This window comes from Engystomops pustulosus, chromosome 2 (genome assembly GCF_040894005.1).
Source record: "Engystomops pustulosus chromosome 2, aEngPut4.maternal, whole genome shotgun sequence".
NCBI classification, from domain to species: Eukaryota; Metazoa; Chordata; class Amphibia; order Anura; family Leptodactylidae; genus Engystomops; species Engystomops pustulosus.
In genome coordinates, this window is record NC_092412.1 from 177,452,122 (window position 1) to 177,596,300 (window position 144,179).

Sequence of the window (144,179 nt, forward strand, 5' to 3'; positions counted from 1 at the left end):
GGGTAGGTGGCCCTCCAGAAAAATTAAATACATAGAGTACTATAGCTAGAGCCAGTTGGCCCTGGCAAAAAATAGCCAGTTTCCTCTGCTTTAGTATACAAAGAGGAGGAGAAGGAGGACAATGAGGAGGAGGAGTGCATACATTATTCAGGTTGAGCTTCTTTCACCTGGTGGAGAAGGAAAATCCGGAGAAATCCAGGCTTTATTCATCTTGATAAGCATCAGCCTGTCAGCGCTGTCAGTCGACAGGCGTGTATGCTTATCGGTGATGATGCCACCAGCTACACTGAAAACCCGCTCGGACAACACGCTTAGCGGCAGGGCAGGCAAGAACCTCCAAGGCGTACAGCGCCAGTTCGTGCCACATGTCCAGCTTTGAAACCAAGTAGTTGTAGGGAGCTGTGTGATCATTTAGGACGATGGTATGGTCAGCTACGTACTCCCTCACCATCTTTCTGTAAAGATCAGCCCTACTCTGCCGAGACTGGGGACAGGTGACAGTGTCTTGCTGGGGTGACATAAAACTGGCAAAGGCCTTGTAAAGCGTACCCCTGCCAGTGCTGGAAAAGCTCGCCTACTCTCCCTCGCTACTTGTCCCGCAGAAGTACGCCCTCTGCCGCTAGCGCTGTCAGAAGGGAAATACTGTTTCAGCTTGTGCACCAGGGCCTGCTGGTATTCACGCATTCTCACACTCCTTTCCTCTCCAGGGATGAGAGTGGAAAGATTTTGCTTGTACCGTGGGTCCAGGAGAGTGAATACCCAGTAATCGGTGCTGGAATAAATTCTTTGAATGCGAGGGTCACGGGATAGGCAGCCTAGCATGAAATCTGCCATATGCGCAATGCGCAAGAATTCACTCCCCTCACTGGCCTGACTGCCCATTTTCTCCTCCTCCAACTCCTCTTCTTCTGCCCATACACGCTGAACAGTGAAGGACTGAACAATGGTCCCCTCTTCTGTCTCGCCAACATTCTCCTCCTCTTCCTCCTCATCCTCCTCCACCTCCTCCGATATGCGCTGAGAAACAGACCTAAGGGTGCTTTGGCTATCAACAAGGGAATCTTCTTCCCCCGTCTCTTGTGACGAGCGCAAAGCTTCCGACTTCATGCTGACCAGAGAGTTTTTCAACAGGCCAAGCAGCGGGATGGTGAGGCTGATGATGGTGGCATCGCCACTGACCATCTGTGTTAACTCCTCAAAGTTACTCAGCACCTGACAGATATCAGACATCCACGTCCACTCCTCATTGTAGACTTGAGGAAGCTGACTGACCTGACTACCAGTTCTGGTGGAAGTTGACATCTGGCAGTCTACAATCGCTCTGCGCTGCTGGTAAACTCTGGATAACATGGTTAATGTTGAATTCCACCTCGTGGGCACGTTGGAGGCGGCGCTGCGCTGCCCTGAGAGTGGCAGCATCTGTGCGGGACTTCCTGAAATGCGCACAGATGCGGCGCACCTTCGTGAGCAAATCAGACAGATTGGGGTATGTTTTGAGGAACTGCTGAACTATCAGATTTAACACATGGGCCAGGCATGGCACATGTGTCAGTCTGCCGAGTTGCAGAGCCGCCACCAGGTTACGGCCGTTGTCACACACAACCATGCCTGGCTTCAGGTTCAGCGGTGCCAGCCAGATGGGTCTGCGCCGTGATGCCCTGTAATAGCTCTTGGCCGGTGTGCCTTTTATCGCCTAGGCTCAGCAGCTTGAGCACCGCCTGCTGTCGCTTAGTGACGGCACTGCTGCTGTGCCTAGAGCTACCGACTGATGGCGCCATGCCCACGGATGGTAATTCGGAGGAGGAGGCAGTGGAGGAGGGGTGGGAGGAGGAGGAGGCATAGTAGGCCTTTGAGACCTGGACCGAGGTAGGCCCCGCAATCCTCGGCGTCGGCAGTATATGAGCAGCCCCAGGGTCAGACTCGGTCCCAGCCTCCACCAAGTTAACCCAATGTGCCGTCAGCGATATATAGTGGCCCTGCCCGGCAGCACTCGTCCACGTGTCCGTGGTCAGGTGGATCTTGTCAGAAACGGCGTTGGTCAGGGCACGGATGATGTTCTCTGACACATGCTTGTGCAGGGCTGGGACGGCATATCGGGAAAAGTAGTGGCGGCTGGGGACCGAACACCGAGGGGCGGCCGCCGCCATGAGGTTGCGAAAGGCCGCGGTCTCTACCAGCCTATAGGACAGCATCTCCAGGCTAAGCAACTTGGAGATGTGGATGTTGAGGTCAGAGGAGAATGGGCAGACTGGTTCGAGCTGATAGAAAGGCAACAGTGACGTTACAATTAAGGTAGGCAGAAGAGCATCTCTGAACGCACAGTACGTCGAACTTTTAGGCAGATGGGCTACAGCAGCAGAAGACCACACCGGGTGCCACTCCTTTCAGCTAAGAACAGGAAACTGAGGCTACAATTTGCACAAGCTCATCGAAATTGGACAGTAGAAGATTGGAAAAACGTTGCCTGGTCTGATGAGTCTCAATTTCTGCTGTGACATTCAGATGGTAGGGTCAGAATTTGGCAACATGAAAGCATGGATCCATCCTGCCTTGTATCAAGTTTGTTGCCTTCCAGTACATGAGCTGGTTATTCAACTGCATGGGGAGAATTAATTTCATTTTGTGATTGGGTTAATGTAGAACGCTTTTGAAACTAAATGTCATTGGGTTTTGTGTGTCATTTAATGCAGAGGGGGGTCAGTTATGCTTCCATTATGAAAGTGTTGGATGGTATTTCTTTTTTCTTTAAACTGGCAGGAAAGTGTGCCCCTACAGAGTATTTTCCTGTAGGTCATTGTAAGTCTACGGTAGCAAGAGATTTGAGAGGTCCAAAATCAATTTATTTGTTGTCTAAGCTTGTTGAAGTTGTAACCAGGGTTTGTTGGGATAGTTTTGAGGCTTGGCTTTTTAGTAAGTTTGTTTTAGCTTTAGTTAGTGAGTTGGTTTGTAAACGTAGAAAGTTTGTTCTGGGATTTTAATAAATCATTTATTTGTGGAGCAAAATTCAGTTTCTATTTTGTTAAGACAATGCAAGACTGATCAATTGGGTAGAGGAAAATGAGTTAATTTGTCAGGGTTAGGTGATAATTTTTCTGTGTGCAGTTTTTAATTTGCAGCAATGGATTTCTTTTAGGCCAAAGGTGTTGGGTCCACTGTTGATTCATAAGGACTTATTTCATGTTATGGTTTTATGGCTTAATTCCCTTGAGTTTAGGTATAAGATTTCATCTCATTCCTTCCAGAGCGGCGCTGCCACAGAGATGATGCATCTTGGCCTGAGTGATTCAGTAATTTAAAGAATCGGTAGATGGGCATCCAGTAAATTGAAAGTGTATATAAGGCCTAATTTATTACTTTCCGACTAAAATTTTGTTTTCTTTAGGTTCTTGCTTAGTGGTTTGGATCTTGGGCCACTCATTTGTTTTCTGGGCACAGAAATGAGCGGGAAACTTTGTTATTCTGAGATTTCAAATTTGGACTCTGCTTTTTGAATTTTTTTTTGGTTTGGTTATAGGGGTATTAGATGGGAGAAAGTTGTTGTGGGAAGTTAAAAAATTACTTAAAATGTAGCCTGCACCTAATTTTTCTGATTCTGCATGTAGGTGGGAATAATGTGAGCAAGGTCAGAACATTAGAATTACTTTGGGAAATAAGGAAAGATTTAGTAAATTTAAAATGCATTATTCTGGATACAATGTTAATATTTTCTGAAACTATCCCATGCATACTCTGGGTGAGGGAATGGGATTTAATGGAAAAAAACAGGCATGTGTACTTGGAAGCTTCACTGAGGGCCTCTACGGGGCTGATGCGGTCCAACTTTCAGATGATGGGATTGATATTTTCAATTTTGGTTTGCAGAATGCTATTGAACATTGGATGTGGTACTTTAGGGAGACCTTGCCTTTTATGGCGTGGCCTTGAGGGGGGTAGCCTATATCACAAACCTATGTCGGGCAACACATTGTTACATGCCACAAGTCGTCACCCTACTCACACAGTTAAAAATCTCTGGATCAGGGAATTTCTCAGGGCCAAACAATCCTGCACTTTAGAAAAAGATTATATGCAGGAAAGTGAGGTCACTGAGAAAAGGCTTTTCCATAGAGGTTACACACGCAGCCTCTGTAAAAGAGCAAAAAATATAGTTGATAAAAAAAAACTAGGAGTTCTTATTTAGAATCCAAAAAAACTAAGTCCATGCATACCCAGTCCCAAATCACTTTCAGTACACAATACTGTGAACAATTTCATTCCATAGCCAATTTTATTAAGTTACACCTTCCCATTTTAGAACATGAACCCACTCTAAGAAAAATTTTAAAAAATGGTGTATCTACTCGAGCCAATACCCTTGGCAATTTATAGGCCCCAAATATGTTTTCTGACAAACCACACACCAAACACTGGCTGCAAGTTAAGGGCAGCTACTGTTATAGTGGTAATCGCTGCAATCTCTGCATGTAGAAAACTACCTCTTTCTCTTCTGTCAGTACAGGATTAACTTACAATACTCACTTGTACATCAATTGTGAATATACACATGTAATCTATGTTATCCAATGCTCCAAATGTTCTTTACAATATGTAAAGAACATATTGTTACAAACTCATGGACCGCATAAGCGAACATATAATGGGTGCTTTCCCTCATACCATGCAGGCTTCATAAATGGTATGCGAGTTATAGCCATTGAACAAGTCTCTGGACCCAAGCCATTGAACAAGTCTCTTGGAGACTGGAAGAAAGCACTTTTCTCTAGGAAAGTATTTTGGATTCTAAATCTGGTTACACACTTTCCTAAGGGTTTGAACTTCAAGTGGAATTTGATGTATTTCTATTAGATTTATATTGATGTATTTCTTATGATGTATGATCTTATAGATGACAATCTCTTCCAGATATCTTCAGCTCCGTGCAGCATATCCACCCGTCGTCCCTAAAAATACCACAGTCACTTACAGTATGAAGTCTAGTGGATAACAACACTGCGCTCCTAAATAATATATACCCCTCACAACACAACCCCACATATAACACATCCCTTCATTATATATATATATTAGTCTACTGGAATTATAGCATGCACAGCACCAATCAATATACAACACCACAAATTTATTAATACAGACCCCCCCCCCCAACATTTGGTTTACATGATGCAAAGTAATCTGTATCCTATAACTAATAAATATATAGCACCCCCTAATGAATATACAGGCGGTCCCCTACTTAAGGACACCCGACTTACAGACAACCCATAGTTACAGACGGACCCCTCTGCCCACTGTGACCTCTGGTGAAGCTCTCTGGATGCTTTACTATAGTCCCAGACTGCAATTATCAGCTGTAAGGTGTCTGTAATGAAGCTTTATTGATAATTCTTGGTCCAATTACACCAAAAATTTTGAAACGCCAATTGTCACTGGGGCAAAAGAAAAAAAATTGTCTAGAACTTCCATTATAAAATATACAGTTTCGACTTACATACAAATTCAACTTAAGAACATACCTCCAGACCCTATCTTGTATGTAACCCAGGGACTGCCTGTATTTATATAATAAATTTATTTTTATATATCCCTGCTCTCATATATTTAAAGGCCTCGTTATTCACCCCCAATTATATTATATACAGCTCCCATATACTCCCATATACACATATATACACATATATACAGTCCCCTCCCAGCTTAGCAATATACTGTATCCCATATACAGCCCCTGCAGCTAAGTAATATACTGTACCCGATATACAGCCTCCCCTGCTAAGTATTATACTATATCCCATATACAGCCCCCCAGCTTAGTAATATACTGTATCCCATATACATCCCCCCAGCTTAGTAATATACTGTATCCCATATACAGCCCCCCAGCTTAGTAATATACTGTATCCCATATACAGCCCCCCCAGCTTAGTGATATAGTGATATATAATATATACTGAATCCTTCCCCAGTATAAAATAATTATGACCCCATATAATATATATAGCATCACCCCCCCCAGTATAAAATAATCATAGCCCCAAATAATATACATAGCATCCCCCCCAGTATAAAATAATTATAGCCCCAAATAATATATATAGCATCACCCCCCCAGTATAAAATAATTATAGCCCCAAATAATATATATAGCATCACCCCCCCAGTATAAAATAATTATAGCCCCAAATAATATATATAGAGTCCCCCCCCAGTATAAAATAATTATAGCCCCAAATCCCCAAATAAAATATACAGAACCCCCCTAGTATAAAATAATTATGGCACCATATAATATATACAGCACCCCCCCCTTGTATAAAATAATTATAGCCCCAAATAATATCTATAGCATCCCCCCCCCAGTATTAAAACAATCATAGCCCCAAATAATATATATATAGCATTCCCCCCAGTATAAAATAATTACAGTATAGCCCTAATATATATATATATAGCATCCCCCCCCCCAGTATAAAATAATTATGGCCCCATATGATATATATATAGCATCCCCCACCAGTATAAAATAATTATGGCCCCATATGATATATATATATAGCATCCCCCCCCAGTATAAAATAATTATGGCCCCATATGATATATATATATAGCATCCCCCCCAGTATAAAATAATTATGGCCCCATATGATATATATAGCATCCCCCCACCCAGTATAAAATAATTATGGCCCCATATGATATATATAGCATCCCCCCCAGTATAAAATAATTATGGCCCCATATGATATATATAGCGTCCCCCCCCCCTAGTATAAAATAATTATGGCCCCAAATAATATATATAGCATCCCCCCCAGTATAAAATAATTATGGCCCCATATGATATATATAGCACCCCCCCCCCAGTATAAAATAATTATGGCCCCATATGATATATATAGCATCCCCCCCAGTATAAAATAATTATGGCCCCATATGATATATATAGCGTCCGCCCCAGTATAAAATAATTATGGCCCCATATGATATATATAGCGTCCGCCCCAGTATAAAATAATTATGGCCCCATATGATATATATAGCGTCCCCCCCCCCTAGTATAAAATAATTATGGCCCCAAATAATATCTATAGCGTCCCCCCCCTAGTATAAAAAAATTATGGCCCCATATGATATCTATAGCGTCCCCCCCCAGTATTAAACGTTTTCTAGCCCCATATAGTACCCCCTCCAAGTATAACATAAAAACCTCCCCACATTTAAATAAAATACATGAAAAATAATAAAATCATACTCACCTGCAGGCAGCTGCTCCCTCGGCGCGGGGGTCCCGTCTTCACGCGGCTCTCCTGTGAGCCGCGGCTCCGCACAGTGACACAGGCGCCGTGACGTCAGGACGCCTGTGTCACTGCTTAGAACGGAGCCTTTCCGGCAGCTGCGTCGCTCCGCATATAAATCGCGCCTGTGTCTTAAAGAGACATTGCTCAATTATGTTGGGGTATCCTCATAATTTACCATTCCTTTAGCCGTTAACTTGTGTTGACTATTGGAAATATTTACAATTTGAGAAGTCAATAACTTTAGGAAAATGACTAAAAAATTTGATGTAATTTGTTACTTTCTCCTCCAAACACCTATATTGCAACCTCTTCCACTTTGCTAACAATAGGTGCCTATAACATACAGGATAATAACATTATATGTCTGTTTTGTCTTTGTTAGTATCGGTTTTGGATTTCCCTTTTACATTCAATGCCCAAAACCATGACAAAATCCCTTTAAAAGAAAACTGTATACTGTGCTTATTACCTTCCCTTGTATTTTTTAATTTAATGAATGAAAGTAGTTGTTTCCTCCTTTATGCATTGGAATTTCAAAAACTGTGTCTTATTTAGTAATAATAAACCTTTATTTGTATGTCGCCATCATATTCCACAACGCTTTACAGATTATTAAGTACATATACAAACAAAATAACTATAATAGCTATAAATTATATAACAGAGTAATAAAATAGACATCAGTTGAAACAAGAGCAATGTGCTTTGCATTGCATAGGGATGTCTATGAGAACTGAACTAATTATTTTTAGCACCATTAGAGATATTGGCCTTGTAAGAGACCCAGTGACCTTTCATGTGTCCTTCTATTGAATTTATTGATGCTGATGCTCTGTACAATGTAATAATCTGCTAACAGTAAGATTTACCAGTACTAATGAGTATGGATTGACAACTGTGTGTGGGAGGCGCAGAGCTGCACATACAATGCTGATATACAAATTACTGCTTGGCATGTACACTGTCTCTGTCTAAAAAATATAGAATGTTCACTGTTTCAGTACTTCTGATGAATTTTAAAACTGGCCATTCCTAAATCAAGCCATGATTAAGACTATGTCGAAATGTGTAGGCTTTATCTGCTGATTTTACATGTGCCTTCCAAGTTCTTTTCTCAGCCTGGCTGGATGTTTTATAAACTTAAAAGAAGTTATTTTAATGGAGTCAGTCTGCAGCAGGATCTTTTTCTGTTTTGTGTTGGAGCATATGTTGCAGAGACTTTAGGAATCACTTAAAAAGTTATTGAATATATGTGGGGTGATGGTAGACGCACCAATATGGTATAGTAGGAACCTCCCAGATCTTTGGGATCTGCCAGATCCTTCTTTTTGGATTGATTGCAGGGCGCAGCACGTCTTTCAAGTCTGGGAGAATGGTAAAATGAAATTATTCTCTGAGATGGAGAAGGTGTTTCAGGTTAATATTAAGGATTATTTGAGATATCTTCAGATATCTATGGCACCGTGATACCATAGAAGTGTATGGGGGACGTATATACTGCGTATATATAAAAGTCGGCCATAAATACATCCCCCATACGTTCACGTGAATGTAGCCTTAAGCTGAGAAGTTCTTCAGTAGAACCCCACCACAGCACCAACATTCTTTACTTATTATCTTCTTCTTTTCTCTCACACTTCATTCCACTGCCCCATTTACATTTCCACTCTATGCAAGACCAGTGACTTCCTATATAAGATTACAAATGCCTTATAATAAATAATAATAGAATGATATGAAATAAAACTATTTAAACCAATGGTGAGGGGACAGTAATTATTTTGTTAATGAGATTGGGGAAGAGAGGAGCTTCTACCACTTTTTATTAGATGCAGCTTCCGCTGAAGTTTATTTAATTCTTCCTGCAAATGATCTCTTTCAGTTTTTACTGTATGTAATTCTTTCTGCAGCTTATCCTTCTCATGTTTGATCACATGAAATGGTATCAATGTAGTTCTAGGAGACTCATCTCTCTTATATTGTCCCCTTTTTCCCTGTCTGTTATAAATCATAGTAGTCTTTTGAGTTTGGGGTCTTCTAGCATAAGGGTTATTAATATTTTGTCCTTCAACTCTGAATACTTTGGCTGCGTCAACTGCAAAGCTTTCCTCTCTGCTTTTCATCTGCCAGAAATTATCTGCTTTCAATAAAATACCATTGAAGAACATTTACCACCAGGATGAAAGACTGTATGCAGATGAGACCCCCATGTTCAAATCCTGGATTACCTGTCAGTACATGCTCCATCACAGTGGCTATTCTATTAGATAACACATACAGAAATTCCTGTTTCATCTGCTTAACCTTTCCAGACAAGTGTTATATATTGGAAGCCAGTCCATACAATGCCTTAAACATTTCCTTTAGAATGTATTTTGTTTTCCTGTGTTGTCCACAGTTTTGCACAATTCTAATCCACAATTCATTCCCAACAACTTTTGCAAAACTATGTCCACATCTTCTTCATTCAAATTAAAAGTATCCCTCTCTTTATAACTCTCTGTAAATTACAGAACCATTTCATGAAATGATTGATGTCATGACTCGGGACCTGCCCAATTTCTCTCACTATCACATCCATCTTTTGAGGCTTCATTTGTTTTGTAACAAGCTGCAATTCCCCAGTGTTATTAGTGTAGTACAGTCACTGTAGTAGTAGTAGGAGTTGCTGGGATGTTCTGGATTTTGTTTCAATCTTCCCATGGATAAATGGGATCAAGATTATTTACAATTTGTTGTGTTCTTTTGTCCTCCACTTGAACGCATTTTGCTGCAAATTTATCGAATACAACGTTAGTTGCCTGCTTACATTCCAGTTGCTCCTTTTCTACATTCTGTATCTTTACAGACAATTCCTCACTCACATTTGTTAAGTGCTTACAGAGTTTAGCTTTCTCAAGCAAAGCCTCCCCAGTTGTAATCACATGCATTCTCAATTCTGCCATTTTATTGGTCATCTCTAAATGAACATATTTACACTCTTCTTCCATCCGAGATCATCATTTTTTAGCTTAACAACCTCCATGAATCTAATACAACAAGACAATAAACCTTGTATTATAAAACCCTTCTCAATAAATATCTCATATTATTCCATGACTGTCTCAAATGGTCCACCATGACCTTTTATATAATTTAGCAACCAATTATTTTCATTATCTCCTCTTACAGTACATTCCTCACTAGACATGTTTACAGCCATGCTTACAAACAAAAGTGTGAAACACAATAGTAAGAAGCATAAATATACTCAGTAACCAGAGTCTTCATAGCTTTGTCATGAGGGGTTGTCACCTTGAGGGTAGGTTCAGACTCCTTTGGGTCGCAGTTCTCCTGGGTCACAATCCTTAAGAGCTTCTTCTGGTCACTTGTCACGGCACCAATATCAACTTTCATTCCTCCCCCTTCTTTTCCTTCTAACCAGACCTTATACAGTATAACTTCAGTTCACACAACTACAGATGGCTAAATGAGTATGCATATGAAACCAACCCTGGAGGTAGCCATAACTTGCCACCTATATAGGGTCACTTCCTTTGCATAATAAAAAAGTAGAAATAACTTCCACCTCATCCCCTCCAGGGGATGTTGTATTTTCCTGTTCCTATTTACATCACACCTCACTTGTAGGGTATCATAAATAACTACCCCTTATTAACCAAAGCAACTGATGTTACACAAATTGTAATAGAACAACCTTCTATAGTAAATCAATGTATATAGAAATTGAAATAATAAATATGCCTACAATGGCCCCTCTTCACTCTTGGGCCTCCGCAGCCCCATGCAGCGGCCAAAGAGTGCCAGTATTCACACAGTTCTGAACATGGAGTGCTCTTTGTTAAGACAACACGTGCTTATACAGATCAAGGCCATATATCTGCATCTAGTCTCAGATATTAGTACTTCCATCTGTCTCCCAGGAGCAAATCCTCCACTGGCAATGCTCAACATATTCAGTTCTACATAGATAGCTTACCCTGGCCACTATGGGGACCCTTCAGAGGACGCATCTAGAAACTTGTTACCCTCCACAGCTACTTACTCTGATGGCCCACCAGCACTAATCTCCTGGACGCCTGGCATCTATACAAAAGCAGTTTCCAATTAATCTATACTTATCTTTACTTATCTATATCCATTTCATTATCTGATTGGCCAATACGGTTCCAGTATGCTCAGGGCAAGACTCTGGCAACAAGGAACGGGTCTCTCTTAGCTATCAGAATACCGAAAAGCAAGCACATCTGAGCCTTTCAGCCATACATAAAAATACAAATGTATTGGATCTTCACTAAAAAGTGTTAATGTTAAAAACCAACTTTGAGTGAAACACAGGAAGTGGGTGCTGGGCAGCAGATAAAGTTCTCTCAACATAAAAAACCCAATTGAATAGCACCTTCCTCAACACGTTTCAGTCCTCTGACCTTTGTCTAGAGGAGGTGCTAGGTCAGAGTCTCTGATCTAATAGATAGCATTGCAAAGAAAAACAAAAAGATGAAATACCATAAAATACTTAAAAACCTGATTAACTGGAAGTATAGATGGGCAAATTTGTTGAAATTCGGTTCGACCCGTGTCGCCAAATTTTTCATAAAAATTTGATTCAACCTGAATCGAATCATGACGAATCACCTTAAAAAACAGGTATTTCCTGGCTACAGAGAGCCTGTAGGGGGTTGTAGAATGTTGTGCCATGCTCAAATATGCATAGGGAGCATGGTTTGGTCTTCAAACAATGCTGTGTTTTAGTATGACACGCACATGGCAGCCGCCGCTCTTAGAATCACTTAACTCTTTAATTCCATGGGCACTTACAGGGGTCAACTTCACTAAATAAGTAAAGCAGGAAAGTAACGTATGTGCCAGCTCGAAAGGCCAAGATCCCACTATAACATCAAAGAGTGCACTCTTTTTGCACTGACATCAGATGATTCCATAGATTAAACACGGATACATGTAGAACCCCCCCCCCCCCCCAAAAGAGAGGAGAGGGTGTCGGCAGTAATTTTGTATTGACGTCACTGATCATTTTGCCTTGGGATATTTGCAGGTCCTCTGTGTTCTGTATCCACTCCTGCTTTTGGCTACCAATCACAAGGGGAAAACCAAACATAGTGGCAACGTCAGAGTGGTGGAGGGTGAAAACAGCATTATGGAAATCATAGGGTGTTCCAGGAAGACAACGGTCTGTTGGCAGCAGCATGAGTAGGCCGCATGAGTGGCACAATGACAAATTATGGAGTTGGCGGGAACATGGTAGGCCGCAAAATGGCACAATGACAGTATGGAGCTGGGGGCGACATGGTAGGCCAGAGTGGCAGAATGTGGAGGTGACAGCAGCAGCATGAGGTCAGAGAGTGCCAAGATGACAAATACTTTATGTGGCAGCAACATGGCAGGCCACAGTGTGGCACAATGCTGAAGTCTGAAAAGAATTTGAAGTTTGAAATGAATTTAAAGTTGAAATTTTCAATTTAAATTTGAATTTGTAGATTACAGATGCCACATGCATCCTTCATTACAATTTTCCTGAAAATATCACGTCTTTGCCAAAAAAGAACTGCAAGGTGGCACCAGTAGCAGCAGCAGCATAAGGTAAGAGAGTGGCACGACGATAAATTCTTTAGCTGGCAGCAACATGCCATATTGTGGCATAATGACGATGTGTGGAGGTGGCAGCAGCAGCATGAGGTCAGAGAGTGGCATGATGACAAATGATTTAGGTGGCCTAATGATAGAGTGTGGAGGTGGCATCAGCAGCAGGAGCCCACAGAGTGGCACAATGATAGAGTGTGGAGGTGGTGGCAACATGGTAGGCCACAGAGTGGCACAATTACATATTGGGAAGGTGGCGGACATATCGAGCCCCTGGTAAAGATGGTGGGAGGCAGATGGATCAACTGGCAGCAGATGTGTGGCATCAGGCGGGTGGCAGCATCAGAATAGTGGCGGAGGCAGGTAGTTAGAATCCAGACTCATTTCTCAAAGTTTGAGGGGAGGCGTCATGGCTGATCTAATCTGATGCATAAGGCATTGGTGTGTTGAAATCCTGGCCGATCCAACCCTGATTCATCTTGACAAAGCTCAGTCCCTCCACATTACGGGTGGGGTTCACCTTGGGGTAACGATTTCCCCCGCCGCACTGAACACCCACTCTGATGCCACACTATTGGCCGGGCAGGATAGCTTCTCTACTGAAAACTCCGCAAGTTGTGGCCATGCATCAAGTTTGGCTGCCCAGTAGTCCAGCGGATCCTCTACCTGGGGTGGTAAAGTGCTGTCCAAGTGCAGGGTCTGCTCCATGTCCTGCTGGTGGTGGCTACCCTCTTCACTAGGCGCGTGAAGGAAGCTGCTCATTAAGGACTCCAGACTTCTGCTGCTGATGGAGCTGCTCCTGCTCCCCCATCTCCCCACAGCAGCCACGGCAGTAGTACGTGACCGATGACTGCCAGGAATCCCCCGGTCAGACAATGGCGCACATAGGCAGCAGGCAACTGTGTGCACAGTATTTCTCTGTAGTACGTCGGTTGTTTCTCCCTCTTGCCAGCTGGAAAAAAGTCACCCATTTTTGACCTGTAGCGAGGGTCCAAGGGGGTGGAGAGCCAAAAGTCATCCCTATGCCAGATGTTGACTATTTGGCTGTCACTAGTTAGGCAAAGCAGCATGCTGAGGGCCATCTGTGTAAGTGACTCTGAGGGACTCCCTGCCTCCATCTCCACTTTATACTGCCATGGTGCTTCTGGGTCATCTGCCTCGTCTTCTACCTCCTCCGCATGCCCCTGCTCCTCCTTTCTTGTCCCATGAGTGGAAAAACCACTGATTTCCCTAGACTCTGCTTGTGCTCCAATGTCCTCCTCCTCCTCCAGTTCAGCCCCCACCGGACTCATATGGCCATGAGATGTAGTTGCCATTTCTCCAGTGCCCTGACCAGACAGATTTTGCAGTATGAGTTCCAGGACATGAAGCAGTGGAATGTTGTTATTCGTCCTGTAGACTGACACATAACATAGCCTCTTCAAAGGGCCTGAAGCAAACGGCAGGTGTCATGCATGAGCTGCCAGTGGTTGACATCAAAGTTACACAGGGGAGTACTCCGGTCCGCTTGCATCAACAAAAAATCATTAATGGCTTTTTTCTGTTCATACAGGTGGTCTAACATATGGAGGCTGGAACTCCAACGGGTGGAAACATTGCATATAAGTCTATGTTGGGGGGGGCTGTTCTGCCGCTGCAACTCAAGGTGGGTGAGCTTGCTTTTGTAAGAATGGCTGAAATGCATGCACAGTTTCCTGGCCAATTTTAGAATGTATTGCAGATGGGTTGAAGACTTGAGAAACCTATTGAAAACCAGATTGAACACGTGCGCCCTGCAGGGTGCATGGGTCATCCCTCCTCAGTGCAGTGCGGACACCCTGTTCCTCCCATTGTGTGTCAAAATGGTTCCGATTTTCAGTTGTTGTGGAGCAGTTCCTCCCCCGTGTGACTTTGTTCACCCAAGAAAACCAGGTGTAGAACTGCGTAACACTGATGTGCCCTGCCCATGTGGTATGATGGAGCAGCACTTAAACTTGTGGAGGCTGAGGTGGTGGTGGTGAAGGAGGAGAAGGAGGCGGACACTGGCACATGAGCAGCAGTTTGAAAAAGTGGAGGAGAAAGCGGCGTCTCTTGTTCAAGTTGTTGGTGTGGCTGGGCGGGGAGCACATTCACCCAGTGGACTGTAAAGGACATGAACTGGCCCTGACCATAGTTTCAGCTCCACACAACCGTGCTGCCGTGCACCTCAGAAGAAACCGATACACTCAAAGACTGGCCCACCTTCTGTTCTACATATTTATGAAGGGCTGGCACTGCCTTTTTGGAAAAAAAATTTCGGCTTGGAACTCTCCACCTTGGTTCGGCACAAGCCATTAGTTCTCTGAAGGGTGCAGAGTCCACGACTTGGAAAGGAGCTTCTGCACCTTAGGATGGCTGGACGCATACAGTTGTCTCTTTGTACTCACCTCGTGCAACGACTGCTGCCACCATGCGTAGCGAGGAGCAGGAGCATCTGGACCGGGAAATGATGTCAAAGACAAACGGCTCCCTTTGGCCGAGGTGCTGGAGACTTGACTGGCTGAAATAGCATGTGTGCCACTAGGTGCTGCTGTTGCTGCAGCGGCAGAATGGACCTCCACATCTGTACCACGTTTCTCCCAGGTCATTGGATGGTGACGTTGTATATGTTGATGCAGGACCATGGTGCCAATGTTAGCTCCCTGGCCACGTTTCACTTTCTGTCCACAGATTCTACATATGCACACGCTCGGCTCCTTTGGTGTCTTAACCAAAAACTGTCATACCACCGAGGTGGTGATTTTACTGCCAACACTCTATACTGAGTGACTACTAATGCCGCTGCCTCGCTGAGCCCCTGTGCAACTGCTTACTTGGACCTGCGAAGCAGGGTTTGTACCCCACGGCCGTTCGGCTCCCGTACCCGCACTGCTGCCACCCTGCTGACTCACGGCCACAGTAGCAACTTGCTGCATGACGCGCAAGCTGACACCCTCTTCTCCTGACAATGATGATGAGTCCCTGGCTTCACCCAGATCCCTAGTACGATCGGCTACATCATCATTGATTTGTGTTTCCCTGTCACTGCTATTCGCCTCAACGGTCTCAGTATGCACAGCCCGACTACTTGCAAGTGCAACATAACCTACCGTGCCACTCTCCACATCTCTACTTTCCCACCTATTGCACAAAGCAGCGGATGTCTTCCCCACCTCTTAACTGCCAAGCAGCTTTTGACTGTCCTCAAGGAGTACGTCCTCGCTGTATAGTGGTGCAGAGCCGAGACCACCTAGTAAATCTCTGGCTGAGGGAAATGAGCAGGACAGAGGCTGATTGAGGACAGATGAGCGCCGTTGACCTGCTTCTGGGCCATGCCAACTAAGTGTTGTATCTGAAGAACCCACGGACTCTTGGCTAGGGTTGTCAGATGTCATCTGGGAGGAAGTGGATGTCCGAGTCAACCAATCGACAACCTTTGGGTTGTTTATCAACACACTGCCGCTAGATGACAATGGCAGTTCTGGCCTCACAGAGTCACCCCTGCTGCGACGTCCCCTTACTGCGCTGTGACCTGTGCCTGCTCCACCTGCCATTACTCTGTGTGACATATTGGTTAATCAACTATGTTGATTTGACAATGATCAGAAACATTTGAAATTTGGGGTATACAGAAGCACAAGAACTGACACCCTGGGATACGAGCAGAAATCACAACAAAAATTATGTGGATTTTACACCGATTTCTTCCTATTCACATCAGCAACAAAATAGAACTGCTCTTTGGGGTACACAGATCCCCAAAATGGACACCCTGGGATTGAAGCAGAAATCATAAACATACTCAGTATGTGGATTTTACACAGATTTCTTCCTATTCACTTCAGCAACAAAATAGAACTGCTCTTTGGGTTATACAGATCCCCAAAATGGACATCCTTGGAGCAAAAATCACTACAGCACAGTACAGTACAAGCAGCTGGACGCTACAGGCAGAACGTGCAGTGTGAAATGCCACGATTGGAAATGGCTGCCTGATTTTATAGGGCTGTGTGACATCACATAAGCCTGGCACTCTCTGATTGGCTTACAGGTCACTTTCTACTTTCCGGTGCTTGTAAATGTGTGTCTTGCGACACAATTCGAAATGTTAAATCCCGCGCGTAGCCGGGATGCACCAAAATCCGATTGCGTACGGCAAAATCCCCTGTTAAATGCGGCGCAAAAAAATAGGATATCTTCTATCCACCGAAAATGCGCTCTGTGGGCCCTTAGTAAATGAGCCCCATTGTGCTCGTGCCCATATTGGTAATAAAGGAGGGGGGAAAATACTTTGTTCCCACAAATCAACGTAAACTTCGGAATCGTGACGAATCAAGATTTTCCTGAAATTCTAACCGAATTCCGATTCGTTACAATTAATTTGCCCGTCTCTAACTGGAAGACCAGAAGTAATGGCGTTTCCCCCAATGCATGTGGATGTTGGGCGTGGAGACAGGACCCACAGGGTGTTATTGGGACCATCATGAGATCCTGAGGGCACTAATGAGAAGCTGCCAACCCACTCTGGTGCAAAGCAGCAAAAGGAGGATGCACACTCTGGAAAAGAAACCAGAAGCCATCTTAGAAGAGGGCAACCCTGGGTCAAGAAACAATGCAGGAAAGTAATAGGTAAAAATAAATAAATAATGAATAAATACATATACAACACTAAAATGCCTTGTGTGGACAATGTCTATAAATATACCGATCATACTTATGCATGCAAAGGAAAAATCAATGAATCGGGTCACTGCCATAAAAGCATCTCATACTGTTTTTACTGAATGTTTGGACTCCTATATCTCTATACCCTATACCCACTCATAGAAACATCCCAAGACAAGTTGATGCACATCCCCTGACTGGCATTTGTGCTAACCTTGGTGGTGCAAACCTTTCTGGAAAACTACATAGACATGCTGTAGCTTGCCGCCTATCTGCAATACAGTGGAACTTTGTCCTTTCCCCCCATTGCCTAATATGTGATGTGCCAACGAGGTGGAATTTTACTTTACATCTCCTGAAAAGGCTGTGTGAGCAGCAGTAGGCCCGATGCAGACAAACAGCCCTTCACCACCAATGAGTGGGCCTCAATAAAGGACATATGTCTTGTGCTGCACTGATTCCAATACTCTACTAATATGATCAGAGCTACCACCCCATCCATTGTCTTCTAGAAAAAACAAACACTCAGGCCATGATCGAAGCAGAGGAGCAAGTGTTATCCGGACACACATGGCTTGCAGGGTGGGAGAATTTTTGCTCTTAGCATTGTGGTACCCATCAAAGCCAGGAGACAGTTCCCACCCAGGATAGCCATTCCTTGTCTCTGGGAAGCCTGGGAACCTATGCCCCAAGTGCATGTGCAACCAACGCCGTGTTGTCTGCATTGTCAACAGTGGGCACCCTTCTGGATTAAAATGATGGATTACAAGCACAGCTGGTGGAAGCATTACTGATCACTCTGTTCAGTTCTCCACAACATCAGCTATTGCTCATAGTACTAGACTGAGAGTACCAGACTGAGAGTCACCTGTAAACAGTCATTTTATGGTAAATGTGACTCACATGGTGGATGAGTATCTGATGACACATCTGGTGATGGGTTTCCTTCCAATTAAATTTGGAGGGCTATTGTCCTGTTTAGAGATGAGCAGACCAAAAATGTGTCTGGATACCCAGTGTCTTTTATGGCGGTTAGAGTAAGTGCTTTTCATTGTGTCTTTTATGGAAGTGAGAGAAAGGGCACTCTTTATCCCATGGCGTCTTTTATGACAGAACCACTAGTGGTGGAGATCCCATCTGACATTGATTTCTCAGTGGCGGTTACAGATAACTATGCTCCCCTCCTGGAGATTACAGACATCACATGCATCATTCATTACACTATCCCTAAAAATGTTAGTGTGTCAAGTCTTCGCCTGTTTTCTCTGATGGATTAATTCAGCGTAGATTTTAAAAGATCTCAATGGGGTATGAGCATTATTAAAGAGCCAAATCTGTTTTACTAATGATGGAGAAACATGGAAGCTGCGCCGCTGATGTACAGAAAAGCTCTAGCCCTGAACTTATCCCTCTACCTCCTAGGGCGTTGCAGGCTTGAGATAACAGGAAACATGATGCAGACATTTATGCTTGTCCTCATTGGCAGCAAATTAACCCTTCATGGGACCTTCATAGTTGAGCACCTACCACACCAGAGAGGAATCAGTATGTAACACTTATCCCTTTCTGTATTAGGGATGCAGCTCGATTGTTTGACTGTGTAGTAATCCAAAATTATCCAGTTGATAGACGTACTGCAGAACTTAGTAAACATTATCGGTCACCAATGTATAAAATTCCGGCACAGAAAATGGCATGCAAACATTTGATTTAGGTATTAATGCACACTATTCAACAGAACTTTTATGATGTATGTGATTGCGCAATATTAATGGCAACAGCACTTTTCGGATCCACATATCAGTGCACAATATTAACAGACAACAGCACTTTTATGATGTACATATGATTGCACAATATTAACAGACAACAATGCTTTAACCCCTTCCCGACTGGTTGCGTCAGGTGCGGGTACATGGGGAGAGATCACGGGCTGAGCCCTCTCTATAGCCGGTAAGTTTTTGCTGCATATTGCAACAAAGACTTACTGGTAACACTGCTAGCACCGATCGCAAATGTTATCCCGTCAATGTCTGCTGGCAAGGCTGCCGACGGCGCCAACTTTCATGACTATCATTGCTCCCCGTGACGTCATCCGGGAGCAGCGATCAGTCTCTATGACTCGAGACTGTCTCGTTTAAACCCTTTCATTACAATGTAAGATTAGCACATTGTAATGAATGAGGTGGAAAATCACCATATACTGCCATACTGTAGTACATGGTAGGATCGATCAGACAACCTAGGGTTAAAGTACCCCTGGGGGTCAGAAAAATGGTGAAAGTAAAAATTAAGAAAAGTAAAAAAAATGATAATAAAAAATTCAAATCACCCTCCTTTCCCTAAAACTGATATAAATATAAATACAGTAAAAATCATGAACACATTAGGTATAACCACATCCAAAAATGGCCGATCAAAATATTATAACGGGTTTTCACTGCGTTTAACCCCATAACGGAAAAAGGCACCCGAAGTCGAAAATGGCACTTTTTTGCCATTTTGAAAAATACAAAAAATTCAATAAGTGATCAAAAGGTCATACAGTTCTAAAAAAGGGAAGCATTAAAAGTGATCAAAATGAAACCACCCACAGCTCTGTACACCAAAGTATGAAAAAGTTATTAACACCAGAAGATGGCAAAATGCCCCCCCCCCCCAAATTTTTTTACAGGAGGTTTTAATTTTTGTAACTGTATGAAAACATTATAAAACTGCATTTGGAATTTTTTTCCTGCTTCCCAGTACACGGCATGGAATATTATATACCATCACTATGAAGTGCAATTTGTTACACAGAAAACAAGCTGTCACAGAGCCCTTTACGTGTAAAAATAAAAAAGTTATAGATTTTTGTGGAGTGCAAAATGGAAATTAAAAAACAAAAATGGTCGTATATCAGTGCACAATTCATTAACAGGAGTAACTTTACAACCAAGGTATGATTGATTTTTCTTTAAAACTATATAGACAGTACTTTCAAGATGATGCAGTAAATGCTAATATCCTGTCTGTGTAGCTGTAGAATCCTCTATACGCAGTAGAAATATCCCTTCACCATAGCAGCCTAATACAGATCTACGTAGTGCTCTAATAAAGACAATTATTTCATATTTCCACCTGTCCCTAATAAGAGCAGCCTCTCCTATACACTGACGTGCCCTGAGAAGGGCAATTGCTGTTTTTTTTTAGAAGTCACTGCCTAGCTGACTGACCCTATGATGAGCATTGGGCTCTCACTAGATCTATCTGCTATGTGTAATGCCATATGAACATGTGACCTTGCTCTTTTACTGCAGAATCACATGTCTAGTCCAGCCAATCACAGGCATGCGTACAGAGGACTGCACGGATCCCAAATAATGATGCATGTTCAGACTCCATGTCTGAGGATGCCCAACCCATAAAATTCAATACAGATTCAATTTTAAAAGTTCAGGTCTTCTCATTGCTGCTCACCAGTTGAACTTCACTGACTCATTGTGCTCATCAAGCTCGTCCTGCAAATAATGATAACCCACGGGATGTTATATGCCTTGAAAAATGCCATTATGACTTTAATGAACCCCCCCTCATCGGAGTTCAAGCACGGGGTGAACCTACGCCAGGGAACCTTGCAAATTAGCCCTAAAGCTCCACCCACTTACACAAAATGGTGTTCTTACGCGAATTTCTACTCCCCTAGCAGACACCACACCCAGTCAACCCACTTTTTTGTCAGGGAAACCAAATGCATTCGAATCCCAGACACTACACAACACACATGCACAGCCCAGGGGGCACACAACCACACTATCTGCCCCCTATGTGCCTATTGAACACTGCTGCATAGAGCCACTCTGCACCCTGATACAGTCACACATTTATTCCATACACCTTAACGCTGCCACCCCACACAAGGTAACACAGCTTAGGGGTAATTCACCTCTCCAGAGTTCTGGGAACGTATAGAGCACAAGGAAAAACTTATTAAATGAAAACTTATTGTGCAAAATAAAGAAAAAACAGAACTCTTACAAATTTGATTGGCATAAAGACCCCAGGACAGCTCCAAAAACTTAATTGCAGCCCCTGAGCTGATAAGAACTGAATGGTGGCACACTAACCACCTAATCCACCCCTTTGGTCATGTGAGAGAGGCGCGGCTACAACTGAATTAAGCTGGAAAGTTTCTCTCTTTGTGTGGCTATAGTATACCATTCTCCCTGCTCACCCTAGCAGTTCCTCTACCTTTTGGCTTCTTCGCTACCTCACTTTCTATCCTGTGATATTCCTCACTCAACACTCATCATGGAAGACTTTAACATTCGTATCAACACCCCCATCTCCACTTCTGCTTCTCAGCTCTTATAACTAACTACCACTTTAAGACTAATAATTCTCTGATTCTTAACTCACCAGGAGGGAAACATCCTTGATGTTTGGTCTGTACCTAAATATTTTCAGTCTCTGACTTAACTCATACTGTCTTTCCACTTTAAGACCATAACCTTCACTCATTTACTGCAAATAGATTTTCTCCTGTACAGAATATGCCTATTTATCACATACCGGAACCCACGTGCCATTAGTACTCACCGTCTCACAGAATCTGTGCAGTCATCACTGTTCCCCATCTCCTCTCTCTCCTGTACTAACCTGTACCATTATCATGTTATTCAGAAGTGCCCTGAATTAGGCAGCACCACCCTCAGCCCACAGAGGTCAACAACCTTGGCACACGCCCAAACCTGTTTTTTTCAGCAGTGCTCCAGGAGTGCCAAACGTCTGTAGAGAAAATCAAGCACATCCTCAGACTTTCTACACTACAATTTTTTGCTAAGAACCTACAATTCTGCCCTTCACCTTGCGTAACAGGTCTATTTCACTAATCTATTATCCAATAATTCGAAAAGGCTCTTCCATACTCTTTACTCCTTACTAACAAAGGTGCAGCCACCTATCACAGACCTAGGGTCTGAAGATCTGGCCATCTACTTTAAAAATAAAATCAACTGTATTCCTCAGGAAATAATTCCACTAAATCCATTAATCCCCAACCCCCCCCCCCCCCCAGTACCCCGGTATCTCCTCACTTGTAGTTCCTCTCCCTAGCAATAACTTCTCTCCTCATTAAAATCTTCAACCTCTCACTCTTCTGGCATCATTCCCTCTTCTTTCAAGCATGCTGTTGTTACCCCATTACTAAAGAAACCTTCCCTGGACCCGCCCAATACTGTTAAAGTGAGCCTGTCACCATATTTTCACAAATACAAGTCTTATTAATTAACTGACTCCCTTCTTTTAGCCAAAATGCTTTCCATTACATCATCATTAATCAACTTTATGTTATATCCCCTGGCATCAGAGAAGGTTGGTCCTACTTGGCCGGCCTCTCCCATCTACTCCTACCCATGGCCCATGCTTCTCAGCTTGTCATGTGACCAGAGTGACATCATCTAAGGTCCTTTAGCCTCCTAACATTAGTAAACTGTACCCCGTGTATGTATCTGATCATGAAATCACAGCATGCCTACATGGACTTCTACTCCTAGCCATGCATCCATGAAATTCAACTATTCCCCATTCCCATGCAGGCATGCTGTGATTTCATGTGATAAGATACATACAGGCGGTCCCCTACTTAAGGACACCCGACTTACAGACAACCCATAGTTACAGACAGACCCCTCTGACCTCTGGTGAAGCTTTCTGCATGCTTTACTATAGTTCCAGATTGCAATAATCAGCTGTAAGGTGTCTGTAATGAAGCTTTATTGATAATCCTTGGTCCCATTGGAGCAAAAAATGTTTAAACTCCAATTGTCACTGGGCCAAAATTTTTTTTGTCTGGATCTACAATTATAAAATATACAGTTCCGACTTATATACAAATTCAACTTGATAACAAACCTCCGGACTCTATCTTGTACGTAACCCGGGGACTGCCTGTACATGGGGTAGATGTTGCCAATGTAACAGAACCTTAGATGATGTCATCCTGGTCACATGACTTTAAGTGACCAATGATGCAACAGAGGCCTCTCTCTCAATGTTACACACAGCGGAATATCATAGCACTTTCAATCAGGAACAGGGAGACAGGGCAATGCAAGTAAACTTTTATATGCATGACTCAACTGGTGTGACAGACTCACATCAGGTGAGTTGCATATAAGTTTACAAATTGATTTTTGTAACATTACAGCCATGGAATGAAACCATTTAGGGATAAAGGCAATCCTTTTTAATCATAGTTTTAATTAAGTCTTTATTTTGGGTTGGTTATTTTGACAGGTTCTCTTTAACTATCTACCAGTCTCTACTCTCCCTTTTATCTCCACACTTCTGGAATGCCTGGACTATAGAGATGGGCAAATCGATTCTAACGAAGTGAAATTCTTTTCGATTTTCAGGAAAACTTTGGTTCGGCACGAATCTGAAGTTTACGGTGATTTGTGTGAACTCTGGGAAGAAGAAAGGAACACCCTTCGATCACATGCGAAGACATGTAAGCCAATAAGCGACCGGCTGACTTATGTGATGTCACAGCTCTATAAAAACAGAGAGCCATTTGCAATCCCATCATTTCACACTGCATGTGCTGTATGTGGCTGCTTGTACTCAGTAGCTGATGGAGTGATTTTTGCTCAAAGTCGAGGGTGTCCGTTTTGGGGGATCTGTATAACCCAAATTTCAATTCTTTCTTGGTGCTAAAGTTGATATCAAGAAATCCATGTCAAATCAACATAGTTGCTGGAGTGATTTTTTCTGAAAGTCCAGGGTGTCAGCTTTTGGGGTTCTGTATTCCCCAAATTTTAACTCTTTTTTTGTTAATAAAGTAGATATCAAGAAATCTATGTCAAATCAACATAGTTGCTGGAGAGATTTTTTCTCAAAGTCCAGGGTGTCAGTTTTTGAGGTTCTGTATTCCCCAAATTTCAATTCATTTTTGTTGCTAAAGTTGATATCAAGAAATCCATGTCAAATCAACATAGTTGATTAACCAATATGTCAGACAGAGAGGTGGCAGGTGGAGCAGGCACAGGTCGCAGCACAGTAAGGGGCCGTTGCAGCAAGGGTGACTCTGTGAGGCCAGAATGGACGGTGTCATCTAGCGGCAGTGTGTTGATGAAAGTGAAAGTGGATGACCTTCCTCCCAAATGACATCTGACAACCCCAGCCAAGAGTCCATGGATTCGTCAGGTAGTTGGCATGGCCCAGGAGCAGGTCAGCGGCCCTCACCTTTCCTCAACCAGCCTCTGTCCTGTTCATTTCCCTCAGCCAGAGATCTACTAGGTGGTCTGAGCTCAGCACCACAAACTACTGCCACGGCTTCTGTGGGCAGATGGGGGGTAGGAGCAGTAGCAGCTCCATCAGCAGCAGCTTAAGTCTGGAGTCCTCTATGAACAGCTTCCTTCACATGCCTAGTGAGGAGGATAGCCGCCACCTGCAGGACTTGGAGCAGGTAGCACTCTACCACCCCAGGTAGAGGATCCCATGGACTACTGGGCAGCCAAACTTGATGCGGGGCCGCAACTTGCAGAGTTTGCAGTAGAGAAGCTGTCCTGCCCGGCCAGTAGGGTGTTCAGTGCAGCAGGGGCCATCGTTACCCCAAGGAAAACCCGCTTGTCCACCCGTAATGTGGTCTGACCTTTGTCAAGTTGAATCAGGAGTGGATCGGCTAGGATTTCGACACACCAATACCTTATGCATCAGATCAGATCAGCCTTGACGCATACCCCAAATGTTGAGAAATGAGTCTGGATTCTAACTACTACCTGCCTTAGCCACTATTCTGATGCTGCCACCCGCCTGAAGTAACACATCTGCTGCCAGTTTCTCCATCTGCCTCCCACCATCTTTACCAGGGACTGGAATTGTCACCCACCTTCACACTTTGTCATTGTGCCACTCTCTGACCTCCATGCTGTTTTCACCCTCCAGCACTCTATAACATTGCCACTATGTTTGGTTTTCCCCTTCATTTCATCTGTCAGAAGGAATGAAAAACTTCATTCTACATGTATCCGCGTTTAACAGAACAGGTTCTGTCGTAATCTATGGAATCATCTGATGTCAGTGTAAAAAGAGTGCACCCTTTGATGTTATAGTGGGATCTTGGCCCTCTGCTCAGTCCTTTCAAGCTGGCACAGCCGTTACCTTGTCAGACTGTGTTCCCGCTTCACTTATTTTGTGAAGTTGGCCTCTGTAAGTGCCCATGGAATTGAAGAGTGAAGCGATTCTAAGAGTAGCATCTGTCATGTGCGTGCCTATATCAGTTTTTTCAAACGTGATTCGCCATGATTCGAGTCGAAACTAATTTTGTGGGAAAATTCGGCAAACTCGGCAAATCGAATTTTTGAAAAATTCACCCATCTCTACTGGTCTATTCTCGACCAACCTGCTATCACTCTGCTAACTCCCTTCTTGAACCCCCTTTAATCTTTTAAATCCAAAGGTGACTATTCTCTCCTCATTCTTCTGGATCTCTCCGCAACGTTTGATACCGTGGACCACTAGCTCCTCCATAGGATGCTTCGCTCCATTGTCCTTAAAAGAGTTTTCCCAAGAAGGCAAATTAGGCCCTATCCAAGGGTCATGCACGGCCATCTGCTCCATTAGTCTGAGGAGTGGCGAGGGGTCGCGGTCAACCCACGATCTGCAGGGGTCTCAGCACTTAGACCCCCACTGATCAGCAACTTAGGCCCTATCCTGTGGACAGGGCCAGACACTGATCTTTCTGTGCTCTTTCCTCTCACTGTTGGTTTGCTCAAGGTTCAGTCCCAGGTCTTCTCTTTTCCCTGCATTGGACAAACTACCACCAAATTTGGTTTCCAGTATCACCACTATGCTGATGATACCCAACTATATACAGTACTTCTGCACGTAACATCACCCCTGCCTTACTTTAGTGACTTACCAGTGATTGTCTCTGCTGTCTCTAGCATCATGTCCTCTCACTTCTTGAAACTTAATCTTTCTACGACTCAACTTCTGGTCTTTCCACCATCTACAAACCGAGTCTATCCTGACCTCTACTTCTCTAATTGTCATTCTGATTCATTTTGTTACTCCCTACTAATTGGTCTCCCACTCACTAACCTATCTCCTTTCCAATCTGTTCTTAATGCAGCAGCAAGGCTTGTCTTTCAGTCAAAATGCTACTTGGAAGCCTCCAGTCTGTGCCAATCACTGCACTAGTTGCCTGTCTCATTCCAAATACAGTTTACAACTCTCATCCACAAAATGATGCAAGATGTTGCACCTCCCTACCTCATTTCAGTCTGCCTCCCAACCCATGCTCTTCTATCTGCCAGTGATTAATCTCCACTTCTCACTCACGTCTCCAGGACTTCTCTCGAGCTGCACCAATTCTCTGGCATGCCCTTCCATGGCCTTCTAGACTAATACCCAACCTCCAAGCCTATTACACTCACTCCCTGCATGAAATATCAACTCTCCCTTTACTGACCCACCCTGTGTTCTCTTCCCATCTGTTATATAAGATGGTAACAGATGGCTGGTTATTATTTTATTTTGTTCCCTTATACATTATGGCTGGACCATTATACAAGCTTTTATACCTCTTGTGTTATCCCTTTCATCCTCATAGAATGTAAGCTCTTGCAAGCAGTGCCTTCACTCCTATTGTTTCATATGACTGTTTGTACTCTATAATGTATTATTTTATTTGTACATGTCCCCTATGTGTTGTAAAGCACTATGGAATATGATGGCGCTATATAAATAATCATTTTATTAGGACATATCTGATACGACATCCCTTGGACGTTCCTTCTGTGGCAGCTGCCCTCAATGTTCGGACTCCAGATCTCCCTACATGGCCATCCTTACAGACGCCTCTGGACCCTGCAGTGGGTGGTAGTGCAGAATATCCTTAAAGGAGAAGAAGATCGAGGTCCCACCTGACTAAACTGGAGTGGACTTCCTTGTGCTGGACACTGACATAACTACCTAAGAATCCTTTGAGCAATGATTTTACACTATGATTTTTTTTTAAGTCTTTCTCTGCTGGGGTTGTCCACCAGATTGCCTGTTTAAGTGTTTAATAGTCCGAGCAGTATAATACATTTTGCATTGCTCCCTGAAAATTGTTGCTTTAATTCATTTGCTGTTGTATTTTTGATTATTAATTGCCTATAGTTTTACATGGCAGTCCATGGGTTAGGCCTCCTTTGCACTTATTGGGGACTGCCTTCTAATTGGGGACTTGCACTCAGCTGGTCTGTGTGCATATTACATATTTTTCAGCATAGACCTACTTTGGGCCGTAATTTTGCCCCCCTTTTCTTCATCCTTTTGACCTACAATATCACCTATCTCCCAGGTTCCTTTCCCCCTGTTGTGGTGCATTCCTACTCAACTCTAGCTTCTTTTCTCATTCATGGGGATCTGTGTCTCTGCTCCCCCTGGTTATGCTTAAGTTGGGGTCTTTGAATGCAAGAGTCCTAAAGGGGTTATCCGGGATTAATAAATAACTTAGGGCAGTGCTGGGGGGGACTTTTAAAAAATAATAAACATGTACTCATCTCCTCCAGCACTGCTGATGTCTCAGGCTGTGGTCCATCTGATCCATGCCCGTGTGTTTACAGGGGCACAGAAGCCACACACAGGGAGCTTCCAGACGGCCGATATTGCTGACCACTCCTATCTTTCCCTATATCTCAGCATTGTAGGGCGCTCTACCCTCACCAACTCACCAAACACAGCTATCTTCACTCTTTGTCTTCCACATCAAGACTCGTCCATTCGCTACGAACCCTGTGAGTTTGCCTTTCTGCCCTTGGACTCCAGACGGCCACTCTGAATGAAACATAAGCCCAGGCCACACCGATTTTTACGAATGACTACCATTATACAATATGTTTTTATTTACATTCTGAGGTCATGCTGACGTATGACAGATCTCCTACTCGTGCCAAAAACTGCACTTTAGAAACCGCATGTTTTAATGTATACCATGCTTGTAGATGAAGAAGAGCTCCGGGCTCGAAACGCGTCTTACCAAGCTATATAATAAAAAAAACTTTTTTTAAGAATACTATCCTCACATCTGAGTCATTGGCGCTGTGATTACCCTGGAACCCTCCATCCAGTTACATTGTAGGGCGCTGGGATAGGTGTTGGATGGGAGCTTCTGGCCGGAAGAGGTAAGTACAAATTTTTTATTTTTAAAAAGCCGGCCCTGATCTATTAATCCACAATGCATACATTCACTTTAAAGGAGTTGTTCATTTTAAAGGGGTTTGCCCGTGAAATAAAATGTTCAAATTTCAATCCCCTAGTGATGTTTTCAGAATAAAGATAATTTTTAACCCGTTACTTTACAATTTTACTGCTGTTTCAGCTCCTATTACTCTCTAGGCTGGTTGGTGTAAAGAGTATGGGTGGGGACTCTCTAAGCAGAAACATTGGGGCACATTTACTAAGGGTGCGCGGACCACATTTCCGCCAGGTTTCCCGACTATTTCCATTTTACGATGCATTTAACAGGGATTTTTGGCCCGCGCGATTGGATTTTGGCGCAGCTGCGCCGACTTTCATGCGACACAAACCAGGATTTGGACTAAGTGCGGGATTTAAAATTCAAATTGTGTCGCAAGACATGCACTCACATAAATGGGTAAGAAGGTGAACTCCGGTGGACTTGAGTGGAGGAAGCGACACATGCAGGATCTCGGGAGCACAATCTTGTTGAATCGCGGTAGATGATCCCTAGGCGCAAAAAGGGGTCCTTGGCCACACATGTGCAGCTCAGGACCACCTTTTGTATTTAGGGGTCGTCCGTAACTCAGATCGCTTGTACTGTGCTTCTGTGCACGCAAAGAATATTGGTATTGAAGGTTGCAGGTAACTAAAGACACGTTCAAACGATACCATCAGCTTGTTGTTCTTAATACGCACAGAAGTGCTGCGCAAGTATTGCCCAACCACATTCTTATTATTCCAGCGTACGTAACAGAGGGTAAAGGTAACTAGGGACACAATTGCACAATACTAGTGGCTTGTTTTTCTTCAAGCGCAGGGAAGCACTATACAAGCCACTGGTATTGCACAACCACGTCCTTAGTGATATCAGCCCTACTGCCTACTATCCAGAGTTGGTTATATACTAAAGGGGGCTAGCTGGCTATATATATATATTGTTGGACACTGTGGAGGATCATGGAGGCGAAATGGACAGGAAACAGCAGGGGCAGTATGCATGGATGCCTCTGAGACTGCCTAATCTTGGGTTGGAGCTGGCGGTCCGCGCCAGGCGAGGTTTCGCCTGTCCAAGCCCCTGTCTCTCGGCTCCTCCCCACTCAAAATGGGCCTGGGGGCCAGAAGCGTTTACTTTGAAAAAAGTATAATCTCTCAAAGCAGGCGGGGGCTACAAACAGCACTTCTAAGAACCTTTTGTATAAGATCAAGTGTAGTACTGTTCTTATAAGTAATTGGCTTGGTTATGGTGGGTGAGGGGAATGTAAACAAATGCGCAAGACACGTGAAATAATATCGATAAATGATAAAAGTTTGCCAGTATATTTTGTGGATAACACAGCAGGGTGCCGACAAGTTTGATGTGGAAGCCATGAAAACAACCCAAAATTCTGCCTGACAAAGCTCGTTTGCTAAGAGGACGATGTATGGAGGCAGCTATATGGAAGACTTTGGGAGGCAGCTATGGAGATGATGTGTGGAGGTAGCAATGGAGACAACGTGTGGAGGCAGCTATAAAGATGACGTGTGGAGGCTGCTATGGAGACAATTAAATTTGGATAGTGCCTGTATGTGGCAGTCCAAAAAAGTTTTCAAACCAGAGGAGCAGGTAGGTGGTCCTCCAGAAAAATTAAATACATAGAGTACCTGTATGTGGCACTCCCAAAAATTGTTTAAAACAGAGGACCGGGTAGGTGGCCCTCCAGAAAAATTAAATACATAGAGTACTATGGCTAGAGCCAGTTGGGCCTGGCGAAGAATAGCCATTTGTCTCTGCTTTAGTGTACAAAGAGGAGGAGATGGAAGAAAATGAGGAGGAGGAGTGCATACATTATTTAGGTTAAGCTTCTTTCACCTGGTGCTTGTACCGTGGGTCCAGGAGAGTGAATACCCAGTAATCGGTGCTGGAATAAATTCTTTGAACGCGAGGGTCACGGGATAGGCAGCCTAGCATGAAATCTGCCATATGCGCCAGAGTCCCAACTCGCAAGAATTCACTCCCCTCACTGGCCTGACTGTCCATTTCCTCCTCCTCCAACTCCTCTTCTTCTGCCCATACACGCTGAACAGTGAAGGACTGAGCAATGCTCCCCTCTTCTGTCTCGCCAACATTCTCCTCCTCTTCCTCCTCATCCTCCTCCACCTCCTCCGATATGCGCTGAGAAACAGACCTGAGGGTGCTTTGGCTGGCTATCAACAAGGGAATCTTCTTCCCCCGTCCCTTGTGACGAGCGCAAAGCTTCCGGACTTCATGCTGACCAGAGAGTTTTTCAACAGGCCAAGCAGTGGGATGGTGAGGCTGATGATGGCGGCATCGCCACTGACCATCTGTGTTGACCCCTCAAAGTTACTCAGCACCTGACAGATATCAGACATCCACGTCCACTCCTCATTGTAGACTTGAGGAAGCTGACTGACCTGACTACCAGTTCTGGTGGAAGTTGACATCTGGCAGTCTACAATCGCTCTGCGCTGCTGGTAAACTCTGGATAACATGGTTAATGTTATCGCACAACAGTCGGTGAGTGGGCAGTTGGAGGCGGCGCTGCGCTGCCCTGAGAGTGGCAGCATCTGTGCTGGACTTCCTGAAATGCGTCAGATGCGGCGCACCTTCGTGAGCAAATCAGACAGATTGGCTTCAACCATGCCTGGCTTCAGGTTCAGCGGTGCCAGCCACAGATCAGTCTGCGCCGTGATGCCCTGTAATAGCTCTTGGGCAGTGTGCCTTTTATCGCCTAGGCTCAGCAGATTGAGCACTGCCTGCTGTCGCTTAGCGCCGGCACTGCTGCTGTGCCTAGAGCTACCGACTGATGGCGCCATGCCCACAGATGGTAATTCGGAGGAGGAGGAGAGGTGGGAGGAGGAGGAGGCAAAGTAGGCCTGAGAGACCTGGACCAAGGTAGGCCCCGCAATCCTCGGCGTCAGCAGTATATGACCAGCCCCAGGGTCAGACTCGGTCCCAGCCTCCACCAAGTTAACCCAATGTGCCGTCAGCGATATATAGTGGCCCTTCCCGGCAGCACTTGTTCACGTGTCCGTGGTCAGGTGCACCTTGTCAGAAACGGCGTTGGTCAGGGCACGGACGATGTTGTCTGACACGTGCTGGTGCAGGGCTGGGACGGCACATCGGGAAAAGTAGTGGCGGCTGGGGAGCGAATACCGAGGGGCGGCCGCCGCCATGAGGTTGCGAAAGGCCTTGGTCTCTACTAGCCTATAGGGCAACATCTCCAGGCTAAGTAATTTGGAGATGTGGACATTGAGAGCTTGGGCGTTTGGGTGGGTTGCACTGTACTTCCTCTTGCGCTCCAGCGTCTGGTGTATGGAGAGCTGAACGCTGCGCATGGAGACATTGGTGGATGCTGTGGAGGATCGTGGAGGCGAAGGTGTGGTTTTCGCGCGGGAGGTGTTTGGGCCGGGGTCCTGGGCAGGGGGCTGACTAGCAGAGGCAGCAGATGACACAGGGGAAGGAGCAGTGGTGTGCCCGGCCGGAGGTGAACGGCCTTGGTTCCATTGAGTGGGGTGTTTAGCATTCATATGCCTGCGAATACTGGTGGTGGTTAAGCTGGTAGTGGTGGAACCCCTGCTGATCCTGGTGTGGCACAGGCTGCACACCACAGTCCGTCGGTCATCCGGTGTTTCTTTAAAGAACCTCCAGACTTCCGAAAATCTAGCCCTCGCCACAGGAGCTTCACTATGTGAAACATTTGGCGCTGATGCACCAGCTCTGGCCCTGCCTCTCCATCTGGCCCAACCAATGCCTATCAACCCAGCTTGGGTCTGTCACCTCATCATCCTCCGATCCCTCAGTCTGATCCCCCCTCGGACTTCCTGCCCTGACAACAACTTCACCACTGTCTGACAACTGTGTCTCCTCAACGTCTGACACCTCCTTACACACTTCTTCCACTACGTCAACAATGTCATCATCAAGGGGAAAAAGGAAGAAAAAAATATCCACTCTATCCGCACTGGTATAAAGTTAAAAATTGTTCAATTCGATTTAACTTTAACTTTTTGATGAATTGAATAAATCGAATTGAACAATTTTTAACTTCATACCAGTGCGGATAGAGTGGATATTTTTTTCTTCCTTTTTCCCCTTGCTACTTACCTTGGACCTAGACCAAGCGCACTCCATCTCTTATCCAGCACGGAGCTACCTTCAACGTGCATCGCTGTGGGTGAGCATAAGCATTTTTCTCTTCTATTTTTTCTGCGACCGGTGGGAAAACCTGGGCATCGGAAAAGAGCTCAGCAGCAACCGGACAAGTGGTTTGTGACTCTGGGAAGGGTCCAGAAAACAGTTCCTCAGAGTATGTGACATGAACCCAGGGAGTGTAGCTCTGCAGCGTTCCCCTGCTCCTTCATCAGCAGGTGGTGTCTCACCCCGCCCAGGACCACGGCCTCTGACACCTGCAGTAGTTGGACACCCACGCCCTCGTCCTCTACCCCTACCCCTCGGGTTCAACATTTACAAAATTAAAGTGTAAACTGTAAAATTTTTTTGTGTTTTTTTTTTTTTTTAACAAAACGATCAGAAGAAATCACACAGCAACCACAGAAGATGATGATGATTGCTATGGCTAGTTTGTAACCTACACTGACAGCACACAACTGGATTTTGTGCTTTGCCTGTGATGACTTTTAGTTTTGAAAAAAAAATAAAAGTAAAAAAAAAAAAAAATCGGCAGACTCTGCCTAATTCAATCAAATCCCTAATAAATTGTCTCACTTAGGTGTTTGAGTTGGATATGTGTGTCACTAAGAGCTAAATAGAACGTTCCCAAGTCTCCCTGCAAATTCCTCACAATATGGTACTAGCTGCTCTACTAGTGCCAGCAAGGCCAGCCACAAGCAAATTAAAAAAATAGATAAAATATAACGTTATTCTAGCCCTAAGAAGGGCTGTTGGGTTCTTGTAGACTCACTCCTGCCTAACACTAAGCTAATATAACACCCTAACGCTATCCCTGTAGCAGCAGCAGCTCTCTCCCTAACGGCATCCAGACAGAGAATGATGCGAGCAGCGCGGGCAGGGGCTAGTCTATTCCAGGGTCACCTGCTATCGACGTGTAAGGGTACCACGTCATGCTGGGTGGAGTGCAGAGGCTCCTGGCTTGTGATTGGCTCTGTTTCTGGCCGCCAAAAATCACAACCGCGGGAGATGCCATTTTCTGGAGCTGGCGAAGTATTCATCCGAGCAATGAGCAGTAACGAGTACGCTAATGTTCGAACGAGCATCAAGCTCGGACGAGTGTGTTCGCTCATCTCTAAACAGGAAGTCTTTAGTTCGTAGTAAGGCTGGACTTTGATGGGAAATATGGAACCTCTCTATTTTCTATTCTCTACCTTCCCTTTTTTCTCTCTCTCTCTTTCTCTTTACCCCCTCCTTTTTACCTTTGATTGTTGAGCCGTTGGTAACATATACATTTGACCTATAAAGTCTTGTATTTTTCTTTATTTATTTTTTGTTTTATATGTATATTTGTCATAAACAAAAATAAAATAAAAAAAAATAAATGAATAAATTAATAAAGAATAAAAAAGATAAATATATGCCACCAACACCATGACAAAAAATAGAGTCCAAATGTCAGAATGGGAACTTTTTAGACATTGTATTAACCCTAAAACAATTTTTAAGAAATTAAAATCTTTTGTTTTCCGATTTTCACCATAAAAATTATACCTTACATAAGTCCGTAAGTATGAAAGGCATTGGTGTCTGAAAATAGCAAAACATTGAAATGTTTTTTACAAAACATTTAAATATTTTAAATTTTACTAAAACATAATAAAATCCAAATGATCACACCGATCCAAAGAATAAAAGGGAGGTGTCATTTGGAGCTCATAGTATCATAGTATATAAGGCTGGAAGGAGACGCAAGTCCATCAAGTCCAACTTTCAAGAATTAAATAAATGTTTTATCCCCATAACCCGTGATATTTTTTCTCTCCAGAAAGTCATCCAGGCCTCTCTTGAACATGTACATAGAGTCGGCCATAACAACCTCCTGCGGCAGAGAGTTCCATAGTCTCACTGCTCTTACAGTAAAGAACCTTTGTCTATGGTGATGGTAGAATCCCCTCTCCTCTAGGCGCAGAGGATGCCCCCTTGTCCTGGTCACAGGCCTAGGTATAAAAAGATCTTTGGAGAGATCCTTGTACTGTCCGTTCAGGTATTTGTACATTGTAATGAGGTCTCCCCTCAGTCGTCTTTTTTCTAAACTGAATAATCCCAAATTTTGTAATCTGTCATTGTATTCTAGTCCCCCCATTCCCCTAATAATCCTGGTTGCTCTCCTCTGCACCCGTTCCAGCTCTACTATATCCTTTTTATATACTGGTGCCCAAAACTGTACACAATATTCCATGTGTGGTCTGACCAGGGATTTGTATAAGGGCAGAACTATGTCTTTATCACGAGAATCTATTCCTCTCTTGATACATCCCATTATTTTATTTGCTTTAGCAGCAGCCGCCTGGCTCTGGTCACTAAAATTAAGTTTACCATCCACCAATACGCCCAAGTCCTTTTCAGCTTCAGTTTTACTAAGTAATTGACCGTTTAGAACATAATTATACTTTTTGTTTCCATGGCCCAAGTGCATAACTTTACATTTATCTACATTAAACCTCACCAACCATTTCTCTGCCCATCCCTCAAGCTTCCACAAATCCCTCTGTAATGCTAAACTATCGACCTCAGTATTTATTACTTTACACAGCTTAGTATCATCTGCAAATATTGAAACTTGACTGTGTAAACCCACTACAAGGTCATTAATAAAAATATTAAAAAGAAGTGGCCCCAATACTGACCCCTGTGGCACTCCACTGGTAATATCAACCCAATCTGAGAATGTGCCATTAATGACCACCCTCTGTTTTCTATCACTAAGCCAATTACTTACCCAGATACACAGATTTTCTCCTATTCCCAGCAGTCTCATTTTATATACCAACCTTTTATGTGGCACGGTGTCAAATGCCTTTGAAAAGTCCAGATATACAACATCCACAGCATCCCCCAGATCCAGTCTTGAACTTACCTCCTCGTAGAAACCAATCAGATTAGTCTGACAGGACCGATCTCTCATAAACCCATGCTGACGCTGGGTTATAAGGTTGTGCACAGTGAGATACTCCAGGATAGCATCTCTAATAAACCCCTCAAATATTTTCCCCACCACAGCAGTTAGACTTACGGGTCTGTAGTTTCCAGGATCGCTATTTGATCCTTTTTTGTATATTGGTACCACATTTGCTATGCGCCATTCCTGTGGAACATAACCAGTCCTCAGTGAATCTTCAAATATTAAAAATAACGGTCTGTCTATCACCGTACATAATTCATGCAGAACCCGGGGGTGTATGCCATCTGGCCCAGGTGATTTATCTATCTTAGTGGTTGCGAGGCGGCGCCGTACCTCTTCCTGGGTTAAACTGTTGACATTATAAAAAGAATTTACATTATTCCTCATCGTGTCTTCCACCAGGGGATTTTCCTGGGTAAAGACAGTTGAGAAGGCGACATTCAGTAGATTGGCCCTTTCCTCATCTCCTTCCACCATGACCCCCATGTTATTTCTAAGGGGACCCACACTCTCTGTTTTTAGTTTCTTATCATTTATATACTTGAAAAATAATTTGGGATTATTTTTGCTCTCCCTGGCAATATTTCTTTCAGTCTCTATTTTTGCGGCCTTTATCTGTTTTTTACAGGATTTATTTTTCTCTCTATAATTCTGTAATGCCTCATCGCTACCTTCACGTTTTAGCACCTTAAACGCTTTATCTTTCTCGCTTATTGCTTTCCTTACAAGACTAGTTAGCCACATAGGCTTTTGTTCCTTTTATGCTTTTTCCCATAAGGTATGTGTTTCTCACAGGACTTTTTCAGAATATATGAGAAAAAGTCCCATTTTTGGGGGGGGCTTTTGTCTTTGAGAGCATTATCCCAGTCTATGCCTTTAAGGTCTTCCCTTAGTTGATGAAAATTTGCCCTCCTGAAGTTTAGAGTGTTGGTTGCCCCTTCACTAACGTGCTTAGTAAAGCGTAATACAAAATCAATGATATTATGATCACTATTCCCCAGGTTCCCCCCAACCTGTAGTTTTGATACCCTATCAGGTCTGTTGGTAAGGATAAGGTCCTTACATAGTGAAAGATGTAAAAACAGTGCCCACAGGGAAATGCAGCAATTACAATTTTTTTTGTCAATATTAAGTACAAATACTGAGAAGAACAATTTGTTGTGCAGAAAACAAGCTGTGTATGTGAAAAAAAATTATGTTTTTTTGAGGGTGGAAAACAAAAAACAGAAGCAAAAATGGGATAAGGCTGAGTCCCATAAGGGTTAATTATTAACCCCTTAAGGACGCAGCCATTTTACAACTTAAGGCTCAGTCCCATTTTTTGGATTCTGACCTGCGTCGCTTTATATGGTTATAACTTTTGAACACTGTTACTTATCAAAACGATTCTGAGATTGTTTTTTACCCACATGTTGTACTTCATTTTAGTGGTAAATTTTGGCTGATAAGTTTTGCGTTTATTTACAAAAAAAAGAAAATATGATGAATTTTCAGAAAAATTTGCCATTTTTGAAATTTGAAATCATTGCGTTTTCAGGCAGATAGATGTACCACCTAAATAAATTGCTGAATAACATTTCCCATTTGTCTACTTTACATTTTCACCATTTTTGAAAAGTCTGGATAATTTATTTTGACGTCACACGGCTTACAAATCGAATAGCGCTTTTCCGGATTTTCAGAATTGACTATTTTGGGGATAAATACAGTTTTGAATGAAAATTTACATATTTAGCATCAAAACCCCCCCTATATAATCAACCCAATTTCAAATCTGCACCCCTCAAGCTATCAGAAACAGATTTTACGAAGATTGTTAACCCCTAGAGATCTTCATAGTAATTACATCAAAATGGAGGCGAAATTTAGAATAGTCAAATTGTGCCGGTTATACGTTCATTTAGCCCTAAAATTTACACATTTCCAAAAGATAAAAATACATAACCCACCATACAATTTGTTCTACAATTTCTCCCGAGTACAGAGACCCCCCACATGTGGCCGTGACTTGTTTTATGGGCACACAGTGAGGCGCAGAAGGGAAGGAGCACCCTACAGCTGCCAGGATTTTACTTTCCTCATTGGCCTCTTTTGAAGGCTGTAAAATTTTCGCTTTTGCGCTATTAGGGCCATGTGATGCCATTTTTTTTGCGGGATGAGATGCTTTTTCCAATGTTACCATTTTAGGGTTGGTATCACCTATTGTTGAAAATTTAGGAACTTCTTTTTGAGAGCAGGAGTAGAAAAGCATCAATTCTCTACTGGTTTTTTTACTTTTTTTTTTTTGTGGTGTTCACCGTATAGACTAATAATCATATTATCTTCATTCTATGGGTCGATACGATAACGGGGATACCAGACACGAATATATTTTCTTGCGTTTTACTAAATTTGTAAAATAAAACCCTATTGTGGGGAAAAATCTATCATTTTTGTATTGCCATCTTCCAAGTGGCATAACTTTGTTACGTTTTTGGCTACGGAGCTGGTTGATGGCTTGTTTTTTGCGGGACACGTTGTACTTTGCACCAGTATCATTCTAGAGTGCATATGTTTTTTTGATCACTTTTTATAGCATTTTTTGTGGGATTGAATAGGTAAAAATCATAATTTTTGGAGGGTTTATAACAGTTTTCTTTTACGGCGTTCATCGTGTGGGTTCAATAATTATTTATTTTTATTCTACGGGTTGTTACGGACGCGGTGATACTATATATGTGGGGTTTGTGTTATGATTTAGACTTTTTTTTCAGTTATATGTCTCTTTATATGTTTTGGGGCTTTTGGGCATTTTTGGTGATTTATTACTTTATTTTTTTATTGAATAATTTTTTTTTTTACTTTTTCACTTTTTCCACCATGGGAAATGAACAAGCAATAATCTGATTGCTTCTTCATAATAATACCCTGCAATACTTATGTATTGCAGGGCATTATCAGTGTCAGCCTATGCACTTGCATAGGGTGGCACTCTGCCAGTAAGATGACGTCATAGACGCCATCTTACCGGCAGTTCCTGCAGGTAACACTGGGGTCCAGATCGGACCCCAGTGATACCGTAGCAATGATCGGTGCCCCCCGAAAATGATTCGGGGGGAGCGATCGTGGGGGAAAGACCCCCCAGATGCATGTTAGATGCCGCGGTCGCGATAACCGCGGCATTTAACGGGTTAATCACCCGCGATCAGAGACAACTCCGATCGCGGGTGTTACACTGGGGTGCCGGCTATCAGTCACAGCCGGCACCCCGTGTTTCCCGATGTCGGTTCGGCTCAAATCTTGAGCTGAACCGGCATCGGCTCAGCGTCCAATATATCGGACGCTGAGCGTTAAGTCACTGAGCTCAGCGTCCGATATATCGGACGCTGAGCGTTAAGAGGTTAAAAAAAAAAATTGTCACCTTCCACAGTGCTATTTACACTACTATTAGTATAACCAACCGGCAGGATGGAAAGGTGCTAGCTGTGGGGTGAACTGATCTATACAATAGGGCTCATTTACTAAGGGTACTAAGCTGCACTTTCGTCGGGTTTCCCGAATATTTCCGATTTGCGCCGAATTGCCCCGGGATTTAGGCACACGTGTTCGGCGCCGGCTGTCACGCGACAGAAACGGTTTCGGAAAAAACGTGGAAATTAAAAAAAAGAATTGTGCCGCAAGATCACGCACTTACATGCACCAGGAAGAAGAAGGTGAACTCCAGCACACCTCGGTGCAGCAGCGACACCTGCTGGATATCGGGCGCACAACCTTAGTGAATCCCGGCAGACCCGAATTAGCGTCGGACAACGCGTCGCTGGATCGCGACTGGACTGGGTAAGTAAATGTGCTCCAATATCTTCTAGGGGAATCCATCATGCAAAACTGTAGACATTTATAAGCAGGAGCCCCCAGAGTCTGGTGGGCTGTCAGGATTGCTCCTTCACAGTGCCAGTAGGCTGAAAACATAGCATGTACAACCAGGAGTAAAAGCAAAGACACTATGCACTAATGTTGTAAGTGACATTCAAGTGTCACACTGGGAAGTGCTGAACTAAAATTAAGTACCATCTTTATTTTCAAGTATACGTTGGATAATCTTTGCACAAAGTGATATTAGAGTGCAGCATAAAGTACAGATTAATACACATGTAGCAGCAGATAAACAGAGGGTGGAACAGGATGTGGATGGCTCAGTTCTCTGTGCAGAAGTCAGACAAGATTACTGCAGATCAGTTCCTATTTATTTACATGGAAGCTAAGCTGCAATGACTTGGTTCAGACACTATTCTGAGAATAGAGCTGTCTGTCCCCTGTTCCATTCTCTGTTTATTATCTACTAAGAACAGATGATCTGATAGAGTCCTAGGTGTTTGACTCCCACTAATTTGATGACAGGTCAAAATGTAATCCCTGAAAACTCCTTAATCGTGTGTTATGTAGTATGCATATCTTATAGCATGTTTTCCTTAACAGCAAATGCTCTGTCACCTTTTAATCCAATAGTCCTAACAGTGAATGTTTAGGCTTTAGAATAGTCTGCTGACAAACCAGCCCCATCTTGTTTCTCCAGCTGTAATCTACATTCTGTAGAAGAATACACTTTCAATCTACTTAAAGCCCTGAAAGTAGATGTTCAATATCAAATGTTTTTTTTCTTTTTTTTTTTAGCAAATAAATAGAAAGCTGTTCCACTGATTTAATAAGAATAATTTATTATTATCACCAGACCTTCAAAATCTGGACCTTGATCCATTTGTTTCTGCTCTCTCACAATGGTGACATGAAAGATGCGTAATATTCATATTCTAATCTCTTTAATCTTCCCTGTGCTGAAATCTCTAGCTTTTTGCTGAGGATAATCTGCAGAGCGGATACTGTGTGTTAGCCTTTGTGGCTGCTATTTTATCAGGTTTGATGTGTTATGGAAAGCTCCCTGTTCGCTCACTTCTTCACCAGCTGGTGTTTCTCAGACACTGGCAGGAGCATCTGAAGGATGCTGATCAGGTTTCCATGGTGACGGATCCTCAGCTCTGGATGCTCAAGAGTCAGAAGGGTTGAATTCACAGGGCTATTTATAGCCCACCATCAGGGCACTTATGGAAATAGGTCTGCAGAGGACACGTGTAGCGGGTCTTATGATTATATCTGAGGGCAAAAGAACTGCATATAGTCACATACTAAATGCCTTACAAATCGATGACACAATGCACACATCAAAGTAATCATTTCATAATGAGCGAACATGAGATCCCTGAAATTCTCTCTCTCATACTGTGACACAAGATGTTCATGAATCAACCCAGCTTTATCTGTGCACATTATTACAAATGGCCATTTCTTTTCTGACTCAATGAACAGTGAATTGTATTATCACACTGGGTCATATGCAGGATGAATGTCAAAATGGTAAAACCCTTACATTTCTACAGATCATATAACTGGGGGTAATAGGCAGGGGCTTACTGGCACACACTCCCAAGGCAAGGTGAAGAGCTATGTTGACAGCATGAATTCAGAATTATGTAGAAATGCAAGTGAACAGTATTTCCTAGGTACAATATGGACCAAGTGCGGAAGGAGTTCAGGGTATGGAATGAAAGGAGTGTAGCGGTCCTTTGTAAAGTGGAACATAAAAATCCCAGCATGTACCTATGCAAATAGCCCATCACGTTATAATGGAAGCTTCTAAAGGTGGCATTCACACCATGTAATTTCTATCAGTTTATTCTATGTGCTGAGAAATCCATAAACACATTTAGCCAACAAAGGTGAAAAAGCTATAGTTAAAATAAGATTAAAAAGCCTCAGTTTTCTTAACACATGGAATAAGGCAATACGCTGAGATACTTACACTGCATTTATAGGACTTCCTTTCTGTGTAATCTGACAAACATTAATGCGTATGTAAACATGGGGGAAAATACTGTAATATATAATGATGCAGAATTTTCCACCAATGCGGCTACTGCCCAGGATATGGGTAGGACTAACCACTAAAGATTAAGATAGATTCAATTCCCAGTGGATGTTTTATGGATGCAAAAAGGCAAGGATACATGTCCTAGAACTTTGTTGACAGGTAGGGTAACAATTCTGCTATAATTAATCAATTGCAAGATTCATATGCCAACCAATCACAGCCTATCTTTCAGTTAAAAAAAAACAAAATAGGAAATAAAAGCTCTGCTGTAATTGGATACCTCCAAATCTCTGGGTTGAAGGAAGAGCAAGAAAAAGATTGGCTCAAGTGCTCCATTCCCTCTCTCCTCTTATTGTGGTCCCTTTCTCTGCTCCCCTTCCCCTTTCATTTGGCCCCATTTACCTGCTCCCCTTCCTTATTATACCCCCTCTCTACCCCCCTCTTATTGTGCCACCGCGTTCTGCTCCCCTTATTGTGCTCCGCCTTTCTGTTCCACTTCTTATTGTGCCCCGTTTTCTGCTCCCCTTCTTTTTGTGCCCCCCTTTCTGCTCTCCTTATTGTGCCTCCCTTTTTCCTCCACTTCCTTATTATGCCCCCCTCTTTGCTCCCCCTCTTGTGACCCATCTTCCGTTGAATAAAAATAATCTGTACTCACCTTTCCTAGTTTCCCAGCTGCCATCCTGCCTATTCCTCCACCATGTCTGTACTACAGAAGTGCATGGCAGGCACACTGTGATGAAGTCAGCCTGTACAGACACAGCAGAGACCCGCTCGTTTTCTGTATCACTGTAGAAATTTATCCAACTATCTGCGTCTGGTGGATGCCGATGGATTTGATGTGCCGGGAATCAATATAGATGTCATTATTCAGTACACGTATTCAGTACATATACTGTACAACATACATAACATGTATACAGTACACGTCAACATACATTACCTGTATACAGTACACATACCCATATACTGTACACATAAATACAGTACAGTAAATATGCCAACATACAGTACACATTACACACATCCATATGCACTACACATATGGGGTTAAAACAACATCATGTGCAATTTTGAAATTCTCACATTCTGAGAGGATAAAATACTAAAACGCTCCACAAAGTGTTTAACAATCCCCCATATGTGGTGGTAACCTGCTGCATGGGCACACGCTATGGCCTTGAAGGGAAGCTGCGCCATTCAGAGGAGATTTGCATTGTCCCTTTTTATTGGCTATACAATCTTTATTTTTTGGTAGTTTGCACATACAAGGGCTTATTTTCTGGAACGTTAGATGCACTTTACAAATGCTTCCATTTAGTGGGTCTTTAGCTTATTGATGAGATTTTAACAGTTCATGGAGGAAACAAAATTGTCAATTTTGGTTTTGTTTCTTTTTGTATTTTTTGGGGCGATACATGATACCATAAAAATAATATATTATCTTTATTCTATCTCTCCATTTTTTTGGAGAGATAACTTTAACATTTCTTGGTTGCCAGAGCTGGTTTAGTGCTTGTTTTTTACATGGTTTTTTAATCACTTTTTAGAAAATTTTTGTAAAGGGATTTTATGAAAAATGTGCATTTTGGAAAGTTTTTCGGGTTTTGTTACTGATTTATTGTACAGAATGTTACAGATGTGGTGATACCAAAAATGAGGGTTTTTTTTCATGATTTCGGGTTTTTTGTACATTATTGAATGTAATATAGCCTGTAAAATGTGACAACGCAGATCTGCTCTGAATGGCACTCCTTTCGTCCTATGCCCGACCGTGTGCCCATACAGCAGTTTATCAACACATATCGGGCATCCTCATACTCGGGAGAAATTGGGTATCAAACGTGATGGATTTTTCAGTCTTTAAATACTTTGTGATGGTTTATTTATTTGCGAAAATTAATGTATTGTCTAAAATAAATTAAAGTTTGTAACTTACACCTCCATTTTGTTTTAACTACTGTGAAACATTTTACGGTGTAACGCACCTCTTAAAGTAGATTTTTCTCACATTGCGGGGTGTAGTTTCTAAAATGGCATAAATTACAGGGTTTTACTGCTATTTAGGCCTAAATACAGGTTTTGCTGATTTCCATAAAAATGAGAAAAATTGCACCCAAAATTCTGAACCTAGAGAGAACAACTTAGAGAGAGGATGCATAAACAGTCAAGCCAATATAAAGTTGACATTTCGGAAAGGTTAGTTATAAAGTCACTTAGGTGCTATGACTATCTGCTTGAAAAGCAAAAAACTTTGAAAATGAATAATTTTTAGACATTTTTGCTAAATTTCCATTTTTTCATAACTAAACACAAAAGATATCAACTTTTTTCCATTAATTTGAAGTACAATGTGTGACAAGAAAACAATCTCAGAATACCCTGAATATGTTAAAGCATTACAGATGTATAACCCTCCTATGATGACACAGGGCAGATTTAACCCCTTAGCAACATTTGATGTACTATTATGTCACATGCCGGCTGTCGATGTGAGGTCTGAGCCCCCTCCATACAAGGTGGGTGCTTGCTGCATATTGCCGCGGTGGTGCTGGTGCCGATTGCGGGTGTTAACCCTGTAAAGGCCTCCGCCAAAGTTGCTTGAGGCATTTAAATCCTGGCGCGCGTGGTTTGCCATGACAGCCTCAGGTCTTCGTAAGTTGTCTGGTTTTAACCTAATGATGAGGAAAATCCCAATATACTGCCATACAGTAATATGGCACTACATGGTTGGGTCAATCGGACAACCTAGGGTTAAAGAACCCAAGGGGGTCTGAAAAAAAGGAAAAAGAAATTATATAAACAAAATATAAATATAATGGTAAAATAACAGTAAATAAACAGTAAAAATCATAAACATATTAGGTATTGCCATGTCCCAAAATGCCCAATGTATCAAAATATAATAAACGGTTATTCCCGGAATATTAACGGAAAATAGCACAAAAGTCAAAATTTATACTTTTTTGCCATTTTGAAAAATATTAAAAAATCTATAAAAAGCGATCAAAAGGCCCGACAGTGCTAAAAATAGTAGCATTGAAACATCATCAAAAGTTGCAAAAGATTACACCACCCACAGCTCTGTACACTGAAGTATGGAAAAGTTATTACTGCCAGAAAATGGCAAAATAAAGAATTTTATTTTTTGTACAGGTGGTTTTAATTTTTGTAAATGTGTGAAAACATTATAAAACCTATACAAATTTGGTATAGACATAGAAGTAGACATGTCATTTCGGGGAAATTTTTTTTTCCTCTTCCCAGTAGATGGCATAGAATATTAAATACCTTCACTATGACGTAAAATTTGTTCCATCTCCTCCTGTATTCTAGGCTCTGTAATGGACAGTATGTAAGTTTACAATAAGCTGTATCCTTCTATATAGACTCCTGTACATCTCCGACTCCATCTCCTCCTGTATCCTGGGCTCTGTAATGGATAGTATGAAAGTTTACAATGAGCTGAACCCCTCTGTATAGACTCCTGTACATTTCCATCTCCTCCTGTGTCCTGGGCTCTGTAATGGATAGTATGAAAGTTTACAATGAGCTGAACCCCTCTGTATAGACTCCTGTACATTTCCATCTCCTCCTGTGTCCTGGGCTCTGTAATGGATAGTATGAAAGTTTACAATGAGCTGAACCCCTCTGTATAGACTCCTGTACATTTCCATCTCCTCCTGTGTCCTGGGCTCTGTAATGGATAGTATGAAAGTTTACAATGAGCTGAACCCTTGTATATAGACTCCTGTACATTTCCATCTCCTCCTTTATTCTAGGCTCTGTAATGGACAGTATGTAAGTTTACAATATGCTGCATCCCTCTCTACAGACTCCTGCACATTTCCATCTTTTCCTGCAGCCCCGTGACTCTCCTCCCCCATCCTCTGGCTTCACACTCCTCCATTCACAAGTGACAAGCATCTCTAGATGACTCAAGCTTTGCGTCAGCAGCCTCCATCATTGTGGCAGGTAAAGTGATCCTTGTGCTCGGGGCGTGGTCTGGTGCCCCCCGAGGTGCTGACGTCATGCCTGCGTGCACTGGCTCCCAGTGAATGGAGCTCTGCTCCCCTTTCCTCCCGTCGTTGGTGCTGGAGCACGGTCCCTCCTACCTGCATTTATCCAGGCGCATCCGTCTCCGCAGCATCACATGTAAAGGGTAAGGAGGATGCCAGCGTTTTACTCTGCACTTTTAGCTGTAAGAGCAGGGGGCACAGAGCGGTCCTGGAAGGGGCAGGGGGCACACAGAGCGGTCCTGGAAGGGGCTGGGGGGCACACAGAGTGATCCTGTAAGGGGAAGGGGGGCACAGAGCGGTCCTGGAAGGGGCAGGGGGCACACAGAGCGGTCCTGGAAGGGGCAGGGGGGCACAGAGCGGTCCTGGAAGGGGCAGGGGGCACACAGAGCGGTCCTGGAAGGGGCAGGGGGGCACACAGAGTGATCCTGTAAGGGGAAGGGGGGCACAGAGCGGTCCTGGAAGGGGCAGGGGGCACACAGAGCGGTCCTGGAAGGGGCAGGGGGGCACAGAGCGGTCCTGGAAGGGGCAGAGGGCACACAGAGCGGTCCTGGAAGGGGCAGAGGGCACACAGAGCGGTCCTGGAAGGGGCAGGGGGGCACACAGAGCGGTCCTGGAAGGGGCAGGGGGGCACACAGAGCGGTCCTGGAAGGGGCAGGGGGGCACACAGAGCGGTCCTGGAATGGGCAGGGGGCACACAGAGCGGTCCTGGGTGCTGCTGTGGCTTGTGCCCCTCAGAATGACATTGAAGAATGTCCTCACCTGGGCAGACTGGACTGGTACCAGTAAGGCTGTAGGTGAGGGATGGCAGGTGCCTGGTACCTGGAGGCCTGAGGAGCATATGATAGCAGCTCGGGGATACAGTGACACCTTGTATCTGGGACGTGCCCAGCCTTGCCTCTCATTGTGTGACCTTGAGGTCTATTCTGAGTGGTTGTGAATATTTAATTCCCTGAGCCATGACATTGTGTGAACACATCTGTAGCAGCGGAGTATCTGTCTGTCTGTCCTATGGTACTGGTGGTTTATAGGCTCTGAACTTCTGCCAGTGCCAAGAGCATTGGCACACCATGCATCACTCCACCACCTGTAGCCTGCAGTGTACATGCCGCCCTAGTAGTATGACTAACACATGCATGCCTCATAGGTTTAGTACGTGCTGTCTTTTCCTATAGACTGTATTTTGCTGGATATTAATCCTTCTCCAGTGTCATGGCTGGAAACAATGTTGTGTTAATGGCGATCTATAGCTTTAAGAAATGAAGGAGTCTCGTCTGCCATTAATGTGTCAGTAGCAGCAAATATAGTATTCAAGCAGAGACACGCTGTGCCCTAGCATCAATCCAGGGACAGATGTAACTGCGGGCTGAAGTGTGCTGTATGTACAGGAGGGGACATATATCTCCTTAATAATATATAGCACCCATGTAATGTTACTGATATGCACATAAATTGTAGATCCTGGTGTGTTGTCTACAGGACTGTTTGATAGTAAATTCATGTCAGTAATAATTCACTAATTGCCTTGCTGCCTGGTAACGGTAATGGGCTTGTACACAATTGATACAACTCACATAGAAATGCGTGTTCCTTGGTGTGACTGGTCTTGTGATGTTTGGAAATACGAATCCATGTGCTTTCCTTTATGGAATGATATAAGGAATAATTAAATAATAAATAGGACAGTCATTAATTGCTTTACTGATTCAGCCAAAAACATTCCTAATATCCTTTGTAACTAATACTTCTACATAATTAATATTACAAATGAATTGCTCAACTCAATGTGTCTATTAATACACAAATATACATGTAAATTAAATTAAAATGTATCAGTTTTTATGCAGTCATATATTTTTGTAAGCAGAGTCCTCCTATTACTTCCTGCTTCTGTGGGTATAATATTACATATCTATTACAGATGAGTGTGCAATGGCTACGCGCATAACCCTTACCATTGCTCAACTGATAAGGGAACCACTATCCACTAGACCAGTGATCCCCAACCCTTTTCTGCCCAGGGACCAGCTGTAAACATACATTTTCTCCAGGGACCATTGCGGTCTGGTGTCCTAGTTTCATAGCTAAAAATGTATATTTGAATGCTCCACCATAACTCCCTGTGTGCTTAGCTTACATTGTTCCATTTCCTGAAGAAGCACCCCCTCCACATGTATAGTCCCCTTTCCTGTAGCATGCTCCACTCCCATGTCTCCTTTCCAGCATCATGCCTTCCCTCCATGTCTCCTTTCCTTTGCTCCCCTCACCATCTGCTTCCAATGTACCCTTTCCCAGCCGAACTCTGTGAAAAAACAAAAATACTTACCTTCCTCATTCCCCTGCAGCAGTATTCTCTTCCTTCACTTCACTAATAGCATGATGTTATGACAGTATGATGCTTTTTGTCAGTAGAGCAGTGCATTATTTGGTGGGTATTTATTTTTGTTTTACAGAGGTCAGGCGCGGCACCAGTACCAGGTGTTCCAAGGCCCGGTCTTGGGCCGCGAACCGGTGGTTGGGGAACACTGCACTAGACTATGTGCTTACTGGTTGTCATGCGGAGGACTTTTTCTTACTAGACCTTCCATAGAGTTACACTGTGACACAAGCTCAATGCACTGGTATATTGAGAAATCTCTCTATATATAACTACATTATCCTTTTTTCTAAACATATAAATAATACAGTTAAATTGAATTAATAAAAATGTATAAGAAACAAAATAATTATCCATTTTATATTAACATTACCAGGACAACTTTTATAATACATAAACATAACTGTCATAAAGAAGTGAAACTCTCCTTGCAAAATGCTGGTTGATAGTTGGTGATCTCCTGCATTTCATGGAAACACATATGAGATTGGGCTGAGCCCCGTGCCCAAATGTTTGTTTCTAAACACAATGTAAACGTCCCATGTAAATGCACCCTTAACATTGTATTCAGATAATACTTTTTTTTTCTTTAAAGTATTGTCTCGGTATCAAGAAGCGTGACACTCAAAATTCTGTTATCGGTGAAACCCTACCATGATAGGGCAGGTCCTATTTCAAAATGTAATATATCCTGTATACGGAGCAAAATCTTGGCAGATACCACTAGGAATGTAAGGCGTGCAATTGAAAATTCAAGTTGGCAACGGGGTCTGCAAATTTTGACCTAGTATTTGGCTAGATTTAAGGCAGAAAATCCTGGGCAAACACCACTGGCTATGGAATTTACACAGTGCTAATTCTGCAGCAGCCCATTTTTTCAGCAAAATCTACCATATAAATCATAGCATAGATAAACTAGCGCAGTGGTAGCGAACCTATGTCACGGGTGCCAGAGGTGGCATTCGGAGCCCTCTCTGTGGGCACCCAGGCCATTACCAGAGAGGACTCTAGACATCTTCCTTAAGTCCCAGACAACCCAGGACTTGCTGTGCACAGAGCTATTTTAAAGAGACAGCGCTACCTGGGACTATTTTCTGCTTTATTGGTGTCCTCAGGTGCTGATATGAATGAAAGTTGTGACAGAGCAGGGAGTATAAATTTCTGTGGTGGCACTTTGCGATAATTAAGTGGGTTTTGGTTGTAGTTTGGGCACTCGGTCTCTAAAAGGTTTGCCATCACTGAACTAGGGAGACTTACTCATACATCTAGGCACCGTGACTGTGGTAGTCTTCTTATATTTTGTTATCCATGTCCTTCTAAAATCAACTTTCAAAATTATGCTAATGAGATGTTGGGATGCAGCTTCCTAGGTTGTTTCAAACAGCCTGTAAAGCACAGAGGAAATGTGGTTGATTTTAGATGGAAGGAGACGATGAATAACAAATATTGGAATATTTGCCTGAATCTACGAGTAAGAACCTTGGTTTTGATGATAGATTTCCTTTAATATGTGTTCCCCGCCAGGAAACTGTAAGGTAATAAGATAAAAAAAAAACTAATCTCCACCTCTTTTCCATATTTTCTTTCCTGCACGCCACTTTAGGCGGAGACTATAGTATGTACTATAATCTTCGCTAGAAGACTAGTGGAGACTATAGATGAAATCTCGGCCAGATTTGGTTTAAACAGGTCCGACTTGGAGCCTCTCAGTAGATTCGGCTGCCGTTCACCGGCAGTGGGGAATATTTAAAATGCCAGTCTCCCCCTATTGTTTGGCTCCACATAATGTTTGTGTTATAATTTACCGTATATTCCGGCGTATAAGACGACCTGGTGTATAAGACGACCCCCTTACTTTCCTGTTTAAAATATAGAGTTTAAGATATATTCGCCGTATAAAACTACCCCTTTTCCAACGCATACAAAACACCGGTAAAAAATTTAAAAAAAAACAGATTTGAATTTAACTTGGTCCTTTTTTTTATTTAAATTCTTATGACATGCAGGTATATAGCAGGAAAACTGTCGCTCATAAACATAAGGCATACAACAACAACATTACCATTACAGCACAGCCCCCAGTAGTATACAGCACAGCCCCCAGTAGTATACAGCACAGCCCAGCCCAGCATTAAAAAAAAAAAAAAAACTTATATACTCCCCGATGTGCTGCGCTGCTCCCCCGATGTCCGTGCGCCTCGTCTTCAGTGTTCCGCGCCGTCTTCTTTCTTCTGCCGGGCGCCGCCATTGATCTTTCCCGGCAGGCGCCTAGTATGACGCGCCGCTGCTGACGTCATACTAGGCGCCGCCCCGGGGGAAAACATGGTGGCGCCCGGCAGATGAAAGAAGACGGCGCGGAAGACTGAAGACGAGCCGCGCAGACATCGGGGCCACCGGAGGGTGAGTATGCGCCCATGCCCCGCTATCTTTTTGAGGCTGCCGGCAACTTAGCGGCTATGGAGAGGGCTCAGCCCGTGAGCCCTCTCCATGCACCGGGACCCGACCGCCGCCGTGAATACACGGCGGGCGGTCGGGATTACCGGCGTATAAGACGACCCCAGACAAGACAGAAGATTTTTCTGTCTTCAAAAGTCGTCTTATACGCCGGAATATACGGTAAAAACTGTGATTACAATAATTATAAATAAATAAATCAATTGTATAAGAAAAAACAAGTTATGTTATGTCTGGTATTATAGCCTCCGATAGTTTTAAAGGGTCATCCTAACAGAAGCAATTCTGTCACAGCTGTGTATAATGGAATTAATGAGATGCAAAACCTAAAACTTATCTTGCGACAGCAGCACATGGCAGTGTTGTACAGGGTAAATGCTAGAAAGCATCATTGTATTAAGCTTTACATAACTGTTCCATAAACCTTATCTATTCATGAAGAGTAATTATTAAACATTTGCAAGAAATATATGAAAAAAAACATGCAGCAGCAGGAATTACACAACAGAGGGTATTCACAATTACAGAAAGAAAAACTGTAACCTTGACTTTGTAGAGAACAGGCCACAGCAGATGCAGCTAGAAAACAAGCAGTATTGATCATCTGCTCAAATAGAACATACAAAGAGGGTCCCTGTTCAGAATATGGCAGCTAACTGTTTAGTGTGATCATTACCTTGTCTTATACAATAACAAGTAATGTAAATTGAATGTCCAAAATCTCTTATATTTTATTGATACAGAGCACCACATCTTATTCAAATATTCAAGAAGGAGCCTATTAACTAGGTCTAGGGGATCATTTTTATTAGGGGCATAACAAAGAAAGTGTTTTAGTCTGACACTTGCATTGATGCCAGGTGTACCTAACAGTAAAATATATAATGGATCCATTGAAGTCACTGCTCCGCAAACTGTCCCCACAGCTCTTGGCTAATGGCTCAAGTGGTTAATCACATGCAGGGCCGGATTAAGGTGGGGGCCCCTGGGCGCAAACTGGTAGCATACAGCCTGCCAGCCCCCCTGTAGTATACAACCTGCCAGCCCCCCTGTAGTATATAGCCTGCCAGCCCCCCTGTAGTATACAACCTGCCAGCCCCCCTGTGGTATACAACCTGACAGCCCCCCTGTAGTATATAGCCTGCCAGCCCCCTTGCAGTATACAACCTGCCAGCCCCCCTGTAGTATACAACCTGCCAGCCCCCCTGTAGTATACAACCTGCCAGCCCCCCTGTAGTATATAGCCTGCCAGCCCCCATGTAGTATATAGCCTGCCAGCCCCCCTGTAGTATATAGCCTGCCAGCCCCCTTGTAGTATACAACCTGCCAGCCCCCCTGTAGTATATAGCCTGCCAGCCCCCCTGTAGTATACAACCTGCCAGCCCCCCTGTAGTATACAACCTGCCAGCCCCCCTGTAGTATACAACCTGCCAGCCCCCTGTAGTATATAGCCTGCCAGCCCCCATGTAGTATATAGCCTGCCAGCCCCCCTGTAGTATACAACCTGCCAGCCCCCCTGTAGTATATAGCCTGCCAGCCCCCCCTGTAGTATATAGCCTGCCAGCCCCCTGTAGTATACAGCCTGCCAGCCCCCCTGTAGTATACAGCCTGCCAGCCCCCCTGTAGTATACAGCCTGCCAGCCCCCCTGTAGTATACAGCCTGCCAGCCCCCTGTAGTATATAGCCTGCCAGCCCCCCTGTAGTATATAGCCTGCCAGCCCCCTGTAGTATATAGCCTGCCAGCCCCCTGTAGTATGTAGCCTGCCAGCCCCCTGTAGACTTTAGCTGCCAGTCTCCTGTAGAAAATGGCGATCTCCCCCAGCGAAGGCAGCTGTGTCTCACTGACACAGCTGTCATCCTAGACCCCTATGTGCGTTGCGGGCGGCCATTGGCCCCTGCGCATTGCACACAGAGACACAGAGCAGAGCTAAGTCACTGACTGTCGGAAACTGGTGGGGGCCCCTTATAAACTGAAAGTGGTGGGGGCCCTGGGGCTCGAGCCCCATGAGCCCCTCCTTTAATCCGACCCTGATCACATGGATTCTTAACCATTACTTGTCACTGACAAGCAAAGATATCGGAGAGATGTTAGATAACACAGTGGGCATTTAGAATTTGTATCAGAAGTTGAAAGAAGTCTGTGGTATGTATATGTCATTTAGCACAACGTACTTTAGAAGTGGTTAAACAGTATTGAATAAAGATACAGGTCCATCACATTTGGAACAGGGTCCTCTTTGCTTCCATCCGGTGTTTTCTGGATGTCACCTAAAGAGAGCTGACAGAGGCTACCAGCATAGGTTTATGGTCACAATGAGTGTATGCCAGGGGCTTTCCTGGTGTACGAGCTGAACTAGGAAAAATGGAATCCAGCTCACCTCCAGCCTTGTTATGAAGTGTACGTGCTGAATGCATACATAAAACGTGATGTGAACCTAGCCTTATGTTGACTGCATTTTTGTACACCTCAATGAAGCTGCATTCAGATCTGTTTTCCCCCTCCATTGGATAGGATACTTCTGGAGGATTTCTGATGTATGCCTGCAAAAGAAGGCTACATTGTACCCACAGTTCTCCTTTCCCTAAAAAGTGGGAGGAGGAATCTGTCCCCTATAGCAGTGGTCCCCAACCTTTTTGTATCCAAGGACCAGCTGCACACTGATCTGGTAACCTCCTTACCTTGGTCTCCCTGAAAAAAATATTGGTCACCCCGCAAATACCCCATATCTAAACCCAACCCACATAATGTGCCATTTCCAGCAGTACCAAGTCTAATATGCCCCTTTCCTGCAGAAGTGGGCAACAGAAAGGGGGACACTATTATACCCCTTTTTCTATAGCCACCCGCACACCTATAATGTCTCCTTGTCTTTGGCCTATCCACTATGAGGAAAAAAAATATACATACTGTATTTACTCAAGTATAAGCCAAGGCACCTTATTTTACCACGAAGAAAACTAGTAAAGCCTAGGGTGGGAAATGCAGATGCTACTTTTTAATAAAATGTCAAGCAGCACTCTACCTCATCAATGAAGTGTCCAGCAGAAGTCTCTCCTCATCAGTAAAATGTCCAGCAGCCTCCTCTCACTACTGATATGTCCAGAAGCCTCCCCTTAATAAAACTAATGAAATGTCCACAGCAGAGGCCGCCATTTGAAGAAATATCTACAGCAGAGCCCATATTTAAAGAAATGTCCACACCAGGGCGTTGGGGAGAAGAAGGGGCCTGGTTTTCCATGGCCTGGCAGTTGAGCACCGCTGCCATATAGAATCTAATGCCCTCTACAAACTCAAATTCTCCTTCGCAAATACATATACTCCACAAAATAGCTGGGAGGAGTATTTTTTACTCTGCTGCAAAAATTTAGTGCAACCTCTGACCATCAGTTTTTTTTTATACTGTTTTACCATATAGTTCATGTTTGTACTAAATGGTACACTTTGGGGGGCTTAGTTTTAGGGCTCACTGCCCTTTTTGTCATCCCTGAGAAAAAAGTCCCCATTGCATTGGTCAACTCCTTCAACTTCAGTTTTCCAGTATGGTCCTTAATAGAGATGAGCGAACATACTCGTCCGAGCTTGATGCTCGATCGAGCATTAGCGTACTCGTAACTGCTCGTTGCTCGGACGAATACTTTGCCCGCTCGAGAAAATGGCAGCTCCCGCCGTTTTGCTTTTTGGCGGCCAGAAACAGAGCCAATCACAAGCCAGGAGACTCTGCACTCCACCCAGCATGACGTGGTATCCTTACACGTAGATAGCAGTGGTTGGCTGGCCAGATCAGGTGACCCTGGGATAGACTAGCCGCTGCCCGCGCTGCTCGGATCATTCTCTGTCTGGATGCCGCTAGGGAGAGAGCTGCTGCTGGTCAGGGAAAGCGTTAGGGTGTTCTATTAGAATAGTGTTAGGCAGGAGTGATTCAACAAGAACCCAACAGCCCTTCTTAGGGCTACAATAACGTTATACTTTTTTTTTTTATTTGCTTGTGGCTGGGCTTGCTGGCACTAGTAGTGCAGCTAGTACCATATTGTGAGGAATTTGCAGGGGGACTTGCTACCGTTGTGTTTAGCTCTTAGTGACACGCATATCCACCTCAAACACCAAAGTGGGACAATTTATTAGGGGTTTGATTTCAATTAGGCACAGTCTGCCAGTTTCTTTTTATTTTACGTTTATTTTTTTCATAACTCAGCGTCATCTCATCTGGCATAGTAGTGTGCTTTCATACTTGGCTAGAAAATAGCCATAGGAGAATCCAAACGGCTTACTTACGCCTACAGTAGCGTTATATATATTTGATTTCTGGTTGATCTGCTGGTGGCTGTAGTTGCTGCAGTGCATCTACTAGCAAATTGTGAGCAATTTGGAGTGAGACTTGCGACCACTGTGTTTTGCGCTTAGTGACGCACATATCCATCGCAAAGACCGAAGTGGGAAAATTTATTAGGGCCCGGGGTTGTATTTCAATTAGGCACAGTCTGCCATTTCCTTTTTTATTTTACGTTTATTTTTTTCATAACTCAGCGTCATCTCATCTGGCATAGTAGTGTGCTTTCATACTTGGCTAGAAAATAGCCATAGGAGAATCCAAACGGCTTACTTACGCCTACAGTAGCGTTATATATATTTGATTTCTGGTTGATCTGCTGGTGGCTGTACTTGCTGCAGTGCATCTACTAGCAAATTGTGAGCAATTTGGAGTGAGACTTGCGACCGCTGTGTTTTGCACTTAGTGACGCACATATCCATCGCAAAGACCGAAGTGGGAAAATTTATTAGGGCCCGGGGTTGTATTTCAATTAGGCACAGTCTGCCATTTACTTTATTTTACGTTTATTTTTTTCATAACTCAGTGTCATCTCATCTGGCATAGCAGTGTGCTTTCATACTTGGCTAGAAAATAGCCATAGCAATAGGATAGCATCGTTTGGTTTTAAAAACTAAAAAACACAAAAAAAAACAAAAAAAAGTTAAAAAAAAAATTCAAGTTATAACTCTCATTTTCAAAATGTTTAACCCGAGGGTTAGGGGTAGAGGACGAGGGCGGGGACGTGGGCGTCCAACTACTGCAGGGGTCAGAGGCCGTGGTCCTGGGCGGGGTGAGACACCACCTGCTTATGAGGGAGCAGGGGAACGCCGCAGAGCTACACTCCCTAGGTTCATGTCTGAAGTTACTGGGACTCGTGGTAGAGCACTGTTGAGGCCAGAACAGTGCGAACAGGTGATGTCGTGGATTGCCGACAATGCTTCGAGCAATTTGTCCACCAGTCAGTCTTCCACGCAGTCCACCCATGTCACCGAAATCGGCACTCCTCCAGCTCCTGCACCTCAGCCTCCTCCCCCCCAGTCTGCCCCCTCCCAGGAAAATTTGGCATTTGAACCGGCATACTCTGAGGAACTGTTTTCTGGACCCTTCCCACAGTCACAAACCACTTGTCCGGTTGCTGCTGAGCAATTTTCCGATGCCCAGGTTTTCCACCAGTCGCAGTCTGTGGGTGATGATGACCTTCTTGACGTAGTGGAAGAAGTGTGTAAAGAGGTGTCCGACGATGAGGAGACACGGTTGTCAGACAGTGGGGAAGTTGTTGTCAGGGCAGGAAGTCCGAGGGGGGAGCAGACTGAGGGATCGGAGGATGATGAGGTGACAGACCCAAGCTGGGTTGATAGGCCGGGTGAACACAGTGCTTCTGAGACGGAGGAGAGTCCTCGACCAGAACAGGTTGGAAGAGGCAGTGGTGGGGCCAGACGGAGAGGCAGGGCCAGACCTGGTGCATCAGCGCCAAATGTGTCAACTAGTGAAGCTCCCGTGGCGAGGGCTCCTGCGGCGAGGGCTAGATTTTCAGAAGTCTGGAGGTTCTTTAACCCCTAGGGGACACAGCCTATTTTGGCCTTAAGGACGCGGCCCCATTCTTCAAATCTGACCTGTGTCACTATAAGTGGTTATAGCTTTGGAACGCTATGAGATATCCAGGGGATTTTTAGATTGTTTTCTCGTGACACATTGTACTTCAAATTAGTTTAAAAATTTGGATGATATCTTTTGTGTTTAGTTATGAAAAAAAACAAAATTTGGAAAAAATTTGGAAAAATTCTTTATTTTCAACGTTCTAAATTCTCTACTTTTGATGCAGATAGTCATAGCTCCCAAATAAATTCATAACTTACATTTCCCAAATGTCTGCTTTATGTTGGCATGGTTTTTTAAGATTCCACATATTTTACTAGAATGTTATGAGGCTCAGAATTTGGGTATCATTTTTCACATTTTAAAATCACCAAAACCCGCATTTAGATGGACCTGCTCAACTTCTAATTGACACTGAGAGGCCTAAATAATAGTGAGACTCGTAAATTACCCCATTGTGGAAACTACACACCTCAACGTATGAAAAACCACTTTTAAGAAGTTTGTTAACCCTTCAGGTGTTTTATAGGGGTTAAAACAAAATGGAGGTGCAGTCTGCAAATTGTAATATTTATTCACAATACACCCATTTTGGGTGGAAAATTAAACATTTACAATGGATTAAATGAATAAAGGCTCCACAAAGTTAGTTACCCAATTTCTCCCGAGTACACGGATACTCTATATGTGGTGGTAACCTGCTGTATGGGCGCACGGCCGGGCATAGAAGGGAAGGAGGCGCCATCCAGAGCAGATTTTCTATGTCACATTGTACAGGCTATAATTTTTTTCTTTTTTTTAATGTGGACCTATAGGGGCTTATTTCTTTTGCCACATGAGATGCACTTTTCGGGTACGTAATTTGGGGGAATCTATAGGCTAATTGGTGAGATTTTATTAACTCTTTGTTGGTGGAGGAAATGAAAATCATCACTTTTCAGGAAGATTTTTATGGGGTTTTTTTTTTGCCCGTTTACCATACCATAAAAATAGTATATTATTTTTATTCAATGGGTCGCCACGATTACAAAAAGACCTCATTTATATAGATTTTTTATTTTTTTCCCATTTTTACTGCATAAAAAGTAATTTGGCAAAAATTTTGTTAATTTTAGCATCACCGTCTTTCATATGCATAACTTTTTTATTTTTTGCCTCACAAATCTGTTTAAGGGCTTATTTTTTGCGAGAAGGATTGTTCTTTTTAGTGGTCTTATTTTAGAGTGCATAACATATTTTAAATCCCTTTTTAGAGCATTTTTATAGGGTATTAATTGAAAATGATCTTTTTTCTGGAGCTTTTTTTTGTTTTGTTTTTTACGGGGTTCACTTTGCGGATCTAATAACAATTCTGTTTTATTATGCAGATTGTTACGGGATACCAAATATGTGGGGTTTTGTGTATTTTATTCAATTGTACTGAATAAAAACCAATTTGGAGAAAATCTTGTTCATTTTAGCATCACCATCTTTTCATATGCATAACTTTTTTATTTTTCGGCTGACAAATCTGGTTAGGGGCTTATTTTTTGCGAGAAGAGTTGTTCTTTTTAGTGGGCTTATTTTGGAGTGCATAACATTTTTTAAATTACTTTTTAGAGCATTTTTTGATAGGGTATAATTAAAAATTATCTTTTTTCAGAACGTTTTTGCGTTTTTTTTTCTACGGCGTGTACCGTGCGGGTCCAGTAACGATTCTGTTTTATTATACAGATTGTTACGGACGCGGCAATACCAAATATGCGGGGTTTTTTGTGTTTTTGTGTTTTTTATACTTTATTAAGTGTTTTTATGGGAAAGTGACATTTTAGGGGCTTATATTTTTATGTATTTATTTTTTATTTATTATAATGTGTAGTGTTAAGTGTTTTTGCATATTTTTACTTATACATACTTGAACTTAAACCAGTGATGCTCAGAGATGCTGCCCTATAGGCTAGTAGAGACCGAGGCCTTTCGCAACCTCATGGCGGCGGCCGCCCCTCGGTATTCGGTCCCGAGCCGCCACTACTTTTCCCGATGTGCCGTCCCAGCCCTGCACCAGCACGTGTCAGACAACATCATCCGTGCCCTGACCAACGCCGTTTCTGACAAGGTCCACCTGACCACGGACACGTGGACGAGTGCTGCCGGGCAGGGCCACTATATATCGCTGACGGCACATTGGGTTAACTTGGTGGAGGCTGGGACCGAGTCTGACCCTGCGGCTGGTCATATACTGCCGACGCCAAGGATTGCGGGGCCTACCTCGGTCCAGGTGTTTCAGGCCTACTATGCCTCCTCCTCCTCCCACCCCTCCTCCATCTCCTCCTCCGAACTACCATCCGTGGGCATGGCGCCATCAGTCGGTAGCTCTAGGCACAGCAGCAGTGCCGTCGCTAAGCGACAGCAGGCGGTGCTCAAACTGCTGAGCCTAGGCGATAAAAGGCACACCGCCCAAGAACTATTACAGGGCATCACGGCGCAGACTGATCTGTGGCTGGCACCGCTGAACCTGAAGCCAGGCATGGTTGTGTGTGACAACGGCCGTAACCTGGTGGCGGCTCTGCAACTCGGCAGACTGACACATGTGCCATGCCTGGCCCATGTGTTAAATCTGATAGTTCAGCGTTTCCTCCACAGATGCTGCCACTCTCAGGGCAGCGCAGCGCCGCCTCCAACTGCCCGCTCACCGACTGTTGTGCGACGTGCCCACGAGGTGGAATTCAACACTGACCATGTTATCCAGAGTTTACCAGCAGCGCCGAGCGATTGTAGACTGCCAGATGTCAACTTCCACCAGAACTGGTAGTCAGGTCAGTCAGCTTCCTCAAGTCTACAATGAGGAGTGGACGTGGATGTCTGATATCTGTCAGGTGCTGAGTAACTTTAAATTACTTTTTAGAGCATTTTTTGATAGGGTATAATTAAAAATTATCTTTTTTCAGAACGTTTTTGCGTTTTTTTTTCTACGGCGTGTACCGTGCGGGTCCAGTAACGATTCTGTTTTATTATACAGATTGTTACGGACGCGGCAATACCAAATATGCGGGGTTTTTTGTGTTTTTGTGTTTTTTATACTTTATTAAGTGTTTTTATGGGAAAGTGACATTTTAGGGGCTTATATTTTTATGTATTTATTTTTTATTTATTATAATGTGTAGTGTTAAGTGTTTTTGCATATTTTTACTTATACATACTTGAACTTAAACCAGTGATGCTCTGATCACTGGTTTAAGTTCAATACACTGCTCTACAATACTATTTTATTGTAGAGCAGTGTAAACTGTCTGAGCAAGCTTGCGCATGCTCAGACAGTTTACAGCCAGACCCGGAAGGGGTCTGGCTGCCATGGAGACCAGGCAGCTCCGGGGCACATGCCAGTCCTCGGAGCTGCCCAGAAGTGGATCGGATCCCCCGGTAAGCGGCACGGGGGATCCGATCCACAGCGCAAACACCCTTACACGCCGCGGTCATGTTTGACCGCGGCGTGTAAGGGGTTAACACCCGCGATCGGAGCCGGCTCCGATCGCGGGTGTTAGCGCAGGCTGTCAGCTGTACTAGACAGCTGACAGCCGCTGCTTCTGGTACCGGCTCCGTTCGTGAGCCGGTGCCAGAAGCAGGACGTTATAGAACTAAGCATCTAGCCCCGGGGACGTACTATAACGTCCTGGTGCGCCTAGGGGTTAAGGAAACACCGGATGACCGACGGACTGTGGTGTGCAACATTTGCCAAACCAGGATCAGCAGGGGTTCCACCACTAATAGCTTAACTACCACCAGTATGCGCAGGCATATGAATGCTAAACACCCCACTCAGTGGCAACAAGCCCGTTCACCTCCGGCCGTGCACACCACTGCTCCTTCCCCTGTGTCAGCTGATAGTCAGCCCCCTGCCCAGGACCCTGCCACAAAAACCCCATCGTCGCCTCCACGATCCTCCACAGCATCCACCAGCGTTCAGCTCTCCATACCCCAGACGCTGGAGCGGAAACGCAAATATAGTGCAACCCACCCGCACGCCCAAGCCCTTAATGTCCACATCTCCAGATTGCTCAGCCTGGAGATGCTGCCCTATAGGCTAGTAGAGACCGAGGCCTTTCGCAACCTCATGGCGGCGGCCGCCCCTCGGTATTCGGTCCCGAGCCGCCACTACTTTTCCCGATGTGCCGTCCCAGCCCTGCACCAGCACGTGTCAGACAACATCATCCGTGCCCTGACCAACGCCGTTTCTGACAAGGTCCACCTGACCACGGACACGTGGACGAGTGCTGCCGGGCAGGGCCACTATATATCGCTGACAGCACATTGGGTTAACTTGGTGGAGGCTGGGACCGAGTCTGACCCTGCGGCTGGTCATATACTGCCGACGCCAAGGATTGCGGGGCCTACCTCGGTCCAGGTGTTTCAGGCCTACTATGCCTCCTCCTCCTCCCACCCCTCCTCCATCTCCTCCTCCGAACTACCATCCGTGGGCATGGCGCCATCAGTCGGTAGCTCTAGGCACAGCAGCAGTGCCGTCGCTAAGCGACAGCAGGCGGTGCTCAAACTGCTGAGCCTAGGCGATAAAAGGCACACCGCCCAAGAACTATTACAGGGCATCACGGCGCAGACTGATCTGTGGCTGGCACCGCTGAACCTGAAGCCAGGCATGGTTGTGTGTGACAACGGCCGTAACCTGGTGGCGGCTCTGCAACTTGGCAGACTGACACATGTGCCATGCCTGGCCCATGTGTTAAATCTGATAGTTCAGCGTTTCCTCCACAGATGCTGCCACTCTCAGGGCAGCGCAGCGCCGCCTCCAACTGCCCGCTCACCGACTGTTGTGCGACGTGCCCACGAGGTGGAATTCAACACTGACCATGTTATCCAGAGTTTACCAGCAGCGCCGAGCGATTGTAGACTGCCAGATGTCAACTTCCACCAGAACTGGTAGTCAGGTCAGTCAGCTTCCTCAAGTCTACAATGAGGAGTGGACGTGGATGTCTGATATCTGTCAGGTGCTGAGTAACTTTGAGGAGTCAACACAGATGGTCAGTGGCGATGCCGTCATCATTAGCCTCACCATCCCGCTGCTTGGCCTGTTGAAAAAATCTCTGATCAGCATGAAGTCGGAAGCTTTGCGCTCGTCACAAGAGACGGGGGAAGAAGATTCCCTTGTTGATAGCCAAAGCACCCTTAGGTCTGTTTCTCAGCGCATATCGGAGGAGGATGAGGAGGAAGAGGAGGAGAGTGTTGGCGAGACACAAGAGGGGACCATTGTTGAGTCCTTCACTGTTCAGCGTGTATGGGCAGAAGAAGAGGAGTTGGAGGAGGAGGAAATGGACAGTCAGGCCAGTGAAGGGAGTGAATTCTTACGCGTTGGTACTCTGGCGCATATGGCAGATTTCATGCTAGGCTGCCTATCCCGTGACCCTCGCGTTCAAAGAATTTATTCCAGCACCGATTACTGGGTGTTCACTCTCCTGGACCCACGGTACAAGCAAAATCTTTCCACTCTCATTCCTGGAGAGGAAAGGAGTGTGAGAATGCATGAATACCAGCAGGCCCTGGTGCACAAGCTGAAACAGTATTTCCCTTCTGACAGCGCTAGCGGCAGAGTGCGTAGTTCTGCGGGACAAGTAGCGAGGGAGAGTAGGCGAGCAGGCAGCTTGTCCAGCACTGGCAAGGGTACGCTTTACAAGGCTTTTGCCAGCTTTATGTCACCCCAGCAAGACACTGTCACCTGTCCCCAGTCTCGGCAGAGTAGGGCTGATCTTTACAGAAAGATGGTGAGGGAGTACGTAGCTGACCATACCATCGTCCTAAATGATCACACAGCTCCCTACAACTACTGGGTTTCAAAGCTGGACATGTGGCACGAACTGGCGCTGTACGCCTTGGAGGTTCTTGCCTGCCCTGCCGCTAGCGACTTGTCCGAGCGGGTTTTCAGTGCAGCTGGTGGCATCATCACCGATAAGCGTACACGCCTGTCGACTGACAGCGCTGACAGGCTGACGCTTATTAAGATGAATAAAGCCTGGATTTATCATAATTTCCAATCTCCACCAGGTGAAGGAAGCTCAACCTGAATAATTTATCCACTCCTCCTCCTCCTCATTTTCCTCCTTCTCCTCCTCTTTGTACAGTAAAGCAGAGGAAACTGGCTATTTTTTGACAGGGCCCACTGGCTCTAGCTATAGTACTTTATGCATTTAATTTTTCTGGAGGGCCACCGACCCGGTCCTCTGTTTTAAACAATTTTTGGGAGTGCCACATACAGGCACTCAATCTATTCAATTTTTCTGGAGGGCCACCTACCTGCTCCTCTGGTTTGAAAACTTTTTTGGACTGCCACATACAGGCACTCAATCTATTCCATTTTTCTGGAGGGCCACCTACCTGCTCCTCTGGTTTGAAAACTTTTTTGGACTGCCACATACAGGCACTCAATCTATTCCATTTTACTGGAGGGCCACCTACCTGCTCCTCTGGTTTGAAAACTTTTTTGGACTGCCACATACAGGCACTCAATCTATTCCATTTTACTGGAGGGCCACCTACCTGCTCCTCTGGTTTGAAAAGTTTTTTGGACTGCCACATACAGGCACTCAATCTATTCAATTTTTCTGGAGCGCCACCTACCTGCTCCTCTGGTTTGAAAACTTTTTTGGACTGCCACATACAGGCACTCAATCTATTCCATTTTACTGGAGGGCCACCTACCTGCTCCTCTGGTTTGAAAAGTTTTTTGGACTGCCACATACAGGCACTCAATCTATTCAATTTTTCTGGAGGGCCACCTACCTGTTCCTCTGGTTTGAAAACTTTTTTGGACTGCCACATACAGGCACTCAATCTATTCAATTTTTCTGGAGGGCCACCTACCTGCTCCTCTGGTTTGAAAACTTTTTTGGACTGCCACATACAGGCACTCAATCTATTTCATTTTTCTGGAGGGCCACCTACCTGCTCCTCTGGTTTGAAAACTTTTTTGGACTGCCACATACAGGCACTATCCAAATTAAATTGTCTCCATAGCAGCCTCCACACGTTGTCTCCATTGCTACCTCCAAAAGTCGTCCATATAGCTGCCTCCATACATCGTCCCCTTATCAAACGAGGTGTGTCAGGCAGAAATTTGGGTTGTTTTCATGGATTCCACATCAAAGTTGTTAACTTTGTCGCCACCCTGCTGTGTTATCCACAAAATATACTGGCAAACTTTTATCATTTACCAATATTATTTCAGCGCTTCTTGCGCATCTGTTTACATTCCCCTCACCCGCCATATCCTAAACTTATAAGAACGCTACTACACTTGATCTTATACAAAAGGTTCTTAGAAGTGCTGTTTGGGGAGTAGCCTAGAGACAGGGGCTTGGATTGGCGAAAGCTCACCTGGCAGCGGAGCGCCAGCTCCATGCGCATCATGCGCTTCTTGCGCATCTGTTTACATTCCCCTCACCCGCCATATCCCAAACTTATAAGAACGCTACTACACTTAACTTGGTGCAGGCTGGGACCGAGTCTGACCCTGGGGCTGGTCATATACTGCAGACGCAGAGAATTGCGGGGCCTACCTCGGTCCAGGTCTCAAAGGCCTAGTATACCTCCTCCTCCTCCGAATTACCATCCGTGGCCATGGCGCTATCAGTCGGTAGCTCTAGGCACAGCAGCAGTGCCGTCGCTAAGCGACAGCAGGCGGTGCTCAAACTGCTGAGCCTAGGCGATAAAAGGCACACCGCCCAAGAGCTATTACAGGGCATTCCACATCAAACTTGTTAACTTTGTCGCCACCCTGCTGTGCAATCCACAAAATATACTGGCAAACTTTTATCATTTACCGATATTATTTCAGCGCTTCTTGCGCATCTGTTTACATTCCCCTCACCCGCCATATCCCAAACTTATAAGAACGCTACTACACTTGATCTTATACAAAAGGTTCTTAGAAGTGCTGTTTGGGGAGTAGCCTAGAGACAGGGGCTTGGATTGGCGAAAGCTCGCCTGGCAGCGGAGCGCCAGCTCCATGCCAAGATCCAACTAACATAGTTTTAACTGCAGCACCTTTAATCTACTACTAGTTCACTGCCTCCATACATGGTCCCCTTATCAAACGAGCTGTGTCAGGCAGAATTTTGGGTTGTTTTCATGGCTTCCATGTTAACTTTGTCGCCACCCTGCTGTGTAATCCACAAAATATACTGGCAAACTTTTATCATGTACCGATATTATTTGAGCGCTTCTTGCTCACCTCCTTTGGTTCCTCTCTGCCACCCATTGGTTTTAAGCCTGAGTCCATTTAGGGTATGTCGCCATGCCACTCTCTAGCCTGCCGCTGCTGCCGCTGCCTCTGCATGCCGTCCCCTATAGTGTCAGGGTCAATTATTGGATGTTTTACATGCTATCTAGCTTAATTCTGTCACTCTGTCATGGCCATGCTGATGCCCATAATTTTGGCATAATGGTGCGATTAAGCAGCCTCAGAGGCATCCATGCATGCTGTCCCTGCTGTTTCCTGTCCATTTCCGTGGTGTTTCCATCCTTTTCTGAGGTTCCCAGGTGTTTGGCCAAGCTTCCCTGTGCAGAGCCTTGGTCCCCTTGAAAAATGCTCGAGTCTCCCATTGACTTCAATGGGGCTCGTTATTCGAGACGAGCACTCGAGCATCGGGAAAAGTTTGTCTCGAATAACGAGTACCCGAGCATTTTAGTGCTCGCTCATCTCTAGTCCTTAACCCTTTGTTTTTCTAAAAAAAATCATTTAAATCAGTGAATTTTTGATTCGATGTTTAAACTACTTTCTACACTTGAATTTTAAATATTGAAACAGTGGGCAATGGATGGACATATTGCCCATTGAAATGCATGTGGCAGTATGCCACCCGTACTGAAACAGTATGGTACGAGTAGCATACAGCTGAAAACATGCATTTGTGTGAAAGGGGCCTTAAACACATACACACATTTGTTGACTCACACTTTTATGCACCGATATATACACATTGTATACACACATACAGTATATATAATTCTTATATAAACCCACAGTATATACACACCAAATAAACCATATAGTATATATATATATATATATATATATATATATATATATATATATATATATATCACATATGCCTACAGATATAGAGCATATACACATCACACATACAGTATCATATACACACATACAGCAAATATAAATACGCATATAGAGGAGTGGTGGCGAACCTATGGCACGGGTGCCAGAGGTGGCACTCCAAGCTCTTTCTGTGGGCACTTGAGCCATCGCCCCAGCACACCAGACAGGACTCAAAGAATTTTCCTGCAGTTCCAAGCAACTTGGCAGCAAAAATGCTGCTTTCAAAGTGACTTACTTGGCTACTTGGGAATGTAGGAAGAGGGAGAATGTGTAGACAGGGCCGAATTATCTTTGGACGACCTTCTGCTGGCCCCACGATTCTCTGTGTACAGACACTGGAAAGAAGCTACAATGATGCAAATTTTCCCTACTTCTTTCTACTGTGTTGGTGTCTTCAGGAGGCCAGTATGATTGAACATTGTTGAAGAACAGGCAGCAATAAGTTACTGCTTTAATTTTTGGTTGGCACCTCGCGGTAAATGAGGGATTGAGGTTGCAGTTTGGACACTCGGTCGCTAAAAGGTTTGCCATCACTGATACAGAGTGTACATAGTAGACCACAAAAAGTAGTCATGGGAAATTCCAGTCTTGTTGTGCGTTCTGCAGTTCCCCATTCCCCAACATTTCTTATCTGAGCTGCCCACACACACAGTACAGGTGTGTACTATGGAAGATGTGCACTGGTGTATACATATTACGCTGTAAAATGCACAGTGTTATATTATAATGCACATCCTCCACTCTTTAGTGTGTCGGGCCTGATGTCGGGGGCCCCCTGACATTGTGAGCCCCATAGCAGCTGCTATCACTGCTAACCCTGTAGTTACGCCATTGGGTAGCATACCGAGAACAGGAAAACGCATCAGCTTTCAGAGGAGGAAAAGGCACTATCCGGTTTCATCAAATAAATGACTTTTTTATATGATAAAAAGTTATATAATTTTCAATGTACTTCAATGTTGCTTAAATTTGTAGTTAACAGTTATTAGTTTTACTTTGCTCAAGTTTTAAACACAATTTACTATTTTAATGTTAATATTACCAATTTTTAATGTTAATCTACCATATGTTTTCATGCATTGTCAACCAAGCATACATTGAAAATGCTATAGCTACTGTACACTGATGCAGAAACCCTGAACTGAGCGGTTTTGCTGAAAAAACAATTATAAAATGATGATAATGAGACTGTCGCTCCTGTGGCTGTCTCAGCGCTTCTCCTCTAATTATGCACTGCTCCAGAGAATTATGTCATCACTGTGTTGTCCCTGACAGGCAGAAGTAATCCATTGCCGCACCATCCCCTAGCTGCTGTGTATCCAGCTTAGGTTGATAAGTCCTGTCTGGACAGTTCAGGAAGCTCCGTAATGTTTTAATGCACAGCAGGCTGCATGCCACCCAGCTTTCCCAATATTTAGAATTATTTTTTGAGCAAAACCACTTGGTTCAGGGATCAAACAAGATATGTTTCTGCATCAGTGTAGCTTCAGCATTTTCAAGGTATGTTTAGTTCACAATGCATGAAAACAAATGGTAGATTTCATTTAAAGGAAGTGTAACATCAAAATCCAGAGTAATAAACCAAAGACACTAATAGATCCAGGCACTGTGATTGCAGTAATCTTTTGTTATTTGTTATCTTGTTATCCATGACCTTTCTCCTAAAATCAACTTCAAAGTTATGCTAATTAGCCAAAAGTGCATCACCGGAAACCGTCCATATTGTAGCTTTACCTCCCCCTGATCCCTCAGCACTTCAACCCTCCCTCTGCCTGCTTTCATCTCGCACAGTGGGAACAGGAAATGCTCCTGTACAGTGTAACAGCCTGTGAAGCCAGAATACAGAAGGACTCTGTTAATCTGCCCGAGAGCACTTGTGGCACATTGGCATAATTTTAAAAGTTTATTTTGGAAGGAAGGAGGCCAAAGATAACAAATATAAGAATACCACCGTCAGAGTGTCTGGATATATGAGTAAGTATTCCTGGTTTATGGTGTTTGATTTTGATGGGGGATGATCTTTAGTAGATGATAATAATCATGAGTATTATAAATACATATTTTAAAAAAAATAAAAATATATTATTTTTTAATACTTCTATTGTGGGTTCTTTTGTGCCAGTAGGTTTGGTGCAATTATATGCAAAGTCATAAGCTGACTACACGCCTTCCTGCCGATAGGCATGGTGAAACCCATAACAACCCTGGTGTTATAATTTTGTCTTGAGGTTTAGGCCGCTTGCTCACGAGCGAGCTTGAAGTGTCAACTCTCATCAAACTCACATGGTGTGCTTTCTGCAATGTCCGGCCCAAACGCTCAGAAACAGGAACTGAACTCAGTGTTTGGGCCGGACATTTCAGCAGCAAACAATGCTAGTTTGATGCAAGTTCATCACGTCAAGCTCGCTAGTGGGCAAGAGGCCTTAATCACAGTGTAAAATTATTTTGTGGATTTTGCCAATTGCCACATGTTACTAAGTTTCAGATGAGGATATATTCTATTGGATGTAGCTCATCACTTATGTGAACATTATCGCTAATTAGCGATGACATAATTGTACTTTTTATACATATTTTATTATCTACAGAGATGTAAAGACACTAAATCTGTTTTCTTTTCAGGTCAATAGTGAATGGAAGCCAGTAATAAATAGCTCCTTGTGCGGGATTGCTTCAGTTCTTAATCATCTCTCTTGGTCTTCTGGATTCTAAACTTCTCAAATGCCTAAAAACAGTAAAGTGACTCAAAGAGAGCATAGCAACCAACATGTCACAGAATCTGTTGCTGACTTGTTGGCCCATGAGGAACCAATAGATCATAAAGCTAGTGCTCTAAATGTATCTGGTGAAGAAAGTAGAGGAAAGCAACTGGAAGATACTTCTGAATTGGAGGACAGGCCAGCATGGAACAGCAAACTACAGTACATATTAGCCCAAATTGGATACTCCGTAGGTTTGGGCAATGTTTGGCGATTTCCGTATCTGTGCCAGAAAAATGGTGGAGGTAAGTGCAGATATTTTTGTGTACTTATATTTAAGAAGGAAAAATACTTCTATATCTATCTATATATCATACATAGTCAGATATGTTTTTTAATGCAAAGGTGCAGTATAAATGTATATCGTGTAAGTGTAGCCCTCGACTGTCGCCTGTAGTCCTATAGACAGTGAATAGAGTGGCAGGGGGCATGCTTCGTCAAATCAGAACTTCTAGTTTTCATAAACTATGGGGGTCACAGTTATTCAGTCCCCGCTAATCAGAATGTTATTACCATGCTTTTAGTAGTGACAACTAGAAATGGATCCACAAGATGACAAGTACAAAACCTTTCTTGCTACTACTTGTCCTATAGGCACCACTGCTACCTGCGCTAAAAATGTGTAGCAAAACATGAAAAAAATCTCCCGTATTTCTTTTTACAAATTTGTAAATTTTCTGAATTATTGCTGGTTTTTCTGAAACAATCAGTATATGCCAGGATTAATAGTCAGACCAGTTTCTTAACCCCTTACCGCCAAAGCCACTTTCATCTTCCTTACACGGCCCATTTTGTTAAATCTGACACTATATAGCAGTGGTGGCGAACCTATGGCACTGGTGCCAGAGATGGCACTCGGAGGCATCTTTGTGGGCACACAGGCTGTCTCCCAGGCACAGAGTTTGCCAGACATGGCGCCTTCCTGCAGTCTCAGGCAGTCTAAGTAGTGCCCTGCTATTTTAAAGTGACCAATCCTGTGCTGCCAGGTCCTGTCCGAAGAGTGAGAAAGTGTAGACAGGGTCGGATTGGAGCTCAAAGATTCCGGTAGCAATAAGTTTGTTACTGCCTAAATTGCTGTGTTGGCACTTTGGGAAAAGCTAGTGTGTTTTGAGTCTTGTTTTGGGCACTCAATCTCTAAAAGGTTTGCCATCACTGCTATATAGTGTCACTATAAGTGGTTATAACTTTGGAACGCTTTAACACATTCAAGCGATTTTGAAATTGTTTTCTATTGAAACTTTGTACTTCATGTTAGTTGAAAAATTTTGGTGGTATGTTTTGTGTTTATTTATGAAAAAAAAATTATATTGGTGAAAATTTGGAAAAATGTTCTACTTTTTCAACATATAGTCATAACACCAAAAAACTTGATAACTAACATTTACCGGATGTCTGCTTTATATTGACATGGTGTCTTTTATATATCCTCTAATTTTTGTAGGATTTTATGGGGCTTTAGGTGAGATTTTTTTTAAATTTTTTATAAAAAACGCTCATTTTTTTGGAAGGTCCTGCTCAGCTTTCAATTCACTTTGAGAGGCCTAAATAATAGTACCATTATAGAAACTACACCCCTCAATGTATGTAAAACAACTTTTATGAAGTTTGTTAACCCTTTAATTGTTTTAAATGGGTTAAAACAAAATCGGGTGCAAAGCTATTTTTCAAAAAATGTACGCATTCTCAGTGTATAAAATACCAAAACACTCCAAAGTGAGATTGATACCCAATCTCTCCTGAGTATAACAATATCTCATATGTGGTGGTAAACTACTGTAGGGGTACACGTCTGGGCATCAAAGGGAAGGTGCGCCGTTGAGAGCAGATTTGCATTGTCACTTTTTATTGGCTATACAATCTTAATTTTTTTGGCAATTTGGACATATAAGGGCTTATTTTCTGCAATATTAGATGCACTTTACAAATACTTAATTTTAGTAGGTCATTAGCTCATTGATGAGATTTTATTAACTTGTATAAAAATTGTCAATTTTGGTTTCCTTTCTTTTTGTATCTTTTTGGGGTCGTACACTATACCATAAAAATGATTATTATATGATTAGGGTGATTATATGAGGTATCTATATAATTTTTTATATATTTTTACAATTTTACTAAAGAAAAACTAATATAGAGAAAATCATTTATTTTTGTGTCAACCATTTTTTGTTTGGCAGAGCTTGTTTAGGGCCTATTTTTTACCTGTTGAGTCCCCCTTTTAAGTGGTACCACTTTGGTGCACATAACTTTTTTTGATCACTTTTTGGAACATTTTTGTAGAGGGGCTGTCTAGTATTAAACCTTTCATTACAATCAGCACATTGCAATGATTGAGAAGGAAAATACCCATATACTGCCATACTATAGTATGGAAGTAAATAACAGGATCGATCAGACAACCTAGGGTTAAAGTACCCTAAGGAGTCACCCTCCTTTTCCTAGAACTGATATAAATATAAATGAACAGTAAAGATCATAAACAGATTACCTTATATACTCGAGTATAAGCCTAGTTTTTCAGCACAAAAAAATGTGCTAAAAAACCCAAACTCGGCTTATACTCGAGCCAAAAAAATAAATAAATCAAAACTCACCTTTCTGGCTGCACCCGTAGATCTTCTGTGCGATCCATCTGGTATTGTTGTGCTGCACGACGGGGTAGGGGGGGGCTATATACACAGGGGCAGGGGCTGGCAGGCTATATACACTGGGGCAGGGGCTGGCAGGCTATATACACTGGGGCAGGGGCTGGCAGGCTATATACACTGGGGCAGGGGCTGGCAGGCTATATACACTGGGGCAGGGACTGGCAGGCTATATACACTGGGGCAGGGACTGGCAGGCTATATACACTGGGGCAGGGACTGGCAGGCTATATACACTGGGGCAGGGACTGGCAGGCTATATACAGTGGGGCAGGGGCTGGCAGGCTATATACAGTGGGGCAGGGACTGGCAGGCTATATACACTGGGGCAGGGGCTGGCAGGCTATATACAGTGGGGCAGGGGCTGGCAGGCTATATACAGTGGGGCAGGGGCTGGCAGGCTATATACAGTGGGGCAGGGGCTGGCAGGCTATATACAGTGGGGCAGGGGCTGGCAGGCTATATACAGTGGGGCAGGGGCTGGCAGGCTATATACACTGGGGCAGGGGCTGGCAGGCTATATACACTGGGGCAGGGGCTGGCAGGCTATATACACTGGGGCAGGGGCTGGCAGGCTATATACACTGGGGCAGGGGCTGGCAGGCTATATACACTGGGGCAGGGGCTGGCAGACTATATACACTGGGGCAGAGGCTGGCAGGCTATATACACTGGGGCAGGGGCTGGCAGGCTATATACACTGGGGCAGGGGCTGGCAGGCTATATACACTGGGGCAGGGGCTGGCAGGCTATATACACTGGGGCAGGGGCTGGCAGGCTATATACACTGGGGCAGGGGCTGGCAGGCTATATACACTGGGATAGGGGCTGGCTGGCTATATACACTGGGGCAGGGGCTGGCTGGCTACATACTGGAGAGGCTGTGACCAATGCATTTCCCACCCGCGGCTTATACTCGAGTCAATAGGTTTTCCCATTTTTTTGTGGTAAAATTAGGGGCCTCGGCTTATACTCGGGTCGGCTTATACTCGAGTATATACGGTAGGTATCGCCTCATCCAAAAATGCCAGATCTATCAAAATATAATAATAGTCTTTCAATGCTTTTAACCCTGTAACAGAAAATAGCGCCCAAATCGAAAATGGCACTTCCATAAAAGGTTCCATAAAAAGTGATCAAAAGGTTGTACAGTCCTAAAAATGGTAACATTGAAAACGTGATCAAATGTCGCAAAAAAATTACACCATCCACAGCTCCGTAGACTAAAGTATAAAAAAGTTATTAGGGCCAGAAGATGGGAAAATATTTTTTTTTTTTTGTATTAAGGTTTTAATTTTTGTAAATGTATAAAAACATTATAAAACCTATACAAATTTGGTATCCCCTAAAAACGTACCGACCCAAATAATGAACTAGACATGTTATTTGGGGCATACAGGGAAATCCGTAAAAACCCAAGCCCACAAGAAAACAGCGCAAATTTATTTTTTCACCAATTCCACTGCATTTTGAATTTTTTTCCCAGTACACGGCATGGAACTTTTTGAAGTGCTATTTGTTACACAGAAAACAAGCCATCACACAGCTCTGTACATGGAAAAATAAAAAAGATATAGATTTTTTAAGGTGGGGAGTGAAAAATGAAAATGCAAAAACGAAAAAAGGGCTGCTCCATAAAATAAGTCATTTTCATCCTACTGAGGGTTGTTGTAATTAGATACTGATACGTCAGAACATGTATAAGTTTCTTTTAAGGCCAAAGTTGTATTTCAATTGGGCGTGATAGATGCCTATATTTATGTTATAAATATAAATAGGAAAATTATAGAAAATGTGTGGGGGTGAGGAAGGTAAAGTGAGAGTTTTGAACATATAAGTGGTTTCCAAATATGATGTGCAATGGATGCCCAAATGGAAATTGCAATTATTTCTGGAAATATACAAGTTCAATGCCCACTATGTGATGCCCAGTTTGTGCCACTATGAAGGAAGCAGAGTTTTCTGATGTGAGAAAGACCCAACTTGTAATCTTAAACACTAGAAAATACAATAGGGCTCAAGAATGATAAAGCTCCTTGTGTATTTGAGGCAGAATTACAAAGTTACAGAGGCTAAAAAAGGAAAATGGAAAACCTAAAAAAAATTAAACCCTGTTTACAAACTACACTCCTCAAGGGAATATTCAAGGAGTATAGTGAGCAATTTGACCAACGTTGACTTGTTACAATAATTGTTACAATAATTCCTTTTACCGAAATGAAAATAAATAAAAACATAGGTTGGACGTAAATTGTGAACTTGTTGCATATATTGTAGTGAAATATATGTTCGTCAGGGAAGTATCCTTTCTAGTGTATATAGTGTCCTTTCTAACCTTCTTGTTGGAACAGACTCTTTTCGGAGTCCTTCCTTTATTAGCAGTCTGGGAGACTTCACAGGGAAATGTTGCCCTGGCAAAACACGGGGGACATCTAATTCAGAGGTACTGGGGCCCTTTCCTTTCTGTCCAAATATTAGTGCCTTAATCACCACCTCTTGAAAATGACTTGACCTGCAGATTGGAACAGCACATAACAGTTGTACAGCATCATCTGTACAATGTACACGGCCAGCATTTTGTACCATATCTTTGTTTTCCGTAGGGCACTGTACGGCTTCAGCATTGTATGGAAGAATGCAGTGTGGCTTGGGGGCAGCGTTGGTGGTACCTCGTACAGGGGTGAAGGTACTGGAGTCCCCATGAATTGTGGTCAGAACAAGGACATCACTTTTGTCCTTATACTTGACCAACACCATGTTCTGATTGCTGGGCGCCTTCATGTCCCCCTTTCTAAGTGGCTGCCTAACAAGGGATCCTGGGAGACCTCTCTGGTTTATGTGTACAGTGCCACACGCTACAGAACCCCTGGAACTAAGGGATTTTAAAAGTGGAATGCTGGTATAAAAGTTATCCACATGCAGGTGGTAACCCTTATCCGGTGTACAGATCAGCAAATCAGAGCTCTCTGGTTGGTAGTTGTTCTTTTCAATGGCAACATTTCCTGCTTGTAATGTCTTCGATCACTTTTTAGAATACTTTTTAGAGATTTGATGAAAAATTTTCATTTTTGGTCATTTTATTTCCCAATAATAATTCTGAGTTATTGTTCGGATTGTTACTGATGTGGTGATACCAAATATGTGTTTTTTTCTTGTGATTTAGTGTTTTCTATTAGATGTGTATAGATAATGGTGGTGTTTAGGGGACTTTCACTTTTATCATTATTTAATTTTATTTTAAAAAACTTTATTTATTGAGCTAACACATATTTATAGAGTTAACACAGTCCAATATAGATGTATTTCACTGTGTTATGTAATCCACTGAGCATGATTACAGCCGGGTTTGGTCTGGAGTCAGGGCCTGTCTTTCAGTGAAGATCGCACAGCCATTGTGAACACACCGGACCCTGGAACTGCCATCAGTAGATTGGACATCCGTTCTGTATGGTGCAGGCTTCACTCGTGAGCCAACACCATACCATGCGGTCAGCAAGTCAGGAAGGGGTTAAGCTTCCTAGGACCTTGTTTTTAAGAATATTGAATATTATGTAAAAAGGGAATAGTTAAACTGGAACATAGCAACCAACTGTATTAAGGGAATGGGCAAATTAGAATAAAATGACATATTACAAAACTTGGGGTTATTCAGCTTAAAAAAGACATCTAAGTGGGACCTCAGTACAATGCAATAATATCTGAAGGAACAGAGATTTTTCTAATGATCTTTTCATACACAGGCCTGTGGCCAGGACAAGGGGGGCTCCTCTATGCCGAAAGGAGAGGCAGTTCTACCATTGCCATAGACGGGGATTATTTTCTGTAACAGCAGTGAGACTGTGGAACTCTCTGCCCTAAAAGTTGTGTTGGCTAATACATTGTACATGTTCAAGAGTGACCTGGATGTGTAACGTTGATTTGCGCAATTCCTAAATTTAATCCTGTAGTTCTTGCTAAATGGACCCAGTAGGTTTCATCAGGCCTACTGGGCTCAGCAACTCAGGTATCCAGCTATTTAGGACTCTTCCTCATCTTTCTCCTGGTTCGGTCTCCAAGAACATTGCAGACTGAGCAAAAGTGTATAAATAACAGCTGAGCTTGGGGTTCTGGCTTAGTCTTTTCTCAAGTTTTTGCTGCTACAGAACGGATTGCTGTTATCCTGCTGCTGATGCAACAGAGCTGACCTAGATCCCTGACTACTGGTCTAGGCTGTGTTCCTGTTTGCTAGAAAATTATTATCCTGCAACAGTGAACAAACTGAAAGCCCTCTTTGTCCTAAGTTGAAGGAGTTCTGACCAGCCTGTTACTATTGGACTGTTTTGTTGAGGTACTGAAGGAACCTTGAGTTTACTTAATCTCTCTTTTCTGTGTGCATCCTTGACTAGTCATTACCATCACGCGCTAAAAGTGGTGTGGAATGGTGTGACTGGCTGGACTGCGGCTCCCTATTATACATGTAAGAGGGAGCCGTTCAGGTGCCAGAAGAGGGGCTCTTCTTTGTGAGCAGAGTCTAATGAGCGAGTTCACTAAGAAATGCTGTAATTCCCATCATTAATCTGTAGGATGCGGTGTGCTCTCTGCGCCTCCCACCTGCATTATAAGACAAACTCAGGCACAGACACTCACAGACACTTCCTGCTGACAAGCAGCATGCAAAGACTTACAGTACTCCACAAATTACAGATAAGATCTTTGTAGCAGGGGAAGGTATAGCAGGGCTGACTGTGTGTGTTATAGCTGGGATGTAGCAGAGCTGAGAGTGTCATTGAGGTTTATATCCATCATGGATCTCATAATCTCTCATCTCTGATCTGTCTCGTCTCTCATTCAGCTTCTGAACATTCAATAGTATCTGACACACAGATGGGGGTTAAAAATTATCTTTATTTGTAAACATCACAAGGGGATTTCAATTTGATAACTTTCTTTCATGGGCAAATCCCTTTAAGTGTATTGTCGGACTGTTGTCTCAATGAATGTATTCTTTATTTCCACAGGAGCATACATGGTCCCCTACCTGATCTTGCTCATTTTGATTGGCATTCCTCTCTTCTTCCTTGAACTGGCAGTGGGGCAGAGAATTCGCAGAGGTAGCATTGGCGTATGGAATTACATATGTCCTCGGCTTGGAGGAATTGGCTATGCTAGCTTACTTGTAAGCATTGGCTTCCAAAAATGATATTTTATAATGTTCCTTGAGGTTGTATATACATATTGAGATATGTAACTACCACCATGACAGATTATTGATATGTTGTTTTGCTGCAATTGTAGTACTTAACATTTTTCTAAAATCATGATTATTGTGCCATTTCTTTAATTTTAGCAAGCTGCAGAGATTACATTTTTACCATGGAAATTGCTGGGTAAAAATGCTATAAAAAGACAAAGAATTTTCTATGACATGCATCGTTTTTTTACACAACTCCATTGTGGGAATATTGTGTACTCAATTTCCTGGTACCCATTGTTAACATAATGGAATAAATAATAATAATAATAATGATGTCATTTTCTCTTTTTCTTAACTGAATGCCTATCCTTGCCTATCTTGGCACATTGTTTATTAGAAAGGTTGAAGATAATGTAGCTAGTCAGGTAGTTATTGCATTTTATATGTGTTGTGAGACAACTGTGTTCCTTAGCATTCATTGGGGAGAAATATTGAGAAACCTTAGCAATATGTATGTAATACTGTATTAGTTTTTATCTCTGGTCATTCAATTTACCATAATAGAAGAAAATCAACCATGAATGTATCCACATTTACCTTATCTGCTACCTGTAATATAGCTCCTTGAGCACAGCAGATAATCATAAAAAAGCTGCTTCTAGATCCCTTTTATTTATTACATCTCATTCATCAACTCAAAAATCCTAAATTGTTAATCTTCCATCAAAGAAACAGAAATATATGGTACTCTATGTATGTGCCGGAATAGGTCTCTATGCCTTAATTTCAGACTCAAAAAGTGCTTGGATTTTGAATTTTATGTGTCATCCCTAGACAGAAATTTTTGACATTTCTGTCAACATGGACCTTCTTCAGACTTCGATTACATAGAGCAAAACAGTTGATAGCCTGTGATAGCCAAACACAATTTGTAAGCAACAGCAGTCATGTGAAATTTTTGAATTTCAAGATTGCTGAAATACTGGATTAGACATCTTACAATTATGCCACATCTGTTACACATCTATCAAAATGTTCCTACAAAGTAGATTAGCAAGACACAACAAACGCATGCGCTTATTCAATCTCAACTAAAAGTTTAGCACCACTGTTCCATATGGATAACAGGAATGTGGCACCAGTGTTGGTACCCCACCATGTGGCTACATTCACACCGTACGCCGTATATACGTCCCCCCATAGACAGCAATGAGCGACGGCACCATACGGGAGCTGTACGTTCTGTAACCCGGAGAAAGATAGAACATGTCCTATCTTTCCCTGCAATACGGCACCGTGCGCTGTACATAGCTATGGAGATGGGCGGGGATGAGCAGCGCTTACATGTGCCCGCCGTGCTACAGTACAGCCAGCACATTGTCGTGTGAATGTAGCCTTAGGTGGTGACAATTAAGGTACATCCCAATCATAACAAGGGCCTTACAGATAATCTCATTTGCATGATGATCTGAAAATATTGATTAGAATTGTGGCTAAGAGACTTAATTATTTTATTACCAGGAAACCATGTAGGAATTATCCCAAGATGGCCAGTAGAGGTAGCATTTGAGTAGGATGGGCCTCTGTACCTAAGAAAAGGCCTCCTTCTGAGGGCTTTGTTCCAGGGTTGGACTAGTCAAATTTAGTTCTAATGCAGTCACTGGCATAGGCCTCATATTGGGCTCCGGCACCTGAGACTATGCCGGAGCCCAATAGGAGGTCCCTTCCAGTGATTGTAAAAGTACTAGGTCTGGCTGGAACCAGATGCTGGAGTACTATCACTGCATCTGACACATTGAATAACATCTGCTTCTTTAAGACACAGATGAAGTTGACCCTATGAGTTATATTTGGCAGGAGCCTTCCAGGTGCATGTTACACTCTTACCCTGGATGCCCTGCCACATAAAGACATCATCACACAGCCACGCATCCTATCCCATATGACTGCAGCAGCAGAAAGAATACTGGCAGAAGACTTGGGAGCACATGATTTATTTTTTGTATAGCTACATTTCAGTCAACAGAGAAAGGGTGTGAAGTGCAACTATTTACATTTCATGGGGGTGCCCTGTAATATTCATTAGGTGATCGCAGTATGTAAAATTAATGGGCTGCCAGTCTGTAATATTCATGGGAGGCCCACAGAGTAAAATTCATTGGCAGTCCAGTAAGTGAAATTCATTGGGGAGAGGGGCAGGCAGTATAAGCTCTCTGCTTATGTTGCATCACATATGCCCAGCACTGAAGCCGGAGCTACTGCGCATTTGCAGAGCTTCGGCAGCCATCGGTGTGCCAGAATCAACTTGGCTGCATGCAGGTAGGGAGGGATTGCAGTGCCTACTGGGGCATGGTGTGGTCTTTGCTCTGGCTCCCCGGAGAGGCTACTCCACGCCACAGTAGCCTCTATGGAAAATGTTTATATTAGATAACTGTAGATTAGGTTAGAAATTTTTAAAGGGTTAGGCAAGGATAGTTTAGGGTTTAGTATATTAATGGGAACCTACCATGAGATCTACTTAAATAGGTAGATTCCTAATGGTAGGTTTCCTTTAAAGCTTCTAGTTCACATACCTGTTTGAAAAATATCAAATTATGGGTTATATTCATATCATTTTTTATCAGCTGCTTAGCCTGTCTATGTAACAGCTACACCAAAAACTGATGCAATTGAAAGGTTTAATTTGACATAGACTGTTTATAAAACATATCCACTGGTGCCCGTTTTCTTGACCGAATAGTTTACCACACTTTTTTTTCGTGTTATTTTGGCTTTCGTTTGCATCAGTTTTTTTTAAAAGGTCTCCAAATAGTGGATGATAAAGTAATTATGTAAACCTAGTAAAATTGTTAAAAGCTGTCATCTAAGTCTACTCATGATTAGGGAGGTCTTTTAAGCATAGAAATTTCCTGTTCTTTCTTAAGATGAATAAGAATGATTTTCGGATGCTCAACAATTACATGTATTTATTAGGGTAATGTAAGACTGGGGCATGTATAATTACATTTGGCATGGCAGTCAGATGATTAAGTGATACAAATTATTTTCTTGTTTTTCTCAGGTCTGCTTTTTTGTTGGGCTCTACTATAATGTTATCATTGGTTGGAGCATATTCTACTTCTTTCAGTCCTTCCAGTATCCTCTGCCTTGGAGTGAATGTCCAAGCGTGAAAAATGGTTCTGTAGTCAGTAAGTTGTTGACCTCTAGGCTTATTTGGGATTGTTAAATGTGATGAAAATGAGGCATATCATGTTATCATATTTAAGGAAAACGTATTATCACTTTCTAGGACCCCAAACTAGTACGACAGTGGTGCTATGACAGTAGCTCTTTTTCTACACAACCCATGTATACCTTTTAAACCTAAAATAGCTAATAGATGGAGCCATCTATCTGGGTCTGAAGTCTGAAAATTGCCTTCTGGAATTTGCAATGATAGTAATGCTGAATGAAGTACCAGTTAGTGTAATGCTGAAACCAACTGTGTTGTTCTGTTACAGTAGTGGAAGCAGAATGTGACAAAAGCTCAGCTACAACATACTTCTGGTACCGGGAAACTCTGGATATTTCAAATTCAATATCAGATGGAGGAGGTCTAAACTGGAAGATGACAATATGCCTATTGTCTGCATGGTGTATTGTGGGAATGGCTATGATAAAAGGGATACAGTCATCAGGGAAGGTGAGCCAATACAGAGTTGGCAAAGAAAGACCTATTTTTGCAGCAATTTATGGAGTAAAAAGTAGTCAGTAGGTTGTAAGATTTATATTGTTTTATATGTTTTAATGTTTTCAAGGCCTCCTATTTACACTGGAGATTAAAATTAGAGAACAATGTATGATAACTTGATTTTTTTTTAGAAATAAAGTAATCTCCATTGATCAACCTTTGGATGGATTTTTTTTTGTAAGGAGTTCGCCATGCCATTAGAACAGTGTTTTACTTAATTACCAAAATGTGATGTAAGTAGCTCAGAGAAAGATTGTAAATAAATTTTATGAAGGTTACAGCAGCCACCAATCAGTAGGAAGTGTATAGGCATTTTCTTTGAACAACTTCAGCACATCTGCAACATAGGACATCACCGGTCTCTCACACTGTTCTGCTGTGATCCAATCATCTTCCAGTCCCTTCCATAGTTCTTTGACTGGGTCCTTTGTTTCTATTGGGTTTAGATCAGGACTCTGTGCTACCAATTTCATTGTTTCAATGTTTTCTATTTCAAGAAACTGCTTTACCTGTTTTTCTGTGCGACAGGGGGCATTGTCCTGCATGACAAATTGCTGGCTGATTGAGTGAAGAACGTGTTGTTGTAGAAGGTTCTGATACTCGCATTCACTCTGCCATGTAGCTGTATGAGAGGTCCAACTCCGGCTGTAGAAAACATTCCCCAGACCATGACACTTCCTCTACCAGCTTTTACTGATATTTTGGAAATTGTGTGTTGTTCTCTAATTTTCCAGTGTACTTAAATTTTAAAGGGGTATTCTCGTCAGGGCACTCACATTCAGTTTCATTAATTTGCCATATATAAACATTTCTTCAATTGGATGTTATTAAAAAAAATGTTCCTGTGTGAAGATAATTTCTCATAAATGTAGTCATGTTATCCCTTAGAAACAAGACTGTGTCCCTGGATACGGCCACCTCTGCTGGAGTGATCGCACAAAGAAACAAAAAGTTTTTGTATATGAAATGTCCGGGAGTTACTGCAGGTCCCACAGCCGTCCTGTGGTAATGATTGCTGAATCCTGGTGGTCCGGCAGGGCTCAATAGCGCATGTCTGGCCACCGCTCCCAGGGTGTGACGTGGTCGTAACCGAGGAAGCTATCTGGTTTCTAAGGGACAACATGGCTACATTTATGAGAAATTATCTTCACACAGGAACATTTTTTTTATTAACATCCAATTGAAGAAATGTTTACATATGGCAAATGCATTTAATTAAATGTAAATGCCCAGATGGGAATACCCCTTTAAGAACAGTTACCACCTTATCTTTTAATAGGTTAGTGAATCCACTTGTCTCTTCATTGCAGGTAATGTACTTCAGCTCCCTCTTCCCTTATGTGGTTCTGATCTGCTTTCTTGTCCGTGGATTACTACTGAGAGGATCTGTTGATGGTATCCTTCATATGTTAACTCCAAAGGTAATTTTAATTTTTTGTTGCTTACCAGGCTACCATGAATAATTTGCTTGGGAATGAGTCTTATAAGTTTATTTTCTGCCATAGGTTGAGAAGATGCTGGATCCACAGGTATGGAGGGAGGCAGCAACTCAAGTGTTTTTTGCGCTAGGTCTTGGCTTTGGTGGTGTCATTGCTTTTTCAAGCTACAATAAGCAAGATAATAATTGCCAGTTTGATGCTGCACTCGTCTCTTTCATCAACTTCCTCACATCTGTACTAGCTACTTTGGTTGTATTTGCTGTCCTTGGGTTCAAAGCCAATATGATGAATGAGAAATGTGTAGTACAGTAAGTATCCTGAATTACTCGATATTTCTACCTTCTTGAAAGCATATTACAAGCATGTGATATAAATACTGATATATATTCAATACATTTTCATGTTTGAATACTTTTATTTATGAACTCTCTTGGCATGCATCTGCCAAGATAATGGGTTTAATAATGGACTGTATAAACAGTATTGTAATATATATATATATATATATATATATATATTATATATATATAATATATATATACAGTGCCTACAAGTAGTATTCATAGTATTCAACCCCCTGCAGATTTAGCAGGTTTGATAAGAAGCAAATACGATAGAGTCTTCAAACAAGAGCATGATTTATTAACAGATGCATAAATCTTACAAACCAAAAAGTTATGTTGCTCAGTTAAATTTTAATACATTTTAAACATAAAAGTATGGGTCAATTATTATTCAACCCCTCAAACCATCAAAATTCTGTTTCGTTCTTAAAGTATTAAGAAGTAGTTCAGACACAAAGAACAATGAGCTTCACATGTTTCGATTAATTATCTGTTTTTCCAGCCTTTTCTGACTATTTAAGACCCTCCACAAACTTGTGAACAGCACTCATACATGGTCAACATGGGAAAGACAAAGGAGCATTCCAAGGCCATTAGAGACAAGATCGTGGAGGGTCACAAGGCTGGCAAGGGGTACAAAACCCTTTCCAAGGAGGTGGGCCTACCTGTCTCCACTGTTGGGAGCATCATCCAGAAGTGGAAGGCTTATGGAACTACTGTTAGCCTTCCACGGCCTGGACAGCCTTTGAAAGTTTCCTCCCGTGCAGAGGCCAGGCTTGTCCGAAGAGTCAAGGCTAACCCAAGGACAACAAGGAAGGAGCTCCAGGAAGATCTCATGGCAGTGAGGACATTGGTTTCAGTCAATACCATAAGTAACGTACTCCACCGCAATGGTCTCCATTCCACACGAGCACGTAAGGTACCTTTACTTTCAAAGCGTCATGTCAAGGCTCGTTTACAGTTTGCTCATGATCACTTGGAGGACTCTGAGACTGACTGGTTCAAGGTTCCCTGGTCTAATAAGACCAAGATCGAGATCTTTGGTGCCAACACACATGTGACGTTTGGAGACTGGATGGCACTGCATACGACCCCAAGAATACCATCCCTACAGTCAAGCATGGTGGTGGCAGCATCATGCTGTGGGGCTGCTTCTCAGCCAAGGGGCCTGGCCATCTGGTCCGCATCCATGGAAAGATGGATAGCAAGGTCTACTTGGAGATTTTGGCCAAGAACCTCCGCTCCTCCATCAAGGATCTTAAGATGCATCGTCATTTCATCTTCCAACTAGACAACGGCCAAAAGCACACAGCCAAGAAAACCAAGGCCTGGTTCAAGAGGGAAAAAATCAAGGTGTTGCAGTGGCCTAGTCAGCCTCCTGACCTTAACCCCATTGAAAACTTGTGAAAGGAACACAAGATTAAATTCCACATGAGACACCCAAAAGAACCTAGATAACTTGGAAAAGATCTGCATGGAGGAGTGGGCCAAGATAACTCCAGAGACCTGTGCCGGCCTGATCTGGTCTTATAAAAGATGATTATTAGCTGTAATTGCAAACAAGGGTTATTCCACAAAATATTAAACCTAGGGGTTGAATAATAATTGACCCACATTTTTATGTTTAAAATGTAAAATATAACTAAGCAACATAACTTTTTGGTTTGTAAGATTTATGCATCTGTTAATAAATCCTGCTCTTGTTTGAAGTTTGAAGGCTCTAACTTATTTGCTTCTTATCAAACCTGCTAAATCTGCAGGGGGTTGAATACTACTTGTAGGCACTGTATGTATTATATATATATATATATATATGTATATTACAGTCCTATTAGAGGAACGATGAGAACAGATTTGATGACCAGGCCCTAAAACTCACCCACACACCATCAGACCATCACCGCTATATCTATTTATCTATTGTAAGTGTCCAACAACTTGGACCCTAAGAGATTAGCGCTTGCACTAACACCTTCAAATAAACAGACAATTAGATACAAGGATTAACTAAGGCTTTATTACAGACTCCTTTGATAACTCAGTTGATCATTGAGGCCTGCAACTAAAATTCAGTAAATTACCAGCATCAGCAGAGGTCACAGTGTGCTACTGCAGGAGATGTTCCAAAAGTCCCCTAGATATGATGTAGAATGGGCAGACCCCCAACATACAGATTAATATGCATAGTTGTTAAAACCCCTTAAAACTAGAATAAAATAATAAAATATACTTATACTCCACTTAATGTACAGTGTGATTTTGCAGAGAGAACTGAATTTCATCTGTAAACATGTATAGACCATTGAAGATGTTGTTGTACCTGTACTTGCACCAAAGGAAATAGTGATGCAATGCATGAGTGCTATCCTTGTGATGCCCAACTTGACAAATGCCATATATTCTGCCCAAACACTTCCAAGATGGTGCAGAAGTATTCTTTATTGAGAAAACAGGATAATGTATTGGCCTAGTTAATGTCTATTTAATTCCATACAAGCAGAACCTTAGCATGCATTGCTGCAATTCTGACTAAAGACTGTAAAAGGAGCAAGCTAGTTAAATATTCAACATATACCACCTGATGGAGGAGATAACGGAATAAAAAGAAAGGTACACCCTGAGTGTCATTGTTATCTTAAGTTGCCACCATGTGCCATTTCATTGCAACATATTTAGAATCTTCACAGCTAGTTGAGAAAAGTAGCACCACTTACAGCATTCTTGTCTTACATAAGACAAAGTTCTTGACTTTATGTACATGAAAAAAACTGGGATCAATGAGTGCTGCTAGGTAAAATCCAAAAAGTAGCTTGGATGATTGTTGGATACTATATTTTATTGGTAAAAAAGATTTAGGATAAAAGAAAATGTATACTAGGCATAATATTAGGTATAGAAAGTAAAATAGAAAATGGAGATATAAAATACATGAAAAAAATACAGAAATGCAGCAATACTACCATATGTCAAAATGGATGGAAGTTTATCAATAAATACAGACCTAATAAAATCCATATATTTCACGATTATTTTCATGAAAACATAACATAATTTGTGGATATGTAAATAAATGTATGAATAAATTATTAAAATAAAAAGGGACTAATGGACATATAACATGAGACTTATATTATGCAAATGAACATGTAAATGAAACAACAAAGTAGCATAAATATAAATAAACCCATAAATAAATACATAAGTTGTTACCATTAGAACGAAACCCATATAGTGTTTTGCATCACATAATTTTATACAAATTTATATACTGTATATATTATAGGGCAATTAAAGAGTTAACAATGACTCTACTCTCCAGCCTTTTAATATCCTAATTATTTTGCCAAAAGCCGATTAGGACCGGAAAATGTGATATGTGGATATGATAGGATATGTGATCCTCTCCTACCTGGCTTCCTACCTACTGCTAGCATTATTCAAAGCCAATAAAGGAGATCAATAGCATAGGTAAGTAGGCCGCTCTGTCCTTAACATATCACCACAGGCAATTTTGGCCTATGAACAAGGTTCTGTCCGTAAGTTGAATTTGTGAGTTTGTTTGTAAGTTGGAACATTTATATAACTGTATCCTACATATACTCACCTATCCTCCTCTTCATCCTGATCCCAATGCTTGTCTTCACTTATTATGACACGCGGGATTACCTATAAAAAAACAGGCTGGAGCACAGGTATACAATGTCCGACACGCTCTGTCCAGTGCTCCGGGCTGCTATTTATTCAAGCCCCTTCCACCTCCCTCTGCCATGCTGGGAGACAGATGCAACATCACACGGGATCTGCACGTAACTATAAATCTTATGTCGGCTGCAGGTGTTTGAAGAGAACTTGCGGACTGAGTCCTCTCCATACAGGGTGAGAGTTTACTGGCCACTGTGACCTCTACTGATGCTGGTAATTTACAGAATTTTACTTCCAGGCTGCAGTAATCAAAAGTGTCTGCAATACAACTTTAGCGTAAAAGTATATCTACCACTCACAAAAAGTAAAAAAACACCTATGTATACTCATCTATCCTCCTCTTCATCCTGACCCCAGCCTGTCAAGCTTAGCGAAGACTAGCACCGGGATCATCTAGAAATAAGACTTTAAAAAGCAGCCCGGAATGCCAATTATTATTATTGCAATGCATGATCAGTAAAACCCCCCATATACTGTAGTATGGCAGTATATGGTAGGATCACTCAGACAACCTAGGGTTAAAAACTTAAAAAACTAAAAATTCAAATCACCCCCTTTTCCTAGAACGGATATAAATATAAACATGTTAGGTATCGCCCAAAATTTCCGATCTATCAAAATAAAATAACGGTTATTCCCGGCACTTTACCCCGTAACAGATAATAGCGTCCAAAGTAAAAAATGCCACTTTTTCACCATTTTGCAACATGTCAAAATTTTTATAAAAAGTGTTCAAAAGGCTGTGCGGTCCTCAAAATGGTAGCATTGAAGATGTCATCTCATCTAGCAAAAAATGACACCACACACAGCTTGGTACACTGAAGTATGAAAAAGACATGTCGTTTTAAGGCGCACAGTTAATACTGTAAAATCCAAGCCCATAAGAAAATGGAGCAAATGCATTTTTCAACAATTTCACTGAATTTGGAATATTTTTCCTACTTCACAGTACACAGTATGGAATATTAAATTCTATGAATTGCAATTTGTTAATCAGAATACAAGCTCTCACACAGCTCTTTCCGTGGAAAAATAACAGATTTTTGAAGTTGGGGAGTGAAAAATAAAAACTCAAAAACGAAAAAGGGCTTGGTCGTTAAGGGGATAATTAACAGCTTGGAGCGCCATACATCGCATTCCTGTACTCTGGGTTGCTTTTTAGAAGTCTTTTTTCTTGATCATCCCGGGTTGTCAAGATTAGGAAAGACAAGTGCTGGGTCAAGATGAAGAGTAGGACTGGGAAGTATATGTAGGTGTACTTTTTGTGAATGGTAAATTTCCTTTAACACTAAAGTTTTATTGTAGACACCTTTTATAATTTAGTTGATCATTGCAGTCTTGAGGTAACATTCAGTAAATTAACAGCATCAGCAGAGGTCACAGTGTACAGAGAAGTTATCTGTAAGGCTACCTGCAAGTTTCACAGGCAGCTCATGCAAGGGTCATGGAATCCATTGCACGGTTGTTAAAAAAATGGCTAGCATACGTCTCAAAACCTAGTTGTATGTATGAGCTCTAAGTTGTGAGTATTCTTAAGTCCGTGGGTCTTTCTTTGTATCCCTTTCGAATAGTCTAATAGTGTTATTACACTGACAATGTATGATTTACTGTGCATGACACAAGTAAAAGTTGTACAAATCTTTTATAGCATTTCAGATTTTTGTTTAACCACAGCTCAAAAAAAAAGAGAAATCCCCATAATATTGCCAATAAAAACTTCAAGTTGTCCCGAAAAAAAGAGAATCCCCAACAGTACAGGTGGTAGAAAAATATGGTCTTAAATACTTCACCAGTATTTTTTGTACCGTGTTTTTATCATGCAAAAGTAAAAAAATAAATTAAGAAAAAAATTATACAAATATCTATTTATTTCAGGCTTCATTTAAATAAAACCAGGAATTTCATTGTTTGGTTTTATCCCATTTTTCCCCCTAGAAATGCCGAAAAAATCCTTGGTTATTTGAATGCTGGCGTTCTGAGCCATTTCCTTATACCCCAACATGTCAACTTTTCTCACTTGACAACTGCAGATTATGCAGACATGTATGAAGTCATAAAAAAGGTGAAAGAAGATGGTTTTCAAGATCTTCACCTGGATGCCTGCTTACTGGAGGATGAACTTGATAAGGTGTTATATTATTTCTATCTTACATAATACTGAAGCTACTGTACTTAGATAAGGATCGTTTCACCCTTTTTTATCCAAAGTGGCTAAGAGGGAAATAACAGTCATAACAACCAGTCATGATCCAGCTGCTATTTCAAAATAAAGCTGTGCTGTGATTGGTTGCCATGAACTAACAAAGACAATATTTCTATTAGACAGTTTCAAAAATCTCCCCTATTTTCTTTTATTTCCTTTTTAGTGTAAGACCTGTGAGCCTATGGCACTAGGGTGTACAAGTTCTTGAAAGCAAAAAATATCACATATCATGGGAATTAGTGTTTTGTAGTGGGATTATGATCCAGAGATTTATTCTGACAGCCATATAGGAGTTGGGATAATATTTTTCCTACCATTGGACAGTTTACATTCACTTCATAGGTTTTTTTCTCCTTTTTCTGAATCAACAACATAGAATAATAGAAACACTGAGACCACATTCACACACAGTGTTTGAATTTTGCAATTGAAAGGCTGTGGGGAGGAGATTGGCTCTATCGCATATGCATTTACACTGAATCTCTTGCAATCGGTAATGAGGACCACGTTCTACATAACGTAATGCAAAACACGCAGTCTTCGTTCCCAGTCCTGAGCGTTTTAGCGTAATTGTATACTCAATTGGGCCAAGATCCTCCCCACAGCCTTTGAGTTGTGTTATATTAAGCAATTTTAAACGGTGAGTGTGATTGTGGCCTAATTTTGGATTTTGCCCTCATTTGTGATTTGTGCATTTGCAGGCAGTACAAGGAACCGGATTGGCATTTATTGCATTCACTGAAGCAATGACGCACTTTCCCGCTTCTCCATTTTGGTCCGTCATGTTTTTCTTCATGCTGATTAATCTTGGTCTAGGAAGTATGATTGGCACTATGTCTGGTATTACTACTCCTCTTATTGACACATTTAAAGTGCGAAAGGAGTTTTTAACAGGTAAGTGATATTGTGGCAGCTTAGTTTCTTAAGTTTGCACAGAAATTACCTACTATATAAAAGAGCTCAAAGGAAAAAACTGCTTTGTTGTGGGTATAAAAATTAGACAAATAGCGAGTGAAATATGGCAAACATTGGAGGAGCTTGGTTCAAGAACAGGAAGTTGAGTCACTATCCATCATTTTTATTGGGTCCAAATGTACAAGTAAAACATGACATTGCATATGTCTTATCGACACAATGTATATCAAGAATAGGATCCATTTTGTTTTTTCTCTTTATACAATCATACCTGTAACTACTAAACTACAAACATTTTATCAGGCTTCACTATCCATCATTTTTTAAAGAAAAAAAGACTTTCATTGTCCTTGGTAATGTAGATGATGAGTAACAGATAGTCCATTCCATTTCTATTAAAATTCAAACAGGCCAGCTGTGGATGAATGTGTTCAGTCCATTGAAATGGAAAGTGTGCCACAATCCCACAAACTGAACACATTGCTCAGGACGGGAGTCCTTGTATGAAACAGAAATATAATGGAAGGACTTCCTGTCTGCCAGCCAATCTTCAGCACCGAGAAGTTCTTACAGTAGTGGCACTGCAGTTTGGCCGGCAGACGGAGTCCTTGCATCACATTTCTGCATGATGCACGGACTCCCGTCCTGTTCAATGTCTTAAGATCTTGGGATCAGACAGCACATAGGTCGATTTAAACATGTTTGTCTGTCGTCTGCTTAAATTTACAAAATATTATATAACATCATTCATGTTGTGATACCAGCTTGTCCACGTTTCATACACAAATTGAAATAAACAGAAAATAGCAATAATTACATATGAAACATGGATTTAATAGTAAACTGTAATAATAGTCAGAATAATGCAAGTGGAATTGTAAGGTTCTATTGATCACAAGTATTCCCAGTCCTGAGTCATCCAGCAGTTATTTGTAATCTGTTGAAGAACCTTTTAGAAAGTGCTCAATGGGTTTGCCCCACCAGTATAACACAGGGCTCATTACCAACATGAACTTCACAGCATTGATTTATACCGCTCAACTTATGCCACCAAATAGTATTTTATCAACATTAGAATATGGAGATTGTGTTTAGAGTGACTCTTAAAATATAGCTTTTATTACTAAAAGTGAAAAATAAATTGACAAACAGACACAAACAACGCAAAGGATTCACCCATGATAATGTGGCTTTTCCCTAATTCACATACTGCCCTTATGTATATATGCATTGTTTTCAGCAGTTTATACTGAGTGCTAGTATAACAACTAATTAGAGCAGTATTCACACTTGGGAGATGGGTGGGTACAGACAACAGAAGAGCTGGACAATTGTGTATGTTGTAGTCCTGTCGGTCTTAATGGTGTAGTTAGTGGAGTCAGGACTCCCTTCACAGATACTTAGGAGTGTGTTCACTTTTATGAGACCGCTGCCAATTATAGTCCTACATCTCAGCTTCTGCATCTCCAGATAATTGTCTGCAGGCTTTATGTCTCTTTCAGATTAGTTCTGGCAACCACTAAGTCCTTAGTCTCTCCCACTATTTAAATCCTCATCCCCCGGCTCCATTTGGTATATTGTCTATATCGTAACACTATGCTGCCGATCTACACATTCTCCCTGCCCCTTACATGTGTTGCCAGCTATTTTATCTAGCTCATCAGCGGGTGATCGGGCCTAGTGTCTAGCAGCACTCAGATTAGCAGTGTCAGCTCGCCCCCTGATAGTAAAGCTATTTACAGAGCTTGCTCCACCCCCCGTCAGAACAAGACTCCCTAAACCACCAATCACAAGACATGACATCATACTGGAGGGCAGGAGCACTCCCTCTAGTACTTTGTGTCTGTATGGGAGGGATGGTGGGCAGAGATTGCAGCATAGGGGACTGTCAGGGCTCATTCACACAATACATTGCGTTGCGTTGCGTTTTTGTTGCATTTCTGATGCTGCAAAAGACCAGTTTGCAAATGCGTTTTATAATCCTAATCAGATAAAAGCAATTGTCTTCTGCACCCTTTAAAAACGCATAAAAGTTGGGACTTTGGTTAAAACATTAAGAGAAAGTGCTTCACAGAAAAATGCTAATGTAAAAAAGGCATCACAAAACGCTGCACAAAGCAATTATAAGAATGTGTTCTTTTAAAAAACACAACGCACAGGCGAAAGCCAAACATAGAGACAAGAGGACTGCAAACACATCCATTTAAATGGAACATGAAATGGAGCTTTTATCCAGATGCCTCAAAAACGTAACAAAAAACTAATCACAGCACATCGTGTGAACGCGCCCTCAGCGCGTCCCCATTTGGCTGTACCCCTCAAGGGACAAGTCCCAGTTATAGTAGGTGAGAGTAAGGCCCCTTCCACACTAGCATTGCATTTCACGTCAGGGTGCAATGCGTGAAAAACTGACGCGCGAGTCAATGGGAGACTCGAGCATTTTTCAAAGGGACCATGGTTTGGGATTAAAATGTGTTATTTAATTGAAAAATAATGTCTTCTGATAAGTTGCAAACATCTGCGATCTATTCTTCACTGTTCCCCGTGTATATTATCTCCCGACAAGTTAGCAGATGTGAAGAACAGTGAAGAATAGAATAAAAACAGTGAACACAGTGAACACAGGATCATTTAAGAGAAAAACACAGTGCAGAACACAGTGCAGAATAGATTACAGATGTTCGGCACATCTGCTTACTTGTCGGAAGATACGCGCGGAACGGTGCGCCCAAAATAGCATGTGAAGAACAATATATATGTGTGTGAAGAACACATTGCAGATGTTTAAATACATCTGCAATGTGTTCTTCACACATATATATTGTTCTTCACATGCTATTTTGGGCGCACCGTTCCGCGCGTATCTCCCGACAAGTAAGCAGATGTGCCGAACATCTGTAATCTATTCTGCACTGTGTTCTGCACTGTGTTTTTCTCTTAAATGATCCTGTGTTCACTGTGTTCACTGTGTTCACTGTTTTTATTCTATTCTTCACTGTTCTTCATTGTGTTTTTTTAATTAAATGATCGTTCTCGAGCAGGGGAAATACTGTTATTCATGTCACCTAGCAACCCTTACGTTTAAAACGCATTGCACTCGCATTGCACTTGCAATGATTGCGAGTGCAATGCGTTCTTGATGCATCTCCATAGACTTGAATGGGGCGTGAAAAACGCGCGTGACTCGCAAAAGTAGAGCATGCTGCGATTTTGACGCGCGTGAAAACGAACGCAAGCACGCGCGTGAAAAACAACGCTAATGAAGAAAGACCCATTGAATACAATGGGACAGAGTGCAATGCAAGTTCTGCGCGTCAAATGCACGTGCAGAACTCGCGCGTGAAAAACGCCAGTGTGGAAGGGGCTTAAGGAGAGATATGGTTGAAGTCTCCCTATGCATAAGGTTTCTGCACTGAATTCTCAGAAATCGCTGGCATCGTTATTATTATGGCTGTAGACTGCAGACTGTATTCTCTATATATGCTGACCCTGAACACATCGGGTTCCTCGGTACACAGTCACGGCGCTTTCCCTTGATGCGTTTTTCCAAAGGCTTAAGCCTTGATCACATGCTGAGGTTACACTGCGTTTTAGCAGATGCAGTGGAAACTCAATGTAGCCTTAGCATGTGATCTGAAGCCTTTGCAAAGCATCAAAAACGCATCATAAATAAGCAAAGACATTTTGAGCACACCTTTATATTAAGGGCAATAGATATTACATATGCAACATCCCCCACCGGGGCCTAGCCTTTCATGGGGTCTGGAGGCAGCCGGGACCCAGAATACCGGAGTGGCTGGCGGTTGCGGCCTAGGCACGCTGATGTCAAGGTGCTTGGTAGAAATAAGGAGGGAGAGGCTGATGTAATAGGTTCTCCCTGGGGCAACCCCTGAGTCTCTGTAGTATATGCCCTTGGGTAATGGATGGGGAGCCCATGGTGGTAACAGCCGTATTCAAGGATCATACAGAGGCAAAGTTGTGCAAAATAACTCACGGTTCTTTATTGAACAACAGCCGGCAACGGGCCTAAACGTTCTCACAGCGGATGCTGACTGGGAAGGAGCGGTGTCCAAACTGTGGAAGCTGCAGCTCTGGATTGGAGTCTCCTGACTACAGTACTGAAGGTGTACTGAATGCTGGTATTCTAAGAGGATCTGCTCTCTAGAGAGAGCTGGGTTCCAAGAGAACTTGCTGGAAAGGGCATGTGCTCAAAGACCTTGTGCCCCTCCCTGCCCAGGGGTTTTATTCTCGAGGTCAGGTGGTAGCACCTCTCCAATCACACTCCAGTTTACAATACAGCCAACAATTGGTCAATAACTTACATCCACTTAACCCTTGCCTTTTCAGGCAGTATCTACAGCTGCAAATTACCTGAGACTTCCTTCAGTATTCCTTGGGTGAGTTGCTCAGGCTCACCTGATGGACGCTGACAGTTAGAGGGCTCTATTCGCAACTACTCCCTTGCCTATACATTGGCAGGGGCGTTGCACATAGCTCTAACATAAAGCCAATGGAGCTCAACAGTTCATATTACATAGATGGTACATCTCACATAAAGCAACTAAAACTCAAATTTACATTAAGTCCAAAGGGACTTACTCATTTCATCCTATTCATCCACCGACATTCCTTCTGAAGTATCGTTCTATCCTAGTTTCCTCCTCTTTGAGGTGGGGAAATCAGATGAATGCAAGCAAATGAAATTGCTTTCTTGTTCCCACCTTGTTTTTGCCACATATGACGCGCAATCGGGGTGTGATTTTTCTCACACTCTCAATAGTGGTCCCTCACCCTTCTGTGTAATTTCCTATAGGATTTCCATATGTAGTCCAGAGGGCAGTCACATCTAGCCAGATAGACTACCCCGATGGATTCACAATTAATGAAATCTTTGATTTGGAAATTCTCCCCCACTTGAGAATTCCTTTATTTGCATCTGATCACAGGCAACACAGGATCCACATCTGAGCCAGTTTCCTAGACAACCAGTTACCTGCCGTTGGGGGTCTCTCATAATGACTGCTCACAATTTGGGGGTTAGACTCTGTCCCCTTCTAAACATAATTTCAGGTTGGGGTCCCAGACATTGTTTGAGATCCACATCCTGTTACAAAATACCCCAATATTTCATTAAGTTGTTCGGTACATCTTTGTGAGCCTCATCAAAAGTACCAGTGATTCTGAACCAAGTAAAAAAAAAAAAGTAACAATAAATGCTATCTGGCTCTTTTTTTGGAATGAGTAAAATTTTACATTCTCTTTCCACCCCTCTCCCAATACTGCTCTAATCAGCTATCACTCAGTATAAACTGCTGAAAACAATGCAGATACATAAGGGCAGTACATGAATTAGGGAAAAGCCACATTATCATTTGCTTTGTGTCTGTTTGTTTCATTTTATTGTTCACTTTTAATAATAAAAGTTATGTTTTAACAGTCACTCTAAACACAATCTCCATATTCGAATGTTGATGAAACATAGGAAACTCACATGAATACTCCACATTCTTTGTATGTTGTTAGCTTGGTGATAATCTAATACAGAAAAAGCATGTTAAGGTGTGACACATCTATTTAAAATACAACAAACACAAGTAACTTTGTAAAGGAGTCCACAGTACCAGGCTAATCACAGTGCATTATATTCCTAAATTGATTTGCACCCCCCAATGTAGCACACCACATGTAAATGTGTAATAGATACAGATCCTGCAGTAGTATAAATCCTTCTTAGGCTACATTCACATGAACGTATCATCCCGGCATGTGCGGCACCGTACTGCTCCGTACAGCGCCCATTGCTGGCCTATGGGGGATGTATATAGGCCGTATATACGTAGGCCATATATATGTCCCCCAACGGCCATGTGAATGAGGCCTTAACCAGGATTTAAGAAAATTCTAAATACTTTACAGTGGTGCTGATTCTGTTACCAGTCTACAACTCTAATAGATCCAATAAATGATTAGACTGTCAATGCTACCTTCATGTCATTCACATCTTTTCTATATACGATATACGATAGGTGTTTAAGGGGTTCCATCATCAATGCCAAGTTAATCATAATAGTGTCAGTAATCAATAGTAATCTTTTAGGAACCTTTAAGTAAGAAGACCTAAACCCATTATAAAAAACAATATTTGTAGCTGCTCTCCGCAGTGGAGGTCTGAAATAAGGGATTTACTTTGCAACACATTGGAAAATGTATTTCCTCACCAGACAAGCATTTTAATTTATTTTCCTTGGTATTTATAAATTAGTATATTTTAATTGTAGCTAATAAACTTTCCAAAATATATAAAGAGGTACAGGCTACAGGGCTTTCATCGCAGTAATAACATTATATTGATCTTAAATGGAACCCGTCACTATGATCTTCATATATGTTATGTAGCAGGAAACGCTGAGCAGATTGATAAATAGATTTGTGGATTTGAATTATTTATATTATATATATATATATCTATATATACATATATAGATATATATATATATACATTTCCTCAGCTCATCGTGCCATAAACTATGCTGCCTACATATTACAATGCATTTTTATTTTTGCAGGTTCACTTAGAGGCTGGTTGCCCACAGATGAGTTCAGTCCGAGAAACTCGGTCTTTGTGCTGATGGGATTTCCCAGACTGAACTTTGTATGACTGGGCGGGGGAAATTTATTAATGTGTTGGTCTTAAGAGCTGTGCAGAGTAGAAGTACAGTAGGGATTTGTAGACATGCTGTAACCAATAGCCACAATGGGTAAGTCAGGTTTCAGCTCTATATGGTTAGCTGCTCCCCGACCTCTATGTGTGCTGTTATCCTAAAGGTTCTTAGTAAAATACAGATTTTAGTAAAATACGAATATCTGCTTGTAAATGGTAATGTCTTGCCCTATTGCTACTTTGACAATACATTATATCTGTCGATGTATTCTTTTCTAGATATTTTATTCCTTTCCTGTGTGATAGACAGCTAAGCAGACTCGTTTTAACAATGAAAACACTAAAGAGCAGTAGAGATGAACCAGTACTAATGGGAGGTGATGAACACCTACTATACCGTATGCTAAACAGATGTGTATACAGATTCCCTCTCTAGACAATGCCTGTGTGACTGCCATATAAGCATGTTCACCATGGACCATAATATAAATATGTGTATATATAGAAGGAGGGACAGAATCATTACCATTTATGACTGCTGATACAGAGTTCCTTACTGCACATTATTGATAATGGATATTTACAGTCATGCGTTTCAGAATTCCAATTCATCTGCTGGTGTATTTAACCATAGCTGCTCTGCGATCTAGAGGATTCAGTAGATCCATCAGACTGCGAAGTGCAGAACTTTGGCTTAGCATGTTTATGAATGTCAGACTCAGTTGATTTCACTTTTACAGCAAAACCATGTGGATCCTGAATGAGGAAGTTCTGCGGAACTGTCCCGATCCACTGTGGATTGCATGTATGACTTGCATGTTGAGACTGTAACATTCATGTTTCATGCACATCATTTCACTGTATAATTTTTCTTTCTGCTAATAATTGTAGTCGGCTGTTGCATCCTTGCCTTCCTGCTGGGCTTGATCTTTGTTCAGCGTTCTGGAAATTATTTCGTCAACATGTTTGATGATTACTCTGCCACACTGCCACTCACCATTGTGGTCATCCTGGAAAACATTGCAGTAGCTTGGGTGTATGGCACAAAGAAGTAAGAATCCTCCCACTCCCCGTCTGTCAAACACGCTTAATCTGAACCTTCTCTCTTCAAGTAGGTTCTTTCTGACCTGTTCTCCTTTCACAGGACCTAAATATAAAAAAGCCATCAAAGGAGAAATAAGTGCAATGAGAAAATGGTTGTGTTTTTGGCACTGTCTACGCTGTCTGTATAGAAACAGAAAATATTGTAATGATGTTACATCCAATTTCTAATTGTAATGAAGTGAACTTGGAATCATTACAATTACAGACACATACAAAGGTCTCCTGTGTGATAGCTTAAAAACATATAAACCCACTGGTAAAATAACAACAGAACTGTCTTGGAGATTAATCCAACCATGTGTTTTACCCCTCCCTTTGTCGCCATTTACATGTGTGTACTAGATATTGATTTTTGTCCTGCTTTTAAAACTTGTCATTGGCTATATTATGTGTATACCTTGAGGTGTATTAAAAAAAAAAAAGCAAATGCAAAGGAAAATAGTTGCATTACCTTCTAGCAACATACAGTAGAAAGGGGGCACAGTGTTTTATGGTTCAGTTACCAAAATGTCACGTTGTACAGAAGATGTTGGCAGTATCCCTCTATTACATGAATGGTATATGTCATAAATGTCTGCAACAAAGCTCTATTCATTTCTATACAGCTGAGCTGCACTACCTGCACAAACCATGGCCAGGTGTGGTGCAGTTTTTGGAAGAAAGTAGCCATGTTTTTCAACCTCAGGAGAACCCCTTTAAAGCGAACCCGGCACCAGGAATGTCAATTTTCACTGGTGACAGATTCCAATAGCCCATTCTATGCTGATTTAAAAAATGAATTTAACAGCGTTCTGAATCATTTTAGTAGTATATATTAGCTTATTTTACCTGGCTCCATGTCAGCAGCATGGGGTGAGGGGAGTTGCAGCTGGATGAGTGTGCAGGAGACTGACACAGGCACACACAGACTGCAGCTACCTCCTCTCTGGGGACTTATCACACACTGCTGGCTAGGAGGCAGGTAATGTAAAATAAGCTATTATAAGCTATGGAAATGATTCAGAATGGTGACAAAGGCATTATTAAAATCAGCATAGCATAGGTTATTGGAACCTGTCACCATCTAAAAATGGAATTCCTGTTAACAGGTTCGCTTTAAAGGGCTTCTCCTGAGGTTGAAAAACTGCAGCTTTCTTCCAAAAACAGCACATTGATAAGAATTCAGGTAAAATGAGTGTTCATGAGCTGGTAGAAGTATAGAAATTAGAGCTACAGAATGAGCAATTAGAATCTTCATTAAAAAGCAAATTGAGCAGCCTACACTCCATGAGTACACTACACTACATGTAGAAACATGCAGGCTACAGAAAAAAACAAAGTCCTACACTGAACAGAGCTACTCTCTGCAGATGTGCCTATTTGTTGTCAGCCATGTCTATCTGAACTATTGTGACAGAGAATCTTGGTTTTTTTTATGATTTCTAGGGGTTGCACAGAACATTCCTTCATTTAGAGAATGGGTAATTAGATTTTCCTTTGTATTAGTTTTTTAAAATATATATATTCCTTATTTTACCCTTAACTTGTCCTGTTTCTCTGACTAGCCCTGGTGTCCTAATTAGCCCTGAAGCCCTGACTCGCATCATTACCCTGACTAATTCTTGTGCCAGGGTGTATTTATTGTGTAACAAACATATCTTTTTGGAAACTTTTTTTAAAGCACAACTCCAACCTGTTTTTCCATCAATCAATAGCTCTTGAGATGTAGAACAACTTTGCCTATTATTTTTGTTGCCTTTATCCAGCAGTTACTCTGCTATCCTTCTCAGTTTAGCACAACATTGTTCTGTTTTTAAAGGGGGAATCACATATGGCAATTTGATAAAAGCTTTATAACTTTAAAGTCCCGCTTTTAAAAAATGGAATAAATCCACTAGTTTCTTATCCTGTACAATCACTGCTTTTTTTCAGTGTTCAGTTCAATCACACAATTCTCTATATGCATTTTAGATTCATGCAGGAGCTCACAGATATGCTTGGATTTCGTCCGTACGCCTACTACTTTTATGCATGGAAGTATGTTTCCCCAATCTTTATGGCACTTCTGCTGTCAGCAAGTGTAATTCAACTAGCATTCAGTCCGCCTGGATATAGCGCTTGGATCAGACAGCTGGTAAGTAAAATTTAATGAAGGCTATAGTTTTGGTATCAATGTTTTAGGGAAGGGACACATGTAGTGTAATGTCTAGTGGGATTGTGGTTGGTTTGTTTCAAAGTTCAACTGCAACTTCCACAGTTCAGTTGTAATCGATTTTAAACCTGCACTTGCAGCTGCATGTGGATGGGGTTCAATAATTGCATTGCAGCAATAAATGTATCCCCTACCTTAGTATGCTTGAATTTATTTTTACTTTTATTTTACTTATACCGCCATTAGAGCTGTATTGATTTATATACATTGAGTTCTCTCTAATAGCAGCTGCAGACATATTTTATATATAATTTAGTTGAGGAATATAAAAATAACATTTCCATGATTGGAAAAGTGCTACATTAAATAAGGGAGTTCCCTATACATTAATGCATGGCTTTCAGAAACCTTTGTGACATTACTTGAAATAAAAGCCAAACCAGAAAATCTTCTAAAATAAATAATAATTAAATAATAAATAATAATTAAAATCTTTATTTATATAGCACCATCAGATTCTGTAGCGCTTTACAGATTCTTGTAAACATATACAAATAAACATTACAGAGTAATAACAGTCATATGAAACGATAGGAATGAGGGCCCTGCTCGCAAGAGCTTACAGTCTGAAATTTCCTACAAAACTACATTCCTACAAAAGTAATACAGACCCAACTGTAGATATGGCTGTTTCATAGTCATTGCGTTTCATCAGTAAAATATAGGGAACTAGTTTGTCCAGTTGACAGGTCACCAATGTTGGATAGGATGGGAATCAAAGGGGCATACTCATATTTAATATTTGACATATCTACGGGATATATATGTTAAACACATGATGGAAGGGGGGTAACCTCTAGTACTCTTGCAGATGGGTTGAATGCAGAGTTTGCCACCAATGTGCAGCCACACTTCATTTAAAGGAAACCTACCATTAGGAATCTACTATAAGAAGTAGATCTGAATGTAGATTGCTCCTGCCTGCCTCTGCCCTAATCTGTAATTTAATAATCCTGGAACCTAATGTAACTTGTTAGAAAACTTTATTTTAGTAACAGGCTACTGGGGCATGGTGTAGCCTTAGCTCCCAGTGCCTGACCAGGCTAGTACAAGCCCAAGTAGCCTCTGCAGTTAATTTACATATTACTAAAATAAAGTTTGGTTCCGTTATTAAATTACAGATAAGGGCAGAGGCAGGCAGCAGGAATCTACCATTAGATCTACTTCTGAATGAAAATAGCTGAGTGTGCAGACTCAGGCTGTTTTTCCTCTCCCTTGAGCACAGCTGTGGGAAGGGGGACAGCGTACCTCTATTCTAAACTTAGGTGCAGGTTCCAGAGGTGTGTCCCTTATTTATAATGTATTTATGGCATATCCTGTGGATATGTCATAAATATTAAACAGAGAATACACTTTAACTACTTATTGAAATGTAACTTGTTATTGGGAGCATGCCTCCTTTATTTGCTTAAAAGGCAGTCTCTTACAAGGAATTCCATTTCTCATTTTAATATCATAGTTCACCACATTGATTCAATTTTTTTTACTTAATTCCCTGATTTCAGCAGAAAGGCCTGCATGTAAATGTACTACGGGTTGAAAAAAATTACAGCTTATTTCCTGTGATTCGAATAATAAATTCTGTGTTGTGTAAAATGCCCTCTTAAATGAAAGGTATGAGAATGGCAGTGAACAGGTGAACTTGCAAGAGAAAGACTGCACCCTAAGCAACAGACTGCGTCAAGCATTGATTTTTGGTGCTGGGACAAACTAGTAATGGTTTTTGTTTTGTTGAGTCAGTAGCTTGTCTTATCACAAAGGGGTGGTTGTTTTACTACTCCTGTGGATTGTCTTTTGGCCATAATATAACTGTACCTTTTTGTCTTATTCAGGCTGAAGAACAATATTTGTTATATCCTACATGGGCTCTATCATTACTCATTTGTTTGATAATATTAGCCATCCTACCAGTGCCTCTTGTCTTCATACTCTGGCAATTCCAGTTAATACCTGATGGATCCAACAAATTATCTGTATCATACAAGAAAGGCCGTATGATGAAAGATATCTCCAATTTGGAAGATAATGATGAAACCCGCTTTATCCTGAGTAAAGTACCTAGTGAGACCCCATCTCCAATGCCAACCCATCGCTCATACTTGGGTCCTGAAAATGCTTCTCCTTTGGATTTAGGTGGAGCATCAAATGGGCGTTATGGAAGTGGCTATCTCATGGCAACCACTCCTGAATCAGAATCGTGATCTTTTTCAAAGGCTTATCCTACCATATTGTGAAATGCAATTAACATTATGTTTTGTAAATTATAGCACTTTCTAAAACTTCCCTGCAAAAGTCGAACAAAGCAATGGATTGCTTGCGTCTAAAAACAGACATGGATGTTTCACCTTAACACAACCTGTGCATCTCCTCCACTCAACTAGAAAATGTAATCTGTACTGCAGTGTTCTACATATCATGAACTAAAGACAAATTTGCTTCTGCTTTTCAAAGTGATGCATCCTGCCATAATATATACATATATCTGAAAAGCTTGAGGGTATACAGCACTGCATAATTTACGTTAATACACAGGTATGATGTCTCATCAGCAATTTTTATGTTTTACCCCTGTGTTTGCACATGTCTACAAAGCACAAATGCAGATCAAACAACATAACCTGCATCCTTTGTGAGCACAACCTATAAATAATAATAATCTTTATTTATATAGCGCCATCAAATTCCATAGCACTTTACAAATAAAGAATCAATAAGGGTTCATTTAAATAATTAAATAATAAAGTATAAGGAAAAAGGTATAAACTATTATTTTTATACTTAAGAGTGTTTCTTTTAAAGAAGATTTAAACATTATAACCAGAATGCATAAAATGAATTATTTGAATTATTTTCCTATTTATTTTTAATATTCTTACTTTTCAATATTTCCTATTTGTGATGCTTCATTTTTAAAATTAAGTATAAATGAATGATATACAGAGTATAAAGGCTCAAAGTGAAGTTAAAGAAAGGTGTCAAATCTGACAGCCGACATAAAAGTTGTTCATGCACGTAGCAGAGCCTGCAGAGGTGTAAACACCATTATAGGAGAACCTTATAGGTTACCTCTGTGGACTATGTCTAAAATCTACCAAACATAAATCCAGAAGGGATAAACTAACATATACATCCAGGCACTGTGACTGTGGAAATCTTCTTATATTTGTAATCCATGGCTTCATTCCTTCTAATATCTACTTTTCATATTATGCTAATGAACCTGAAAGGCCATGGACATGTCCCAGAAGCCCTCTGTGGCTTCACAAGCTGTTGTTACATTGCAGAGACACATCTCAGTCAGTGAATAGTAAGCACACAGAGGGAGGGGGGAAGTGATTCTTCAAAATTTAACAGTCTGTGAATTTGCAGCACAGAGGGACTCTGCTAACATGCCCATAGCCGTTTAGGCTAATTAGCATAATTTTAAAAGTTGATTTTAGAAGGAAGGAGGCCGTGGACATAAATATAAGTAAATAATCACAGTCACAGTGCCTGGATCTATGAGTAAGTTTCTCCGGTGTATCACGCTTGATTTTGATAATAGATTTTATTTAAGTGTTCAACAAAATAAAATAGTTTCTTCATATTTTAAGGGTATTCTCTACAAGTAACATTGCTTCTAGTGAGGAAAACCTCAACAGTTTCCTTTTCCATGCTTCTGCATTATATATGAAGCCTAAGGGCTCATTTACATGGCCGTGTGATCATCCTGACTGGATCCGGGAGGAGGAGGCAGAAGGGATGAATAATAATAATTAAAAATAATTCCTTTAGTTATAGATTCTGCAGCGCTTCCACAGAGCTTACCAGATCAGTCCCTTTCCCCATGGGGCTCACAATCTATTCAGTATGTTTTATTTTTTTTGTGTGGGAAGAAACCAGAGGACACCCACGCAAACACAGAGAGAACAAACAAACTCTTTGCAGATGAATTGGAACCCAGGACCCCAGCGCTATAAGGCTTTAGTGCTAACCACTGAGCCACTAGGGTGTGCACTCGTCACCCCTCCTCTCCCCATAGGTTGACAAGCGTCACAACTCGGTCAGGTTCTGGTGCTCCGTGACCATGAGCAAATTATGCAACCAGATCACAGCCCCCAGTGTGACAGCCTGAATGAGGCCTTAGCTGTACATCTTTCAAACTCCACGTGAAAATGTTCAGCAAAATAAATATTTTTCAGCTGTAGCTTTACTAAATGTTACTGAAATGTTACTATGCCTAAAATCTCTGTTTGCATCATACTTTTTGGACTGTAAGAGAAAATATATATTTGACACCAATTAAAAATTGGTCCTAGCTCTAGGACACAACACTTGTGCTACGATCCCTGCACAACCCCAGTACAACAAGGCTAGACCTGATGAAGCACTTTGTATAGTGCGAAACGCGTTGTCCAAAAATTTATCAGAATAAAAGAAACCTTTACCCTTGAGTACCAGCACCATCCATGTTTTTCATACATAGGGAGTTACAACCAGTAACCTACCCTCTAGTCCATATGTTTGGTTCATAATGCATGAAATCGAGTGGTAGATTTCCTTTAAAGGCCTTTCATGCTCCACTGGGGGTTCTGGGTAGGGATCAAGCAAGCAAAGTCTCTTGATCACTTTAAATGCTGGGAAACCATACACTTCTGGGGGCTCTGTGAGGTTTACTTTGCCTTTTAACGTTTGGTTTGGCAAAAAAAAAAGATAAATAGAAAACTACACAAAACATTACAATTTGTAAACCTGCAAGTAAGCATAGTGGTCGAGATTTACTAAAGGCTAAGTGCCAGTTTTCTGTCTTTGTTTTCCTGGTTTTCTTTTTGAGCAAACTGCTTGCACATGTATTTAAGAAGTGTTTGTGCCACATTTGTGTCACACGCGACACATTTGTTTCGCGGCTACAATGCACCCGACGCAACACAAAATTGTGCACCGATGGGGGTGTTCTCTGGTGCACAGTTGGACCGTGCGACACATTGATCATCTAACAGAAATGTGTTGCACATTAAAGGTGCACCAAAACAAGTTGGTGCAATCTATTGGGGCAGTGCAGAGAGGGCCACAAATCCTGAATCTGGCGCACTCTGCAAACTACACAGGCAAACTGCAGATCGTTATATTCAAAATTGCACTTTAATTGTACTTGATCTGCACAACGTCTGGTCACTGGTGTGTTTCAGATGCTTATGATAAGCACATTCATCAATTATTTTGTCCAAATATATTTATATATTCTTTGTATGTTATGCTTAGGTTAAGGACTTAGTGGGTGGTGCATGAGCTAAGAAAATCATAAAAAACATTAATAAAATCACCACCTCAAGCATCATGGAGGATATCAGTTTTGCCCAAACATTTGCAATTATAGTCCTAATATAAGCAAATTTATTAGAAAAAAGCAATTGTGGCAGGTACAAAGTTGCTGTCCTGCTTTTGCCAGTAATGATTCACTTCACAGAAATAAGTTCAATGAAATCAAACTTGTGACAAGTTTAACTTAATAAACATGTGACTGTTTTTGGTTTATGCTGGTACATATGCACTTTAACTCGGATGAAAACATTTTAACTCAGGGTCCCTACCAAAATGGACTTTTGGTAGTCCATATATATTAAACACTTTGGACTGCAGAAATATGATACTTTAAATCAGTATTTACAGTATTTCTCTTTTACTTATTTTAAGAGGACCTGGAAGCTATTCCGCTATGTCTGTTAAAACTAAAACAATTTTTTTTCCAGTAAATAATAATAAAATGGTATTTCTTTAGGATATTTGTTTCATTTTCCAGGAAATTTAAGAAAAACCCAAAACAGCAGCACTGTGTAGTCCTCCCTGTTCTCAAAAGGAATGGTAATACGAAGTTGTCAGTTAATCTAAAAATTTAAGAGCAATGGTATAATGCAGCTTATGAAGTGCTGTGGATTTGTGTCTTTTTTTAAAAAAAAATAGGTAATACTATTTTATGTAAAAGTGGTGGTCCAGGATCAATTACTTACTGACTACTAGCAGGAAAGGTAGGAAAATAAAAAAATTTAAGTAAGGGTCCATGTACACTAACATATGGGGGACGTATGAATGGTCGCAAATTTACGGCCACATATGCTTCCCCCATAGTTGTCTATGGCGCCTGGGCTTGGTATAGTGAGCACAACGTATGCTCACCACACCATGCTGTGCTGGCATAAAAGATAGAGCGGGCTCTATCTTTGGCTGTAAGAATGGCTGTGTGGCTCTATTCTCTATGGAGAGAGGAGGGGTGAGCCTTCGCTTCTCCTCCTTTCCACCGTGCCATCGTGTGCCTGAGCCCTAAGACTCACTTGACATCTACACCAGGGCTTTCCATGACACTCAGCAGAAACTCATAACAGAAGGCGAATGGAAAGTAACCGTTTACCTTCCTTTCACCACCGTTTTCAATGTACGGAAGGTTGCCTTCCAACTCAATTCTGTTAGAGAAAAAAAGGCGCTGACTACTTCGCTATTGTTTATTTTGCTATGTTTTCCTACTTAATGCAGGTGTGAACTGTGCTTTATACTTACCTCTACTCCACTTCGTTTGTGGTTCCTGTTGCGGTCGATTTATGAAAATCGAGGCTGCATTGGTGATATCACATATATAGCACTTTTATCAGTGGTCTGGCAAACATCACAGAGGCAAGTGGTAGGCTACTGCGGTTACATTCTGTCAATGTGACATCACAACTTCAGTCTCTGTTTGCAAACAGAGATCAGCATCAACAGGAGACCCTCTAGAATGGAGGAGAGTTGAGAGGTGAGTAGAACTTTATGATATGTTTTATAGAGTACTCTTTATTTTACTGCCTTACTTGTTGGTAGTTAGTTACTTGGTCCTTTACAAAGCCTTTAAAAAAAAACCTAAATACAGACATGTCAGAAGAGCTGATAGGCCTCTTTTTAAATCTTGTTTAGTTAATAACAAGCTATGGCTACAATATGTGAAATTCAGTACATATTTTAGTGTAACATGTTTGCAGCTTGTATTGTTGTGGGCAGTGCCAGTTAGATTCCCAGCCAACTGTGCATTGTGAAGCTTACCTACTGTCTGCAGTATGCATATACCATACGTTTATTTTTTAGTCAGGCTGAAGAAATGCATTTACATCCCACCATCAACCTCGAAACTGGTACCAAATGTTAATAGCTGTGAACAGAATATTTTCCTATTATAAATACTACAATGAAGCCAGAAGTACTTACATTAGTAGAACTGCATAATCTGAAATTAACATAGAATTATATATATATTGTATATTACATTGTACATGTCTGTGTAAATTTTGTCTCTCTGGTTACGTGTGAATTCATTTATATGCTTTGTATATAATGCTGTACACCACATATAAGCTGTACTTTTCCAGTGACTTTGATGTGAGCATAGCTTATACAGAATTAATTGTTGCCTTTGTGTCATTTACTATGTGTATACAGTTCTAAGCTAGCAATAGGGCTAGTTAACACTGTGTGTTACAGTTAGAAAAATCTATGTGCCTGGATATTTTAGAGCCATGTAGAATGTATCCCTTTCTGGAAGCAAAAGAGAGGCAGAATGCACATATCAATTGGATGAAGCCTGCTTAAAACCTTATTGAAAGATAATATTCAGCCCATCCGTGCCACCTGATCTCCTGCAATTAATAGCCTGGGACAGAGCCAGGCCTATGTAATGGGCCAATTAGAAGCATTTCCACAGCTCAGTATAATGCCTCATCAGTCTCTGAGGGCAGCTCAGAAGACATCTAATCTGCCCTATTAATACATCGTTTTAAAATAGCACATGAAAAAAATACAGAAGCGCAAAAGAAAACTGATGAAAAGTTATTGTTCTTTAGAAAAAGCACATTGGTGATCACTGGCTGTAAACTAAATAAAATGACAATGCCCCCATCCCTGCTGTTCCTAGCTGTAAAGGTGCTAGGAATAAAAGACAGGGCATTAGATAAAATAATAATAATATAAAGTAAGAAGTTAGCCATGTAAATAAAAGAAACAGCATATAGCAATAAATACAATAGGTGTGAAGATGTAAACCTTATAGCTGTGTGATAATAAGTAACAAGTGATGAGATATCTCCAGATAATAAGCAAACATATTCACCAGCACTCTAAGCTACAGTACACATGGTTACTTTTATATGTTCAAATCTAGCTAATAAAATACTGTAATACTGTACCTAAAACCGATCTAGATGATAGTAAGGTAAAGTGACTTGTACAAGCAATAAAATAAATATATGTTGATGAATATTCCTGGACCATTGTAACAATTGCTCATGTGGCTAACATTTTGGAAGATCAAGCTCTTCATAGCCTGCTAATTAGACCTCCTGCACATGTATGTGCTGAGCCTGTGAAAACAGAGCTTTGTGCTGGTAAGATCCCACGGGCCAAGTGCAGTAAGGTGGATGGCAGTCCTTACATCATAGTGACAGAATGTACTCCCATCCACTGCACGTACAAGCAGTCCCCGGATAACGTACAAGATAGGTTCTGTAGATTTGTTCTTAAGTTGAATTTGTATGTAAGTCGGAACTGTATATTTTATTATTGTAACCACAGTCAAAAAGTTTTTGATCTCTGTGACAATTGGATTTTAAAAATGTTGGATTGTCATGAGAACAGAGGTCCATTTGTAACTAGGGGTCGTCTGTAAGTTGGGCGTTCTTAAGAAGGGGACCGCCTGTACTTGGTCCGTGGCATCTGACTTGCACAGGTTTCTGTTTCCACAGGCTGAGCATATACATGCATACACTAAACATTCCTTATTTTGGCAGCATAAAGGCCACACGGCTCTATGAGAAAACCCGTTAAAATCAGAATGGCAAAAAAATGTTAGCATTAGTGATAGAATACAGTGGCTTCAATAACTAGTGCACAGTATTCTTTCTGCACTCATATAAACCAAGACTTCTAGGAGTAAACATCTGATTTTTCTTTGTGTACATCTGTTATTTCAGTGACATTATGTATTGGAATCAACCCATGCATAACCAATCTAAGGCCCCTTCCACACTAGCGTTGCGTTTCACGTCAGGGTGCAATGCGTGAAAAACTGACGTTTTTGGCTGCGTTTTTGTTCCATTTTTCCTTGGAGTAATTAGCGTTTTTCACGCGCGTGTTGTTAGCGTTTCTTTGCGTTTTCGGCGCATTTTTCACGCGCGAGTCAATGGGAGATTGAGCATTTTTCAAAGGGACCATGGTTTTGGATTAAAATGGGTTATCTAATTGAAAAATAATGTGAAGAACAATATATATGTGTGTGAAGAACAAATTGCAGATGTTTAAATACATCTGCAATGTGTTCTTCACACATATATATTGTTCTTCACATGCTATTTTGTTCGCACCGTTCCGCGCGTATCTCCCGACAAGTAAGCAGATGTGCCGAACATTTGTAATCTATTCTGCACTGTGTTCTGCACTGTGTTTTTCTCTTAAATGATCCTGTGTTCACTGTGTTCACTGTTTTTATTCTATTCTTCACTGTTCTTCATTGTGTTTTTTTAATTAAATGATCGTTCGCGAGCAGGGGAAATACTGTTATTCTGGTCACCTAGCAACCCTTACGTTTAAAACGCATTGCACTCGCATTGCACTTGCAATGATTGCGAGTGCAATGCGTTCTTGATGCATCTCCATAGACTTGAATGGGGCGTGAAAAACGCGCGTGACTCGCAAAAATAGAGCATGCTGCGATTTTGACGCGCGTGCAAACGAACGCAAGCACGCGCGTGAAAACCAACGCTAGTGAAGAAAGACCCATTGAATACAATGGGACAGAGTGCAATGCAAGTTCTGCGCGTCAAATGCACGCGCAGAACTCGCGCGTGAAAAACGCCAGTGTAGAGGGGGCTTAAAGCCACTGGTTTCCAGCAGAATCCGCAGCAGTATTGGCACGCTGCTGATTCCAATCTTACAGTGTACTTACTGTAAATTGCTGCAGGTTAACCGCTGGCAATTTGGCCTAAGCTACCCATTGCAGAAAAAGCACATTTTCTATAGGCAGCCCTTCCTGGCAAGTAACAGGATGGTGACTTATATGTATGCATGTAAAATGGTCAGTTGTTGGTAGTAAGCCTGGCACAGATATAACCGATGCATAGGCCCCCGCCAGATACATGAAGAGGCCAGAGCCTTTTGATGTGTCCGCCTGCACCAGAGCAGCCGTGGGGCTATCTTATGCCACACATATGTCTTGTGCCGGCATATGATAACCCACAGCAAATCCACTATGCATAAGGCATGTAGATTCCCCCACAAGTTCAAAAATGCAGTTACTGAGTGGGTTTTAATTAATATGTACTGAGTTTGGTAAGTATTTAAATGAAGTGGCACATTAGCAATAATTTCATAATATATGTCTTTAAAATCATAAATATATACCCGAGAAAAACTGTAAGAAATGCACAATATATAATCCTTAGCACATTAAAAGCACATGTTAGCACATTATTTCTGTAGATAAGAAGCACATACAAATAAAAAGCGTAATATGCTATAAGATGGAGGACTGACTTCAGATGCTGTATTCTAACTCTTACCACTTATGGCTGGTCACATAATACCTACCTCTAAAATGTGAGGAACACTGTGGATGCTGGACAGGACAGATATATGGCCTAAACCTGTCTTACCATACTTGTGCTGTCATTGGAAAGTCCTTCAAGTTGCAGTTATAGTAATTGTAATAAATGTTTCTAGAAATGTAGAAGTTTTCTATTTCAGTTGTAGCTTGGCAATAGAAGCCAATGGGTTGTAAAGAAATGACAAGCCCAGTTTCAATAAGATGGAAAGTTGCTTCCTGCTGTATGTTTATTTTATGCAGAATCTCAACACTCAATGTGATATATATAGTAACAAGTCTTCTGCACTGAGAAATAGCTACACCTTGTGGCAGAGACATATTGTGATTATTGAGGAGTGTATTTGACATGCTGTAGTATCACTCCCTAATGCAACATATTAAATGTATCTGTTGTCAGATACAACTTCTGCTCATTGTCTGTAATGGATATTTCTATGATTTTCTCCAGTGCTCTGTTAGTGTAGACATCAATGTGTGTGACAGATCAGACAGTACCCATGTACATGAAATAAATTCTGTTCTTAAAAGAATGCCTCTGGTTGGGTTCTTTTGTGTCATTATTGTTTTAGAAGATTATATTGTGTCTATCACCAGCAAATGATCAGGCAGTGTCATTGCTATGGAGTTTTTTCCTGCAAGAACTAACTCCCAATTAAGAGGCTGCAACACAGGGGAAGGAGTGAGAGGTAGGTATGGCAACTGCCTTTCACATAGGAGCACACACTCTATCAGCTTTAATTAGAATCAAGCAGAAAAATGTCTGGTTTTGGCACCAGTACTTAAAAAGTATCTAGTAACACTTAAAGAGGTGCACATATAATACATGAAAGTAATAAATGGAAAGGGTGGCCTTCATTACCCATAAAGATGATCAGGGTCAATACAGGGAAGAGCACTCCAGTCCTCTTCTGCGCAGAATCCACTTGTTGCTGGATCACTTGGATCTGGTAGATGTTTGGGGGTACTGCCATCTAACAGGTAAGGCATTTTAGAAATTCTAAATGTTCTGCTTACCTTAGGTCTTACTACCTAAAAGAGTTACTAGGTAAAATTTACCAGATCTCTGCTTTGTTTGCCTGCTATTTTTAAAGGGCTTATTTTCTTTTAGTTAATACATTATTTTGATTAAATTTTATTAACTCTCTCTCACATATATTGATTCTGTCATTTATTTTTAGTATTCTGAGAGACCTAACATTTTTGTTTTTTTATCTATAGAGCTGTGTGATGGCTTGTTTCCTTCCTTCTATTTCTACCATTTTGGAACAGAGTTTATTTTTTTTAGTTTTTTATTCATTTTTTGTGTGATAAGATGGGGACAAAAGTTATTACTTTTGGCATTTTTTACATTTTATTTTACATAGTTCACTATGCATGTTGCATAATGATTCATATATTACAAGTTATTACAGACATGGAAATAACTAATGTGTATTTTAACTGATTTTCACAGTTTTTACCTTATGTTATTTTTTATATAAATAGGACTTTTGGGTCATTTTAATTGATTTTATTAGTTATTTTTATTAAAACTTTTAAAACTTAGTGGTACTCTTATGGTCACTAGAAAGTAATTAGACACATTTAATTAGATACAGGTAATTAGAATGTGAGAAGGCAGTGCAGTGACGGGAAGCGAGAATGAGTCTGGCCATATAACTTCCATTCGTCAGGAGATGTAGTCATTTTGTGTTATGAGTCTTTATATGTCCTGCATTCACAGAACTTTGAAAAGAAATAAAGAGAGAGAAAGGAATGCACGAAAAATGGCCAATACATGAATTTCACAAGAAAATCAATATTTATTTTTATTAATTCCAAAACAGACCACTCAAAAGATAAGAACAATTAAAAAACATAATATACATCAGATACAAAACGGCGACCACCGGTATGTGTCCAGTAATTTAGTAATGAATACCCATCTCCCTGAAATGTACATATGGGAAAATATAGTATAAATCCTAAAAACACACCTGTAAACACAGCCCAACAGGAAACATGTAAGAAGAGGTACTGATTGTACTGGGCCCAATAGTAGCCTGTAACTTTTATGATACAAATGGAAACAACAACAAAGTGCCCACGTGTATAAAATTATACAAAGTGAAACAAGTGCTATCACCTAATATACATCTCACCAATTACAATGTCAGCTGTAGGCAAGGTTGCATGTAACAAATCCTATTAGGGTGGCATACAGGCGGAAGAGGGTGAAAAGGACACCGGCCCAAGTCTCCCCACGCGTATCGTCGTACAAGAAGACTTTCTCAGGAGAATGTAGCCAAAAGTGTGCCTCACTCACCTTAAATACAATCCCCAAATACCTGCAGACAATCAGCGTCTAGTTCAATCAGCGGCGCAAGTCCGGAAGTAAAGCTGATTCCCGGCGGATTCAAACATATTAATGCGCCACCCCAGCCGGGGTTGAAATGTAAGAGGTAACTAAGCAACAAAGTAGTGTCCCCAGCTGCTTACAAACACCAGATCATCCGCTCTAGCTATTAAGTAATATCTATGGCACCAAACTTGGTAAGAACTATCTAAAAGAGAGAATGGTATAGCTTATTTAGAAAGCTACAAAAAGCAGAGGGCAGGGTTCTTATGCAAACGGTGATGGTGTAATGAATGAACCAGCCAACCAAAGGGAAATATGAATAGTCCTCAAACTGATGAGCACAAAAAATGCATATAGATAGCCACACCCTGAGAAATATACATGCTAGAGTCCATAGCAGCTGCATGATAATAATGCTAAACCAGCAAACCTAAGATAGGTGCCAAGCCACTTTGAGAAGCTTATAGCGTATATATTAGAAGCTTATTTTCCTAAATTAGCTTGGGGAACAGCAATGAGCCCTTGATTAAACATACACATTCCCTTGTATTGATGGCTTTGCTAATGAATATTATAAATCATTGCTTTCTCATTTACATACTTTGTTTAAGAATGTTTTTCTTACTAAACACTTGCCCGATAGATGCATCACGCCCATCTCCCTTCCTATTCCTAATATTAACCCCTAGGGGACACAGCCTATTTTGGCCTTAAGGACGCGGCCCCATTCTTCAAATCTGACCTGTGTCACTATAAGTGGTTATAGTTTTGGAACGCTATGAGATATCCAGGGGATTTTGAGATTGTTTTCTCGTGACACATTGTACTTCAAATTAGTTTAAAAATTTGGATGATATCTTTTGTGTTTAGTTATGAAAAAAAAACTAAATTTGGCAAAAATTTGGAAAAATTCTTTATTTTCAACGTTCTAAATTCTCTACTTTTGATGCAGATAGTCATAGCTCCCAAATAAATTCATAACTTACATTTCCCAAATGTCTGCTTTATGTTGGCATGGTTTTTTAAGATTCCACATATTTTACTAGAATGTTATGAGGCTCAGAATTTAGGTATCATTTTTCAAATTTTTTGTAAAATCACCAAAACCTGTATTTAGATGGACCTGCTCAACTTCTAATTGACACTGAGAGGCCTAAATAATAGTGGGACTCGTAAAATACCCCATTGTGGAAACTACACACCTCAACGTATGAAAAACCACTTTTAAGAAGTTTGTTAACCCTTTACGTGTTTTATAGGGGTTAAAACAAAATGGAGGTGCAGTCTGCAAATTGTAATATTTTTTCACAATACACTCATTTTGGGTGGAAAATTAAACATTTACAATGGATTAAATGAATAAAGGCTCCACAAAGTTTGTTACCCAATTTCTCCCGAGTACACGGATACTCTACATGTGGTGGTAACCTGCTGTATGGGCGCACGGCCGGGCATAGAAGGGAAAGAGGCGCCATCCAGATCAGATTTGCTATGTCACATTGTACAGGCTATAATTTTTTTCTTTTTTTAATGTGGACCTATAGGGGCTTATTTCTTTTGCCACATGAGATGCACTTTTCTGGTACGTAATTTGGGGGAATCTATAGGCTAATTGGTGAGATTTTATTAACTCTTTGTTGGTGGAGGAAATGAAAATCATCACTTTTCAGGAAGATTTTTATGAGGTTTTTTTTTTTGGCTGTTTACCATACCATAAAAATAGTATATTATTTTTATTCTATGGGTCGCCACGATTACAAAAAGACCTCATTTATATAGATTTTTTATTTTTTTCCCATTTTTAGTGCATAAAAAGTAATTTGGCAAAAATGTTGTTACTTTTAGCATCACCGTCTTTTATATGCATAACTTTTTTATTTTTCGCCTCACAAATCTGTTTAAGGGCTTATTTTTTGCGAGAAGGATTGTTCTTTTTAGTGGTCTTATTTTAGAGTGCATAACATTTTTTAAATCCCTTTTTAGAGCATTTTTATAGGGTATTAATTGAAAATGATCTTTTTTCTGGAGCTTTTTTTTGTTTTGTTTTTTACGGGGTTAACTTTGCGGATCTAATAACGATTCTGTTTTATTATGCAGATTGTTACGGACGCAGGGATACCAAATATGTGGGGGTTTTGTGTATTTTATTCAATTGTACTGAATAAAAACCAATTTGGAGAAAATCTTGTTCATTTTAGCATCATCATCTTTTCATATGCATAACTTTTTTATTTTTCGGCTGACAAATCTAGTTAGGGGCTTATTTTTTGCAAGAAGAGTTGTTCTTTTTAGTGGGCTTATTTTGGAGTGCATAACATTTTTTAAATTACTTTTTAGAGCATTTTTTTTATAGGGTATTAATTAAAAATTATCTTTTTTCGGAAAGTTTTTGCGTTTTTTTTTCTACGGCGTGTACCGTGCGGGTCCAGTAATGATTCTGTTTTATTATACAGATTGTTACGGACGCGGCAATACCAAATATGCGGGGTTTTTTGTGTTTTTGTGTTTTTTATACTTTATTAAGTGTTTTTATGGGAAAGTGACATTTTAGGGGCTTATATTTTATGTATTTATTTTTTATTTATTATAATGTGTAGTGTTAACTGTTTTTGCATAATTTTACTTCTACATACTCGAACTTAAACCAGTGATGCTCTGATCACTGGTTTAAGTTCAATACACTGCTCTACAATACTATTTTATTGTAGAGCAGTGTAAACTGTCTGAGCAAGCTTGCGCATGCTCAGACAGTTTACAGTCAGACCCGGAAGGGGTCTGACTGCCATGGAGACCGGGCAGCTCCGGGGCACATGCCAGTCCTCGTGCTGCCCAGAAGTGGATCGGATCCCCCGGTAAGCGGCACGGGGGATCCGATCCACAGCGCAAACACCCTTACACGCCGCGGTCATGTTTGACCGTGGCGTGTAAGGGGTTTACACCCGCGATCGGAGCCGGCTCCGATCGCGGGTGTTAGCGCAGGCTGTCAGCTGTACTAGACAGCTGACAGCCGCTGTTTCTGGTACCGGCTCCGTTCGTGAGCCGGTGCCAGAAGCAGGACGTTATAGAACGTCCCCGTGCGCTAAGCATCTAGCCCCGGGGACGTACTATAACGTCCTGGTGCGCCTAGGGGTTAAATAGCTTACCGCAATCCTTTCTACACATGGTAAAGAATCTTTGAACAATCTCACAGATTTGTTAACATATGTGCATCGATTGTAGCTTTATCAGACTTTCTGGATTTGTTGTCAACTATGAAAGTCAAAAGCTCTGTCAATTATCATCTGACTCTTTCTGATATTTGGGGATTAATCTTACCACTAATTTGAAAAAGGTTATATCAAATGACTATCAGTACAATGTTTAGTCTTATTTTTTCCATCTGTCTTACTAGCAACACTTTAGAGGGAACCTGGCAGCAGAAATTAACCCAGAAAAACAACTTTGAAGTGAGATGTAAATTGGTTGTATAAGGTCAAGGAGGTGGAGAGTTTAACACTGATGTCAAGATTTCCCTGCCTCAGGAAGACAGAGACATCACTAACCAGATCCCCTGAACTCCGGTGCATGATATAAAGCACAGGGAAGAGCTTGACTTCAGTGTAAAACTCTCCACCTCCTTTACCTTATACAGCCAATTTATACCTCACTTCAAAGTTGATTTTCTTCTGGATGCCTATAGACTGGGCCATGAAAAAAACATGATCTAGAAGGTGTTAACTTCATTCACAAAATACTGGTAATGGTTTATTAGGTCAATAACTGCTGATGGGCTCTCTTTAATTTATTGTTTATTTTCTGGATGATGGACCCACACTGGGCCATGAAAGAAAAACAATCTGAAAGTTGTTGGATAACATACTGCTAATAGTTTATTAGGCCAATTTCTGATTACAAGTTCCCTTTTCAAAGATTTTGTATTATCTTCACCCTGGTCTTGTTTAAACCATTGGACAAGAAGAACAATCTTTAAATATTTTGGACTTCATTTGAGGAGTGTCAAATTATGTGGCAGACAGGGGTTTGAATTTTCTGAACTTAGGTTCCTCTTCTTTGGCGACTCATTTTATATATTGCTGATTTTATATATTGCTGATTAGTTCAGGGATTCTACAAATATTATTATTGTTTTCATCAAGCTATCTCCCCCTCTGCTGGACCTCCTAAACAACTCCTTTGAAGTCTGAAACATGATGATTACAAAAGGGGGATGTTGTGAGGTGGATGCTCTTGACTTGCTTAACTCTCTGCCTCTATCACTTTATACAGCCAATTTACATCTCACTTCAAAGTTGATTTTTTTTTTTACCGGTAGTGGTTTATTAGGTTAATAACTGCGGTCGGGCTCCCTTTAATTTACCTTCTGATCTGGACAACTATACATTATCTAAATTTGAAAAAAAAATCTCTTACTTTATGGACTACTGCAACCTATAAAAGCAAATGTTGGGTGAATTCTAATCCAGTTCCTTTGCTGGTTTGTTGCACCTAATTTTCAGGGTGTACACCTAATTTTCAGAGACCACGCCCACTTGTCATAGTTAAGAGTATCTAAAAACTGTCTTAACCCCCCTGGTGTATACAGTTTTTATGGTGCAAATTATGACACAGTTTTGTTTTCAACAGATTGATAATTCTGACCCATTGAGGGTTATGTATAATTACCTGTCTTTGGAACTGATGTGCACATCACAGATGTAGGCACAACTACCCTGTTTCTCCGAAAATAATAAGACAGCGTCTTATATTAATTTTTGCTCCTAAAGAGGCTCTAGGTCTTATTTTCAGGGGATTCTTATTTTACCATGAACAAGAATTTACATTTATTAATGAACAAGAAATCAACTTCTCAAACATCCTTATAATTCTCCAAACTCTGCACTATTGGAATATTTGGCCCCAATATCTCATGTTTAGCAACAGCACTTTCCTTAACTGACCACTTCATTTCCATGTAGCTGCTTGTAGCATATTTGTCCTGCAACAGTCAGTGATTTTATTCTGTCACAACCTCTTGCAGCATCTAAAAGATCTACTAATAATATATGGCTTGGGGGAGATGTAGCAATGACAGACAATTGGTCTTATTTTCAGGGGAGGCCTTATATTTCTAAGATTAAAGAAAATTGTACCAGTTCTTATTTTTGGGGGATGTCCTATTTTAGGGGAAACAGGGTAGTACTAAACTATTTTCTACAATAAGAAGGGGCTGGAGTGGATTTGCACTCAAATTTGCAGCTTTTTAGTTGCTCAACATTTCGAAGCCTTTATTTTCATTGACTTTAAAGTGGAAGAAGGAATAATAGTCACAGATCCAACAATGCAAATATAACAAAACTGATAGAAAATTCACCAGAATGACCAGATTAAAATCTTTATACCAAAATAGTTAACAACATGAACAATATGTTGACTTGCTCCAGATGCATAAATGTCTTTGACCTAACAACAAGTCATAACAATCTTAATTCATTTTCCAATACTCTACTCCCAGAGTATAACAGTGTGACATTGACTCAATTTCTCCACGTGCTGATTTTATGATTTGCTGTAGACCCTGGCGGGACCTGATTCTGATCGAAATTTGTCTGACCTCTGGCTTGTTCTCTGGACCACCACCAGAAGTAGCAGCCTTGCAATCTCTCAGCAAAGTCCAGATGCCTGTATAGAGGTGAAAGTGTGAATACCGGAGAATAAGTGTGTGGCTCTAATGCCTATTGCCCACAAGTGAGTTTGATGTGGCCAAATCACAAATACATTTTAATCTAGTATCAAATGCATGTTAATATACCAACCTTTACCCTTATAACATCCCGTTATGAAATCTTAATTGGTAGAAAACATCTTTCTTTATTTTGATTAACTGTGAAGGTAGAGAATGAGTTGCAGGCTGTAAACTCACCCACAACCCCTGTCATCTACCTAACAAACCTCACAAACCCAAATGATCAGGGACTTCTGGTCGACAATACCTACACTGAATTGGTTCACAGGAAAGATGACAAAACACTGAGGGACAAACAACAGAGAAGACAGTCAAGCAATGTCAGACAACCGGGTCAAATCCTAGACGCAGGCAAGGTACAAAGTCTAGATACACAAAATAGTAAAAGCAATTAAAAAAAAGGGATACGGACATCAATTAGCCAGCAACCTGTGAACCACCCCTCAGCAGCTGACTGTGTCGACCATCTGAAACTGAATTTAAATGGCAACCAGGCTTTCACCAAGGAACTCATCCTCAGCTGTCAATCAAATGCAGCCTTGGTTGTGGTTTTCAAACACAGGAGCCATATCGAATTCAGAGATTTCTGACATTAACCTCTTAAGACATTAGCCTGACACATTGCCAAAATTAGTCTGTATTCCATTTCAATTTGAACTAATCCACTTCAATAGATGAATCAGATCCATAAATGCATTTTCTAACAGATCCTAGACACCACATGGAAGCGTAAAATATACATCCTGTGCAAATGCTAAAACATATGGATCAGGCACATGGAGAAGTGTAAACTTGACAACTTCTTTTGCCAGGGCTTATTACATCAGAATTTGCCCAAGATGTCTTCAGGTCTTGCAAAACAACTCCTGACTGTGCTAAAGTATAGTGATCCCTGATAACAGCTATGTCCCATACAGTGCTTCTAAATGTTATATACCACTCATAAAAACATCATACCATATATATCAAAATATGCATCTATATAAAATGTATTCCTCACAAAAATTGATCATTCTGTTATTCCTGCACATGAAACATACACTTTGTCACTCCAATATCTATTTTGACGATTCAATAGATTGCATAGTACCACTGATTAAAAATAAACTTTACTCACTAGATTACATAATATTACAAAATTAGTATGGTTGTAAAAAGATATACGGTATGTGCATCAAGTTCAAAAAATAAAGGAAAATACAGTTAGAAACCCTGTCACCTCTAGTGATGAAACCTTGTTTTATCCAGATAGAGACAATGTCCCCTTGTCTTTTAATTTGATTTAACATGGAACAACTTTCCACTATATTTTTTGCATGGACCTTTCAAATATGTATACAAATTAATCATGTTCCCCCTTTGTAGTCTATTTTCAAATTCTTTTAATCTTTCCTCATAACTAAGACCCTCCATACCCCTTATCATTTTTGTGTCTCTTTGTTGTACCATCTCCAGCTCCAGGGCATCCTTTTTATGGACCGGTGCCCAGAACTGAGCAGCATATTCCAGGTGAGGCCGAACCAATGCCTTGTACAGTGGTAATATTACATCCCTATCCCGAGAGTACATACCACTTTTGATACATGACAAGATCTTGCTGGCTTTAGAGGCAGCTGAATTTAATTTATGATCTACTAACACTCTCAGGTCCTTCTCAACAAGGGACTCTCCCAGATTTACTCCACCAAGGACATATGTAGCCTGTGGATTATTAGCCCCCAGATGTATAACCTTACACTTATCCACATTGAACCTCATTTGCCAAGTGGATGACCAAACACTCAGTTTGTCCAAGTCACCCTGCAACCTATGAACATTATCCATAGACAAAATTACACAGCTTGGCGTCATCTGCTAAAATAGACACAGTGCTATTAATTCCTACCTATATATCATTAATAAATAATATAATATTATTTTTATAGTGCCATCAGATTCTGTAGTGCTTTACAAATCTGAGGGTACATATACAAATAAAATAAGTCATTACAGAGTACAAACAGTTAATTAGAATAACAGGGAGTCTAAGAGGATGAGGTGGTGACACAAGAAACATAAAAGATTACATAATGATAAAGCCATTCTTTAGAGGAGAAAAGAATAAAATAATTTCATAAATAAAAATGCTGCTGTTTGAACTAGCCATTTACCGCCATCTTATATACAAAGTCCAAGGACAATAGGACTTCAGAGAAGCCTGAAGCTAGCTATCTACCTGGTGTTTGCCAAATAACAGACAGGAGGATGGGTTAGTAAAGAAAGAGTTGAAATTTCATGCAGTTAGTGAGTGTGATAGCCCTGCCTAAAGAGATGGGTTTGAAGAACACATTTGAAACTTTGGAGGTTGGGCATTCCATAGAATTGGTGCATGAGAGGGAGAGGGAATTAAGGGAGAGATTGATCTCAGATCACTGGCAGATCGAAGATAACAGGTTGAGCATAGAATGAGATAGAGAGGAGAGAGAGGAGAGGTAGGAAGGTGGAGCATTATGCAGAGCTTTGTGGATGAGCGTTATTATTTTTAACTGTATTAGGAAGGAGACGGGCAACTAGTGCAGTAACTGGCACAAACTGGAGGCATCCGTGTAGTGTTTGGTCTCAAAGACAAGCATGGCTGCTGCATTAAGAATAGATTGGAGAGGAGAGGGTTTAGAGCAGTAGTCCAGTCGAGGGCGAATCAGAGCAGCAATTAGCATTTTAAAGGATTCATTTGTAAGAAACAGATGTATTCTGGAGATATTTCTGAGATGCATGTAGCAAGAGCAAGAAAGAAATTGAATGTGTAGTGCAAAAAAGAGGTCAGTGTCCGGCACGACCCCAAAACAGCAGGCTGGCTGCCTAAGGGTTATAGTGATCTCACTGAACATATATAGATGATATACATATTTCAACATATGCAATGCAAAGAGCATCCCCAATTTATTATATAATAAAAATAACTGCTTGATTTGAATTACCTGCTCCAGTGAATTATATTATAAACAGCACTCCAGCACTTTTAAGTACAAGATTGCTCATTAAGTTATGTACATTACTCCATGAATTATTTTATTTACAGCAAACCCCTATTTCAACAATTTTTATATGGCACATTTTTAACAAATTTCAATATAGCCTCATTCTGATTACCTTATATACAGTGGCCCTGTATTCTACATACACAAATTTCTACCCAGCCTGCAGCTCTAATTAGTTTGGTTACAATGCCCTCCATACTAATACATTTCTATATAGCCCCCGGGCTAATGAATGTGTATAGTCCCTATATTTATGGATGTAGATATAGTCCTCAGTTTAATCTACTTATATATATTGCCCCCATATTTATGAATTTTGATGTAGCCTAATTAATCACAGTGCTTAATACGGTGCTTGTTGCACCTTTTGCAACTATCTCCGAAATCAACAGTTTCAGTGTCTTAATGAGGACCTGTCACCATAGCCCTACCCCAGTAATAGCAGTGTTAAACTGCTAGCTTTATGGGAACCTAAAAGACTGCACTGCCATAGCCTCAGAACGCAGGACCAAACCCACAGGGGTCCGGCATATTCATGAGGGGGTGGTTTGAGGAGGAGGTGACTGCTGCATGAAGCCTGGCAGTCACCTCTGGCCAATGGTATGGGAGGGGTCATGAGGGACCGGTCCGAGGCGCTCCGATCTCCTGTACTTCTCTGCCGGATGGATCCCTCATGAATACGTTGAGCCAAAGTAAACTTGGTCTGGTGTTCTGAGGCTATGGCAGTGCAGTGTTTGCTAGCTTTATCGGAAGGTTCCCATAAAGCTAGCAGGGTAACAGTACTACATCTGGGGTAGCACTAAAGTAAGCACCTCCTAGAGCACTTTTTAGGGTGACAGGTCCTCTTTAAAGACACAGATACAATTGATTCTTTTATTGTAGAGCTGTCATTAATGGGTGGTTTGGGTGGTCATTGGCCCCACTGGGATGTCTGGGCACTGTTGTTATAATTGACAAAGCGATACAATGTTTTTTTCTATTTTTAAGCAGAATAAGTCAACAGGTGGGGAAAAGCTCATAAACACACCATTAATAAGTGAATGCAAATATTATGGTACCATCGTGGATGAAGATGCAAAAGAGCCTTAAAAAAAATACACTCTACATTTATGCTGCATTTGAATGCAGCTATTTTCTGCTAGAAGCCTCTCTAAGAAGTCTGACAAAGGATGTAGGGAAGTACATGAATTTGCATGTAGAACACAAGAACACTAGAGAGCAGTGTTTCACACCTTATGGATGGGATCAAATAATCAAATAAAATGGGATCAAATCCATTGAAATATTTTTTTAAACCTTTTAACTTACCAGTATGGTGGGGAACCATTTTTATTTAGTGAAATTATCACTAAAAATAAAGGATGTACTTCATCATAATGAGGATGTTTGCTTCTGCAATAAAGTACTGAAGGGTGGTCTTTTGTGGCATCCAATTACATCATTGTGATGTACCATTAAGGCATCTCAATTCCCATTATGACATTGCAATGCTCTGTGACATCACACTCATCTTATATCTGACATCACATCTTATTGTGACATCCCCATGCCTCTTTATGACATCACAATGCTCCTTTATGACAATACAGTGTCCCATATTGACATCAAAATGCCCTTCTATGACATCCCAATGCCCTTCTGCGTAACTACAACGCAACATTTACAACACTCATTGTAACATCACAATGCCCCATTTTGACATCATAATCTCCCATGGGGACATGACGGTTCTGAATTATGACATGGCAATGGCCCTTTATGACATTGCAATGCCCTTTCATGAAACCACAATGCCACTGCATAACAATTTCCCTTTATGACAAATCAGTGTCCTTTAGTGACATCACAGTTCCACATTATAACAATACAATAAAGACAAAATATATTATTGAAGTTGCATTGATGCATTTACTTAATGTTTTGAAATGCATTTTGAACATATTTGCAAAGCATCAAGTGTTACATACCGTATATACTCGAGTATAAGCCGAGGGTGGGAAATGTATTGGTCACAGCCTCCCCATTATATAGCTTGCCGGACCCTGCCCCATAGTATATAGCCAGCACCTGCCCCCCAAATCATCAATTTTTAGGAAAATTTTTTTGTGTTTTTTTTGGCCGTTTACCATAAAAATAGTATATTAATTTTATTCTATGGCTCGCCAAGATTACGAAAAGACCTCATTTATATAGATTTTCAACTTTTTTCCCATTTTTACTGAATAAAAAGTAATTTGGCGAAAATGTTGTTAATTTCAGCATCACCGACTTTCATATGCATAACTTTATAAGTTACAGTCCTTGAAGGGGTCTGACTGCCGGGGAGATCGGGCAGCCCCGGGGCACTTGGCAGACTTCGGGGCTGCCCAGAAGAGGATCGGATCCCCCCGGTAAGCGACACTGGGGATCCAATCAATAGGGGGAAGACCCTTACAGGGGTTAATACTAGCCGGCTCTGACCGTGGGCATTAGCGCGCGGTGTCAGCTATATTAAAGAGAACCCGTCAGGCAAAATAACCCCCCTAAACTAAATATGTTTTCATAAACTGCCATTAGAGAGCATTGCCTCTATCCCTTCATTGTCCCTCTACATGCCTGTAAACCTAAGCAATGAGGTCCTAAAGCTGTATGCAAATGACCTGTGAAATGTCCAATGAGTCATTATCATATTAAAGCTGTCCAGCTTATTCATGAGTGGGAGGCACAGCCACACCCCCAGTGCATGACTGACACCCTGTATAATGATGTGAGCCTGTATAATGATGTGCTTCCTGGTGCGGGCGCCCCCTGCAGCCTTTGTGTGTATAGGAGAGATACAACAGCTCCAGGCAGCCATGTTATAGCACAACATGTCAGGTACTTGTGTAGCTGATGTCTGTGTCTCTGTGTATTAGGAGGATGCAGCATGTCAGCAGATGCAGCACAGACACTAGCAATGCTTTACTATATATTACACACAGACACGAGCAGGGGGAGGAGAGGGGAGTGGTAACAGGGGTAACATCACAGCCTCTGACTATGTGACCAGCTTCATTTACATAATAAAGAATAGATGATTTTGCAATAATTAATGTATGAAATAACTAGATAAAGGCGGGGATGGAATCCTTGTGAGCTGCTCCAACAGGTAGAGGTGACAGGACAAGTGACACAGACCTGATGACAGGTGTCCTTTAAACAGCTGACAGCCGTTGCTTCTGGCTCCATTCGTGAGCCGGTGCCAGAAGCGGGACGTTATAGAAAGTCCCCATGCGGGAAGTACTTGTGTCCTGGTGTGCGTAGGGGTTAAAGCAAAATGGAAAACTGGATTTTTGTGGAAAACCTCTAAACCATTTTGAATGTCATATGGAAAACTGTATGACTTATCGTACAACCCCTTTTATCATGCAGGGTGACCTTCTTCATTGCAGAGTTGATTTACCATCTTCAACCCGTCTATACCTGATGTAAAAATATTAGTTAAAATTGATTCATGGAGATCTGCTCCGTAGGGAGAGTAAAGACTTGTAATTAAAAAAAACATTTGGTCTCCTCAACCTTACTCTTCTGATAGTTTCCTGTTAATCCATTTGTATGTGCTACCTGAGATCAAACAGGAATTGGTAATTTATTTGGGTGGGATATAGTATATATTATAATACATTGGAAGTGAGACAAACGGGATCCTGTATAAGTCAGAGGCAGAGTGGTCAGTTGTGTTGTGAGGGGTAGATATTATTTAGGAGGTTTATATACTGTAAGTAACAGTGGTATTTTATGGAGGCAGTGTCCACAAGTTGTGCTGGGAGCTGATAACATCTTGGAGAAGTTGTGATGACGTTCTTTTCCTGTAGGATCAGATTGTTACCTTTGAGGTTCTAGATGCTACTTCTGCCTGTTTCACTGACCTACTAGCTCCTAGGATGTTTATGTCACAGAGGGCAAGCGAGCCAAGTCTGTCTTCTAATGATATATCAATATTTCCCTATTATGACATAATAACGCCACATCCTAAATATTGATTGTGACATCATACTATGTCCTTTTCTGACATCATACTATGTCCTTTTCTGACATTACAATGCCCTTATATGACATCTCAATGCTCAATGGTAACATCCCTTTTATGACTTTACACTTTTATGACTTTAATCTTTATTAAATATAGATTGTATTATTCAATATATTTTTTGATCAAATGTCCTTAAAAATAACTTGGCTTAAAAATAGATCATAATCTGGTCACACGGTTCCTTTAAGAGTTGTGTTTTGGAACACCTATAAAGCTAGCAAATAGATAAAGATATCAATATCTTGATGGTAAGTAGCATTGAGAGCATCTGTAAAATTGCTTCTAATGCCTTTAAATGGTGTATTGACACAGTGATAGCATTTTCACTAATATTTGTTTTCATAATGGACTGCACACAAATTTAATGTAACATATTAGATTAAGTATGTATAAACCTTTGAAATCATTATATTTCTAAGATTTACTAAGAATGTATTGCACTCATCCAAGCATTAATATTTAATGGTTTTCTATTATTTCCATTACAATATCTGGAACCTCTTGAAACCATTTTGAGGGGAGGGAAAAGAGGATATGCAGAAGTCACACCAACAGTTCAGATGAACAAGACCAAAGAAAAATAGGAATCACTCACAGCAGATGGTCACACCAAACGTATTTAGAGGTTGTTCATTGATTAAAGATGGGTCCAGAAATCAGAGGGTAGTGCAGGGGCACTCAGGTATGCTTTTCCTGATGTGTGCACCATGGGTTGTAAGGTTTTTTTTTTTTTTTAACTATGGAAATATAGGAGGAATAAGAATAATAGGAGTAGATCAGAACGTCTGGGCCTATTCATGTTTGTAAGGTTGGCTTCAAATGACTTCTTCTGTTTTGTATACGCTCAGAGTATACATTGGGAAAGCTCCCAGTATATATGCTGAACATATACATTGACAAATACTGACAGATAGAGGCATAGTTATTAACTCCGTCTAATTACTACACGTGGCATCCAGTGAAAAAGGCAGGATGGAAAGACGAAGCAAGCTACGTATTTCCATCTTGCTCCCTCCTGCTGAGCGACGTATGCGCTCAGTGGAGGCAATAGAAGCCTATGGGGTGATAATGAACCATATTACACCTACTGACTCTGCCTCTAGATGTGCTGACTCTGCACCCTAGCCATGCTACTCCGCCCCCTTTCCTCCATTTGGGACTTAAACTCTGTGCCGGATGGAGTTAAAACCAATGATGATGCAGAGAGCAGTGAGCTCCCCGCATCATCACTGCGCTTCTCTGCAGCAATTCGGGAGGCGAGATATGATGATGTAATCGCCTGCCAGCCTGTTGTACACAGCAGAGAAGAAGAGGAGCTGGTGGGGAACATGGAAATTCGAGTATGAGGTGTTTGTTTTTTTAAACAATGCAAAGAGGAAAGGGGGCCACAATAAAAGGGAAGTGATGAGGGGGCCACAAAAAGATGAGGAGATGAGAGGGGCTACAAAAAAGGGGAAAATGAGAGGGGGCCCAGAAAATAGGGGGGCACAATGAGAGGCGGAGTTGAGAGTGGGTAAGAAAAAGAGGCGGAGATGTGAGAGGGAGATACCAGGGGTTCCACAATAAGAAGTGGAGATACAAGGAGACAACATTAAGAGGAGGGAGGTGAGGGTGGCCATAAATGAGGGGGTGAAAGGGGGTACAGAAGATCAGGGGGGCCCACAATGAGAGGGGGAGATACCAGGGGGGCCACAATAAGAGAGGCGAGATGAGGGGCTACAAAATGAGAGCGAGATGAAAGGGGGCCCATAATTTGAGTAGGAGATACAAGGGGGCAACATTAAGAGGAGGGAGATGAGCAAACCACAAATGAGAGGAGCAACAAAAGATGAGGGATGGGACAACAAGATAGGGAGAGATGAGAGTGGGTTTGAAAAAGAGGGGGGATACAAGGGATATGAGAAATATCAGGGGGGGGAAATGAGAGGCCACAATATGAAAAGGAGATGAAAAGCCACAATATGAAGAGGAGATAAGGTGCCACAATATGCGGGGGAGATGCGAGGGTCACAATATAAGGAGGGAGTAGAGGGGCTACAATATGAAGAGGAGGCAAAAGGACCACAATAGGAGAAGGCGATGAGAGATCCACAAAATGCGTAGAAGATGACAGGGCACAATGTGAGGAGGAGCTGAGAGGTCACAATATGATGGGGAGCTGGGGGGGCACCAGTTGCTTTTAAAATAAGGTCCTGCATAATGCTGGACTTTAAGGCAATGCTCACAAGATGTGATTGAATTGAGCAGAGATGTCTTTAGACCTAGATGCTCAGTAAGTAGCAACATGTGTTTTGTCAGACGGTTTTTGTCAGCCACAAGCGTTTAGGTCTAGACATATCTGTGTTCAGGAAGGAAATATTTGTAAACCCAATACCATCACATGTTGTAAACATGGCATTGTGCGGCTCTCACACTATGAGGGAGATTTATCAGAAGTGTCTGAGAGCAGAACTGTTCTAGTTGCCTGTGGCAACCAATCAGAGGTCTGTTTTCATTTTGTAAACAGTTGTGGGAAAATGGAAGCTGCTATGGGAAACTGTATGCACTCTAACCCCTTTCTGACAAGGCCTCAAAACACTCTCATGATCAAGACATTTTTACCACATTTTCATACTTACTACTTTAAGGGCCATAACTTCCTTTTTTGTGCAATACCATAAAAACTGTTTGTGGCGTTTCTTTTGTGACACATAGTTAAAATAGTTAAAAATCAAAAAAAGGTTAAAGGTCCTTGTTTTCATTTTTAGTTTTTTCAGGGTTACATTTACAAAAACTGAAAAAAAAAATTTTGTACTATATAATACGTAGATATATATTTTTTCAGTTTTTAAATTCACTCAAAAGGACTATTATAAATTAATTATAAATTATATTATGTATAGTTTCATGCAAACGGGGCGACTATGACTTTTTTATAGTGTAGTGAGGGATTTTTTTTATTTTATTGGGGAATATTAATGTGTATTTTTAAATATTTATTAATATGTGATGTGGGTATGCGCTTTAACTTTATATGTCAATAACGTTATATGCACATTTCCACATTTTTTCTATTTCTTTTTTTTTTTCTTTCTAGTTTTCACCTGTAATTGGGACATCTGTAAGAACCCCAGGTACAGGAGGAAACGACCCCCTGTGGGGATAGATGTTTGATCAGAGCTGGACTGGATCTTTATCAGTCCCAGAAGCACTGATTAACCCCGACAGACCTGGGGGCCGCATGACTGCTGGGTCTAAATAGCTGGTGGCAGTGCCGATTCTGCTATACACTGCTTCAGTGCTATGCAGTGAGGAGTACAGAAGGCAGAAGCGACAATAAACCACTTTTGCCTTCTTCCCAGGGTCTCCGCCTATCTCTGACAGCAGGAGACCCAGAAGAAGAAAATGCCTAAAGACATATTTTGTCAGTGGGCAGGCGGGACAAGTTAAAAAGCATTGCAATTACACAATGGAAAAAAACGCAACTCAAAACATATCTGCATTTTATCCATTATTAAAAATATTGTGTTTGCAATGTATTTCAAAAAGAAATGCAAACATATAGGGGCTCATTTATTTACCCGGTCCTGTCGCGATCACACGGTGCGTTGTCCGACGAGGATTCGGGTCCGGTGTGATTCACTAAGCTTGTGTGCCCGAGTTCCTGCATCCATCTCTTCTGCTCCGAGGTCCGCCGGAGTTCACCTGCTTCTTCCTGGTGCGTGTGAGTTCTTCATCTTGCAATACAATTCTGTTTTTAAATTCTGCGGTTTGTCCGAATCTGTCGAGTTGTCCGACGGCCCGCCCCCGATTTCTGTCACGTGCAAGCCGCACCAATGAGCTAAAATCCGATTGCGAACCTCAAAATCTTAGGGCAATAAGCCGCAAAGCGGAAATCGTCGGGAAACCCTGCAAAAATGCGTCCAACGGAAATGTTTGAGATTCATATTATTCTCATTAATAAATTCAACAAAACCTGGGATACCATCTTCTGGTCCCTTCCATATCAGGAGGAGATCGCCGATATATGACCATACCACCTGATATGGGAGAGACATGGGTTGGCAGAAGAGCAAAGAAAAAACTCTTCCCAGTACGACATGTTCGCCAGGGAGGGAGAACACCCCCCCAATGGCTGCTCCACATTTCTGAACAAAAAATCTTTTGTCAAACAAGAAATAATTATTTTTAAGCAAAAAATGAACGGATTCCAACAAAAATTCCTTAGTGGCATTTGTATATTTTCTATATCTTTCAAGATGGTGACCCAAGGACATAAGAAGCATTGAATGTTCTAATGAGGGATAAAGTCCTATTACATCACATGACAACCAAAATGAGGTGGACTTATTCCATGGATACTCATCCAAGAGAGAAATGATGTGCTTTGTGTCTTTTAATAGACCTGGCAAGGAGATGACCATTGGCTGTAATAAATGGTCTACCCATGCACTTAGTTTTCCATTATTTGGGTTTTTCAGATGCGGATATATTATCACCAGCAACATCAGAGGATTTTTCAGATTCTTCAATAGGCTCTTCACAAAATAACAGCACTCCCTCATCTATAAAAGCTGCAAGCAACAACAATACAAAAAATAAAAAAGGGAAACCTTCAAAAAAGGAAGGAGAGCTGGAAACAAGCATAAAAAAATCAATATCCTCTGAGGCAACAAAAGTAGAGGAAGTTCCGATTTACAACCTATCAAGTTATGTTTTGTCATTAGAACAAACATCGGTTTTGTCTAAGCGACTGGGATACTCACCTTCTTGTAATTTTGACTTATTTTCCACACTCTTAGATGTGAATAGATATGCTAGATCTATAACGTTGCGTAGTCATTTTGAACAAAATGCTCAAACATTTGCCAACCTACTCCACTTTTCACTTTATCCTACTTATGCCACATTAACACGTAAATATGGTAGTTATAGACAGTGCAAAAGTGTAAAAAGTCACTAATTTAGGGACAATGTCACTGCATAGGAATAGGAAATACTTATACAAAAGTTTGTAAAAAGTCTCAAATCAAAGGCAGACATTAACACATTAACATATCAAGCTGTCTAAGTCACTTTAATAAACCTGCTCCTAAAATAAGTGCAAGAAGATTGGTTAATCATGAATCCCCCCAGTGTTACTTTAAAATACAACAGTAATGTATGGAAATGTTTGCCTAAAAATAAGCAATTCTCTAATTTACTATAATTAGTTATCTGCAGGTGTTTAGCAGCTAGCAAAGGCAGCTAGCTTCAGGTTGTACAATTACAAACATGCCGTTATGCATCATTTGAAAGTCCTTAGTGTTCTGGCAAAATACCTTTAGTGATGTCATAAGCATGTGACGCATCACATGCTTCAGATTGGCCAATTACAAACATGCTGTTCTGTTCTGGCTTCATTGCCCTGAGCTGATGTCACAACCAGGAAGTGCCCACTCACATCAGGAATAGCTGATTCTCATTTAATAAGTAATAATGTTAAATATGCCACATATATATCAGGCTAGAAAGAAGCCATCAGCATTATACGGGTATCATTGTAATAGTTATCAAAGGCTCTCTCCAGCTTGGCTAAAACTAATTTTTGTCAGTAACTTTACAGTTACGTTTTAACCACATGAAATCCATGTACGGTGTGCATACACGTATTGAAATAAAATAGTTTATGTTTAGCTAGCTTTGAAACAACGTATAGTGTTTATGTCTGAATTAGAATAAACAAAAAGGGTATACAGTAATAATATTTACATATGAAGTATGTACAAAGGAGAAATCTTATAGCAAACCCTTTAAATTGTGTTTTAGTTACAGCTCAACCTATTCTAATCTGTTTACCAAGAAAATTTCTTCTCTGTCATTTATCCCTGTTAACACTGTCGACATCTCACACTGTTTCCAAGAACAGTGTTTTTGTTCCTCTAGCCAGTTTATAACTTTGGAATTTGCTACTTTTCTCCTGTAAAGAGGTAAACAAGTGAAACACATATTCTACAGAAGAACAGCAGGACCATGGACAAAACAGTGACTAGAGATGGCCTGCAGTTTAAAGACAGGAAGGTAGCCCAAAGAAGCAGTACCACATGCAAAATGTATACTTTTATCAGTTATAAAAATGTCATTATTATCATTCACATACCACCATAAAGTAAGAAAGTAAAGTTAAAGTAAGAAAGTAAGGGTCCAAACAGTGTCACAATCAATGCCCACTGAACAGGGTTATAATATATAGATAACTCTGCATAGGGCTTAGATTTTTGTCATAAGAATCCAAGACTTGTGGTTAAAAATTAATGTCAATTTTAATGTCAAAACGAAGAGGGTAAACATCCTGGAGCTTTGATGATACAGCGAGTAAAGGATTTATTGTCATGTTCTTTTGATCTAAAAACCTAAACATGTTTTTGAAACATTTAAAGAGAACCTGCCATTCAAATTAAATGCTGTGATTTCATGTTATTATATACAAGCATGGGGTAGATATTGCAGCTGAAATTGGGTAAAGGAGCTTAGATGACATCACCCTGTTCACATGACTTTAATGAGGCATGGAGCATGGGGAGGAGTAGATGGGAGGGGCCAATCGAGCACAAAATACCCCCTCTCTAATGCCAGGTAAGATAAGATAAAATGGATTTATGGGGATGTAGGGGAAACAATTTTTTAGCTAAGAGAATGGTGTCAGTTAATAGGGCTCTACGGGAACTTGTCACTAGCTGTATTTGTTAAAATGTGATTAGAGGTTCCATTAAAATCATTCATGGCCTTTACCTTTCTAACTCATTACATGAGATCTCACATTAAGACTGGAGTAAGTTCTCATATTTCTGAAATGATGATTTGCTTCATGTTAGTGAGACTACATGATGGATGTACTTTATAATGTTTTCCTAAAACAATTTGTAAATTTATAATACATAATTTCCAAAATGAATGAATGTGCCAAGTCACAAATTGACTTTATTTACTCAAGATAATACCTTGTTGGTAAGCTTGCCCAAAACCTCATTATTCCTTCTAATGGATGCATTTAAAAGCATTTTTCTGATTCCGCTTCCAAAATCAATAACTCAAAATTCCAAGAGGGAAGAGTATTGATTTCATTAACTACAACTTTCAATGTCAGGTCACATACTAAAGCTTACAGTTCAGACATATTTTCTACCGCAAATCACAATCTCCTGTGGTAAAAACTTTCAGGTGGTGGTGGTGGTAGTGGTGGCTGTGTCACATCATCCCTTAGTGGGGAGACTTGTGGCCTTGTTACTGGGATGACAGTGGAACAACTGAAGCAGCAGGGGAAGCCTTAAATGTTTCTAGGCTTTTTTTAGTGTCTTAACCATTGCATCTCATGTTTACTCTGGTAATACATGAAGTTCTCAGATTGTAAAGGCTTTGGGCACACTTTTTGAACTGGTGGCCTAGCGCGCAAATGACATATGTCCTCTGTATTCTATGAGAGAAAATGTCACACTGCAGACACACTGTGGGATTGTGTTTGTTTCCTGGGCCAATGGATGAGAGCAGTAGCAGACGAAGATGTGGCTACAGGCTGACCACTGCTCTTTGCCCCACTTATGTTTGTGCAGCCGGCTGCCTGTGGCTTCCTGGCCACTACCTCCTCATCCGAAGTATCACTGCCTTCTACCTATGTTCCATCTAGGACCTTCTCATCACCCCGCTCTTCTTCAATGACTTTTGACTGAAATGGATTTGTTACTTTGAAGCGGGGTGAGGTAGAGGGCTCTGCACTTCCAAATGAGGATGTCCATGGTGAAGATAATCCCACGGAACTTGATGCATTGTCTGCTATGTAATTGACCAATAACAACTTAACATGGCCTATTGGGGCGTAATAATACATTCTTTGGCTCAGGACGAGAGAATTTGTTGCCCTAGGCAGACAATCAAATTGCTCCCCCACCCCCTCACCAAAAAGAAATTGTAGCAAAAACATAGCAGAATGAAGGTCAATCCAGAGGAGAAAGATAAAATGGCAAACTGTCCCCACCAAAGATCATACCAACAAAATCTGAATCTGAGAGGTCATCTACTATGGAATCATTTACAATGAGTAGTATCCAGATGCAGGGCCGATTCTAGCATATTTGCTGCCTGAGGCGAATATTAAAATGCTGCCCCCCCCCGCTCCCTGTTAAGTAAATCCTTAAACTTTATTAACAAGTAACATCCCTACAGACAGCTCCCTGACACTGTGTGACTGACTACAGGATCTGAGAGGCATTAGTGGCATCTAGTACTTTATAGATGATAATCTCTTCCATCAGGAGGACTTTATTCCGGGTTCTCCAATCCATGACGTATCACTGCTGAATTCGTGGCCGGATACCTTCAGCTCCGTGCAGCATCTCCCCCCGGCGTCCCTAAAAATACCACAGTCACTTACAGTATAAAGTCTCCTGGATAACAACACTGTGCTCCTAAATAATATATACCCCTCACAACACAACTGACCGCACGCTACCCCACATATAACACATCCCTTCATTATATAGGGATAAAATCTTCCTCACATATACAGCCCCCTCCCAGCTTAGTAATATACTGTATCCCATATACAGCCCCTGCAGCTTAGTAATATACTGTATCCCATATACAGCCCCTGCAGCTTAGTAATATACTGTATCCCATATACAGCCCCTGCAGCTTAGTAATATACTGTACCCCATATACAGCCCTCCCAGCTTAGTAATATACTGTATCCCATATACAGCCCCTGCAGCTAAGTAATATACTGTATCCCATATACAGCCCCTGCAGCTTAGTAATATACTGTACCCCATATACAGCCACCCAGCTTAGTAATATACTGTACCCCATATACATCCCCCCAGCTTAGTAATATACTGTATCCCATATACAGCCCCTGCAGCTTAGTAATATACTGTACCCCATATACAGCCACCCAGCTTAGTAATATACTGTACCCCATATACATCCCCCCAGCTTAGTAATATACTGTATCCCATATACAGCCCCTGCAGCTTAGTAATATACTGTATCCCATATACAGCCCCTGCAGCTTAGTAATATACTGTATCCCATATACATCCCCCCAGCTTAGTAATATACTGTACCCCATATACAGCCCTCCCAGCTTAGTAATATACTGTATCCCATATACAGCCCCAGCTTAGTAATATACTGTATCCCATATACATCCCCCCAGCTTAGTAATATACTGTACCCCATATACAGCCCTCCCAGCTTAGTAATATACTGTATCCCATATACAGCCCCTGCAGCTAAGTAATATACTGTATCCCATATACAGCCCCTGCAGCTTAGTAATATACTGTATCCCATATACAGCCCCTGCAGCTAAGTAATATACTGTACCTGCTATATGCCCCCCCAGCTTAGTAATATACTGTATCCCATATACAGCCCCTGCAGCTTAGTAATATACTGTACCTGATATACAGCCCCCCCAGCTTAGTAATATACTGTACCTGATATACAGCCCCCCCAGCTTAGTAATATACTGTATCCCATATACAGCCCCTGCAGCTAAGTAATATACTGTACCTGCTATATGCCCCCCCCAGCTTAGTAATATACTGTATCCCATATACAGCCCCTGCAGCTTAGTAATATACTGTACCTGATATACAGCCCCCCCCCCAGCTTAGTGATATAGTGATATATAATATATACAGCACCCCCCAGTATAAAATGATTCTGGCCCCATATAATATATACTGAATCCCCCCCCAGTATAAAATAATTATAGCCCCAAATAATATCTATAGCATCCCCCCCCCAGTATAAAATAATTATAGCCCCAAATAATATCTATAGCATCCCCCCAGTATAAAATAAGTATAGCCCCAAATCCCCAAATAAAATATACAGAACCTCCCCCCGCCCCTAGTATAAAATAATTCTGGCCCCATATAATATCTATAGCATCCCCCCAGTATAAAACAATCAAAGCCTCAAATAATATATATATAGCATTCCCCCCAGTATAAAATAATCACGGTATAGCCCCAAATAATATAAATATATATTGCACCCCCCCCCCCAGTATAAAATAATTATAGCCCCAAATAAAATACATAGCATTCCATCATCCCCCCCCCCAGTGTAATATAATTCTGGCCCCATATGATATATATAGCGCCCACCCCCCCCAGTATAAAATAATTATAGCCCCAAAATAAAATACATAGCATTCCATCAAGCCCCCCCCCAGTATAAAATAATTCTGGCCCCATATGATATATATATATAGCGCCCCCCCACTATTAAATATTAGCCACATTTAATTAATTAAATACATGAAAAATAATAAAAATACATGCTCACCTGCAGGCAGCTGCTCCCTCGGCGCGCGGGTCCCGTCCTCACGCGGCGCTTCCGGCAGCCGCGGCTCCGCACAGTGACACTGGCGCGTGACGTCATGACGCCTGTGTCACTGCTTAGAACGGAGCGACGCAGCTGCCGGAAAGGCGCTGCGTCGCTCCGCATATAAATCGCGCCTGTGTCTTAAAGAGACAGGCGCGATTTATTTAGCTGGTGGGCGATTCGGGCGTTAATGGACGCCCGAATCGCCCACTTTAGAGCTGCGAATTTCGCCGCCCTTTACAGGGACCCGCATTCTGCCGCCTGAAGCGAGATTTTCATCTCGCCTCATGGCAGATGCGGCCCTGTCCAGATGCAACGGGGAGGGACCGGGGCCGATTGTCTATGTGTTTCAATATAAATACAAGCTATCAGTAACAAGCAACCGATATATTGCATTGTTTATATACAAAACATAAGTTTCTATTGAATTGCATAGGTGATAAGCCCGAAACCCCTCTCCATTTTGTTTGGATTCTGACGGAACGTGTGAACGCAGCCTCAGTTTACCCCACTGTTTACCCCACTGAATTTAGATTTCTTTAACACCAAAAAAAATGTGGACAGCAGCGCTATTTTTGCCATGTTGAATAATGGATGAAGACCTACTACACTGTTTCTAGACAAGAAGTGCGGAGAGAGCCAAACACACAGAATCGGCTGTAAATTTAACAACTGTTTTAAATGAGTTGGGTTCAGAATGGGGGTGAGAATCTGATTTAATTGGGCCCCAACCCACCACATACCTCATCTATCCCAAGAAACAGAATTTCACCTGTATGAACTGGGCCTAATGCAGTTTGGGGTCCAAGAGTTGGTGGTGAAGAGCATGTGCTCAAAAGACCATGTGCTCCTACCTGCCCAGGGGTTTTATACTCCCCCCGGTCAGTTGGTTGCACCTCTCCAATCACACTCCAGTCTACAATACAGCTAACTCATTGGTCAATATCTTACACCCATTTAACTATTGCCTGTTCAGGCAGGATCTACAGCTGCTATTTCCTGTGATCTCCCTGCATTATCCCTTGGATGAGTTGATCAGGCTCACTGGATGGATCCTGACAGGTATAGGGCCTTATTCGCAACTACTCCCTTGCCTATACGTTGGCAGGGATGTTGCAAATATATACTTACATAATAAGACTAAAACATGAGGGACCGAGAGAACACAGGTAAAATACTCAGTGATCCAAAATTCTTTTCCAGTTTGAGGGTGGTAGAATTTGTCCCCTTTGTAGAATTTCGTATCACTGAGTATTTTACTTGTGCTTCTAATTTTGTGATCTATTCTATCAAATGCCCATGTGGCTTGCTCAATTACGGTGAAATTACACAGACAGTGAGCGAGAGGATTGGCAAACACAAATCCACAATTTGCACAGGGAATTTAATGCTTCCCTTACCACATCATTTTAATGTAGCAAAACATAATACCACATGGACTCAACAGAGAGCATGATTTAAACAGTTTCTTGTAATGTATATGACAGGGTTTGTGATTACCGATGACTGACTTTTTCTACCTTTTTTTAGAGAACTGCTGAGGATCACTGCTCTGGCAGCCACTGGTTTCACTTCTGGTATCCCTAATCTCTGATTCATTTTCCCTCTACTTTTATTTAAATTCTCAATGTTTTACCTTACTTTTACCTTATTTTACATTCTTTCTCTTCAGGTCCTTTTTCCCATACCCATAGTATCCTTCGTAATTGGATTATACAGCAAATGCCATCAATAAACATGCATCCCCATTATTATTATTATTATATATCTCACTGTGCATTTCATACATTCATATATATCCATATAGTTCCCCTCTTTCATTCATACCGAATGCGACCCAGTACGTCACTTTCGGTCAGCCAGGATCATGTGACCTCGACCTGATACGTAATTTCCGGACCGGCACTTCCAGTTTGCGCTTCATCAAAGACTACAGTATTTAACAGGCACTCTCAGTACAACATGCGGCACCTCCTATTCAGCATGGCTGTCCTGATCTGTGCTCAGATGACCTCCTTTCTGCTACCAGCGGCTGCATGGTAAGTCCTCTCCTGGTCCCTCATGTTTTTTGTCTCATTACCTAAGTATATATTATTCATATGTATATCATTATTACCGTATGTACCCTCCATTAGAGGTAATATGCCTTTCACTTGTGATTGTAATATATTGCCAATAGGATCTCTCCTTTTCCTTGTTTTCATTTGTGTGATACGATCACCCTCTCCATTACAGTGGCTCCCATAAAGTAACGTATTTTTCGGACTATAAGGTGCACAAAAAATCCTTTGATTTTCTCAGAAATCAAAGGTGTGCCTTATAGTCCAGTGCGCCTTATATATCAATGGTACCTACAGACAACAGATGCCTTGAACTGTGCACAGGTCTGCCACCTGCTGGTCATTCATCCTTATAATCAGGTGCGCCTTATATATGAACCTAGACGTTTTAACAGCCATTTATTGATGGTGCGCCTTATAGTCCGGTGCCTTAGAGTCTGAAAAATACGGTACATATAGCAAATGCAGATATGGGTCCTCCCACCTAGTCATTGGATGTATTTACCGTTGCCCTTATGGAATTTGAGGGCGCTATATAAATAAAGATTATTATTATCATTATTATTATGTATATTATGTAAATACTGTAAATATGTATGTAAATATGTATGTTGTACCCAATGTCCATGTCATTTTTCACATTACATCTATTTTCTTTATTGTAGTATTTGATAAAGGCTAGTTTTAGTGGAATAATGTTTCACACTTGCCGCAATAAAAAATCTTCGCTTTCTGCATCAAAGCCATTTGTGTGACTGATTTGACAGTATGAGAGAAGATTAGCTTAACACACGCCTCCATCTCCAGCCCTAACTCCTCCTCTCCGACCAAACACACATTACAATAGTCAAATACTGGGACTTTCAACCACGGGGCTAGAAAGAAAATTCAAAGTGCCCTTGAATCTGTGTAGCTGCCCTTACAGAATGGTATGTCCATCGCCACTTGTGTGATGTAGTAAAAGGTCCTCTTTAAGTGAGAAACCTAACTGACTTCAAACACATAACCATAATTGTTAGGCTGCGTTCTTGAATTGAGGATTTGTGATGGAGGTGTGTAAGCAGGTGTGGGTTCTAATTGGTGTAAACATATAAAGGAGATGCGAGTCCTCTTCTTATATTTACTCCACTCCTAGATTAGACATCAAAAACTGCATCTGAAAACCCAATCAGACAATCTAGGTTCCAAAAAAGTAAAAATAACTAAATATTTAAATCCCCCACTTTCCCTAGAAGTGATATAAATAAAAAGTAAAGATCAGAAACATGTTAGGTATCACCGCAACACCAAAATGTCCAATCTATCAAAATATAATAGCAGTTATCCCCCCCCCCCCATAATGGAAAATAGCACCCAAAGTAAAAAATGCAGCTTTTTTGCCATTTTGAAAAATATTACAAATTCAATAAAAAGTGATCAAAATACCATACAGTCCTTAAAATGGTAACATTGAAAATATCATCAAAAGTTGCAAAAAAAGACACCACCCACAGCACTGTACAATGAAATATGAAAAAGTTATTAGCACCAGAATGTGGCAAAATGAAGAATTTTTGTACAGGAGGTTTTAATTTTTGTAAATGTATGAAAACATTATAAAACCTATATACCGTATATACTATATATGTATAAGCCGAGTTTTCAGCACAAAAAATGTGCTGAAAACCCCTAACTCGGTTAAACATGAGTCAAGAAAAACAGATGTACTCACCTTCCAACGCTCCCCTGGCAGGTCCTCTTCTATCTATCAATGCTCCGACATTGGCACACAATATAATGTCAGCGAGCTGAGGGGAGGCAGGGGCTTCAGGCTATATACTGAGGGGGCAGGGACTAGTGGCTATATACTGCAGGCTATATACCTGGGGGGCATGGGCTCCTGCCTATATAATGGGGTGGGGTGGGGTAGGGCTGCAGGCTATTTACTGGGGGGCAGGGGCTGCAGGCTATATACTGGGGGGCAGGGACTGGCAGGCTATATACTACAGGGACGGCAGGCTATATACTGGAGGGGCTGGCAGGCTTTACATTGGGGGGGGGGGCTGTGACCAATGCAATTCCCACCCTAGGCTTATACTTGAGTCAATAGGTTTTTCCAGTTATTTGTGTTAAAATTAGGGGTCTCGGTTTATACTCTGGTCTGCTTATACTTGAGTATATAGGGTATATTTGGTATCCCTGTGGTTGCACTGATCCAAAGAATAAAGTAGACATGTCATTTGGGGTGCAAAGTGAAAGCTGTAAAATCCAAGCCCACAAGAAAATGGCACAAATTAATTTTTTCAACAATTTCAATGCATTTGGTATTTTTTCTGCTTCCCAGTACACAACATGGAATATCAAATATCATTACTACAAAGTACAATTTTTTAAGCAGAAAACAAGCACTCACAAAACTCTTTACATGGAAAAATAAAAGTTATAGATTTTTGAATGAAGGGAGTTAAAAATGGAAATGCAAAAACTAAAAAGGGGCCTGGACTTTAAGGGGTTTAAAAATGTCCCTGTGTGAAAATAATTTCCCATAAATGTTGCCCCTTTGTTACAAGATAGCTGTCCTTGAATACAAGTGTTTATGTAAATGTGGTTTAAATCAACATAATGTTAACTCAGTGTAAATAAAACGTGTCAATGCAGTCTAATACACCGTTCACATTGCGTTTACGTAAATCAATGTGATGTCAATGCAATATAAAGTCATTGTAAATGCTACGTGTGATCACAGCCTACCATTGCATTCAAATAGCATTTACGTAAGTGCGGTGTAAACATAGAGGGTTATTCTGGCCTGCTACACTGGTATGCACTTGGCAAATGCTCAGCATACCTACCATACATTACTTATCCCAAAACCCACTGTGGGCATTTATCATTTTGATTTTTGAACTTTTAACATTTTTCCCACCTCCCTGCATTTTCTAAAAGAGCACCTGGCAGTCAGGCCATTTGTGTCACACACGTTTATCATCATGCATGCATGTTTTCTGTCATACATGAGGATTTAAATATATGGTAGTTGTAAATTGGCAAAGATTTTAAACAATTGATACTGTCAGTACAGGGTTAATATAACTCCATTGTCAGATGCAAATTTTTTAATAGAGGCAGTCCCCGGGTTCTGTAGGTTTGTTCTTAAGTTGAATTTGTATGTAAGTCAGAACTGTATACTTCATAATTGTAACCCCGGACAGAATTTTTTTGGTCTTTGTGACAATTAGATTTTTAAAATGTTGGATTAATAATAAAGCTTCATTATAGACACCTGTGATAACTGTTATAGCTGTTTAATATAATCTAGGGCTAAAGTACAGTAAATTACCAACATTCAGAGGTCTGTTTGTAACTCAGGTCGTCTGTAAGTCAGGTGTTGTTAAGTAGGGGACCGCCTGTAGTCTCTATTCATTTTACTGACAACTTGCTGCTAATGACTTGTAGTATAGCTAAGATCTGCTTTCATTTTAGATTTTTCCTAAGAACTATTCTCTTCCATTTCTGCATTTTTTCTTCTTTTGTTGTGCTTTTGACTTCTTTTTCTTTTAGCTGAATACAGGAAATAGTAGGTCATGACAGCCATTTATAGCAACTCTGGGAGCTACAGTTCAGTCACAGGTCATAGACAGAAAACCCACGTAGGTTCTGATCTTAAATACACATTACAAATGATGTAAAAGTAAAAGAGAAAACATTATAAGTCTCTTCATACTGTAGTGTTGTAAAGCAAGCTAGTCGAGTCTCTATATTACATCTCACAGCCATACAGATCTTGTTTAAAAATAATCTGTCACAAGCGACCCTCCCTTTCACCTCTACAAACCACATCAATGTCTATATTCGTGGGATTAGAGACAACATTCTAAAAAAAAAGACTTTTGTTGATGCCCTCTGTACCAGTCATGGAGGTGGGGAGCTGCAGTGTACAGTCAAGCTACCCCACCTCCTCACTGATGCTGCCACTGCTAACCCAACCCCCCTCAGGAGTGAGAGAGACATGTGAATAAGAGAGTTCCTGAGAGAGGGGTGCATAAAGAAGGGTGATTTCTATTCACACAGTTAGCATCTCAACTAAGCATATCAACTAAGCCAGCGCATAGGCAAGGTGGTAGTTGAGAATGGCACCCTCTCCATGTCAGAAGCTGTTGGAGGGATTGGCTTAACTCTCTGGAGGTCTCTAAGTGCTGGAGAACTTTGTGGTTGCAGCTGTGGCCACTGCCTGGTAAGGCAAGAGTTAACACTGTGGAACATTCTGGTCCAATGATGTTTCTTGTGATACTGTGAGGCAAGCTGGAAGCTGATTGGAGAGTGCTGCCACCTGACCAGGGGAGTATATAAACCCCTGGTGGGCAGGAGCACATAGTCTTGGAATCCAGTCAGTAGAAAGAGAAGCAGGTCCATTGTGCAGCCCCCTTCAGAGCTGCCCTCCAGACCCACTACCAGGAAGAAGAGGTACCTCAGCCCACTGTCTGATACCTTAGGGCAAGTCAGGAGACTTAAGCCCCAGATCAGAGATTCTCCATCTGGACTCCACCTCTACTAGCCCAGCCTGAATCTACTACCAGGCTGAGTGTAACCTTCCTGCGGACCAGCTATCTCTCACCAGCTCACCAGCTTGCTGAATCTACTGCTACTATCGCTTGGTCGTTGTCTCCGTCTAATCCCTGGATAAGGCTGCTTACCACCATGAGCTTCCCCATCCATCACCCAGGGATTCCTCCTACAGACAACTCAGGGGTTGCTTCATTGAGAAACCATTGCATCAGCCTCCCCCTCCATATTTCTTAAACACATAACCTGCTGGAGACCTGCCAGGCTGTAGGTCCACGACCATTGTGGCCACAGCTAGCCAGCCACTCCGGTATTCTGGGCCCCAGCTGCCTCTAGGCCACAAGAAAAGGCTAGGCCCTGGTGGGGGATGTTGCAATTTTAAACCTAGAGAGTGTGGACGGGAACTCTCTAAGCAGACACTTCATAATTCCTATTGCTATGCAATACTGGGGGTCATTTACTAAGGGCCCGATTTGCGTTTTCCCAACGTGTTACCCGAATATTTCCGATTAGCGACGATTTTCCCTGTATTGCCCCGGGATTTTGGCGCATCAGCGCTGGCATGCACGCGACGGATATAGGGGGAGTGGCCGAACGAAAACCCGACGGATTCGGAAATACGGGCGCATTTTTAAAAAAAGTGTTGCGGGACTCGCGCTTACCTAAACCAGGAATAGGCCGGTGAACTTCAGTGCATTCCGGCGGGCCTCGGCGGACTTCAGCACAGCAGCAACACGGAGGAGGAACTACCTTAGTGAATCCCGGCTGGACCCGAATCCACCGCAGAGAACGCGCGAATGGACCGGGTAAGTAAATCTGCCCCACTGTGTACTGACAATGTACTTAGATTATCATGGTACAGGTTTATCTACTCTTTCATTAAGCATCTGAACAGTTTACTAGTATCTGACTAGTGATGAGACTGCTGCCTTATGTAATCAATAAAATAGAGCCACCACTGCTATCTCCCCTCCCCTGGGATCCAGAGTTTATCTTGTTTGTAGAGCAGCTGCTCCTGTGTCCTCTCCATGATGCTGTAGAAGCATGTGCTGTGATGAACCAGAAAGTGCCTCTCTCTGTAGTTTGCTGTCTGCCTCCTACCCAACCCCTTCTGCAATGCAAGAGAAGCTAGAGGGAATTGTCAAAACATAGGGTACATTGCTGGAGAGGAGGCGGCCTCTCCTCCCTCCATAGAGAATATCGGCGCACGGCCGCACACACGCCGAAAGATAGAGCATGCTATTGCAAATTTGCGGCCGCATGTACGTCCCTGCAGACGGCCATGTGAATGTGGCCATAGTCAGTAGATTTACTGGGACGACCAAAATTGTAAACACCAGGACTGATAGAGAACGTTTGGAATTATATCTGTAAAATTCTGTATTTTTTACAATAACCTTGAATTAGAGAATGTTTTATTTTGTTATTCTAAATATATTTAAGGATCTTGTCTTTGTGATAATACCCTTTTAGGATGCAGATAAATAGATAAATGATTCTGAACTATTTGAACTTAACTCACATGAAGATTGACCATACACAACATAAACATATGCATATTCAGCAAACATTTGTATGTGACCTTCAGCCATTTTCAAATCATGGAAATAATTCCAGAGAGCAGACTACTAAAAAATTAAAAGAGATTGTAGTATGCTCTAAATGTACTAATGCACTGTAAAGTATCTCTGTAACTTTTCTTGTAAATGACACATAAGCACTTGAGCTTTAAAGAGCCTAGTGAATATAATGTAGTCACTTGAAAAGATTGATGTTATCTATACTGAAAATGAAGATGATCAGAAATGTCAGTCATATGACCAACAAAACACAATTGGTAATATTTACAAGATTCAGTGTAATGAGGTCATTCCAGGTCTTGCACTATCCATCTTTACTAAAGAGATTAATGCAGGGAGAGGTCTATGGTGCTGATTAATAATTGTGACCTCACACAGAAATTTTACTTTTGGTAGACTCATTTTTGAAATAGATTATTTAAATCTATTCCACGTGAGAAAAAAGAACTTTTCAGACATACCTTTCCTGTTTCTTCACAATCTGACATTTTAGAGAAATTTATGCAAATAAGCTTCTCTATGCATCAGGGCTGCCATTTCCTGTACCATTCAGCAAATTCCCTTTACACAATGATAGATTTCCACTTTACTAAGAAAGCAGAGAAAGCTGAAAAGCTTTATGGCAACAAACATGGTTACATCCCTGATGCATTAATTAGCTCATTTGCAAAAAGAGAAAATATTTCTATATATTTTCTATAATAAGATCACTGGTAAACAGGAATGGGATATCTAGAAAGCTTATACAGTGCCTCGCACAATGCTGTTTTACTTGTATTTTTAGAATTAATGAGGACCTGTCACCTCTTCTGACATGTTGGTTTTAGTGGGTTCTTGTAATTCCAATAAAAAAAAAAAATAACATTTCCGGTCCATAAATTTGTGTTTTACTGTTCCTCAGTTATTTCTTCTTAAAAGTTCAGAAAATTTAGAAATAAATTGACAGCAGCGTGTTATCAGTTATTCCATTGTAGCATTGTTACCCCACAGTGTGACACTGTACCTTTGACCAGGAAAATGGTATCATCTTTGTACACCGAAGTATGAAAACGTATGCCCATGGGCCTATGCATTTCATGGCACCCTTAATCATGGCTGACTTCTATAACAAAAATGCCGTAATATGTACTGCCTCACAAATCACGAATTGATCACCTGACTCCAGGTGGCTACGAAAAAGCAGAACAGAACACGGCACCTAAGTATAAATAAAACAATAATACAAAGGTGGAGATAGATCAAAGGTTCTGTGGGATTGCAAAGCCTATTGGATCCGCCTCAATAGTAGATTTCCTATAGGCATGAATTATAGACATGGAATTATTTGTCATTATTGATTTTCATAAACCAACCTTATTGATTATATTTATTCAAATATATTTATATAGTTTGTATTTGTATCTTCTTTGTATGGTCTTTGGTTCCAGCTATTCGAGAGTTAATACAG

General features: G+C 41.5%; 1 protein-coding gene, 1 long non-coding RNA gene and 1 pseudogene across 3 annotated transcripts; 1 reads left to right on the forward strand and 2 right to left on the reverse strand.

Annotated features, from left to right (window-relative positions):
* Positions 1-9,079: 9,079 nt before the first annotated feature.
* LOC140117070 (uncharacterized) lies at positions 9,080-10,497 on the reverse strand (annotated as a pseudogene).
* Positions 10,498-43,279: 32,782 nt separating this feature from the next.
* Positions 43,280-46,644, reverse strand: LOC140118935 (uncharacterized). The gene is made up of 3 exons (XR_011853288.1): positions 46,538-46,644; positions 45,051-45,192; positions 43,280-44,532 (listed from the first exon to the last, which is right to left on the reverse strand). It is a non-coding gene; the product is annotated as an uncharacterized lncRNA (long non-coding RNA).
* Positions 45,637-105,379, forward strand: SLC6A17 (solute carrier family 6 member 17). Of its 2 annotated transcripts, none has more exons than XM_072137406.1 (12): positions 45,637-45,734; positions 68,235-68,616; positions 76,014-76,171; positions 79,251-79,377; positions 79,690-79,871; positions 81,230-81,340; positions 81,425-81,666; positions 87,340-87,532; positions 88,309-88,501; positions 96,075-96,234; positions 98,238-98,400; positions 100,311-105,379. In XM_072137406.1, the coding sequence occupies exons 2-12, from the start codon at positions 68,334-68,336 to the stop codon at positions 100,677-100,679; spliced, it is 2,181 nt and encodes a 726-aa protein (XP_071993507.1). In that variant the 5' UTR covers positions 45,637-45,734; positions 68,235-68,333; the 3' UTR covers positions 100,680-105,379. The 2 variants fall into 2 exon arrangements, with proteins under 2 accessions (XP_071993507.1, XP_071993506.1); XM_072137405.1 differs by lacking the exon at positions 45,637-45,734 and adding an exon at positions 45,755-45,921.
* The last annotated feature ends 38,800 nt before the right edge of the window (positions 105,380-144,179 follow it).

Coding starts and splice junctions, on each gene's coding strand:
- SLC6A17 (XM_072137406.1), top strand. CDS start 68,334: ATGCCTAAAAACAGTAAAGTGACTCAAAGAGAGCATAGCAACCAACAT. Junction 68,617..76,013: donor GTGCCAGAAAAATGGTGGAG/GTAAGTGCAGAT, acceptor TTATTTCCACAG/GAGCATACATGGTCCCCTAC. Junction 76,172..79,250: donor TTGGCTATGCTAGCTTACTT/GTAAGCATTGGC, acceptor TGTTTTTCTCAG/GTCTGCTTTTTTGTTGGGCT.